Source organism: Symphalangus syndactylus, chromosome 16, assembly GCF_028878055.3.
Source record: "Symphalangus syndactylus isolate Jambi chromosome 16, NHGRI_mSymSyn1-v2.1_pri, whole genome shotgun sequence".
NCBI lineage: Eukaryota > Metazoa > Chordata > Mammalia > Primates > Hylobatidae > Symphalangus > Symphalangus syndactylus.
This window is the reverse complement of record NC_072438.2, coordinates 74,856,846-75,001,024: the sequence shown is the minus strand read 5'-3', so window position 1 is coordinate 75,001,024 and position 144,179 is coordinate 74,856,846. Positions and strand designations below refer to the sequence as shown.

Sequence of the window (144,179 nt, the reverse complement as noted above, 5' to 3'; positions counted from 1 at the left end):
CAGCAAATGAAAGAAAGGATGATTTAGAACTTTTTAAAAGACTGTATACACATCATCTAATTGTTCAAATATTTTACTTGTTCTAACAATACAACTAGCTTTCTGTTTTAAATATTTCTTTAAGAGAATGTAATCAGAATGCCTGCTGGGCCAATTTATTTGACTCCTTAAATGACAATTGTTTAAAAGTAATGTTATTATTGTAGTTTTAATTTCACTAATACATACTCCAAATTGGTGCTAGTAAAAAACTTTCTAAAACTTTATATGATAATTTTATTAAATTCTTGGAAATCTTTACTAATTATCAGGAAAATTATCCTTAAATGTACTGATAGTAGCTGATATAATAACACTCCAGTATATCTCTAAATATAATTCTCTGATAGTCACTCAAGTCATATAAGTTCAGCATTCTATATTTGCCTCCAAACTCTCTCTGAGCCAGTATCATGTATCTGGTTGACTATTATTTATTCATTTGTTTTTTCTTCTTTAAGTTCAAGGCCTACATTCTCTGGAAAGAGTTTTTGGATATCCTCTGTGACTTAGGGTTCTGTGTGTTACCTATATCACCTAGCATATAACGTATTACACTGTGTTTTAATTTATGACTTATATAGGTAAGCTCTTTGAGGCTGGAGATAATTTACTACTTTTTTTCTCTTGGGTTTATCTGTGACTACTTATAAAGGCACTTCAGGATCTCCTGATACACTTGCAAAACTTGTTTAAAATAATTAAACTGTATTATTTGAACAGAAACCAAAAGTTCTTCTTTCAGCTAGCACTTTCCTCACACTGATAGATATTACTCTTTGGCCTAAAAGTATGATTTTTCAGTAACACTGAATTTAAAATGAAGGAATATATACATAAACAACCACAATATAAATATGTAAGAGATTAATTGTGTATATACATTGTAGGCTGCCTTTGTTACAACAGAGACCTACCTGTTACAATTTTAATGATACACTTTTATTTTAATTTAACATTTATTTTTAAACCACTATATTTATTAATTAAGTAAACAGAACCCTGCATACATTTCAGTTTCAGTATCCCTGATGTATTTTTCATTTCATGTGGGGGCATATATACCTCTTCAAATATTTTAGTGTGTTTTATATATGAGATTAAACAGTTCAAATTAGGTATTTGTCAGCATTTTATAATTCTGAGGGATTTCTGTTGTTGTCATTTGTTTGTTTTTGTTTTTGTAGGGTGTCACTCTGTCCCCTGGGCTGGAGTGCAGTGGCACATGACCTTGGCTTACTAAAATTCAACCTCTTGGGATCAAGCAGTCCTCCCACATCAGCCTCCCAAATAGCTGGGACTACAGGCACATGCCACCATACCCAGATAACTTTTTTATTTTGTGTAGAGGCAGGGTTTCTGTTACCCAGGCTGGTCTCAAACTCCTGGCCCTAAGTGATCCTCCCACCTTGGCCACCCGGAGTGCAGGGATTACAGGTGTGAGCCACTGCATCCCCGCAAGGATTTTTAAAATAGGTATATTTTTCTTTAATTTTTCTATTGAAATTACCACAGCAGTTATGTAGTCACTATCATCATCAATGTCTCCACCTATCTGTCCATAGAAGCTATTCTTTAAGTTTCGAGCATTACATATATTTCCATTTTCTTCATAGAAATTATCTTTTTATTTTACCTTCCTTACAGAATTTTATTTTCATACTTGAAATAGCTTGTGTACTTTGAAGTGTTCAATTTATTAATTCTCTTAACAAAATCTCTCTTTCCCTCTCAGTCACTAGACAGATGGACAGAAAGACAAATAGATAGTGTATTCAGTCAGGGTTTTCCCCAGAAACAGAACCAACAGGATGTGTGTGTGTGTGTGTGTGTGTGTGTGTGTGTGTGTGTGTGTGTAAAGACAGATACTTATTTAAGGAATTGGCTCATTTAATTACGGATGGAGGCCAGCAAGTCCAGAATCTATGAGTTTCTAGGAGAGACTTACAGGCTAGAGACCCCAGGGATGAGTAAATGCTTCCATTTGAGTCCAAAGACGGACTTGAGGCTGAATTTCTTCAGTAAATCTTTGTCCAAATGTCTTCTTAGGGAAATGTTTCATAAATGACCTAATTTTTACTTAATTACATCTTTAAAGACCATATCTCCAAACACAGACACATTCTGAGGTACTGGGGATTAAGACTTCAATATGAACATTTTGCGGGATAAAGCTCAGCCTGTAACAGATAGATAGACATAGATACATAGTAATATAAAGAGATAAACAGATATAAATTGAAATTTAATTTTATATATCTAATGTTTTGCATATATAGAACCAAATACATATTGATATATATTGAAAATTTAAATGAGATGAAAATAGTTTTTAAAATAATATGTTTCTGTATAGAAATATTGCTTACTGCATATATTTTAGAAAGTAGTTTTAATGGGTCAGATTTAAGATAAGATTAGGATTCAAGAACAATCTATGCTAAAGGCCAACTCTAGACTCAAATTTAAAAAGGTGATAGTTTGTGGAGAACCAGATTTCTTGTATCATACAGGGTTTTTAAATCTCTGTAATATCTTGCTTTTCAAAAAAATGTTAAGACAAATATTTTTCTGGGAGAAAAATGCTATGGTGACCCACCCAAATTGTTATCAGCCAGTAATAGTTTCTCTGTCACAACAAAATTTATATTGTTGTTCTTACTCTCTTCTTGCATTCAAAGTCCAATAAACTGTTCTGGGAATGGTTATATCAAATTATGTCATTAAGACAGAAAAATAGACTGTTTAATGGAAGAAAAACACGAGCAACAGCAAATGCATGTTGTTACTATCCAGGAGCTATCAGTAAAACCACAAACTCCAAGTTTAAAATTATTTAGCTCAATCTTAATATATGTACTATTTACTTATGTTAGCATTTTAATCATAATTTCATTACATATTTAGCAAGCATCTATAAATTATATAATTCTCAGCTATCAAAATCTGGATAAAATAAAAACAAGCCACTCCCCTACTAGTCTTTTCATTTTGGGCACTCTGAAAAACATTATCATCTCTTAGATTTCTCTTTTTTAAGTTTAACTATCCAGCTGTTATCTTAATTAAGTCTGCCACAGGCAAGGATCTGGTTTTCCACACCTGTGGAGAAGACTGTCATGGCATTTTAATGACTTAATAGAGCTTGCAGAAATGGAGGCTAGTGTGAATGTTAGCAATGATTAGTTCAAATTAGTGCCAAAGCTGTCAATTTCCAATTAGGAAATGTGTTTGTTCTTCAACAATGTACTACCACAAATTGGGTGTTTTGACACTGTTAATTCATCTTTTGCCACCTGATAGAGATAACTCAAATGGCTCCCAGTAATCTCTTCCACAACAGAGTTATTAAAGTTAGACACAGCTGGATATCAAGTTTAAAACCAAATAAAATACATTATTTTCAGGAATAAAAATATATGAGATAAAAGAATAATTATTTTTGGCAATATTCCCAATTTATGGTTTAACTGCATGTGAAGGATGTTAGAGTACATAGTTGAAAGCACTGCATGTTCTGTTTGATAGGGAATTCTGGTGTGGTTGATGTGATTAGATGAAAAGGAAAAAATAGGAAAATTACAGTGCCCAGTGCAACTGAAAAACAAGTAAATACAAAATTTATCTTTCAATAAAGTATCAAATTATTTATTAATTTTTACACAGATAATGTGCAGAAAATTGGATGCAAGGTCAGAGAAAATATGAAAAAGATGGATTGATAATAAAAAGAAAATATTTTAATTTATAATGTCTATCCTAAAGATTATATCTGCTCTATTTCATAATATTAAGTACTACTTAATATCTTGCTTTATTGGATTTCATTGTATTGTCCTTCAAGGATACTGAGGATTTTTTGTTGTTGTGTTTTTTTGTGTGTGTTTTTTACAAATTAAACGTTTGTGGCAACTCTGCCAGCTCCATTTTTCCAACAGCATGTGCTCAGTTTGTGTCTTTCTGTCACATTTTGATAACCCTCAAACTATTTTAAAATTTTCCATTATTATTATCTATTATGGTGATTTGTGATGAGTGATCTTTAATGTTACTAAGGTAATTGTTTGGGGCACCACAAACCACACCCGTGTAAAACAAGAAATTTAATCTATAAATGTTGTTTGTGTTCCCAGTTTGCCACACACCAGCCTCTCCTCTGTCTCTCTCCCCTCAGGCATTCCTATTCCCTGAGACAAGACATTATTGATATTAAGCCATTTAGTGACCCTGCAATAGCCTCTAAGTGTTCAAGTGAAAGAAAGAGTCACATGGCTCTCACTTTAAATCCAAAGCTTTGTAAAGAAGGCCTTTCAAAAGCCAAGATAGAGGCTGGGCACAGTGGCTTACACTTGTAATTCCAGTACTTTGGTAGGCCAAGATGGGCAGATCACTTGAAGCCAGGAGTTTGAGACAAGCCTGGCCAACATAGTGAAATCCTGTCTCTACTAAAAATACAAAAATTAACCTGGTATGGTGGCTCGCACCTGTTATCTCAGATACTTGGGAGGCTGAAGCACAAGAATCACTTGAAACTTGGAGGTGGATATTGCAGTGAGCTGAGGGTGACACTCCAGCCTGGGTGACAGAATGAGATTCCGTCTCAAACGAAAAAAAGAAAAAAAAGCCAAGATAGGCCAAAAGCTAGATCTCTGGCAATAAATAGTGACCACAATTGGGAATTTAAGAAAAAGATTTGGAAGGAAATTAAGATAAGCAAAAAAGTCTCATTGCCGATCCTGAGAAATTTTGAATGGGCTGGTTGGAAGATCACATCAACCACAACATTTCCTTAAGCCAAAACCTAATCCACAGTAAGGTCCTAACTCTCTTCAATTCTATGAAGGCTTAGAGAGATGAGGAAGGTACAGAAGAAAAGTTTGAACTTAGCAAGATTGGTTCATGAAGTACATGGAAAGAAGCAGTCTCAATAAGATAAAAGTCTGAGATGAAGTAGCAAGTGCTGATTAGAAGCTGCAGGAAGTTATCCGGAAGATTTAGATATTTGATAAAGGTAGCTACACTAAACAACAGATTTTCAGTCTAGATTATACAGCCTTCTAATGGAAGGCGATGCCATCCAGGATTTTCAGAGCCAGCGAGAAGTCAATGCCTGCCTTCAAAGCTTCAAAGAACAAGCTGACTCTCTTGCTAGAAGCTAATGCAGCTAGTGACTTGAAGCAGAAGCCAGTGCTCATTTACCTGTCAAGAAATCCTAGGGCCTTTAAGAATTATGCTACATCTGTTCTGCCTGTACTCTGTAAACGGAAGAATAAGGCCTGGATCACAGCACATCTGTTTACAACACGGTTTACTGAATATTTTAAGCCCACTGTAAAGATCTACTGCTCGGGGGAAAAAAAAGCCCTTTTTAAAATACTACTGTTTGCTGACAATGCACTTTAAACCCAAGCACTCCAATATCCAAGGATATTGACATTGTTTACATGCTTGCTAACACAACATTCATTCCTAATGTATTAAAGAGTAATTCTGAATTTCAAGTCTTATGATTTAACAAATACATTTTATAAGGCTATAGCTGCCACACATAGGGATTCCTCTAACAGATCTGGGCAAAGTATATTGAGCATCTTCTGGAAAGAGATCACCATTCTAGATCCATTAAGAACATTTGTGATTTAAGGGAGGAGGTCAAAATATCAACATTAATGGTAGTTTGAAATAAGTTGATCCTATCATGGATAACTTTCATGGGTTTAAGACTTCAATGGAGGAAGTAACTGCATATGTGGTGGAAATAGCAAGATAATTTGAATTAGAAGTGAAGGCTGAAGATTTGACAGAATCGCTGTATTTTCATAATAAAACTTGAATGGATGAGTAGTTGCTTCTTTTGGATGAGCAAAGAAAGTATCTTCCTGAGATGGAATCTAGTCTTGCTGAAGATGTGGTGAACATTATTGAAATGACAACAGAAGACATAGTTGGGGAAGCAGCAGCAGGGTTTGAAAGGATTGATTCCAATTTGGAAAGAAGTTCCACTGTGAGTAAAATGCTATCAAACAGGGCATGCTGTAGGGAGATATTTCATGAAAGAGTCCATTGCCGTGGCAAACTCTACTGTTGTCTTATTTTAAGAAATTATCACAGCCAATCCCAAACTTCAGTAACCGCCACCCTAATCAGTCAACGGCCGTCAACACTGAGGCAAGAACCTGCACCAGCCGAAAGATGATGAACTCACCGAAGGCTCAGATAAATGTTAGCAATTTTAAATAATAAAGTATTTTTAATCAAATGATGTATATTGTTTTTAGACACAATAATATTACATACAGTTGTTTTAGACACAATGCTACTATATATTTAATAAACTAATAAGCTACAGTATAGTGTTAATATAACACTGGGAAACAAAAAGGTTTGTGTGACTTTGTGAATGGCGGAAGGTATCTGAGTTACTGGTGGTGAATCTGTACGGATCTGCAGTGACCTCAGTTCTTGCCTCCTCGGAAGAAAGAGTTTGACTGAAGGATGTAAGGCAGGAAAGAGACCGAGGCAAGTTTCAGAGCAGGAGTGGAAGTATATTAAAAAGCTTTAGAGCAGTAAAGAAATCAAAGTACACTTGGAGGAGACCCAAATGGGCACTGAGAAGGTCAAATGCAGCATTTTACCTTGATCCTAAGACTTTATAGAGCAGCCCACCTCTGGAGTCTTGTGCCCCTTTCCCATGAATCTTCCGTTAAGGTGGGCTGCCCACAAATGCAGTGCCCTCCTTACACTCGGGAAGTGAGCATGCACAGTGTGCTTAGGAAGTTCTACGCATGTCCATCTGAGGCTTTCTTCCCTTTTTTTCCAGTGGAGTGCCCCTGAAAGGTCATACTCCTCCATTTTGTCTTTTAATGTTCACGCCCTGGGAGTTACTTCTTCCTGGTATCTTCATTCAATTAACACTTTAACATGACAGCTGTGGACCATCAGGAGATTGTCACTCCCTGGCAATGACTGCCAAGTTATCATTTTTAGAGAGGCAACCTGATAACCGTCAAACCATCATCCAATGACCACCTTAGGGTCCTGGTGGGTGGGGGAGAGAGCCCTCTCCTCCCCTACTCATGGCCTAACTCTGCAACAAGTTGCTTTATTGCAATATTTGTTTTATTGTGTTGGTCTGGAACTGAACCTGCAGTATCTTTGAGGGTTGCCTGCAATAAAGAATTTCTATGGTATGGAACTGAGAAAACCTATAAAGAGAAGGGAATATATTTAACACTCAAAAGTTACATTTTCTGGAGGTAATAACAGACTAATAATACTAATAGCAATTATTTATGAGCTTTTATCTAAGATTGACATTATTTTCACATATATTGTTCCACTTAATAGCCACAATTTCCATGGAAGTTAATTTTAGTAGTAGTATTTTTCATTTTACAGATGATGGAAATCAAACTTAAAAAGTTACGTGAACGGTTTAAGAAAGCAAACTTCAGAAGAGCCCATGACCTTTAATAGAAATATCTATGTTCATTTATTTAAAAACTATTCATAGTTGCTTAAGGTATTGTTTATCTTTAATAATACAAATGAATTCATTTTCACAGGCTATATTCTACATTTAACAATAACATTATTAGTTATTTATTGCAATATATCAAACTCATCCTAAAACTTAATGGCTTAGGGTTTTATGGGTTGGACTGAACTTAGCGAGACTAGTTTATTTGTGCTACTTAGCCTCACCTAGCATAGCTTGATTTGGGCTGGAAATTATACTTTCATAAAGGTTCACTCACTTAAATGGCAAGTTATGAGAATTGTTAGTTGGGAGCTCAGCTGCGGCAATTGACCACAAGTCTCTGTTTCTGCAGGTGATATCTCTTGATGTGATAGCTGTATTTTTCTTATAATATGGCAGTTGAATTCCAAAGAAAAAACACTTTCAGACGACAATATCTCAAGTAAGATCTCTTACTGAGTTTCTCCTGTGACGCTCTCCAATGTCCCATTGACCAAAGTCAGTCATATGAACAAGCTCACTGTGAAAGTATGACACAGGACTGCCCCAAGCATGAAATCTGGGAGGCATAGATCATGGTGAGCATTAAAATAACATCAATCTGAAAATATTTCTACAATTTTGGTGGGAAAGTGTAAGAAAAATATATTTATTATTTATTCGTGGATGAACATTCAAGAATAGTAAGAAACAAAGTGCTTCCTTTCATTATAATGCAAAATAAGCATTTAATAAGTATATTTAAAATGTCACTAATATGGAGTAAAGATTATGCTAGAGCCGTATGTCTAAAAATAACATTTTTAAAATGTGTCAGTATAGTTTTTAAACATATGAGGTTTCTTTTCAGCAAGCAGACTAAGTAGCTTTATTGAGGATCTTACTGGGAAAACAAGAGAAAAATATCAAAAATGTACAATTAAACATTTTGAAAAAAATGTTTTTAATGGAATTAATTAAATACTGATATAGTTAGAAATATTTAAATACCAAAACTAAGTGAAAATAAAAATTCTACAACTGGCTTTTTCGTTAAGAATATTTGCAAATAGGGTAAATTTGAGTTTCAATTACCTTGACTTTGAGGCACACAGGGGCAGTTGGTAAAACCTCATATCAGCCAATTTGAGGCAAACTACAAAGGTAAAAGCCAAAATTTCTTATCCTTGAGTTATTAAATCCAAACTCAAAAAATCACACACACACACACACACACACACAAACACAACAAAACCTCTGGACTGTGAGAAATATATTTCTGCTCATTATAAATTACTCAGTCTCAGATTTTCTGTTATAGCAGAATTTTGGTAATAACTAATAATAAAACAATACACTCTTGAGAAATCATAGCTATGTGATATAAGTGTATTATTTATAAGAACTAGTTTACATCTAAGATTTAATTCACTCTGTAAAATCAGAAAAAAGTATTAATGCCTAATTATTGGGAGCTATGACTGCATATTGTAACAATTTTGAACTGCTTGAGTTCAGTCAAAGAAGTCTTCATGGAAGTAAAATAACTAACATCAAATTAGAGAAAATAATTCAGAAGCAAAACAATAACAAGTAACAGTGAAACTTCAGTACATTTCTCTGCATTAAAAATTATTTGTATATTTTAAAGACATAATTTAGAACTTCCTGACACTGCCGTAAAACATAATCTACTGATCAGCAATATAAGTTTTCCACACACAATGCTTATCTTACTTGAAGAAAAATGTTTCAAGCAAAGATGTCTTTTATAACAAGAGACAGCCACCTAAGAAAAAGTAGAACACTTCTGTGGTTTGAATATGATCTTCAAAAAGCATGTGCTGGAGACTTATTTCCTAATACAGCAGTATTGGGAGGTAGATCCTAATGAAGGGTGATTAGACTGTGAGGGCACAGTGAATGAATCAATGTCATTATTGCAAGAGTAGGTTAGTTATAAGATGGGAAGTTCTACAATCTGTCTCTCTCTCCTATTCCCCTCTCTTTCCCTCTCTTTGCCCTTTCATAATCTGATACCTCCAATGTGTTTTGAGGCAGCAAAAAATTATTCACCAGCTGCCAGCCCCTCAATCCTGGAATTCCCAGTCTCCAGGACTGTGAGAAATGGATTTCTGCTCATTATAAATTACTCAGTCTCAGGTTTTCTGTTATAGCAGCATAAAATGTACTAAAACAGATATTATCTTGATTTATAGCTCCTTGCAATTATGTTTAATTATTTTGGAAATTTTGTTGCATTCACTGGTTTACCCTAGTGTATTAGACCATTCTCACAATGCTGTGAAACACTGAACTGCCTGAGACTCCGTAATTTATAAAGAAAAGAGGTTAAATTGAGTCACAGTTCTGTAGGGCTGGGGAGGCCTCAGGAAACTTACAATCATGGCAGAAGGGGAAGCAAACATGTTATTTTTCACATGGCAGCAGGAAGGAGAAATGCCAAACAAAGAGGGAAAAGCCCCTTATAAAACCATCAGATCTCCTGAGAACTCACTCACTATCATAATAACAGCAGCATGGGAGTAACTGCCCCATTGATTCAATTATCTTCCACTGAATCCCTCCCAGGACACGTGGGAATTATGGGAACCTCAATTCAAGATGAGATTTCAGTTGGGACACAGTGAAACCATACCATCCTGCCCCTGCCCCTCCTAAATCTCATGTCCTCACATTTCAAAACACAATCATGCCTTCCCAAGAGTCTCCCAAAGTCTTAATTCATTTCAGCATTAACTCGAAAGTTCATAGTCCAAAGTCCATTCTGAGACAAGACAAGTCCCTTCTGCCAATGAGCCTGTAAAATTGAAAGCAAGTTAATTATTTCCTAGATACAATAGGGGTACAGGCATTGGGTAAATACAGCCATTTAAAATGGGAGTAATTGGTCAAAACAAAGGGGCTACAAGCCCCATGCAAGTCTGACATCCAGCAGGCACTCAAATCTTAAAGCTCCAAAATGACCTCCTTTGACTCTATGTCTCATATACTGGTCACACTGATGCAAGAGGGGGGCTCCCATGGCCTTGGACAGCTCCACCTCTGTGGCTTTGCAGGGTACAACCCCCTTCCTGGCCGCTTTCACAGACGGGCATTGAGTGTGTGCTGATTTTCCAGGTGTACAGTGCAAGCCATCAGTGGATCTGCCATTCTGGGGTCTGAAGGATGGTGGCCTTCCTATCACAGCTCTGCTAGGCAGTGCCCCAGTGAGCACTCTGTGTGGGGACTCTGACCCTACATTTTCCTTCCGCACTGCCCTAGCAGAGGTTCTTCATGAGGTTTCTGCCCCTGCAGCTAACTTCTGGCTGGATATCCAGGCATTTCCATAGATCCTCTGAAATCTAGGTGGAGGTTCCCAAACCTCACGTTCTTGTCTTCTGGGCACCCACAGGTCTAACCCCACATGTAAGCCACCAAGGCTTGAGGCTTGCACTCTTTGAAGCAACAGCCTAAGCTGTACGTTGGCCCCATTTAGCCACGGCTGGAGCTGAAGCAGCTGGGATGCAGGGCACAATATCTCTAAGCTGCATAGAGCAGGGGGCCCTGGGCCTGGCCCACAGAACCATTGTTTTTCTCCTAGGCCTCTGGGCCTGTGAAGGTAGGGGCTGCCATGAAGGTCTCTGACATGCCTTGGAGTTGATTAACTGCTGTTAACTGGTGATTAACATTCAGTTCCTCGTTACACATGCCAATTTCTGCAGAGGGCCTGAATTTCTCCCTAGAAAAATGAGTTTTTCTTTTCTATCGCATTATGAGCCTGCAAATTTTCTAAACTTTTATGCTCTGATTCCTCTTGAACACTTTGCTGCTTAGAAATTTCTTCCACCAGATACCTTAAATTATCTCTTTTTAGGTCTAAGTTCCACAGATCTCTAGGGCAGGGACAAAATGTCACCAGTCTATTTGCAAGCAAGAGTGATCTTTACTCCTGTTTCAAACAAGTTCCTCATCTCCATCTGAGACCACCTCAAGCCTGGAATTCTTTGTCCTTATCAACATCAGCATTTTGGTCCAAGTCATTCAACAAGTCTCTAGGCCGTTTCAAACTTTCAAAGATCTTCCTGTCTTTTGAGTCCTCCAAATTGCTAGGAAGTTCCAAGCTTTTTGACATTTTTCCATCTTCTTGTGAGCCCTCCAAATTGACCTTTGCCTGTTACCCACTCCCAAAGTCACTTCCACATTTTTGGGTGTCTTTACAGCAGTGCCCCACTGACTCAGTACCAATTTACTGTGTTAGTCTGTTCTCACACTGCTATAAAGCACTGCCTGAGACTGGGTAATTTATAAAGGAAAGAGGTTTAATTGACTCACAGTTCTTCAGAGCTGGGAAAGCCTCAGGAAACGTACAATCAAGGCAAACGGGGAAGCAAACATGTCCTTCTTCACATGGTGGCAGGAAGAAGTGCCGAGCAAAGAGGAAAAAGCCCGTTATAAAACCATCAGATCTAATGAGAACTCACTATCACAAATACAACAGCATGGGAATAACAGCTTTATGACTCAGTTACCTCTCACTGGGTCCCTCCCGTGACATGTGGGGATTATGGGAACTACAATTCAAGATTTTGGTGGGGACACAGCCAAACCATGTCACCTAGATTACCTCTTAGCTAACCCTTGGCTTTGGCCACACCTCTTACCAGAAGCTGTTTAAACCCAAGTCTTGGTTAGAAATGTTTCATGCAATTAATGATGCTTATAATTATATAATAATCTAAGTAAATAAATATTTAGTGTGTTCAGGGGAAATGCACTTTCCCAGCTTTTGATTTCCATGAAATGTTTCCTGAGTCTTAGATGAGTTTCACATTCTCTTGGGAATATGTAGACATGACTTATTCATACATTTGGAAATGTAGAAATTGGCTTACCTGCAATCAGCATAAGTTCCATCTCACCCTTCCATTCTTCAAGACTGTCTACATGAGGAGGTTGTCTAAATAAGGTTTTGTCTAGGAATAGTACACATCTGACAATTCTGTAGTCCACTTAGCAAACCCTTTTGGTTTCCACACTAAACTATGATCTCCAAAATTGATATGTGGGCTTCCATGTACTATGTACAGTATTAGCTTTCTCAATTACCTAAAACATAGGTGCAGAAGACGGATTCTGTTAATTGGAGGACACCTCAAAATCTCCAATAACGTTGTAAATAGCATTAAAATAAAATTAAAGAGGTGGTAAAATCAATTTATCATGCTACTTTTACAGCATAAGACAGATTATTCATCACATTGTCAATATGCATACTGAAAATCATTTAATAAACAGTTTCTAAACTTGTGCTATTCATTTAGTAGGCATATTGAGATTATTTATCATTTAAGTGACTCATACCAATACTTTTTATTACCAGCTAAAGAAAATTTCAGTTTAAATATTTCATATAATAAATTCATGTAGTAAAACTCAGTGTATTGACCTTTTTAACTCCTCTACCAACAACAGCAAAATGTTGGGGTGAGGAAAAACTTCCCCTTTGCCCTCTGAAGGCTCACTGAAAAATCAATGGGTGAGAAGCATGCAAGCAAAGGCATATACATATATGAATGTACACAAGCAGAATCACGGGTTAATTACCCCCAACCTCAATGGGGTGCAGAAACTTATATACCCTTTCCCATAAGGGAGGGAGGAGATGGAAAATGGAGAGGATTCTGTTGAGGTGCAGGAAATGATTATTAGGGAGAATGAATAGACAAGAGAGATAGAAACTAACTTGTAAATAATTGGAATGACCCCAAGAGGCAGACATTATCTTGTGAAAATAGGTTCCATCCAGGTGTGGTTGCATTCTTTACTCTTCTTTAGTGAAATAATGAGATTTCAAGGAGGGGATAGAAGAAAATTGTGTTTCCCTCGGTAAAAGATTTCTTGGTCAAATAAAGACATTCCAGAAAAAGTGTCCTTCCTTGAGCTTGTGGGGGAAGAGAGGGAAACAAGTCAACGTTAGAGGGATCTTGAGATTTATTTCTGAGGCCTTTTGATGTTCAAAAGCGCTCAACATGTCCAAGTGCCATATTTTGAGTAATCATTTTATGGACTCCAACAAAAGCTATTTAGTGGAAATCTGATTACTCAATATCGTATTGGAAGATAACCTCTCAGAGATAAGTGATAATAGCTATAACATTTCCTACTCTCTGTGGAGTTTTGATTTTTTGTTGTTGTTGCTTCTGTTGATTTAGTTCTTCATAAAACACATATTACTACTAGGTCAGAAAGCACTGATCAGAAAAAATAAAAGAAGATAAGAAACTTATTCTGTCGGCTACACACCACATTGACAATCTCAATCAACAGGTCTTTTGAAAATAATCGTAGCCTTTTGGAAGCAGGGGCTTTGCTGTTAGAATCTTTTTGAAGGAGGTGAGGCACAAGATACAATTGTGAAGAGCTTACTTGAGCCAAAGTAAGGACAGCTGCCTGGGAAACACTTGTATGTTGCCTTGGAAAGTGTTTTGTTAATCCTTCATTAAAGCACGTTTTTTGAGACGGAGTCTGGCTCTGTCACCCAGGCTGGAGCGCAGTGGCGCGATCTCGGCTCACTGTAAGCTCCGCCTCCCGGGTTCACGCCATTCTCCTGCCTCAGCCTCTCCGAGTAGCACATTTTTAAAGGTAAAAGAGAACAAGGAGTGAGTTGTTACAAAGTTGTTTGACAAGAATTTTTATTAATTTACAGAAATAACATTGACTAGTGATTGACTATACATTGTTGAACTATAAGGTTATTTATGTATTTTTATGAAATAACATTGATTAGTGATTGGACATACATTGTTGAATCTCAATGTTATGATTTCTGGTGTCCAGCATATGGCATTTTATGGCTACTTAGTGTTCGTTAATCTAGTGCCCACATGGTGAGTGGTTTCAAAAGGTTCTAGCTTAAGGGAGGAAGTGAGGTATGACTGCTGTCACATGCTATCACATTTTAATGCCTCTCTGTGCCTGATAATTAAAGAATGCTTGCATTAATCAGATAAAAATTCTTTTCTTTCTCAATTTCAACTTCATTTTTTTCTGTTTCCTTATCTGTGAAATGAGTAATAATTCTTAACTAATAGGAATGACAATGACTAAAGGTGCAGGACTAGAAGAGTGCAGGGAATTTCATATTTAAATATAATAGGCTGGGCATAGTAGCTCGTGCCTATAATCCCAGCACTTTGGGAGGCTGAGGCAGGTGGATCACTTGAAGCCAGGAGTTGAAGTTCAGCCTGGCCTACATGACAAAACCCCATCTCTACTAGAAATAAAAAAAATTAGCCAGAAATGGTGATACACACCAACAATCCCAGCTACCCAGGCATGATAGGTGAGGCGTCTGAGGTCTCACTGCTCAGATGTGATGATCTGGTAAGTTTCAGTTCCTTGATACTTATGGGAGGTATGATGGTTGGTTTCTTGAGAAAGGAACTCTGATAAGACAAAAGTAATTTTCTCAACTTTTAAGATTTGGAAGATCAATTTCTATCTTTGTTCAAAAGATACCATAAACATCTGTTCTATGAAACAATTGGGCCAGTTTCAAAATACAAAAGTTAAAAAAATGGAAAAAAGTGAGATTTATTGAGTAGACATATTCTGAAAAATACAGCATTTTTAATCTGCAAAGTATTTTTCTAAATTTTTTACTATAGAATATAGATAACTCAAAATACAGCATACAAGAAATGCTCTCATTCTAACTTGGATGTGAAGAAACTTTCTAATGGGAAGTAGAAATATACATAAATATTAATAGAAGAACAGTTAATGTATCAGATATCTAAACTCTCTTTTTGTTAATGGTTTAAAAGATTCCGTGATGGTCAGAAAATTAATTAAACAACACAAACATAGGGAAATTTCATGTTTGTTTGTATATTTTGTTTTGGTAGAGATACAAATGATTTTTTATGGTGAAAATAATAAGCCCCCCAAATTTATCACCCTCAGGTATATTAATCACTTTTCCACTAACCAAGCAATCTTACCTTTTTAAATTAAATTGCTGATTAACATGTAACTCCACAAATGCTATAAAACAAGTATTTTGATGGTAGAAATAGAGGGTAAAAAGAAACTTCCATCTATTGCATTCAAAAAGCAAAAAGACAGAGTAGGATAAACAGAAATTCCAAAAACAAACCTTCACTGTACAAAAATATATTAAGCCTTATTTGAAACAAATTGATTTATTTTGTGAAAATAACAAAGGAGAGAATTGACTAAATCAAAAAGATTAAATGTTAATTCACTTGGTACTTAAAAGGGAATTCTACACACCACATTTCTCTTGTGGTCTTATTAACACTACTGCAGGCCAAATACAATATCCACGTATCATCAAAGAATTTACAAGCATACTCAGTTCTCTCTCATTTATCAACCACATTTCTCATTGAATAATCACTTTTTCATTACACATATGAATTAGTTGCAAGTTAAAGTTGATTTTGTTAGTCTTCTATTCCATCTAGTTTCTTGATAATTGTCACTTTGACTACACATGGCACATCTCTGAAAAATTATGTACAACTCATGATTTTTATATAGCTATGCTGATGTTATTCTCTGTACTTTCTGATTAGAATTATTATAATAATTCAATTATCAAAGTTATGTTTCCATGTAATTTAAAGAGACAAATATTTTATAAGGTTTATTAAAAAAATAAAGCAGGCTATAGGCCTCCATAATTTTTCATTTCTTATTTTCTCTTCCTCAGTTAACTGTTTTCAAACCTACTAGCTTGAATAGGAGTGGTGAGAGAGGGCATCCCTGTCTTGTGCCAGATTTCAAAGGGAATGCTTCCAGTTTTTGCCCATTCAGTATGATATTGGCTGTGGGTTTGTCATAGATAGCTCTTATTATTTTGAGATACGTCCCATCAATACCTAATTTATTGAGAGTTTTTAGCATGAAGCATTGTTGAATTTTGTCAAAGGCCTTTTATGCATCTATTGAGATAATCATGTGGTTTTTGTCTTTGGTTCTGTTTATATGCTGGATTACATTTATTGATTTTGGTATGTTGAACCAGCCTTGCATCCCAGGGATGAAGCCCACTTGATCATGATGTATAAGCTTTTTGATGTGCTGCTAGATTCGGTTTGCCAGTATTTTATTGAGGATTTTTGCATCAATGTTCATCAAGGATATTGGTCTGAAATTCTCTTTTTTGGTTGTGTCTCTGCCAGGCTTTGCTATCAGGACGATGCTGGCTTCATAAAATGTGTTAGGGAGGATTCCCTCTTTTTCTATTGATTGGAATAGTTTCAGAAGGAATGGTACCAGTTCCTCCTTGTACCTCTGGTAGAATTCGGCTGTGAATCCATCAGGTCCTGGACTCTTTTTGGTTGGTAAGCTATTGATTATTGCCACAATTTCAGAGCCTGTTATTGGTCTATTCAGAGATTCAACTTCTTCTTGGTTTAGTCTTGGGAGGGTGTGTTTGTCGAGGAATTTATCCATTTCTTCTAGATTTTCTAGTTTATTTGCGTAGAGGTGTTTGTAGTATTCTCTGATGGTAGATTGTATTTCTGTGGGATCGGTGGTGATATCCCCTTTTTCATTTTTTATTGCGTCTATTTGATTCTTCTCTCTTTTCTTCTTTATTAGTCTTGCTAGAGGTCTATCAATTTTGTTGATCTTTTCAAAAAAAAGTTCTAGGCCAGGGCAATCAGGCAGGAGAAGGAAATAAAGGGTATTCAATTAGGAAAAGAGGAAGTCAAATTGTCCCTGTTTGCAGATGACATGATTGTATATCGTGTACTAATCATAAAGAAAGATTGACACATTGGACTACATTAAAATCAAGATTTTTATTTATCAAAACATGCCTTTAAGAGAGTATAAAGGTAAGTTACAGAAGGGGAAAAGTATATATACAAAATATTGAGCCAACAAGGCGGTTGTATTCAGAATATATAAAGTTCTGCAGGACACAGTGGCTCACACCTACAATCCCAGTGCTTTGGGAGACTGTGGGTTGGGCGGTGGGGGTTGTTTGAGGCCAGGAGTTCAAGACCAGTCTGGGCAACACAGCAAGACCCTGTCTCTACAAAAAAATTAAAAAGTTAGCAGGGCATAGTTGCCTGTGCCTATAGTCTTAGCCACTTGGGAAGCTGAGGTGGATGGATTGCTTGAGCCCAGGAGCTCAAGGCTGCAGTGAGCTATGATTACACCACTGCACTCCAGCCTGGGTAATAGAGCAAGACCTTGTCTCTTAAAAAGAAAAAAAGTTCTACAAATCAACAAGAAACAGACAGACAACCCAATAGACAAATGAGCAAGGGACCAGAACAAGCATTTTACAGGAAAAGAGAACTATTAATAAATTGCTAACAAATGAAAAGGTTTGCAAACTCACTTGAAATCTCAGAAATATAAATAATTAAAGCCACAATGAGATACTAATATAGGCCTACCAGAAAATATGAAATTTAAAAAATTGACAATGCTAAGAGATGATGAGGATCTGGAGCAACTGAAACTCCCAAACACAGCTGGTAGCAGTGTAAATTGGTACAACCACTATAGAAAACTGTTTGGCAGGATCTGGTAAAGCTGAATATATGCATTTCCTGATGACCCAGAAATTCCACTCCTAGATTTATACTCAAGAGAAACACACACGTGTTCACCAAAAGTCATATATTTGAAAGTTCAAAGTGGCATCATTTATAATAATCTAAAACTGGAAGCAAAAAAAATATAGTACATCAGCAGTAGAATGGATAAGTAGATTGTGACATATTCGTATAATGAAATGCTAAACAACAATGAAAATGAATGAATTACTCCTACATGTAACTGCACAAACATAATGTTGAATAAAATAGTGTATACTATATGATTCCATTTACAGTTCAAAAATAAGGATGTTAAAAGAATAGAAATTACCTTTGGGGATAAAGGAGGGTAGGAGGTGATTAGGAGGGGACATGATAGAGTTTTGAGGTGCTAGTAACATTATATTTCTCAAATATCATGGAAGTGGATACTTTGGTGTGGTCCCTTTGTGCTAATTCGTCAAGATGTACACTTGAGATTTGTATATTTTTCTGTATGTATGTTATACTTGGATATGGTTTGGATCTGTGTTCCCACCCAAATCTCATGTTCAATTGTAATCTCCAGTGTTAGAAGTGGGGCCTGGTGGGAGGTGATTGGATCTTGGGGGCAGATTTCTCATGAATGGTTTAGTGTCATCCCCTTGGTACTGTCCTCACAATAGTGAGTGAGTTCTCATGAGATCAGGTCTGACCTAGCACAGTCCCAGTTGTGGTGGCCACAGGCTTGCTTGTTTCACCACACCCTCCCCAGCCTCAGATGGCTCAGCACAGAGAGACTGTGTTTGGGAGAAAGTAAGGGAAGAGAACAAGAGTTTCTGCCTGGTAATCCAGATAATTCTTCCGGATCTTAGCCATAGAGTTACCAAGGTGGTTACTCTATGTATTTGCAAGAACCACAGCATTACTGGGCTTGGGGTGCCCCTTAATGCAGATATGGCTACAGTGATCAAAAACATAGTATCACAACACCCAAATCCCTTTGAATAATTAGAAAGTCTTCCCAAGAAAGATGGGTATGAACAAGCCCAAACTGAGAAGACTACAATAAATACCTAACTCTTCAATGCCTAATGCACTGGTGAACATTTGCAACCATCAAGACCATCCAGGAAAACATGACCTCACCAAATGAATGAAATAAGGCACCAGGGACCAATCCCAGAGAGACAGAAGTATGTGACTTTTCAGACAGAGAATTCAAAATAGCTGTTTTGAGGAAACTCAAAGAAATTCAATATAACACAGAGAAAAAATTCAGAATTCTATCAGATAAATATAACAAAGAAATTGGCATAATTGAAAAGAATCAAGTAGACATTCTCAAGTTGAAAAATGCAATTGACATACTGAGGAATGCATCTGTCTCTTAATTGTAGAACTGATCAAGCAGAAGAAAGAATTAGTGAGCTTAAAAACAGGCTACTTGAAAATACATAACCAGGGGAGACAAAAGAAAAAAGAATGAAAAACAATGAAGCATGCCTACAAGATCTAGAAAATACCCTCAAAAGGGCAAATCTAAGGGTTATTGGTCTGAAAGAGGTGATAGAGAGATACATATAGAAGTTTCTTCAAAGAGATAATAACAAAGAACTCCCCAAACCTAGAGAAAGACATCAATATTCAAGTACAAGAAAGTTATAGAATACCAAGCAGATTTAACCCAAAGAAGAGTACCTCAAGGCATTTAATAATCAAACTCCTTAAAGTCAAGGATATATAAATGATCCAGCCAGGTGTGGTGGCTCACACCTCTAATCTGAGCACCTTGAAAGGCCAAGAAGACCAGCCTGGGCAACACAGCGAGACCCTGTCTCAATTTGTTTTTTTTTTTCTGTTCAGTTCTTGTTATTCATTCTTTTTTTTTTTTTAATTTTACTTTAAGTTCTTGGATACACGTGCAGAATGTGCAGGTTTGTTACATAGGTATACATGTGCCATGGTGGCTTGCTGCACCCATCAACCTGTTATCTAGGTTTTAAGCCCCACATGCATTAGGTATTTGTCCTAATGCCCTCCCTCCCCTTGCCCCCCATCCCCCGCTGTCTCAACTTTTAAAATAAAAAGGAAAGGATCCTAAAACACCAAGAGAAAAGAAATAACATACAATGGAGCTCCAATATGTCTGGCAGCAGACTTTTCAGTGGAAACCTTACAGGGCAGGAGAGAGTAATATGACATATTTGAAGTGCTGAAGGAAAAAACTTTTACCCTAGAATAGTATATCTACCAAAAATATCTTTCGTTAAACACTTTCCCAGGCAAACAAAAGCTGAGGAATTTCATCAATACCAGACCTGTCCTACAAGAAATGCTTCATGTCTGAAAGAAAAGAACATTAATGAGCAGCAAGAAATGATCCAAATGTACAAAACTTACTGGTAATTGTAACTATACAGAAAAACACAGATGATACAATCAAAAATAATAACTCCAACAACTTTTCAAGACATAGTACAATAAGAAATAGAAACAACAACAAAGTTAAAAAGCAGGGTATTGGTGGATCACTTGAGGCCAAGAGTTTGAGACCAGACGGGCCAACATGGTGAAACCCCGTCTCCACTAAAAATACAAAAATTGGCTGGCTGGTGCATGCCTGTAGTCCCAGCTACTTAGGAGGGTGTGGCATGAGAATTGCTTGAACCCAGGAGGCAGAGGTTGGCTCATTGAGCCAAGACCACGCCACTGCACTCCAGTCTGGGTGACAGAGTGAGACTCTATCTCAAAAATAAATAAATAAGTAAATAAATAAATAAGTGGGGGTATGAAGTAAAAATACAGAGTTTTTATTAGTTTTCCCTTTGCATGTTTATTAGTTTGTTTATGCAATCAGTGTTATAATCAGCTCAAAATAATGGGTTATAAGATATTATTTGCAAGTCTCATTGTAACTTAAACTCAGAAAAACATACAATAGATTCACAAAAAATAGGAAGCAAGAAATTAAAACATACAACCAGAGGAAATCATTTTCAATAAGAGGAAGAGAGAAAGAAGGGAAAAAAGGAAGACAATACCACAAAACAACCAGAAAACAAATTTTTAAAAAATGACAGGAGTAAGTCCTTATTATGGACTTAGTATTTTATTATGTTATTATCCATAATAACATTGAATGTGAATGGACTAAACTCTTCAATCAAAAGACATGGAGTGGCTGAATCAATAAAAAAACAAGACCCAGTGATTTCTTGCCTACAAAAAAACACACTTCACCTATAAAGACACACATAGGCTGAAAATAAAGGGATGGGAAAAGACACTCCATGCAAATGGAAACCAAAAAAGAGCAGAAGTTGGCTGGGTGCAGTGGCTTAAGCCTGTACTCCCAGCACTTTGGGAGGCCAAGGAGGGTGGGTGACCTGAGGTCAGGAGTTCAAGACTAGCCTGGCCAACATGGTGAAACCCCACCTCTACTAAAAATACAAAAATTAGCTGGGCATAGTGGCAGGTGCCTATAATCCCAGATACTTGGGAGGTTGAGGCAGGAGAATCACTTGAACCCGCGAGGTGGAGGTTGCAGTGAGAAGAGACTGTGCCGTTGCACTCCAGGCATTGCACTCCAGGCCCTTGGTACCTTGGGTCCCGCGGATGCCAAAGGCCAGAACCAGGATAAGGAGGCTCAGAGCCAGTGACTGAGCCATGTCTGTGGTAGAGGGTGAGTAAGAGGCCAGAGCCGAGGGTGAGGTGGGCAGCTGCAAGTTGGGGGTCTGTGCGTGGGCTGGGATTGGTCTGCTATTTATGTAGCTAGACACTTTCACTTCCCTTAGCTTATCCCCACTCCTTTTCCTTCCTGAAAGCTGGATCTGCCGGCACCCAGCTCCACTTATCTCAAACTAAATGGACAGTCCTCATCTGCCAAATTTTATGTCCTCATTAGTTGAATATGTCTGGGCCTGAGCCTTCCTTCTATTCCCAGCTACTGCTTTCATGCAGGCCTCACTGCCTCTCCCCTGGTACACCATGACTGTCTCCTCACTACGCTCCAGGATCCATACCCTTCCCCTCCTTCCAGCAAATCTGAATCTTACATTGTAAGAGTTCTTTTTTTTTTTTTTTTTGAGACAGGGTCTAACTCTGTCACCCAGGCTGGAGTGCAGTGGTTGATCTTGGCTCACTGAAATCTCCACCTCCTGGGCTCGAGTGATCCTCCCATCTCAACCTCCCCAGGAGCTGGGACTACAGGCAAGAACCACTGCGCCAGACTGATTTTTCTATTTTTTGTAGAGACGAGTTTTCACCATGTCTAGCCCAGGCTAGTCTTGAGCTCCTGGGCTCAAACGATCTGCCTGCGTCAGCCTCTTGAGGAGCTGGGACCACAGGCACATGCCACCACGTCTGGCTCCTGTTTTAATTTTTAATTTTTATTTTTTCTAGAGATGAGGTCTTGCTATGTTGCCCAGTCTGGTCTTGAACTCCCGGGCTCAAGTGGTCTTCCTGCCTTGGCCTCCCAAAGTGCTGGAATTATAGGTATGAGCAACTGCACCTGGTCTGTAGCATAAACATTTTGATTCCCCTTTGCTTTCCTTTTCTATATATTTTGTAGTTATTTTCCTAACGGATACCTTGGTGATTATAATTAACATTCTAAACTGATAATAACCCAGTTTGAATAATACCAACTTAGTTTCAATAGTATATAAACATTTTGTTCCTATACATTTTAGTCCCTTCTTTATATTGTTATTGTCACAGATTACATCTTTATACATTGTGTTCACATTGACATAGATTTAGAATTATTGTTTAATGCATTTTCCTTTAAAATTATATAGAAAAAAGAGGAGCTACAAACTAAAAACACAATACCAGCTTTTATCTTTTTTTTTTTTTTTTTTGACACAGGGTCTTGCTTTGTCACCCAGGCTGGAGTGCGGTGGCACAATCTTAGCTCACAGCAGCCTCGACCTCCTGGGCTCAAGTGATCCTTCCACCTCAGTCTCCCAAGTAGTGGGGCCACCATGCCTGGCTAATTTTTGTATTTTTTGTAGACACAAGGTCTCACTATGTTGCCCAGGCTAGTCGCTAATGCCTGACCTCAAGCGATTCACCCGCCTTGGCCTCCCAAAGTAATGGGATTACAAGTGTGAACCACCATACCTGGTAATGTTGTTACTTTTTTTTTTTTTTTTTTTGAGACAGAGTCTCACTCTTTCGCCCAGGCTGGAGTGCAGTGGCACGATCTTGGCTCACTGCAACCTCCACCCTCTGGGCTCAAGCCATTCTCCTGCCTCAGCCTCCCAAGTAACTGGGATTATGGGCACCTGCCACCACATCCAGCTAATTTTTCTATTTTTTGTAGAGATGGGGTTTCACCATGTTGGCCAGGCTGGTCTCAAACTCCTGACCTCAAATGATCCGCTCACCTTGGCCTCACAAAGTGCTGGGATTACAGACATGAGCCACTGCGCCCGGCCTGCTGTGTTGTTATGTTTATCAGAGGTCTTTGTTTCTTTGTGTGGCTGTGAGTTATTATTATTTGTCCTTTTGTTTCATTCTGAAGGTCTTCCTTTAGCATTTCTTTGTTTTTTTTTTTTTGTTTTGTTTTTTCTTTCTGCCTTTAGCTTTTCTTGTGGGCAGGTCTACTATCAATGAACTTCCTAAGTTTTGTTTATCTGGAAATGTCTTATTTCTCCTTGATTCTTGCAGCATAGTTTTGCTGGATATATAGAATTCTTGTTTGACTTTTTTTTTTCTTCAGTCTTTAACTATATCTCCCATTGTCTTTTGGCCTCCCATGGTTTCTTTCTTTCTTTTTTTTTTTTTTTTTTGAGATGGAGTCTTGCTCTGTTGCCCAGGCTGGAGTGCAGTGACGCAATCTCGGCTCACTGCAAGCTCCGCCTCCCGGGTTCACGCCATTCTCCTGCCTCAGCCTCTCCAAGTAGCTGGGACTACAGGCTCCCGCCACCACCCCCGGCTAATTTTTTTGTATTTTTTAGTAGAGATGGGGTTTCACCATGGTCTCGATCTCCTGACCTCGTGATCTGCCCGCCTCGGCCTCCCAAAGTGCTGGGATTACAAGCATGAGCCACCGTGCCTGGCCTAGGCCTCCCATGGTTTCTGAAATCAGCTGGTAATCTTATTGAGAATCTCTTGTACATAATGAATTACTTCTCTCTTGCTGCTTTTAAAATCATCCTTTTGTCTTTGGGTTTCAACAATTTGACTATAATTTGTCTTGGTGTGTATCTCTGAGTTTATCCTTCTTAGAGTTTGTGAACTTCTTGGGTATGTATATTCATGTTTTTCATCAGATTTCAGATGTATTATCATTATTTCTTCAATTTTTTTAGTGCCCTGTTCCCTCTATTCTCCTCCTGAGACTCCTGTGATGAGGTACATTTGATGGTATCCCTGAGACTTGTTTATTTTTCTTCTCATACTTGATAATTTTAATTGTCTTATCATCAAGAATACTGATCCTTTTTTTTTCTGCTTAAATCAGTTGTTGATTGCCCCTAGTGAATTGTACATTTCAGTTATTGTATTTTTGCCTCCAGAATTCCTGCTTGAGTCCTTTTTTTCTTTTTACTAATTTCCATCTCTTTATTGATAGTTTCATTTTGTTCATACACCATTTTTCAGATTTCCCTTACCTCTTTGCCCATGATTTCCTTCAGCTCTTTGAGCATACTTAAGACAGTTTTTTTTTTTTCCAAAACGGTCATTATTTCCCAATTTAATTTGAGGTCATAATAAAACAAGCAACAAAACAGTATTTGAGATTTCAGCTTCTCACCCTTATCATCAAACCTCCCATCATCAATATTTATTGAGCATTTACAGTAAGACAGTTAAAGTCTTCATCTACTATGTCCAATATCTGGGCTTCCTCAGAGATAGTCTCTGTCAAATTCCTTTCTTCCTGTGAATGGGCCATACTTTCCTGTTTCTTTCTATTAGTAATTTTTTGTTGATAACTGGGCATTCTGAATATTACAGTGTGGTATCTCTAGAAATCCAATTTTTTCACTCCTTAGGGGTTGCTGATATACACTTGTTGAGAACTGTGCCATCAATTTGTGGTGAGTTTTTCAAACTGTTTTTTGCAAAGTGTGTATTCTTTGTTTTGTGGGGTTACTGAAGTTTCTGTTTATGACCTGACAAAGGGTTCTCTTCCTTCCCCGCAAAAAGGTTCTGTCCCTTTAAATCTTCTGATATATGTGGCTCAGAAAGATGCTGCAGCCCCAAAGGGCCAAAACCAAGCAAGCCTGTCCCTTAGGGAAGCAGAAGACAGTCCCAAATGCAAACCCCTCATTTTTGGGGGACAGGGTTCCCCCTGCCCACTTGGTGACCACCCAGCCACTTCAGGAATGTGGGCTACTATCCCCACTCTATTGGTTGGTAGCTAATGCATGCATTATGCTCTCTTCTGAAAGACCAGCAACCTCTCCCTTCATCAAGTACCACCCCCACCCCCCGCTTGTTATAAGTGTCCAATCAGGCTCCAGACTTCTGAAAAAGTCGATTCCAATTGCTCTTTCCACCTCAGTAGTTGCTTTGGTGGAGGGACCAACCCCTATAACTTCTGACTCTGCCATTTTGTATGATGTTGTTTCTGTAGTTTAATTTTTAACATTTTAAAATCTTTTATCCATTTGGAGTTTATTGTGGTATATGATGTGTGAGGATTATTGGGTCATAACTTAGAATCTATGTTTAAAACTGGATTGGGACCTTAGAGTTGTAATCCTCACATCAGAGCTGGAGAATCCATCTGGTTTCCAGAGTGCTAAACCCAGCAGCAAGCTCCTTACATCTTGTTTTTTGAAGGATGGCTTATGACAGGATAGGGAAACCATAGGAAGAGGAGGAAACAAGTGTCAGGAGACATGTAGGCAGGACAGCGATGGCCAGAGACAGAAATATTGGGTTGCTCTTGGGGAAGGACGGGATGCAGAGGGCATGGGGTTGAAGATGGAGGTACTGTTGGGAGGGGGATAAAGAGGTGGTGTTTCGTTCCAAGGTCCACAGAGTAGAGGGGCTGGAATTTTGTGGCCTAGGGGAGAAATAATTGAGCTCTTGAGTCTGAGGTTTTCAGACTCAAGAGACCTTAAGGCTGAGACCTTAAGCAGGGCAGCCCCCTAGTGACTCTGTTGGCAAGAAGCTGGCGTTCCTGGAACAAGACTAGGCAAAAACAAGGAGATAAGATTTCTTGGATCTTTCACCTGGTCTGGAGGCAGATCCTGGCACTAGAAAGTTTTAAGTTCCCAGCTCCCTGGTTTCCCCACCTGCCTACATGGAAGTGACTAAGAAAGTAGTGAGCAGCCTGTCTCTGAAGAATTCTCAGACAGAATAGCATGGGCTTGGGAGGGGGGCATGCAGATAATTCCGAAGTCATATTATATTAGTTTGCTTTCAAACTTGGCTGCATTTCAGAATCACCTGGGTGACTTGTTAAAAACACAGAATTAGAAGCAACACACCAGACCGCCTTAAATAGAATCTCAGAATAGAGCCAACGAATGTGTATTTTTACCAAGTTCTGCAGGTAATTCTAAGCATTTGGTGGGGTGGGGCTGGGAGAGCCACTTGGGCCTATTTTGCTCCCCATCCCACACTCTAGATTGACACAGAGCCAGTGAAAGGGAACAAAGTTGGTCTGGGGAAAGGAAAGCTGGAGTGATGCCCCCCCTACATCCCCTGGAGGAGGAGACTTTCTGGCCTGGCACAGATTGTAGAAAAAAAGGGGAGATGTCAGGGAAGAGGAGGGGGCTGTACCTTTTTCTTTCCTAAAAGCTCAGGATTGCTCTCTCTCCAAGATACCTGCCTGTCTCCCTTACTCTTATTCATGCCATCAAAGAAGCTTCTTGTTGTGTCAGATGGTGTGCACAGCCCCCTAGGTCCCATCCCTGCCTGGTCTTCCTAGAAGCAGGAATCTAGGTTGATTAGGCATCAACCCTAAGCCCCTACCTGTGAACTTGAGCCTGCAGTGGTAGAGCAGTCTCAGGCAGATGTTCCATCCTGGAGATATTGAGGTCTGTCTGCTTGGTCCTGGAGCTTAGAATCAAGGTTAGGAACCCTAATGGAAATGAAGGAAGTAGTAGGGGCTTTTCTGGAGGTGGAAAACTGGCTGGACAAAATCCAGGGCAGAAAACAGCTGCCCTGAGAGTGAGGATGGGATAGCGAGTCCCTACCCCGTCTCCAATCTGTGAGTGGACCTGCTGGTGGGGGTGGTAAGAGGGAGGCACTGAAGCAGGGTAGAAGAGAATGAGGAGCTTGGATGATGAGAGAGCCATTACCCTTTTCTGGGACCCCAAGTCTTCTGAGCCATTCCTCTGCCCTCAGCTGCTGGCCTGGGCTCATTGTACCCCACATCCCCACTTGAACTCTAAGCTGGGTTTGGGGATTTGGAGCCTGCAGCTTTGACCCAAGCTCCTCTCAGTCCTCAGACCAGGCTGGATGCAGTGCTTGGGGAAGGGGACACAAAGACTCAGATGGCTGCACATCCGAGATATGGGTCTCCACCCACAGTTCCAGTCCTCTGGGTGAAGGTGTTGGCTTGGTGAGCTCTTGAGAGAAGCTGGCTATTTTGTGACAACCTCTGGGATGGCCTAGGTGCAGAGGAGTGCTTCACTGGTACCTGGGGTGAAGGATAAAGGAGGTACACATGGCTGACTTCGGCCCTACCCATGATGATGAATTCAGCTCTAACACACTCCATCACCAGACTGAGATCCTGGGAGGGGGAGAGGAACTGTGCTTATTCACACCTACCTCAGCAGGCCCACTACCTCTCTAGGACAGGCACCTGGAGTAGACATCCTAGGTGTGGGTGTTGCAAGAGTCTGGAAATCCCCTAATTGGAAAGGGCCACATTCCCTTCAGTCTCAGGCCCATTTGCTCTTGCCTGGTGGGGTTTCCAAGGCAGCAGGTGCTCCCAGCTTGGCAGGCAAGAGTCAGGGAGGGGTATGGCGGGAATTTCAGCTCAAGGGCTAGGCAAGTCCTAGAATAGGATTGGGGTGGGCTGGGGCCCATGGGCCTGTATATCCAACAAGGGTCAAAGGGCCTGGGTGCGTTGCTGCTCCTGGGTTCTCAGTGGAGCATTGAGCCCTCTAGAAATAAGATGACCTGTGGACTGTGCAGCTGTTACTGAAGGAGCTACTCAGTTTCTGGGAGTCATAAGTGTGCCAAATGTGTGTGTCTAGTGTAGTTGCATGCATTCATCAATGTGTAGCTCTACCAAGGGTTGGGGTTAGAGTTAGGATTATGCTTAGAACAGCATTGATGTTGTGGTTCCAAATTGGATAGGGCTGGAATCATGGTGATGTTAAAGCAGGATTTGGAATTGGGTTTGTGGTTCCTTTTGATAGAAATAGGCATATCTTAGATGAGGATTGTGTTAGGGTTGGAGTAGGGCACTGCTTGCATTTAGGATTTGGATTAAGAGTGAGGAGATCTTAACCTAAATCCTAAATGATCTTAATCCACGGAGATAAATTTTGTGTTGGAGGTTGCTTTTAAGTTTTCTCTCTCTCCTTTTTTGTTTGTTGTGTTTTGTTTTGTTTTGTTTTGCTTTGTTTTGTTTTGTTGAGACAGGGTCTCACTCTGTCACCCAGGATGGAGTGCAGTGGTGCAATCTCAGTTCACAGCAACCTCCGCTTCCCAGACTCAAGCTATTCTCCAGCCTCAGCCTCTTGAGTAGCTGGGACTACTGATGTGACCCACCATGCCCAGCTGTTTTATTTTATTTTATTTTTGTACACTTTTTTTGTAGAAAGCGGGTTTCACCATATTGCCCAGGCTGGTCTCGAACTCTTGAGCTCAAAGCGATCAGCCCACCTCAGCCTTCCAAAGTACTGGGATTACAGGTGTGAGCCACTGCACCCGGCCTGGTTTTAAGCTTTCTAGCTAGTGTGGAGAGGGACTTACGCTTCTGCATAACGTGTGGTATTGATCTGATATAGATGACAAGTTGTTGGCTGTTTTCCAGGACCTCCACATTTGAGGGGTACAGAGTGGTCCCTGCAGCTATGATCCAACTAGGGGAGGGAGGCATTCAGCTCCCGGGGAGAGGGCAGATCAGTTTTCTATCTCAGACTTATTTGGCCATGTGAACATTTTTGGATCACACCCACCAGCATTATCTGTCTGCGTACAGTTGTTCCCAGAGTCTTATTTGAAAAATTATGGTTTAGAGTTTTCTTTGGGAATGGGGTTGGAGTTGGGTTTAGAGGTGTGGTTGATGGGGGTGGGATTGTGGTTAACATGAAGTTTAGGCTAGAGCTACATATGAGATCATGACTTGTGTAAGGGTTTTCTAACTGGGCAACCAGGACCTGGTTCTTCATGGTTTCCTGAGGATAATGTGGACTCAGTGTGTCTACATGGCTTGTTCTTCCCTTGTGTCTGCTATGTCAAAGAGTCTGAGAGTCAGGACCCTTCAAGGATGGAGCCAGCAGTAAATTGGGGGCACTTGAGGAGATGCGTGTGTAGGTGAAGGATGAGGCTGCTGAAGAGGGCAGTGGACTCTCTTCCTGACCCTGACATTCTTTAAGAGCACACAGCCACATTGTTGAGACCAGGGGTATGCACGTGAATCCAAAGCTATCCTATTAAAGGACAAGCAATGGGACAGAAATGACAAACCAGAATTTAAGGGAGAGATGAGCCTGGTCTGAGGTGGCCTAGAGGATTTATGGAGGAGAGGGGCTTTGCAGGCTGGATTTGGACTGCATTTGTGTCTGTGGGTCTGTGAGATGGGTTCTGTGTGCAAGCCTGTCTTTGTGTCTGCATGTGTGTTTGTGCCCGTGTCTGCTCCGGCATGTCTGATGCAGGGTGTTCATGGGTCCATGTGAGTTTGTCTTCCTTGACGTGTTTGTCCTTACTCTGAACTAGTTTCTGAGTGGCACAGTTGACTTGTGTCTTTTTCTGTATGTACCTGTGTGGTGGGATGTCTGTGTCCATGTGTCTTTGACTGTGTGTATGTGATTTTTCCCTGGCCCCTTACTGTATCTTCCACCTACCCTGACATACCCCAGCTGCTGGCACTATTTACCGCAAGGAGGGCTTCCCTTCCCGCCGTCTGGATTCCTATGGGTCAGTCCGCCTGCCCAGGGACCTGCCCCTGTGGCCTTTGTAGTAGGCCTGACCTTGGAAGTGACACATTCAGGAAATCCCCTAATATGCTACTTGCCTAGCCACTAGCTGAGTGTTTATAGTGGAGGAGAGGGACAAGGCAGGAAAGGGAGGCAGTTGGCAGCACCCACCCCTCCTTCTGGAAACTGGATCTCACTGGCCCCTTCTAAGGCCCCCCTCTCCCTCCCCATGCTCTCTCAGGGTCCTGGCCTCACTGTCTCCGGGCCTGAGAATGCACAGACCTCTGCAAGACTGGTCAGCCCTGTGAGGCATCTGGTCCTTTGTGTCCCCAAGCACTTTACATGCCTGGATTGTGCTTACCTCTCATATTCCCACCTGAACTCAAGGAATTCCTTCCTTCTCTTCTGTCCCTGCAGAGGACACAGGGGCTATTCTGGCCCTTCCATCTATGGCAGGCCTGGCCTAGACCATGGGCTCCAGAAGCCAGGTAGAGTATTCAGCCCTGGTTAGCTGGTTAAGCAGCAGAGGCCCAGCCACCTCCCACATGGTGCAGGAAGCAGTGTCTCCATGGAGTCTATTCCTGTGTTTATCCTGTGTTCCTTGCCCCCCCCCCCACCCCGCCTGGGCTGCAGTGAGCAGGTACAGAAGTGAAGCAGCCACGGTCCCTGCCCTCAACAACTCAGCGTTGAACACAAGTGATGTTGTGGAGAAGCCACCCTTCTCCCACTGCTGGTGGTCAGTTTCCTGAAATTCCCTCCAGCCAATTCTGAAGTGCCCTTCTGGAAAGCCCAAGAGAAGAGCTCTGGAAGGTCGGGGCCATTCACCATTCACTAAAGACCCCAAGCAAGCACTGATATATTCCTAGCATCTACCCTCAAACCTGAAGTAGTAAATTTTCTTTTTTTCTTTTTTGAGATGGAGTCTGCCTCTGTCGCCCAGGCTGGAGTGCAGTGGCACGATCTTGATCTTGGGTCACTGCAACTTCTGCCTCCTGGATTCAAGTGATTTTCCTCCTTCAGCCTCCTGAGTAGCTGGGATTACAGGCACACACTACCATGCCTGGCTAATTTTTGTATTTTTAATAGAGGCAGGGGTTTCACTACCTTGACCAGATTGGTCTTGAACTTCTGACCTCAAGTGATCCACCCGCCTCGGCCTCCCAAAGTGTTGGGATTACAGGCGTGAACCACCGCGCCTGGCCGAAGTAGTAAATTCTTGAGTTTGTACTCTACATGTGAATTTTTCTTCTTGCCTCTCTTCACTCTGGGGAAGATAGAAGGTGGGGTTGTGCTGGGGTTATGGGATGGGATGAGCAAAGCTTCATCCGCCATCAGCATCCTGCATGAATCATAGGGTCTGACCCTGACTTTGCTTAGCTCTCGACTTTGCTGAGAACTCAGAATCCTGAAGGTATCAGTTCCAGCTCATCTTTGCCCCCAGTTGTATCTCATGGGACTTTAGTTAGTGGCATGAGCCCATGCTGGCCTCAGGCAGGTGGGAGCCTGTAGGGAACCATGGGAGAGACCTGCTCCACCCTAAACCAGGATGTATGCACGCTAACCCCTGGCTCCCTACCTGACGCTGCTGTGACCCTCCTGAGTCAATTCCCTTCATTCTGGGCCTCCCTCTATTCTGGCTGTGTGGCTGCCTGCCCCGCTCCCACCAGGCAGGGAGGATGTGCCTGTCACAAGATCTCCTTTGATCTTTGGGGATGCTTTAGGAAAACATCTGTTGAATATTGGTTCAGCAGGTTTGGGCCTTGTGCCTCTCTGCCCTGGGGACCATGTATGGGCTGGGCCCCCATCCCTTAGGCACAGAATCAGCATTCAGAGCAGGGACACATCCATGCTTCTTCCCATCCTAGCTCTTCTGTATCCAAGCAATGGACACTTTGTGCTAAATGCTGGGGTCCTATCAGAGGAAACAAGTCCTGCCACCTCCTCCTCCTGATGATGGGATGGCGAGTGATCCTGGGTTTCCTTAGGAACCAGGGGCATCCCACTGTCCCTCCAGACATGTCATAAAGAAGTCACAGCACTTCCTGCCCTTTTTCCAGCTCTTGGCTCCTCTGTGGTAGGTCAGAAGGGGAATGCAGAGGTGCCACCTCCTAAGGGATAATAGCTGTCCAAAATTGATGTCCCTTCCATCTTCTCAGGGCAGCTTCTTTGTCTTCCTGCTTCCCAATCCTCTCGTCCCACCCATATAACCTCCCTGGTCCCTCACCTCACTGAGCACTAGGATGCCATCTCTGCCCTGTTTCTCCATCTCCACCCTCATGCTCTTACGCAGGCTGCATGCATTTAGAGCTTTCTCTGTGATCTCTTCTGCTGGTACAGTCTTCCAAGAGCACCTGCTGCACAGATATCAGCAGCAGCTTTGATCACCTTTTCACCCACCTATGTACTCACAACCAACTGCTTGAGACCTAACAGAAACTTTCCATGGTAACTTCCAGAATCTTTCTCCACCTCCAGCTTTCCAGCTTTGGTTCTCCATACGGTTCCCTCTTCTCACAGACATGGTCCCTTCCCAGGTCCTCGCTCATCCCTCTGGGTCTTTGCCCACACTCCCTTATATGTGGAGGAATCCTTTCTTCAAATCCATGAAGTCCTCCCTCATTAACTCTACCTTCTCTCTACCACCAGTGAAGTTCTGTATTTTTAGCCAAAGCCAGCCTGTCAACTTGGGGACTTGCTCCCATTCCTTCATTTCCGCACCACAACATTGTTCCGGCAGTTCTCCCCTTGAGCTCCTGCGTCGTTAATTTATCCATCTCAACTGGATTTTTTCCATTAACATCCACCATGCTATGTCTCCAGTCTTTTTTGAAAGCCATTTTGTGTTCTAATGCCTCATATTTCTGTATCTTTATTTGAACAGACCTCCTTGAGGAGTTTATATTACCCTTTCTAACAGTAATTGCTGTCTTTCCATTCTCTCTCTCTCTCTCTCTCTCTCAGAGTTTTGCTCTTGTCGCCCAGGCTGGAATGCAATGGCACAATCTGGGCTCACTGCAACCTCCGCCTCCTGGGTTCAAGTGATTCTCCTCAGCCTCGTGAGTAGCTGGGATTACAGGTGTGCACCACCACACCCAGATAATTTTTGTATTTTTACTAGAGACAGAGTTTCACCATGTTGGCCAGGCTGGTCTCGAACTCCTGACCTCAGGTGATCCACCTGCTTCAGCCTCCCAAAGTGCCAGGATTACAGGTGTGAGCCACTGTGCCCAGCTGTCCACTCTCTCTTGAATCCACTCCAGTCACGCCTTCATCTCCATCATTCACCTGAGGCTGCAACTCTTAAGGTCATGAATGATCTCTCTGTGGCTAAATCTAACACTCCTCATCTTAGTTGGCTGACTGGCAACTTTTCATGTGGTTGATCTCTCCTTGAAAAACTTTCTTGTTTGGCTTCTAGTATTCCACACTCATCTTGTTTTCCTTCCATCTCACTGGCTACTGCTTGTCAGTTTCCTCTGTTTACTAGTCCCTCCTTTACTTTCCAGTTTCTTAACATAGAAGAGTCTCAGGGCCCACTCCTTAGATGTCTCCATTTACACTTAGTTGTTTGATGTGTTATCCAGTTGCATGGTTTTCTCTATCTCTCTCTCTCTGTATTATCTGAAGCCAGGACCCTCCCTGAGGACCATCAGGCTTCTGTGTTGAAGATAAACTGTTGGTTGAATGGTCTCAGGATGAAATGGGGAGATTAGTTATGATGCTACTGGAGTGATGGTAGCAGTAGAGAGGGTGAGAAGTGGGGATTTTCTCGATGCATGCTTGAAGGTAGAGATAACAGGACTTACTGTGGGTTAGGAAACAAATCAAGGATAACACCATTGTTTTTGTCCTAAATAACTGGAAAGATGGAGCTGCCATTCACTGAAGTGAGAAATGTCATGAATAGAGTGGGTTTGGTATGTGTGATTGAGTGGTGGTGAAGGGTAGAAAACTAGTTCATTTATTTTTGTATGGTTTGAGATGAATATTGGACTTCCAAGTCTGTAATCTGACTGGACAGTTTGGGAGTAATAGACTGTCGACCCCATGGGATCATGAGCTCCACTGGGTCAAGGCCTGTGTCATGTTCATTTATGTGTTTTGCATAGTTCTTGGCACATAATAAACACTCAAATATTTAATTGTTGAAGACAAGATGCTTTCAAAGTAATTTTTTTTATTTTGAGAGTAATAACATTTTATTACTTTGACAGTAATTTTATTACAGCTCCTCACCAACTGATTACTTCCTCCTGTGGCACTACCACACACCTCATAGCCCCATTACAATGATCAATGCTTTGTCTGTCTCCACAGCCCTGACTTTGGATTCAACTAATATAAGGTCTTACTATGCATTAGCTACTCTCCTAGGCCCTGGAGTTACGGGACAGTGGAAAATATTCTGGTGGGATGGATGGTAAATGTTCAGAAATCAAGCATGACCTTTAACTTCAGTGCACTCTAGATAAGGGCCTTTCTTCTTTGATGTGGAATGATGACCCATCTGAAAGGTAAGTCAAAGCTCCCTCCCTAGAGAGGAAGGACTTTTTAGCCTCCCTCACACCTTCCCTTAACACAATACATCAGAGACAAGGAGCAGACAATGTATTGCTGAGAAATATAGAGTGTATTTCCAGTGGCACCTGCCCCACCTGCACATTTATGGAAATGACAATACTGGTCATCTGGAGGGCTGCAGCAGGTGGGGAGCCACCTGTATTTCTAGTGGCACCTGCCCCACCTGCACATTTATGGACCAGTATTGTCATTTGGACCAGTATTGTCATTTCCATAAATGTGCAGGTGGGGCAGGTGCCACTAGAAATACACTCTATATTTCTCAGCAATACATTGTCTGTCTGCTCCTTGTCTCTGCTGTATTGTGTTAAGGGAAGGTGTGTGGGAGGCTAAAAAGTCCTTCCTCTCTAGGGAATGAGCTTTGACTTACCTTTCAGATGGGTCACCATTCCACATCAAAGAAGAAAAGCCCTAATCTAGAGTGCACTGAAGTTAAAGGTCATGCTTGATTTCTGAACATTTACCATCCATCCCACCAGAATATGTTCCACTGTCCCGTAACTCCAGGGCCTAGGAGAGTAGCTAATGCATAGTAAGACCTTATATTAGTTGAATCCAAAGTCTGCGTGTTCTCTTTGAGCAGACTAATTTAGTTTCTGTCTGAGGTGAGGGTCAGGAACTAGGTTGGGTGCCCTGGTTTGGTGGAACAAGCCTCTCGAGGACAGTGACGAGGGCAGTGGCAGGGGTAGCCCAGGGCTGAGGCAGAGCCAGCTTGTCGGGAGTGTAGCCGGAGCTTATTGTCTAGGGACTGGGGACCATCCAAGAAGGCCGGGCCCACCAGCTTCTGAGCAGGACGAGATTGGGCCTTGGAGCACCGTGTCGGCTTCTCTGTCTTACTTCTCCCCACAGGGCTCTTGGCTGGAGCCAGGCCCTTTGCAACATTTTCTTTTCTGGTTTTGGCCACCTTCGCAGCAGCTGAGAACAGGGAGTCCTCATGCCCTTTCCCTTTTGTCCTGGGGATAATACACTGCAGAAAACATTTAATTGTATTTCCCAAGCTAGACTCTGGAAGGCTGGGCTTCTTTTGAGTATGGGCTGGCATCACTGGCCCATGCAAAACCTGGCCTTGCAAAGTTTGGCCCTGCAAAGGCTTACCCTGAGTTGGTTGGCTCAGGAAAGGCTGACCCTGTGAAGCCTGGGGCACCACAGTCTGGGCATTCTTAGGAATTGTTGCTGGTTCAAGGATGACAGTTAGCTTGGTTTGACTGTCTTGCAGGTCACTGTCAGATTCTTTCTCCCCAGGGACTCGTGGAGGTAGCTGTGGGAGCTTAAGCTGAGGGTGATGCTGGGGGCTGTGTTGACAGGGATCAGCAAGATGAAAGCTACGGCTCCATCGCCAGGACCGTCGGGGTGTCTTGTTTGGAAGCATCCCTGCTGACCTCTGGTCTTCAGCAGGGCGTCTCTCTTCTCTGGTTGAGGAGCGCCCAAACCCCGCATCCCCTTCTCTGTGGTCTCTGGCTGCTTTGGTTTCCTCTGGGTCCTCTCTCTTTCCTGCTGGCATGGGGACATGGGCTGGGTCCTTGCTCTTGCCAGGGCTTTGGGGCTCAGGGCCCCAGGGTTCCTCGAGGCTGGGGTTGTTCACATTGGCGTCCACCCGAACACAAAGCATGTGGGCCTCTGTCATGTCCCCACTGCGTTGTGAGATCTTGGAGACAGAGTGGGCAGAACCCTGGGGTACAGCTTTGGAACTAGATTGCTTTTGGTTCTGCTGCACTGCCTTCAAGTCACTGGCCAGCTCTTCTTTAAGGTGAACCCCTTCTGGATTAGGGGCAGGAAGGGTGTCTGGTGGGATGGGCAGTTCCTGGAGCAATGTCTCCTCTTGGTGGTTTAGACTTTCGAGAGACTTCTGTGTGGATATGTTCTCTGGTGCTGCAGCAGTTTGTTCCCTGGACTTCCTTGCCCTAATGGGAATTCCCCATTGTATCTCTAGGACCTTTTTTCTCAGGTGGAAGTTTAGTTTGGTCAAGGTGTGTGTCTGGAGTGAGTGGGGGCTAACAGGATGTGTCTGGCTTTCTACAGGCAGCGTCTCCACAGGCCTAGGCACCATCTCGGTGGTGACAGATTGGCTAGTGACTGCCGGGGCCAGGGCCCTGGGGAGCGCCACACAATACAGAGCAGGCAGCCCCGACAGGAAGGCCAGATGCTTGTGCCGTAAAGTTGTCTCCAGTTTCTCAATGGCTTCCGTAGACAAGACTCGGAGCCGCTTAGGGTGTTCAGTGATAGTACCTGGTAAAGCCTTTTGCTGCTGATCAAGGGCCGTTGGCATCCAGGGCATAACTTTGCGATGTAGATCTGGGTCACTTGCTGTCTGCAGTACCAGGAACTGGCTTTCTGGAATGCAGGTTAAAGGAGCCACTGCCAGGCCCCCAGAAATTCTGCAGTCCCAGGACCTATGTACACAGGCAGGGATCTTGTCCTGGTGGATCTGTTTACATTTGGAGCTGACGTGGTTCTGCAATATTGCCTTGGCCTGGGTTAACAAGTGTGGCATGGGGATGGACACTGGGGCCACAATGGGTGACAGCACATCGCAAGCCCCGTTGGCCTCTAGGGCTACAGTCTGGGGGATGCTCACATTGGCTAGGGCTGTGCTGCTGCAGGACACAGTCTGCTGGTCAGTGGAGGTAAGGAGCAACTGGATGGACTGCTGGATCTTCTGAGGCAGGCCCCAGCGATGGTGAATCAACTGTTTCTGGATGTGGAATTCCAGCAGCTTCCGGGCATGCTCCGGGAAGAATAGTGGTTCCCTGGTAAGCACTGAGATGGACTTCCCTGGCTGGGAAGCTGTCATGGTCTCAGGAGGCTGAGCTTTGCCGCAGGGCTCATGCTGCATGAGGCACTGGGTGTGCTGAGACCTCTGGAAGGCAGTTGGCCAGCCCCACTGAAGCTGGAGTTGCCTCTGTAGCAGGTGCCACTCCAAGGCTTCATACTCGGCCAGAGTCAGAAATGGGACATTGATCTGAGCTCGTTGATGTTCAGATGGAGACACCCAATTTGGGGAAAGTGGGGAAGAGGGTGGGGCTGACTGGGGTGAAGTTTTAGGGAGCAGTTGGGGGAAGGAGAGCTCATTGAAGAGAAAAGGATCCTTCAAGGGGGGCTTGGGCACTTTTTCTTTCTTGGGGCGGCCTTGAGATCTCATGAAAGTGGCAACCAGGGACTCACTGTGCAGAGAAGGGAGCCCACAGAATAGCTGGCTGTATTTCTGCTGCAGATCACTCCCTGAGTCATTATCTTGTCCCCCAGACAGTGGATGGGGGCCACTTAGGGCTTTAAGGGCTGGAGAGCACAAGGCTAGAGCCATAGGGTTTGGACTTTGCTGACAGTGGTGTCTTTGTTCTGGGTTCATAATGGACCATTCAGAAACCCAGAAGGTCTGGATGGGCTGGCCAGCCACACATGAACACCAAGTCTGGAAGGAAATGGTCTCAAATCTATGAAGAGAGACCTGAGAAGTATTATTCAGTTTGAAAGAAACTGGCTGATCATTTCCAGGTTGGTAGTACAATGGTGGGTTTGGCATAAGCTGCCTCAGGGACTCCTTCACACGTCTGGGGAGCCCCCACCTCTGGAAATGCATCCATTTTTTAACATGTACCTCAAGAAGCCTCATCACTTCAGGACAGTGAAATGGCAGGTGGGCAGGGAGGACCATATGCGAGGCCATCGGATGCATCAGGTTCAGGGTTTCTGGGTTCAGGGACAGCAAGGAGACCTGGGAATTCAAGTGATGCTGGCCTTGGTTTCCCTGGACAGAGCTGGGATTGCTCTGCATCATCTCGTCCTGGTTCAGTAGAGCCCTTGGCTCCTCAAGCCTTGAAGAAGCCATTATGTTTTGGCCCGTGAGCACATCTGGCACTTGAAATTCCGGCCCTCGGTGGAGGTGATCAGCCCAGTGATCTTGTATGCCATCTGTATATGTTGACTGGGCAGCTGACTGGGTTAAAGATTTCTGATCTGTTAATCGTGACAGTGTTGGGGTTACAGATGCCAGTGAAAGCTCTCTGGTGTGCCAGGAATGAGACTCCAGACTCTGATCTAAAGACATACTGGACATAGACAGCGTCTCTAGGCGAGAGGAGTCCTGCAGTGGCCCCGATGAAGTCAGGGAGATCTGGTTGTTCTCACCCGCCAGCAATTGCTGAATCTCCAGAGCCACAGAATTGCATATTTGGCAGCAGGGATCTGCACACAGGATTCGCCGCACACTTCCCTCCGGAGGAAGCCAGCCCTGGCTGGGAAGGGAAACACGGCAAAATTAATGATGGAGTGACATCTGCTTTCTTGGAAGAGCGTGGGCTGGAGTTGGCACTCTCCTTTCCCAGTCCTGAAAATCCTGGGGCCCATACCATCTTGTTGTCTACCTGTCTGCCTTCCTTGCTAAGAAAATGACATTTGGCAAGGTGTGGTGGGCTGGGCTGATGGTCTGGAGCTTGTTTGGCAAGGCTTCAGATAACCCATGGGAGGGCATGGCCCTCAGAGTGGGGTGGGGGCTGGAGTCAGTTCTCTGCTGACCTTGTTGAAAAGCTGAACTAGGAGAACGGAGCCAGGCGGTTAGCTGATGGGGCATCACCAGGAACATCACCAGTTAGAACCCAGACCAGTCTCATTTGAGGCTAAGAAATCTAAAGCCTGTATTCAGTACTTCCAAGCTGTAGAAAATGAGGTCCTTGTGGGACTTCTGCATTCTGGGGTATTTGGTACCCCTAATATTATACCCAGCATCTCTCGGGAACCAGTCCTGTTCTCTAGAGCTCTTAAGGAGAGGATAATATAATAGACTCCTATCTAAGGAGTGTCCCAAGTACTGGCCTCACTGAAGACAGAACCAGAGGAGGTCATGTCAGCAGAGTCTAGCCAGAGTCAGGTATTTTCCCTTGAAAAGGTATGGCTTTATTCCCTTGAAAGAGTATAAAGAGAATAAGACAAGCATGACTTCTTTATTCAAAACCCATTCTCTTAACTGGGTAACTTATCTCATGGCTGAGTGCAGCTCCATGTAATATGTTTTAGGAATTATGCACTAGTAAAATCTTGAATCGTAGAACTGCTATTACCCTAGCACAGAGCTGAACTGGGCGGCTCATCTCTCCTGAGACATGTGAACCCCACTCTTCCCTGGCAACCCTCTCAACCAGTGTCCCTGCTTCCACTGTGTATGTCTCCCTCCCAGCCATTATCTTTCTCCTTAGTCCTGCCCCAGGCCAAGCCAAGAAATCATCATAGGCCAGCCTGGTTGTTGATGGAGTGCAAAGAGCAATAGATCACCTTTTAATGATGGAGAGCAGCTTCTTTGGCTTCTCAGCTTCTTTCTGGGAACGTCTCCTAGCTGAGGAACAGGGAGACGGTGTTACACGGCATGGGATAATTTCATAGGCATCCTATAGGAAGCTGAATAGTGAGGCCTTTGACTCTCATCAGGAAAAGACTACAATCCTGAAAAGTCCATACTCTAAGGCATGTCTGAGTACAGCATCACTATAACACAATATCCCATATCTAATTTCATTTGATTTTTACAACCACAATGTGAGTGAGGCAGGATTGTCAGTGTTTTGCTCATTTTGTGGATAAGAATGAGAGATGAAATGACTTCCACAGGGTCATAAAACTAGTAAGTTATACAATTAAGAACATCTGCTCTACTTTCTTAATTCTTCATTTCCAGGGCATTGAGGTACAGGATTGTGGAACATTCTCAAGTTATGATTTCCCACCCATGGAAGTTTCAGTCTGAGGAACTGAAGTCTGCAGCGGCAGAGAACCTGGTTTTGGCTCCAGAGGTCACAGAGGGACAGGATTCATGGGAAACACCCGCAGTGGAAGGGAGTCAGAGGAGAGATTGGGACTTTACCTGTTGATGCTGCATCTCTAGCTCTTGGCCTGACTTTTTGGTGACGCTTAGAAGACAAAAACATTAGAATGTGAAGCTAGGACACCATTTTCTTTCTGATGTCCAAAATGAGACAAAACTTACATACATTTTCCACTCCCTTTCTATATATCTGTCTGTATTTTATACACTCTCCTGGATTTCCTTTGCATATTCCACCTTTTTACCCCATTTTCCTTCTCTGCTTATTTCGGATTCACTTGGAGGCTTTTCCAAATTCTATACCTCCCATCTGATTCACAGAGTAGTCCTGCTGGGTGCTGAGGATAACACAGGAGGAAAAGTAGAACAGACAAAAGGGTAAATGGTTCTAACAACCCAAGGACTTCTGCTTACGAAGCCTGCCAACCAGAAAAATCCCGCATATTCAGAGATCTCCCAAGATCCAGCAAGATAGACTTCATATTATCTAGTTCTCAACCCAAGCCAAATAGAGAGGTTCTTGGCTTTTCAATCAGAGTATGTTGCAGGAAGGGCCTGGTAAGGAATTATAGTCTCTGAGAAGAAAAGTATTACACAAAGGGAACTGAAGGTATGCTATAAAAATTCTGGGGTGGGGATTATAAGGGGGCACACTAAGAACTTATAAGCTTCTTATCTGAGGCTTAATTAGTTCAGTTGGGATCATAGCCCTACCCAGCAGCAGCTCCTTTTAGGTTCCGAACTCAATTCATGGTGGCTCCTTTTCACTTGCCAGATAATTAGAATAATGATGAAGATGGAGCCATAGGTGTATAAGGGATATCCAACATCCCACAGAACAAAAGTAGGGCTCAACATGGTCTAAACCTCATTAGCATGAGATCAGCGATCCCTCTATCTCGGCATTCAGGGTTCTGGTGCCTAATGACTCCCAGTGCTAGGCTTTGTCATGTCCACCTCACAGAGGACGGAACTAGGCCACCAGACTGCATCACAAAGCCCTCCTGTTTCATAAGGCACACGTAGTAGGGAAGCTCATGTGGTGATTCAATCTGTAGATGAGAGTGTTGTAAGCCTGGGACTGAAGGTGCCACAAGCAGTGTCTATTTCCTAGTCTGTCTTCACTTTCCACTCCCTATACCAGCCTGATGTCTCGGCTCTGTCCTTCACAACTGTATGGTCACCTGTCCTCAGAAAACTGAGTGCTTTGGCACAGGGGTCACCTCATGAGAAGGAGTGTTTAGGCCGGAGGAACCTCCACTAACTCTCCCACTAGTTTTGGAAATATACCTGAGAAACACACATGAATTTAGGGAGGGCAGAGTCTGGTTATGGCTTGGAAATGGAGATCTTTGATGTTTCAGGCAATGAGTGATTGGTAACAGAGGTGCAGGAAGGGGACCATGGCTGATGTGGTAGGGTGGTAGGGAGAGGCCAAGGTAGTCATACATATCCGGTCTGTGTGGCCTCGAGCTTGCAGATGGCTTGGGAGAGATTGTAAATGCTACCTTCCATGGAGGTACATTCATGCTCAGGGAGATGAATGCCTGCAGAGATAGGTTAGCGGCCACTTCTGACTGTGGGTCACAAGTGACTAGTTGCTGTTCATGATTGGATGTATGCTGTTTGCCTGAGGATTTTTTTTGTTTGTTTATTTTTCTCAAATCTGGATTTTGTAAATTTTTAGGCTGGGCATGTGTTTTCCAATTCAGCTTCAGGACCCATTACTTCCATAGCCAGACTATTGATTTACCTGCCTAGCTTTTGTAGATATTGTGATATGCCACCAATACCTCAGTATTCCTGAATTTCCTTGAGAGAGTCTTGCTCTGGCAATGGTGCTCTCAGGCCAAAAACCTTTGGGCTCAAAATCTCTGAAGAGGCTTTGGTCCTTCCTCAGTATGCAGTCCACCCAGCAGATGTGGTAAGCATCCAATATGTGCTCAGCCCTAAGCTGGGGAGTGCTGAGGATACAAAGACATTTGAGCCGCATTGGCTTTCTGCTTTCAAGATACTTAAAAATGTAGTTTCAAAGACAAGACTAATTCATACAAAGCAAGAGCCAACAATCAGGACAAATAGACTTATATACTCATTTGTAAGGCTCTGGCCACAAACATTCCATTTCAGAAAAGAGAAATCACAGTGAGGATCATGGTCATCAGAGAGGGCTCCTGGGTAGTTGAAGTTAAGTTTAACAGTGCAGGCCGTGGGTAAAATGACTCTTCCTGGTGGGAGAAAAACTTACCGGCTCACGCTGAAACTAGGGAATGGGCCATGGAGTTCATTTGGCAATGAGAAATGCAGTGTATCTCTAGCAGAATATAGAAGGGTGGACTGGAGAGCAATTGTGAGAAAGATTGGAGGATCAGGATAGAGGCCTCTTGATGGAGGGAGGGCCTTGTACCTATTTTATTTCAATCCCTAAGACTATTTTTTTTTTTAAAGTAAGCATACTTACACATGGCACAAAATTTAAAAGGCAGAAGAGGTGTATAGCTGTCTCTTTCTCATCCCTGTCTCCTCCTATTTTTCTTCCTCATGTATCTCTCTTTTAAAAAATGTTTTATTTTTATTTTGTATGGGTACATAGTAGGTGTATATATTTATGGGGTACCGGAAATATTTTGATACGGGCATACAATGCATAATAATCACATCAGGGTAAATGGGGTATCCATCACCTCAAGCATTTATCGTTTCTTTGTGTTACAAACATTCCAATTATACTTCCAGTTATTTGAAAATGTACAATAAATTATTGTTGACTGTAACCACCCTGTTGTGCTATCAAATACTAGGTCTTATTTATTCTATCTAATTATATTTTTTTGTATACATTAACCATCTGCCCTTCTCCCACCCAAACCCCCACTCCTCACCCCACTACCTTTCCCAGCCTCTGGTAACCATCATTCTATTTTCTATCTCCATGAGTTCAATTGTTTTAATTTTTGGCTCCCACAGATGAATGAGAACATGCAAAATTATTTTGCCATGCCTGGCTTATTTCACTCAATGTAAAGTTTTTCAGTTCCATCCATGTTGTTGCAAATGATAGGATCTCATTCTTTTTTATGGCTGAATAGCACTCCATTGTGTGTATGTACCACATTTTCTTTATCCATTCATCTGTCGATGGACATTTAGTTTACTTCCAAATCTTCGCTATTGTGTAAACATAGGAGTGCAGATATCTCTTCAATATACTGATTTCCTTTCTTTTGGTTATTGGTTATATGCCTAGCAGTGGTATTGCTGGATTATATAGTAGTTGTATTTTTAGGTTTTTTTGTGTTTTTTTTGACAGGTTTTTGCTCTGTTACCCAGGCTGGAGTGCAGTGGCGTGATCATGGCTCACTGGAGCCTCAACCTCCTGGACTCAAGCAATCCTCCTGCCTCAGCTTCCCAGGTAGCTGGGACCACGGACATGCACCACCACACTCAGCTAATTTTTGGATTTTCATGATCTCATTAAGGATTTTCTACACTGTTTTCTTTTTGGAAACAATCTATATGTTTATGCTTAATCTGTTCAGTTGGTCCTCCCTTTGTCTTCTGTTCTCCATGTCTCTGACTCTCTAAGTTATGTCTACAACTTTGTCTTTCAAACATTCAAAATTTATATATGTAAATACATAAATTTATATATATAATTGTATAGAACATATATAAAATATATATATCACAATCGTGTTTCTAATTTCTATTTTTTCGCTAAATATCCCTTTTTATAGTATCCTGCTTTATATCATGGAGTCAATACTTTCATTAACTTTCTGTTTTCTGTTATTGTTTCCAAAGAGCAAAAGTTGATAGGAATGGTGCACTAAGGAGGGGCCTCACTGACAGTCTCTTCAGTATTTCATTTTGGGCTGGTCAGTTTTTCTGGGAACTACTCTCGAAAGGTCTTTGTTTGATAGTAGAGGACAGGGTGAAAATAAAGATGGGCGTCGGCTTTCAGTTTGCATGCATAATGAAGATTCCTGCTTTTGGTCTGTTACCTCTGCCTACAAAAGTGTCTGAATTCCCCTCATTAATAAGTCCTGTTCTTTTATCATCTCCAGAGAACAAATTGGCATTCTTCTGTCTGTTTGAGGGACTGTTAGTCACGTGGCTGACTGCAGTGGAGGAAGAAACTCAGGAAGCTACTCATTCTTGAATAGGTTTTTTTTTTTTTTTTTTTTTTGAGACGGAGTCTGGCTCTTTCACCCAGGCTGGAGTGCAGTGGCGCGATCTCGCCTCACTGCAAGCTCCGCCCCCCGGGGTTCCCACCATTCTCCTGCTTCAGCCTCCCGCATAGCTGGGACTACAGGCTCCCGCCACCTCGCCCGGCTAATTTTTTGTAATTTTAGTAGAGACAGGGTTTCACCATGTTAGCCAGGATGGTCTCGATCTCTTGCCCTCGTGATCTGCCCGCCTCGGCCTCCCAAAGTGCTGGGATCGCCGCTCCCAGCCCCTCTTGAATAGGTTTTAAGCGACTATTCTAATTTTGTTACCCTTGTGCTATCACTACTTTCAGAGGTATCAGATGCTTTTAATTCATGAATGTTTTAAGTATTCTGTATTATAAATATATACACTTGATTATTAATCTTCCCACTGCTAATTTAGAATGTCCATTTTATAGCTTCTTAATTTACTACTAATTTATTTACTTTTCATTGTTCAACATTTCATTACTTTTTAAACAATTATTCCTTGAAGATAAGAAATTTGTCTTAAAGATCAACCTTTATTTTACTCTCAAAAGCAACTATAGTTTTGTGATACGTTAAGATTTTATAGTTTGTGGAGGAGGTCCATTTTAAAAAAGAATATTAAAATATGAATAAATTGAAAATACCTCATAGAGTAACTCTCTGGTTTTATTTTACCCACAGGACTATGGTTAAATATGTGGGAAAGAACTACAAGACAGTTGTTAAAAGTATGAAAAAGACAGTTGCTAAGTGTATGAAAGATCTTTTTTACCTTAAGTATTGGCATATTCCACACGCCTTGAGTGAGATTTTTTAGGAATGATTATGACTTGAACTCATTCATGTTTAGGGAGGATGTCAAATTGAGAACCGGTCATATCTACCTACACTAAAAATGACCCTAAAGTAAATTGGTTGAAGAAATTAGATCCCAAAGATTCTTGGTGAATTTTCAAGTCTCATCCGTATATCCATATTCAAAGGAGATGACAGAAGCCAAAATAAATGAATCATAGGCTGACAGGACAACTAGAATAAAATTAGCATCAGTTTCATTAAAAAAGGCTAACTTGAAGATAAATCTTTTGAAGATAAATTTTGATTCCAGCTCTTTAGAGGATCTAAAGTGACCTTGACAGACAGTAGAAGACTCACAACATGGAATTCCTTGAATAAAAGTTTATTGACTTTAAATAAAAATAAATAAATAAAATAGGAAATTTGATACAGAATCTTGGAAGTAGTCCATGCAATTTATATGCCCTACAGTTTAAGATTAACTAACTTCATGGTAAATGTATTTCTGATTCTAGCATCAATGGTTTTGGGAGGACGATGAACTAGATGCTTATTTTCAGCTTGCTCTCATTATTCAGAAGTCTGATTTAAATCACTTTGTAAGTGTGCTCACTCAAAAATATCATGTTTTGAAACAGTGCATTTTTTGTATTAGTTTTGTGGTTATTGGATATTAACATATAACTGGAATATAATCTTTAATGGCCTTAGGCCTTTACATAACACCTAAAATAAATTTAGTCTCATTTACTCTGTCATATGTGCAAACTACTTTCAGCATGGTAAAACTTATTGTCTCACAGAATACGAGTAAGTGTCAAGCCCATACAATTGCACAAATATACATAATATATGAGTGTATAAATGCCAAAGAGAAAAAAATATGAAAATGAGGAAAAGAAAAAACTTGGAGAGAAGGTATAATTTTAAAGGGATCCAATAGATCTAAAAAATATGGTATTTAACAATCAGTCAATTGGTTTCTAGACATAAGCAATTCCATGAGAAAAAATAGTAAGTGCAAAGGCCCTAAGGCAGGAGCTATTTGATGTATTCCAGAGACAATAAGGAAGTCAATGTAGATGAAGTGCAGTAGCAAAGGTGTCATAAATTAGAGGAGGCAAGATCAGAGTTGTAAGAAAAGGGGCAGAAGGGCAAATATGTGGCATCATCTATGTAGCATAAGTGTGGCCTATTCTATGGATTTTGGCTTTGAGACATATTGTTAACTATTTAAGGGTTTGTTCATAGATTAAACATTCAATTTGAGATATTTGTCATGAATAATTCCAAGATTTTTGAAGAATTTTGTCCAAAGTCATGCAAAGGAAGACAGAATATGTGTGTACAGATGAGAAAATGAATTTAAAAAATCAGAAAAGAAAATTAAGTGACATTTTTGGAATGATTAGTAAAGTGACTAGCACAGAAAGGAGCAGAACTATTATACCTGTAGCATAAATAAAAGTGAACATAAACATAAATATGAATAAAATTGATTAGCTCCATTAAAAAGTAACAAATTTAAACAAGCACAAAATATGTCATTTTCAAATAAGACAAAATATTGTATATCTCCACATAAAGTTACGTGGACTCATCTTGAAATCTTTTATCTTTTCATCTTTATTTGAAATTTAGAAATTCTAATGCTAATTCCTACATGTATTTCTTCTTTAGGAAAAGCTCACTGATTTCTATAGGTTACTAGGAACTCTCTCTCTCTCCCTCTCTCTTTCTTTTTTTTTCTATATACACATATAAAATACATACAAATATTTTATTTGTATATGCATGTATCAATAAATTATATGGTTTCATCTTAAAGTATCAAAAAAGCTGCAGTGAATTTTAATAAAATTAGATGTTTACTATTTATTTTATTTTATTTTAAATTGACAATATTTGTATATATTTATGGGGCACAAAGTGATGATTTGATACATGTATGTACAGTGAAATAATCAGCCTAACTAACATGTACATCACTTCACATAGTTATCATTTATTTATAGTCAGGTCATAGAAACCCACTTAAACTATTTTGAAATACACTATAGTATATTCAGTAACTATAAATATAATTTAGTATTATAGTATAGTCAACTATAATTTAACTATATAGTAACCAGAGTTAAATTATTAACTGTAATCACTATGCTGTGCAAACTTAATGCAAGTTTGTTAAATAATTTTTGCTGAAATACCCCCCAAAAACAAAAACAAATATTTAACTACATGGATATTGGGAGTACTAATAAACTCATATCATGTAGAAGACCATAGAATAATTTGTACAAATTGAAAGATGATATGGGAACATGACAATGACATTGCCTTTAATGGTAAACATGATGCAGAATTCAAAAAAGATTATGGAAAAGTTGTATTAGTTTCAGCACAGATGGAAGAATTTGGACATACTGTTTGGTACTGTCATAGGAGATACAAAGTCAGAAGAGGGAAAATAATAAAGACCAGTGAAATTTAGAACATTATACACTTTTTGAATTTTAGGAAAAAAATACTGCCAAAATAAATCAGAAAAAGTGCATTAAAAACCTATTTATATTACTATTTCACAATTACAAAATGGAATAGGTCGATCTGTGCATAAAAATATGTCAAGAAAGTGATTCAATCTACAAAAAGAAAACATGCTAACTTTACATAATTTGTCAGAAAAGCAGCACACTAAAGACAATAGAATTGTATAGTCTGAAAAAAGATATTCACGAAAAAAGAAAAAAGACATTATTCTTTCAAGAAAACTGAAGCAATTCCTGGAGATATTATGGATGAAACAAAGCTTCGTAATGTGTTCTAGATTTAGAAACTGACAGAAGCACTTTGAATTTGACTCAGCCTTATAATATGCTGCAGCTGAAAAACACTGAGTTTTCACAAATGTAAAAATTTGTACTGAATTTTTATTGTATATAATAAAAAGGTTTGGTTAGGAGAAATAAAAAAAAAAACCTCAACAAGTTAACTATAAATTTAGCTAGATCTGAAATTATCAAAATAGGTAAAATCTGTGTAACATTATTATTCATGTTTTTAGACTTCCTATAATTATCTTAAATATGTTAAGAAATGTTGACATCTACACAAGGTATACATTAACATTTCAAATTGGTAAACATGGTATATGTCAAAAAATTATTTGACATGGTCCAGACAAGAGTACATTTGATAACACAAGGCAACAAAATTTATATCATTCATGATAAAGGAAAGGACATGATGGTATATAATTTTCTTGAATATTTTACTTCACCCTAAATGTTTTAAAAATAGGATTTTTGTTTAGTTCTCTGAAACATATTACATAGCTTTTATTTAATCAGCATAGAGAACAGATTTAAGACACAGTACCTAATTAGATGAATTAATTTTAATTCCACATGAATCCTTTCATTTCTTTTTTAATGAAAACTCTACCATAAGGAAAACATAATTAATTAAGTATACTTTGCTCTAAAATTGGTCTATTATTATTTGGTTTTCTAACAATGAAACCAGAAATGTATACAATAAAATACATGAGGTCGGGAGTGGTGGCTCACGCCTGTAATCCCAGCACTTTGGGAGGTTGAGGCAGGCAGATCACCTGACGTTAAGAGTTTGAGAACAGCATGGCCAACATGGTGAAAACACGTCTCTACTAAAAACACAAAAATTATCTGGGCGTGGTAGAGGGAGCCAGTAATCCCAGCTATTAGGGAGGCTGAGGCAGGAGAATTACTTGAACCTGGGTGGGAGGAGGTTCAGTGATCTGAGAAGCTGAGATTGTGCCACTGCACTCCAGCCGGGGTGGCAAAAGTGATACTCGATCTCAGAAAAAAAGAGACAAACAAACAAAACACATGAATGATAGGGAAAAGTGATCAGTACAGTGAATGAAAGAACTGAGGAAAAAATAAAGTGACACCTTATCTGTAGCTTGAATAATCAATTTTCAGGGGAAAAAATGCTCCTTTATAAGATTGATCATAAGACCTAGCCTTGTGAAACTATATTGAATATCAAATATCAAGAAATAGTAGCATTCAGGCAAAGAAAATAAAATTTTCCTCAAAGTCTTTTTTTAGTAGTTTTAGGTGTCAGAGAAGCAGAAAAAAAATTTCCTAAATCAAATAAACAACTACTAGAACTGAGTAAATTTAAACTTTACATAATACAAAGTTAATGTACAAAATTTAATTGAATTTTTATATCCTGGAAATAAATCAAATATGTAAATATCTGGTAAGGGGATTTACAATGACAGTAGTTTTGAGTTTCAATAAACATTGACCCAGAATATTATACATGAGACAAAAGGTCAGTAGAACCAATAGCCAAGATCTTACACCAAATTATATTAAACTGTATTTGCAACATACACCTACTATAGGTTATATATTTATCTGTAACTAGAACACCAAAATGTGTGTATGCTCTGGCTAAGTATAACATTATTTTCTAAAGAACAGGGCTAGCTTTGCCTAGTCATAAATTCACTTCCTTCCCAGAGCATCAAAATATTAAAATAAGCAAGAATTATCAACTTGGCCTTAAAGATCTCTATTAGAATGTTTCTGAAATCAAAATCCTAGAAAATCCAGCCACCAAATTATAGTAAGCTTCACGAAGTTTGGTATTATGGACACCCACACAAAATTGTGTCCTATTTTTCTTGCCCAATCCCCACCTAAGTTTGCTGGCCAGTGTCCCAGAATATCCTCCTGCATATCTCAGATCCTGGTACAATTCCGGCTTCAGGTTGTAGCTATGGATGACCATAAGTTCCAAATACCAAGAATAATAGCAGCTTGGAGATGAGTTTTAGCATCCAGACTCAGATGTCTCTTGGAGTATATGTCATTTAGGATGCTTTATATCATGTAACAAGAAATCAGAAATAACAAGAAATGTTTTAAAATAAGGTAAATTTATTATTTCAATTAACAGGAAGATTAAAAAAGGAAGCAATTTTATGGCTACTTAACTAAAAACTTCATAAAGATCATCAAGAAATCATCAACATCCTCAAGGAACAGTGATATGGTTTGGCTGTGTCCCCACCAAAATCTCATCTTGAATTGTAATCCCCGTAATCTCCAAGTGTCTAGGGAAAGACCTGGTGGGAGGTGATTGGACCATGGAGCCATTTTCCCCCATCCTGTTCTTCTGATAGTGAGTGAGTTCTCATGAAATCTGATGGTTTTATAAGGGGCTCTTCACCCTTCGCTCTTCACTCCTCTCTCCTGCCACCATGTTAAAAAGGTCCTTGCTTCCCCCTTGCCTTCCTCCATGATTAAAGTTTCCTGAGGCCTCCCTAGTTATGCACAACTGTGAGTCAATTAAACCTCTTTCCTTTATAAATTACCCATCTCAGGTAGTATTTTTATAGCAGTGTGAGAATGGACTACTACAGATAGATGATATCAATTATTCTCCTATGCCATTCTTCACATGTTGGCTCTTGCTTAAGTTTGGTCTCTCATGTTTACAAAATGAAAAAAGCAATTTTAATAATTCATTCTTCATATGGGAAAATCTAAAGCCATAGGAGAACATAACATATTCTTTCCACATCTTTTTTTTAGAGAAAACTTTTTTAAGTCTCTCACACTCCAGCAGATTATTTCAACTATTAACAATACCTGTCAAAAATCTACAGAGATATGCAAAATGCCTGTGGGTTATCAATAAATTGAGAGCATAAGGAATATATGTATAATATGCTTTTAAATTAGGATAATAGTAATTTTTCATCCATTGAGATATTTTTAAATATCAAAAGATTGAATGTACTCAAAACAATATTTTAGGCCTTTTGTTATATTGACAAGAGCAAAGAAATTCATTCTTTGCAGTTGACATTTCTAACTCCTGTTGTGAATTCTTGTTTTATAATAGTATTTTAAAAGGACGTCAGTTTTAAGTTATCCTTTGTTGGTTTAATTCAAACTGCTAGGCACTTCAATTTTGTATTTATTTTTCTCTTCTTTTTGTATGACACTTTATGGTGCTATAGATAATATGTTTGGTGCACCCAAATGAAAAAAAAGTTGGTGAATTACTTAGTATAGATATTCCACCTTTCAAAATTAGACTTCATATTAAAACTTTTAAATGAATTTATGTAATGCTGAATTGCTCATTCAAATGTAGTATTCAATTTTATGAATTATATATGTTTGGCTAACATCTAGAAAACTGCTCCAGCCTAGCGGCCCTCAGTGTGAAATTTAAGTGGTACTGTCTACCAATTCACAAGCTTCTTCTCTTAATATTTAAGTACTTCTAAAACTACAGATTTTTAACTCTATTATTTAAGAATAATCAAGAATCTTAATATTAAGATTAAATATTAAGATAATCTCAAGCAGTAATAAGAGATGATAATAGCAAATATTATAAGATTATTACATGCTTACAAGGTAACCTATGTTGTTTTAAATGCTGTGGGTGTCATCTCGAATCATCTTCCCCAAATGTAAGTGTAATGGGTTTATATTTTTATGTTACATTTTTATTTTATTTTCTAAATTTTACTTATATAGATGGTATTACGGATTTCCCCAGAGTCATATAAGGTATTTCTGCTCACTGGAAGGCTTTCCTTTCATCAGTGTCCTTCAGGGATATCCCAGAAAGGGGCTCTAGTGCTTCAGCTGTACACTTTCAGGAGTGCCAGCATGTCACATAGGACCAAGTGTAAACCAGGCTCAAGTCTCCTCTTCCTTTGTCAACTGGTCATCTGAAATTCCTAATGAAGCAATAGGTATGGGCTGGAAGAGAAAACAGTGCAAGAGAGGGAGGGGACATGGGTCAATTTTCTACTTGTACACGCATCCTGCTTCTTCCTTCAGGGCCAGCTTGGGCCCTACCTCATGTATATCGCTTTGATTTGATAATGCGGTGTTGCTATGTATGCTCATATTTATGGCTTGACTCACCAGACCACACCCTATTCACGATGAGCGACTCAGGCTTCCGTCTCCACTGAGGCCCAGCAGCAAGCCAAAAACTGTTTCTCAAATGGAGAGCAGTTTTCTGCATAGGATGACAAGACTTTTCCCCCAAATTCTAAGGTCCTTCACTGTGATTCAACTATTGTGGCCTACCAGAAGCTCTAAACAGTATTAGTCTCTTCCACTAACATTTCAAGTATCACTGGATCTGCTGGATCTTACAATTAAAGTTTTAAAGCATTTTGAATGACAGCCTGAGCCTGTTGCAGAGCCGTCTCTTTGTCTAAGCCTCACTCAAAGTTTGCTTTTAGGGGGTTATGCAATAAATGGAGCAGAGTAAAACACTCAGATGAGGAATATATTGTCTCTAGAGGTCAAAGGGAATTGCTAGGCATTTTTTTCCCTCGTGTGTGTGTGTGAGAGAGAGAGTGTGTGTGTATGTGTGTATGTGTGTTAGGAGGGACCAGAGGCAACAACCTATCATTTGCATTAAAAGGAATATCGCAACGTTGTCCACACTAATGAACCCCAACACATTTTGGTGAAGTAAAAGTCCCCTCAATTTTTGTAGGATTTATTTCTCACCTTCTGACATACAAACTTCATATGAATTTGTCTAGAGGTAGTTGCTATTTTCTGCTTACCAAGTCCAATCAGTATAATACCATCAAAGAAAAGGATCCATGTTAAGTCTTCTGGAAGGGAAAAATGATCAAAGTCTCTACAGACTAAATTATTACAAAGTGCTGTAGAGTTTATATCCCCTTGGGGGGTTGGTCTTGCCACCTTAAAAAACAAGTAAACAAGCAACAACAACAACCAAAAATAAATAAATAACAGCGTCTTGTGGTATTTACCAAGAGATAAAAAGAAAAGAAAAGCATTTGCAAGATGAATAGTTGTATGTCAGTAACTGGGGACATGTTTTCCAGACAACAAATTCCACATCTGGAACAGAAGCTGCCCTTAGAGTCACCTGAGTAAATTCACAATAATTCACTGTCATTCTTCAGGATCAATTTCTTTTCTGCACAGGCCAAATAGGCAAGTTAAATAGGTAAGTTGAAAATATTGTGGGAATAACCACCTCTGCATCTTTCAAGTCCTTAATGCACTAGTTTCTATAATCCATTCAGGAATGTGGTATTGCTTTTCATTTACTGTTTCTTTTCTTTTCTTTTTTTTTTTTTTTTTTCAGGCAGAGATAATTCTAGGAGGTCCCACACAGCATTTCCCACCATAGTAGCCCTATCTACACGTCTGGGAATGAAAGTGGTGCTTCTGCCAGTTGCTGACTATGTTTATTTCAATTATGCATTCTGAAACTGGGAAAATCATCACGTGATGGGTTTGGGGACCTAATCTAAAACTCCATTAATCACCTGACTTTCATAAGCCTTTATTCTGAGTACTGAATCACAGTAATGTCTCCAGGAATTAGTTATCAGTTCAGAACTAGTGTTCGGTAATCAATGAAAAGTCTGATTATTTCCTTTTCCCCAATGCACAGTGGCCCCACTCAATGGCTGTGAGTTAATTTGGAGAGGCTGGGAGAGATTACCACGCTAAATTTGTTTCGAGGACTCAAATCAGTCCTTTGTTCACTAGACCTAGAATTCTGATTAGGCAAACTAGTGAAGAATTCAGTATAGTATCTATATATTTTCTAGGAACAGTATCATCAAACAACCATTGCTACAGGTCTCTCTATAGGTCAAACGATCCTGATTACTCCTTTGGCTCTGATGTCCATCATGGTAACAGCACCCACTACATCTTTGGTGATTAAGTGCCACCATTTGATGCTAACACCCTGGGATTCTATTATTCCCATTACAATTGGGGATTTTATCTCAGTGGGAACCCAGCAATTCTCACTGTAACTTCCCACTTACAAAGGAGATTAGAGACAGAATGCTTCAAAAAATTTGGGAGCTTCTCTCATAAATTTAATACTGACTGCTTTGGTGAAAAGTATGTCCTGGGGACCCCTCCAAAGAGAAGCAAGCCTTAATTGATACATCCACTGTAACATTTCATTTCCCTCAGCCTTTGGTTACATTATTTTATAGAATACAAAGGCAATTTTAATTTTGTAATTTAGAGTTGACCATTTTCTTTGTGTAACTAGAAAGAGATACCTGTGGCTGAGGCTGGGTAATTTATAAAGAAAATAGACTTATTTGGCACAAAGTTCTGTGGGCTGTACAAGAAGCATAGTGTCACCATCTGTTTTGGGTGAGGGTTTCTGGTAGCTTCCCCTCCTGGTGGAAGGTGAAGGGGTGGTGGCATCACAGGACCATATGGTGATAAAGGAAGGAAAAGAGAGAGGAGGGAGGTGGCAAGCTATTTTCAACAACCGGCTCTCGTGGGGGTGGGGACACTTGAGCATGAGTTAATAGAGCAAGAATTCACTAACTACCTCAAGGATGGCACCAAGCCATTCTTGAGGAATTCGCCCCCATGACTTAAATTCCTCACTTTAGGTCCCACCTCCAACTTTGGAAATCAAATTTTAACATCAGATATGGAAGGGATCAAATGTCCAAACAATATCACTCACCTTGTCCCCATGCAACAGACAACAACCCAAATGGTTAGAGCCCTTCTAATTCTCCAACTTACAAAATTTATTAATATGGGGTCCATTATTAGGAACCCATATTAATAAATTTAGGTTGAATCTACTTTAAATTCCTTCCACTTTAATCCCCCATTCTTAAAATCTATTTCTAGATATATTCTCCAGATTCTGTCTGTATAATTTGGCAAAATCATGTAATCCTGTTAGTGTGTAGTATATCTCGTTCTTTGGAGACTGCCTAGACTTGAGTGTAGTTATAGGTCTCAAAGCAAAGAGGTGTGATGGAGTGTGACATGGTTTTGCTCTGTGTCCGCATCCAAATCTCATATAAAATTGGAATCCCCATGTGTCTAGGGAGCGAACTGATGGGAGGTGACTGGATCATGGGGTGGATTCCCCTCCCCTGCACTATCTTCTTATAGTGAGTGAATTCTCATGAGATCTGATGGTTTCTAAGTGTGGCAGTTTCCCCTTTGCTCTCTCTCTCCTGTCACCGTGTAAAACGTGGCTTGTTTTTCCTTTGTCTTCCACCATGATTGTAAATTTCCTGAGGCCTCCCCAGCCATGCAGAACTGTAAGTCAACTAAACCTTTTTTCTTTATAAGTCACCCAGTGTCAGGTAGTTCTTTATAGCAGTTTGAAAACAGACTAATACAGGGTGGGTGCTGAGGAGAATCAGCAGTGCCTTCTAAGGCAACTACCTCAGAAAAGGCCATTAGAGATTTATCAGGCAATCAAGGACTAACTTCCCCTGGCAAGGGTGGAGGGGTTGCATCTGTAGGCAAAAAAGACTTATCAGAATATGAAGGTGCAATAACCCAGACTCATTAGGACCTGCCCTTATGTTTCAATTTCAATTTGTGATATCCTATCCTTCTCAATCAATACACTCGCTTTAACAGAAGACACCCTGCCATGTTGAAAATAGAAATTATATTGTAGTTTAGCCACTAGAGAATTAAATTCCAGGTTTAGTTTTCAGAAATCTTAGCCTTCTAGTTATAGGATATGAGTTTCTGTCAGGGCCGAAATAGCTTCTATGTTATATATGTGGGGGTTGAGCTGGGAATTTTAGTCCCTGATCTCCTTGTTTTCTTTTTCAACTTTGTCCAGCTCAATTAGGAACAACCAGTCTGGCTGGATGTGATGACTCATGCCTGTAATCCCAACATTTTGGGAGGCTGAGGCAGGCAGATCACTTAAGCCCAGGAGTTCAAGACCAAGACCAGCCTGGGCAACATGGTAAAAAACTCTGTCTCAACAAAAATGTAAACAATTATCCAGGCATGGTGTTGCATGCATATAGTCCCAGCTAACTAGGTGGCTGAGGTCGGAGGATCACTTGAGCCTGGGAGGTGGAGGCTGCAGTGTGTTGTGATTGCACCACTGCACTCCACCCTTCCAGCCTGGGTGACAGAGTGAGACGTTGTCAAAAAAAAAAAAAAAGCAGTCAGTTATACTCACTAGTTTCACTGGTTTGACAAAAATTTTCTTAAGGCACCAAATATGTGGCCACCCATCACCTCATAAGTATTTGGCTAAATGTAGCCAATGGATACTTTTAAGAATATTTTGGGTATCGCTATTGCCACAAAACACCATACAAACTTTCTCTTTCACATTAAAATCAGGATCATTAGCGCTTTCAAATCTAATCAGAAAAACCAGTTCTCACAAAGCGCCAATTCAAACCTCATCCTTAACATTTTCTTCATTTAGGACAACCCTCAGCCGGGTGCAGTGACTCACGCCTTTAATCCCAGCACTTTGGGAGGCCGAGGTTTTCAGATCACGAGGTCAGGAGATTGAGACCATCCTGGCCCACATGGTGAAATCCTGTCTCTACTAAAAATACAAAAAAAAAAAAAAAAAAAAAAAGAAAAATTAGCCGACGTGGTGGCAGGCGCCTGTTATCCCAGCTCTCTGGAGGCTGAGGCAGGAGAATCACTTGAACCCAGAAGGCAGAGGTTGCAGTGAGCAGAGACTGTGTCACTGCACTCCAGCCTGGCGACAGAGCGAGACTCCCTCTCAAAAAACAAAAAAACGCACACACACACACACACACAAAACTACTTTCAATACCAAAGTCTGTGTCTGTCAAGGTTCTCTAGGTCTATCAAGAGAAGTATACTAAGGTATTTATTGCAAGAAATGATTACATAATTGTGGGATCTGGGTAGGTGAGTCTAAAATCAATAGGTCATGAGGAAGAGGTTGTTTGATCTTCTGGAAATAGGTCGAAGCTGTTGCCCATAGGCAGAATTTCCTCTTCACTAGGGAAGTCCCAACTCTCCTTTTAAGACCTTTTCACCAATTGAATCGGGTTCATCCAGATTATCTAGGATAGTATTTCTTAAATAAACGGATTATGATTATCTGATTATGGAATGTAATCACATGTACAAAATATACCTTCACAGCAACACCTAAATTAGTATTTGATTGAATAACTGAGAATTTTAGCCTAGACAAGTTGATGCATCAAAATGACTATTACATTAACCAAGAGGAATTGCATGTAATTTGTATTCAGAGGTAATTTTCTTCAGAAAATAAATAATACATATTCTCTGCTGAGAAGTTCAGGTTGTATCCTGTGAAAGATGAAGGGATGACAAAAAAAACTTTAGGCAAGAAAATTGCCAAGATTTGAGCTCATTTTGTAATGATAACTCTGAGCCCTTTGTAGTTAATGCCAAGAGGCTTCTCTAATAAAAAGCCTAAAATATAAACGTTAGAACCATCGGAATAGAAGTTGTAGGAGGTGTAAACCATGGGAATGGGTAATAATCACTCATGAATCACATTTTAATTAAGATTATATTTAAAATCATTTCTTGAGTTCTTAGAATGTGTTTAAAACTATGTTAGGATTTAAAAATGCTAACTTGATAAAAATCCTGTTCTTGACTATAGAAGCTGACAGTGCAGTGGCACTAAACTTGGAAAGAGGAAACTGTGAATATAAAAAACTGAATATAAAGTGATTGAGATATGCACGGAGTAATGCAAGTGCAGCAGAGGGGTGTTGGTGTGCAGGGGACAAGGCAAGTTCCAGAAGCAAGACTAATACATTGAATAAGATAAGAGGGCCTGGGGCAGGAACACTCTTTTTAGGAAAATAGACAAAGTCAAAGAAACTGAAATTCAATATTTAGTTTGAATGCCCAGGGGAACTGAGAAAAACCTAGTAGGGAATAACGTTACAGAAACTAAGAAAGGCCATTTTGAAGAATAAATTAATGGACCACAGTTTTAATAGTGCAGCAAGGTCAAGTAAGACAAGAACTGAAAGGAATTTATTATATTTTAAAAATAAGAGGAAATGGCCAGGTATGGTGGCTTATGCCTGTAATCCTAGTATCTTGGGAGGCTAAGGAAGGTGGATCACAAGGTTAGGAGTTCGAAACCAGCCTGGCCAATATGGTGAAATTCCATCTCTACTAAAAATACAAAAATTAGCTGGGTATGGTGTACGTGACTATAATAACAGCTACTCAAGAGGGCAAAGCAGGAGAATTGCTGGAACCCAGGAGGCAGAGGTTGCAGTGATCCAAGATTGCACCACTGCACTCCAGCCTGGGCAACAGAGTGAGACTCCATCTCAAAAAATGAATGAATGAATGAATACATAAATCAATATATAAATAAATAAATGGTAATTTTTTAAGTGTGAAAACAGTTTTATTAGAAACATAAAGGGTAGAAGTTCTACTATAGTAGGTTGAGGAGTTAATGGGAGATCAGAAAAATGACTAATATTTGCAGACTCTAGAAACTTGGGTTTAAAACAAATTTATATTAGATGGTTAGAGGAGAATGGAGATAAGGGTTGTTTTTTTTTGTTTATGGATGGTAATAGAGCACACTTTCGGCTGGGGAAAATTAATGTAGTGGTTTGGAAGACATTAACAGAGCAATAAATGATCTGTTTTCCAGAACATAAGCGCCAAAAGGAAAAAGACTTTCTATTTGTTTGGTTTGATGTTGTGTCACATGCATAGTAGTTATTCAAAAATACTTGCAGAATGGATTAAACAAATCCTTAAAAGTAAGAGGTCTTCTAAGCTCAAAAGTGACTAATGGGAGAGAATTTTCATAATCACATAAGACAAGCATGATCATCCATATAAGAGAATGTACAAAAAATAATATTTGTAGTATTTATCCATTTGCTATATTCTGACCCACTTCTAATTTAATTTGACCCTATACAATTATTTTATTTAAATATCATTTTCCCACAATCACAAAACCTAAAACAGGTTCAGAGAATTTAACAAACTGGGGAATCCAGAAATTTTTATCAAGGTTGCTCTGATTTTATAATCTTTGTACTAGATGATACATATAATCTATCTGGTATACTCTCTAATATTTTTTCTTTATTCTTTTAGGTGAAAAACATAAAATATATAATTGTTATCAAAGTAAAATCAAATCATAATTGTGTCCACATCTTCTCTGGTTTTAAAGATATAACATATAATCACTCAGGTATATATATTAAATAATATTGAGTATCATGCTTCAGATGTTGATTCATCTGTCACCTCCTCAAAGGAGCTTTCTCTGTTTTTCACACTAGGGTAGGTAATTCTCTTACATCTTCCATAGCACAATTTTGTAAAAGAATTGTCTTAGATGAGAAACTAAGCTTCTCTGCCCTTGTGTCTTAAATCCAGTTTCCTTGAAAATTAAGCCAAGACAAGGCTTAAGTGTAATTGATTTCTTCAGTAGGGCATTTGCAGAACATAGACAGTGATGGAGGCAGAGACTGAGGTGGGGAAAGATGGAAGTCAAATGCACTTGCTAGGGCTTCATTACAATTTGTGGAGAGTTTTAGCTAGTTGCTGCACAAGAGTGCTCTGTCTACCATGTAGCTGTCTTCCAAGAGGCTATACAAAAATACTGTGTCTCCAAATTGTCCACTGTAGGAAATAGAAAAAAAAATCTGGTATTTCCCTTCCTGATCCTGTTGGTAGAGTTTCTCCAGGAGGAGTTCACCACCACCCCAACCATGCCAAAACATACCAGAGAGCATTACCTGGTCACTTCTGCAGCTTGTGGAGAAGCCAGATTTCATGTACTAAGTGCGCAGGTATTTCAAGTATTTAAACCAAAGTCCACACTCAGTTCTTTATGGCCTCAGATGATGTAATTAAGTGGACTTGCACAGTGACCTTCATTGCTTATTCAGTGAAGAGACAGACAGAGAGAGAGAGAGAGAGCTCACAGGAGATAAGTGAGGTCCAGTGAAACCAAGGAAAGGAAGAACATATGCAGAAAACAATTTGCATCACTTGTTTCAAAAGCAGCTCTACTGTGTATTTCTCTGGGCAGAGAAAATAGGAGGGAGGGGGCGGATGAACAGACATATTCTTTTTTCTGCAAAAGGAAGTATGCTACCAGCTTCCAGAAAACAAAAGCAATTAGCAGATGCAATTACTATGTGAGGTATTATTTATAAATTTAGTGATAACTTTTCATGCTTCCTCATTAAAAAATAAGAAATGGATCTGAGGGGATGTAAAGATTATAAAGAAAAACCTTTATTCTAAAATAATTTTCCTTCACAGAAACATTATTCTAAATTATTAGAATACTATAAGGAGAGAACAAATTAAAATTTTCTCTTTTGATGATGAGCTCAGTTCTAACCTATCTTCTTCAATGTTCTCTGGACAAAAACCTTAGAAAGCAGTGCAGCCGAGTCATAATTCATGAGAGAATATTAGTTATGCATTTGCCCTCAAGCATATTTATCTCGAAGGTAAGAATCCTGAGACTATAGGAACATTTTGTCCTGTTAATGAAATGAAAGAATCAGGATAATAAGAAATGAATATCATATCTTTACTTTTAATTGCACTAAATAAGTCTTTCTAAAGTTTTTGCTCTTGTTCTATATAAACAAACCTTAAAACAATGCATTTTCATGCTTCTAGCTAACTTAAGAATTACCTGCACAAGATGGCTCTCCACACTTTTCTCATGTAGCAGACTCTGTGCTTTCTGATTTGAGGGAAGAGTTATGGGAAACAGAGACATGACAGCTGTCAGGTCCTTTGTCCAAATTTAATCAGGAATCAGCCAGAGAGGAATGTCCTAATCCATCAACACCTGCTTGGGATAAGCAGTAAACCCACTAGAGACAGAGCCAAATATAGTGATTTAATTAATTGAAAGGTGTTGGCAATTCATCAACATGTGGTGCTTCTGAGCAATTTCCAGTACCAACTAATGTAGAGCAGAATTTGTGCATAAGTGTCCCAAAGCTTTTTAATTTGTTATAATTTTTAAAATACCAGTTAATTTGAAAATATTTCAAAATACCAAGAAAAGATACAAAAGAATGTCACCTTGACTTTTTTTGTTTTAAATTGATATTTGCTATTTTTTATAAACTTTTAGATGGTAAAATTTTATAAATATTCATAATCTAATGCAGAGTTATACTTCTGTATGAGTGACATTTTTACACAGCTAACCATGGTGCTGATTAAATTGATGTGTGGGTGTTCTAAGACAAGGCTATATTTGTCACTCTTGTTCTGAAATGCATATGTAATAGCCTAAAGACAATTATTTCACAATTAAATTACAAATCAAAGTCATCCTTTAGTCTTCTTTATTTTTTCTTGTATAGTAATTTGGCCTGAGTCATGTTAGATCAATCCACAATATTTCTCGCATCTCTTCCCTTGTTTCTGTACCCAGCAGCTATTCAAATCATTATTTAATGATTTCTTTCTCACACAAATCAACATATTAATCTCCCTCCTTTTCCCTGACCCTTGATCATTCTACACTCAGTCTAGCCAGTCTAGATTTTGTTATTTGGTTACTTTTTTCCAAATCTGTCTTCCCTAGTTTCAATAGACTAAAAATGCGTACCTTAATTCCACATCTTTTTTTTTTTTTTTTTTTTTTTTTTTTTTGAGGAGGAGTTTTGCTCTCGTTGCCCAGGCTGGAGTGCAACAACCTGATTTTGGCTCACCGCAACATCCACCTCCCGGGTTCAAGCAATTCTCTTGACTCAGCCTCCTGAGTAGCTGGGATTACAGGCATGTGCCACCATGCCTAGCTACTTTTGTATTTTTTAGTAGAGACTGGGTTTCTCCATATTGGTCAGGCTGGTCTTGAACTCCCGACCTCAGGTGATTTGCCCGCCTTGGCCTCCCAAAGTGCTAGGATTACAGGTGTGAGCCACTGCACTGGGCCTCCAATTTCATATTTTTTTTAAAGACTATTCATATTTAAAAATTAATTTAAAATACTTTCTTCTGCAAAAATGCTTTTCTTTTTTTTTTTTTTTTTTTTTTTTTTTGAGACGGAGTCTCCCTCTGTTGCCCAGGCTGGAGGGCAGTGGCGCACCTTGGCTCACTGCACCTCCGCCTCCCGGGTTCAAGTGTTTCTCCTGCCTCAGTCTCCCAAGTAGCTAGGACTACAGGCGGGCACCACCATGCCCCAAAAATGCTTTCTTAATCCAATCAAACAGAATTGGCTGTCTTTGTTTTTTTTTTTTTTTTTGAATTCTACATGGCAATATGGTCTTCCCTATGGTTTGTAGTTTCCATTTTTGTTTGTTTCATATATTTGTGTTTTCTATTGAAGGGGTGTGTGGGGATTTTAAATATATGTGCTTAATTGCATGACTTTCCATTACAAAGTCCTTTAAGACAAAAATTGTTTTGCTCTTTTAGCCTTTTGTTCTTATTTTTTTTTCTTTTTTGCTATTCAGCTTTAATTTTCTACAACCTAGCACTATCTATTGAACTATTTTATTAAATTATAAAACTCTTTAGGGCATATGCTTGCAAATTCAATTTAATTAAATTGACACAGTCTTTAAAATCCCTAAATATTGATCTCCAGGTTTGAAAACTATCTTTCTCTAAATAATATTTATGCCAGAATTTTGGGCAGCCAATTCATAGTCATGCTATCTTCAAATATCCTCACCTCATCAGCAAAATCTTTTGGTCTTCCAAATTTAGCTACTTATTTAAAAACTACATAATGTCTTTTTATCTTTTTTTCCCTTTTTCTACGTAAGTTTACATAATGTCTTTTTTCTTTTTTCTAATAGATTTTTATCTATTTAAAAGCTCTGATTTTGGCCAGGTGTGGTGGTTCATGCCTGCTATCCCAGCACTTTGGGAGGCCAAGGTGGGCAGATGATGAGGTCAGGAGTTCGAAGTCAGCCTGACCAACATGGTGAAACCCTGTCTCTACTAAAAATACAAAAATTAGCTGGGCTTGGTGGCACATGCCTGTAATCCCAGCTACTCAGGAGGCTAAGGCAGGACTCCTTTATTTCTTTGAAGAATAGACTTCCGTCCTTGTCAAATTCAGTTATTATTTACCTCATTTTCTTATCTCTGCCTTCCCTACCATCTCTTCCAGTGGCTTGCTTTCTTGAATATTCTCTGCTTTTCCTTCCCTATTGTCAGACTTTCCACACTCATTAACTCATTCCTGTAAATGTAAAAATACACTTATTTTTTTCAAATAAATTATTATTTTTAGAAAAATTTAAGATTTAAGAAAAACTGAGAAGATAGTACAGAGGGTCCCATACACCTGGCACTCAGTGTCTTTTGTTTTTAACATAGCTGGTTAGTATGGCAGGTGTGTTACTGTTAATAAACCAATGTTGGTAAATTAGTATTAATAAAAGTTTATATTTTGTTCCAATTTTCTTAATTTGTACGTAAAACACCTTTTCAGTTCCAAGATCCTACTCAGGATATCATGTTACATTTCAGCATGAGGTCTCCTTAGGCGTCACTTGTCTGTGACATTTTCTCAGACTTTTATTATTTTGATGATGCTGACCAAGAAACAATGGTAAATTAGTTTATAAACTGCAGCTAGATTATAATTTGTCTTTTTTCTCATTATTAAACCAGAGTTATAGATTATAGGGAGAAAGACAACAAAAATAAAGTGCCATATCCATTATAGAATATCAAGGGTGTACACTGTCAACATGAATTATAACTGTTGATGTTGACCTGATACCTAGCTGAAGTAATAGTTGTCAGCTTTCTCCTCTGAAAAGTTACTTGCCCTCTTTCTCTACCTTTTCTGTGAGTCCAACATCTATGTGAATATTTGTTATTATTCTGTACATATTTTTCTCCTCCCCGAAGAGCTCCCCCATTTACTTATTCAATCATTTATTTATATCAGGATGGACCGATAGATATTTATTCTATACTTTGATTTCTAATCTGATACTACTTTATTTATTTTGATATTCAAATTTTCCATCATTGCTTATCAGGAGGTCATTCAGGTCCTAACTCCCTTTGCTGTCCGTAACCCATCAATGTGCTGTAGTCGTTACCTCCTTCTGCCTTTTCGTTCTTTACCTCCTCTCCCTCCTCCTTCTACTTCCTCTCTCTCTCAGCATTTTCTTACTTTGGCCACAAGATCTTCCATGCTCATCTTGTGTATTTCCCACCCTAATTATAGAATCAGTCATTTCTCTAAGAAGCTTTGCTTCTGTTTATTGGAGAATGGTATGATAAACCAAGATACGGGCACTGGGTGCACTAGTTACTAGTGAGGTGTCATTGATTCTGAAATATCTCAGCTGACAGAGAATGAACATATACGTGTCTAGGCTAACCACATATCTATAAACATATCTGTGGGCATCTATGTACATCTCTGTTAAGCTAAGTAGGAGTTCATATGATGTCTTTAACTCTATCCCATGACCACAAGGGCAATTCTGGACTCCTCTTCCTTATCTGTAAATTCCCACTACAACTGGCTGGCTCCCGACATTCATGATATATTTACTAAATTGTTCAATTCCAGTATACATGTATTGCAGTATCAGAATTTGTAATCCAGATCCTTGCAGGAAATACCTTTTATTAACTAGAGTACAGTGACTATGAACAGTTTTATTTTTTACCTTTACTTTTATAGATCCATCACATTTTTACTCATTTTGGTGAGCATCCTTTCCTCCCTAAGCCCCTTTAGTGAAGTTGCTTCATACATTCCTAATTAGGTTAAATTCTTTTGTCATATTGTGGATTTCATCCTGGAATTCCACTCTCCTACAAAATGACCCCATACAATTTACATATTTGAAGGTTCACTCTTCTATGCCTTTGGAGAAATGTACAGTGTCATGCATCCACAATTAAAGTATCATGCAGAATAGTTTTATATCTCCCCCCAAATCCCTATTCTTTATATATGAAACCCTCCGTTTTCCTCACACAGCACTGCAAAACACTAATCTTTTGCTGTCTGCATGGTCTGCTATTTTCTTTCTATCTTTTTTACTTTTTTTCTTGGTTTTTTTTGAGACGGAGTCTCGCTCTGTCACCCAGGCTGTAGTGCAGTGGTGCGGTCTCGATTCACTGCAGCCTCCACCTCAAATGATTCTCCTGCCTTAGCCTCCAGAATAGTTGGGATTACAGGCACCCACCGGGCTAATTTTTGTATTTTTAGTAGAGACGGGGTTTCACCATGTTGGCCAGGATGATCTTGATCTCCTGACCTGTGATCCCCCCGCCTTGGCCTCCCAAAGTGCTGGGATTAAAGGCTGGAGCCACTGCACCCGGCCGGTTTTCCGTTTTCATAATATCTTTTTTTTTTTTTTTTTTTGGAGATGGAGTCTCGTTCTGTTGCCCAGGCTGGAGTGCAGTGGCACTATCTCGGCTCACTGCAAGCTCCGCCCTCCAGGTTCACACCATTCTCCTGCCTCAGCCTCCCGAGTAGCTGGGACTACAGGTGCCCGCCACCACGCCCGGCTAACTTTTTTGTATTTTTAGTAGAGACGGGGTTTCACCGTGTTAGCCAGGATGGTCTCGATCTCCTGACCTAGTGATCTGCTGGCCTCAGCCTCCCAAAGTGCTGGGATTACAGGCGTGAGCCACTGCACCCAGCCTAATGTCTTTTATTAGAACCATACATCATAGAGCATTTCAGACTACCTTCTTCACTAAGCAATGTTTAAGATTCATCTATGTCTTTCTGTGGCTTTATAACTCTAGTTTTTATGGTTGAACTACATTCCCTGGTATGGATGTACCATAGTTTGTTTATCCATACACATATTGAAGGACATCTTGGCTGTTTTTCATTTGGGACAATTATTAATAAACTTTTCCTAAACACTGCCCAGGTTTCTCTGTGAACCTAAGTTTTCCAAACAGTTTGATAAATACCTACAAGTGCAATTGCTTGTTCTAAATAAGATTATATTTTGCTTTGTAAGACATTGGCTAACTGTCTTCCAAGTGGTTGTGTGATTTTGTATTCTCAACAGCAAGAAATGAGAATTTATATTGTTCTTCAGTAATTAGCATTGGCAGTTTTTTGAAACTTATTTATTCTAATAGGTTGTAATGGTATCTAATTGCGGTTTAACTTTAAATTGCCTAATGGCAGATGATGTTAAACATCTTTTTATATTTTTATTTGCCATTTGTATAAGTTATTTGATAATATCTAGAGATATTTTGTCTACTTTATTGAGTTATTTGTTTCCTAATTATTAAGTATAGGAGTTTTCTGTCTATTTTGGTTACAGACTGTTTATCAGTTATTTGATTTGTAAAGAGTTTCTCTCAGGCCGAGGCTTGTGTTTCCAACTCTAAACATTCCTTTTGCGAAGTAGAAGTTTTTACTTTTATTAAAATTCAACTTACCAATTTTTCTTTTCTGGGTATTTTTGCTATTGTGTCTAAAAATTCATCACTAAATCCAAGCTCACTTAGATTGAGGGAGGAGACCACCCCTCATATTGTCATAGGCCCAATTTCTGCCTCCAAAGAAAGAAGAAGTAAAAACTAAAAGGCAGAAATGGAATCCACAGGCAGATAGCCCGGCACTGCACCCTGGGCCTGGTAGTTAAAAATCAACCCCTGACCTAACTGCTTGTGTTATCTATAGATTTTAGACATTGTATGGAAAAGCGTTGTGAAAATCCCTGTCCTGTTCCGTTCCCATCTAATTACCAGTCCATGCAGCCCCCAGTCATTACCCCCTGCTTGCTCAATTGATCACGACCCTTTCAAGTGGACCCCCTTAGAGTTGTAAGCCTTAAAAGGGACAAGAATTGCTCACTCAGGGAGCATGGTTTTTGGAGACGTGAGTCTGCCGATACTCCCAGGTGAATAAAGCCCTTTCCTTCTACAACTTGGTGTCTCAGGGGTTCTTGTCTGTGGCTCGTCCTGCTACATTTTGCTCCTATGTTTTCTTCTAGAAGCTTTAAGGTGTCATGTGTTACCTTCAGATCTAAGATCCATTTTAAGTTAATTTTTTATCATATGATTGCCTGTGTATAGGAAAATAATTTACATTAGTATATCAACCTTGTATCCTGCTACCTTGATTTATTAGTTCCAAATGTTTTATTTTCCATTTTTACTTATTATATTGACTATCACATTGTCTTTGAACAAAGACAGCTTTATTGCTTCCTTTACAATCTGTCTACTATTTATTTCCTTTTCTTATTATATTGTACAAGTTCAGTTGTCTAGCACAACACTGAATAGAAAGGGTGAAATAAAACACCCTTGCCTTTTTCTCAGTCCTAGATGAAAAGCATTTCTACTATTAAGTATAATACTAGCTGTAGGTTCTTTCTAAAGTTGAGGAAGCTACCCGGTATTGCTGGTTTATGAGGGCTTTTATCATGAATGGGTACTAGGTTATGTAAAAGGCTCTTTCTGCATCCATTGATATGACAATATTTTTATTCTTCTTAGGCTCTTGATATGGTGAATTATATTAACAGATTTTTGAATAAGGAATCTGTCTTACATACCTGGGACAAATCCCACTTGATTGTGGTGCATAATTCTTTTTATACATTTTTTAAATTCAATTTGCTAACATTTTGTTGAGCAACTGTGGATCTGTATTCCTGAGAATTATCAGTCTGAAATTTTCTTCGCTTACAATGTCTTTATCTGATTTTGGTAGTCGAATAATTGTGACCTCTAAAATGACTTGGAAAATATGACTTATTCTTCTATAATCTAGAATAAATTGTTAGAAAATGTAACTTTTTTCTTAAATTGTTCATAGAATTCACCAGTGAAGCCATTCGAACCTGGTGCTTTTATTATTTTTTGAAATGTTATTAGTTGTAGGTTAAATATCTTGAGTGAACATATTTATTCAGATTATCTATTTCTCCTTGTGGGAGTTTTGGGAGTTTGTGCTTTTCAAATAATTGGTATATTTAATATATAACATTTATGAGCATAGAATTATTCATAGTACTCATTTATTATACTTTTAATGTCATTAGTGAGGTGTACATTGAAGGAGTCTGTCTCATTTGTGATATTGGTAATTTGTAGCTGCTCTCTCTCTCTTTAATCCTTTGTCAGACTGGTTAAAGGTTTATCAAATTTGTCTACCTTTTCATAGAACTTGCCTTTCGTTGTGTTAATTTTTTGTCCTTGTTTTTAATTTATTGTTCTCTGCTCTAATTTGTATCATTTTTTTCTTTCTGTTTGCTATAAGCTTAAATTGTTATGTTTTCACTAGCGTTTTGAAAGTGAAATAAATTGCTACATTATTGAGTTAAGAAATTTTTTTCTAATATAGGCATTTAATGAAATGGATTTCTCTCTAGGCACTGTTTTCTCTGCATCCCACAAAGTTCGATAAGTTAGATTTTTATTCTTACTTATTTCCAACTTTAAAATATTTCTTGTGAGAATTTTTCCTGGACTTCTGCATTACTTAGAAGTATGATGCTTAGTCTCCAGTTATTTGTGGATTTTCCTGCTGTATTTATATTACTGATTCCTGGTTTAATTCATTATGGTCTGTGTACATTGTATAATTTTATAGTTTTAAATTTGTTAAGGTGTGCTTTATGGCCCAGAATGTGATCTATCTTGGTGAATGTTTTATGTTAGCTTGAGAAGAATATGTATTCTGTTGTTGTTCCATGAAGTATTCTATAAATGCCAATACAATTACGTTAATTGATAGTCAATACTCATTTTCTGCCCACTTGTTCTATTAATTACTGAAAAAGAGATGTTGAAATCTCTAACTATACAGGTCAATTAGTCCATTTTTTTCTTGCACTTTTTTTTTCAAATTATGTCCATCACTTCTATCAGTTGATGCCCTGTTGTTAGATGCATATATTGTAGATTGCTAGGTCTTCTTGGAAAATTGATCACATTATGATTATGTCACTATTTCTTTATTCCTGATGACTGTTCTTGATCTGAGGTCCACTTTGTCTGAAATTAATGGAGCAACTACTGCTTTTTAAATTAGTCATCATATTATGATATCTTTCTATATCCCTTTTCTCCTTTCCTAAAAAAATCCTTATAGTTAAAGTGGGTTTTACAGACAACATACAATTAAGTCTAAATTTCATCCACTCTGGGAAACTTTCTAATTAGTTTCTTTAACTTATTTACACTTAATGTACTTAAATAAATATGAGATACATAGCTAGGTATGTATACAGAAATAGAGATAGATATGAATAGATAGATAGATAGATACATCAACCATATTTGTAAGGTTACATATAATTCTGTTTTTCTTCTCTCTTAGCATATTAAGTATATTGCTTTATAAAGATAATTTCAGGAATTTCAATATTTTAAACTATTCTGTATTCCTTTAAATAACACTCTACTGCTTTACTTATAGTATATATAACACAATATTACATCTATGTAACCGAGTATGTCCATTTTCTATTTCCCATCCTTTGTGACATTGCTGTCATCCACTTACTGTGCTATAATCATCCAGAATATCATTGTTATTATTATTAGTTTAAATATTTATCTTTTAGTCAGTTAACAATAATTTTAAATATTTTTTAAATTTATTCCTCCTCTGATGTTCTTTCTTTACGTAGATACTAGAATTTTACTAATATCAAATCTTTTCTGGCTGAGGAAAATTCTTTAATAGTTCTTGCAGCACAGGTCTTTTGCTGATGAATTCCCCCAATTTCAGTTTTCTGAGAAAGTTTTTATTTCTACTTCACTTTTGAATAATAATTTTAGTAGTTAGAGAATTCTAGGTTGACTTTTAAAAAATGTTTAACATATTAAATATTGTAGTTTTCTTTTTTCTAGCTTGCAAATTTTCTGTCATGAAGCCGGAGATTTCAAATTTCTCTAGTGTCTTTTTGTTTCCACTCTTAACTTCTCTAAGTTTTCCTTTCAAGAGTTCGTGTCTTGAGGCCCTTTCGTCTATAATCCACTATTATTATGCTAGAGCCTTGTTAGTGTCGTGCTAATGTGTGATGAATGGTGAAAGAACATGCCTGTTAAATCTGTCTTTCAATGGGTTTATGCTTCTTGTCTGTAACCTTCACAAGTGCTTCTTCTTGTAACTTTCTCTTCATTCCCACCTCAGATGAGGCAAAAAGTATATATATCTCCTACATACAGATAGCAGCATGGTAAATTTTAGTATAGTACATTAGAACGTATGATTCTAACTTTTGAAAGTAGAGTGTTACTATCTATAGTAACTACCATCTGCAGTCGGATGGTAGTTGGGGTAGGAGTCACCTTAAAGATTTCTTTAATGTTATGCCTGACTACGAATTATGGTAATAAGCTGGGTCCTCAGTAGAGACCATTGGTTAAATTACATAAATGTGACCTCTACTTATAACCAGGAATTTCTTGTAGTGTGATGACCTGGTTTGAAGGTCAAGGATATCACATTTTCTTACCTAGTCTTAGAAGTCATGGAGCATCCCTTCAACCATATTATGTTTCTAATAATTGGGTGACTAACTCAATCCTATATTTAGTAGGAAGGAAATTAGATTCTAACTCTTAAAAGAAGTATCAAATAATTTGTGTATTTATTTTAAATGCTCCATACATACTTTACACTCCATTTTGTGTATATATTAGCTCAGAACATCTAAATTAACCCAATAATGTCCTCTAGAATCTTCTATTTCCTATCTATTGCACGAGCCTATCAATGTTCCCCAAATTCTTTTATGTTCCCTCATGCTCTGTTGTAACACAAAACGGATCACTGATTAGTCATACACTTAATATGAATAGTTCACATTTGTTTATAGATTTCTTCTCCGTTTGTTAATGACCTTTTTTTGTTTGTGCTTAAATCTAAGGGCAAATACGGATTTCCTGTACTTCTATATTCCCAAAGAATTGCTGATTTAATGTAATTTTATTTTAATACTTCACTTCATTGTCTCTTGGCTGCTTAGCTTTCTTTTCTACTTCAAATTTCAGCTCTGTATTCACCAGGATATCCCTCAAAAGAAAATTGTAAATCAGGGTCACACTACTTGGCACTTAATAGGACACACACACACATACATACACACATTCTCACCTGACTGTTTTGTTTTATATGGTCTTCTTCCTTGACATTGTAATACATATAGACATCATCGTTTTGTAATTATTTTAATACTTATCTATAGTATTTCATATCTGCCATAGTGTTGAATATATATAATGAGATATACTCAAGAAAAATTCCCTGTCATTTATGAATAACAAAAACAAAATGGCACAAATATTCTGTAGGATGGTAATACATGTTTTTATTTTATAAAATTTTGATGACTTTAATGAGAAATAATTTTCATAATATATAATTTACCTAATTAAAATTTTCAACTCAGTGGTTGTTAGTATATTCACAGAATTGAGCAACCATCACCCACAATAAATTTTAGAACAATTTAACAACCTCCAAAGGAAACTCCTTACCCATTAGTTGTTATTCAAAAATTACCCAAACTTCCTAGTCTTGAGCAAACATCAATCTTCCTGTTTCTATAGATTTGCCTATTCTGCATTTTTTTTATTTTGAGGGGGAGTCTCGCTGTGTAGCTTAGCCTGGAGTGTAGTGGCACAATCTTGGCTCACTGCAACCTCCGGTTCAAGCAATTCTTCCACCTCAGCCTCCCGAGTAGCTGAAATTACAGGCGTGCGCTACCAGGCCTGGCCAATTTTTGTATTTTTAGTAGCAACAGGGTTTCACCATGTTGGCCAGGCTGGTCTCAAACTCCTGACCTCAGGTGATCCACCTACCTCGGCCTCCCAAAGTGCTGGGTTTATAGGGTGTGAGCCACCATGCCCGGACTGAATATTTTATGTAAGTAAAATTATACAATAAGTGATCTTTGGAGGTCTGACTTCCTTCATTTAGCATACTGTTTTCAAGATTCATCTCTGTTGCAGCATGTGTCAGCATTTCATTTTCATGTCTTGATAATATTAAATTCCTACTAACTTTTATAAACAATTTAAAGTCTATTTTTGACTGAAATTATTATAGTAACTCAGTCTTCCTTATTGTTGCATGATAAAGCTTGCTCCATCCTTTTACCTTTAACTTAATTGTGTTTTTTTTATTTAAAGTGTTTCCATTAGAAATCAGAGTTGGATCTTGTTTTTATTGCCAAGTGTATCAATCTCTGTCTTTTATAATTATCAAATGACTTTAGCCATTTTCTTTACTTTCTGTGTGTATTTGAATTACTGTCGAGTCACTTGATTTCAACCTGAAGTATATCCTTTACTATTTCTTCTAAAGCCAATCTAATAGCAGCAAAAGCTGTGTGTTTTTTTGTTTTGTTTTGTTTTGTTTTGTTTGAGACAGAGTCTTACTCTGTCACCCAGGCTGGAGTGCAATGGTGTGGTCTCAGCTCACTGTAACCTCTGCCTTCCAGGTTCAAGTGATTCTTCTGCCTCAGCCTCCTGAGTAGCTGGGATTACAGGTGCCGCCACCACACCTCGCTAATTTTTGTATTTTTAGTAGAGATGGGGTTTCACCATATTGGCCAGGCTGGTCTCGAACTGATGACCTTGTGATCTGCCCAGCTCGGCCTCCCAAAGTGCTGGGATTATAGGTGTGAGCCACCATGCCTGCCAAAATCTCTGTTTGTTAAAATTTTTCTAGTGATGTCCTTTTTATTTTTGAAAGATAGTTTTCTGCAGATAAGATACTTGATAGTCTTAGCTTTCTTTGCTATAAATGTATACTCAATGATTTCTAGACTCCATTGTTTTTCCTGCTAAGAAGTTAGGTGTTATTTTATTAGGGTTTCCTTATACCTGAAGAGTGACTTTTCTGTATTGTTTTCGGGACATTGTCTTTAGCTTTCTATATTTTTACTATGCTGTGTCTGGGCGAGACAACCCTTTGGCTTTTCGTACTTAGCATTTTTTTTATCTTCTTTGGTGTATAAATTAATGTTTGCATCATAATTTTGTAAGTTTTGCTCTATAATTCTTCAAATTTTTTTCTGCTTTTTATCTCCCTCTTGTCCTTTGTGCTTCTATGATGTGTATGTTGGTGTATTTCTCTGGAACTCTCTTCACTTATCTTCATTCTTTTCTCCTGTCATCTTTAGATTGTATAACCTACATTGATGGATTTATGCCTTTTGCTTAATCTTTTATTTCATTTCATTTTGTTTTTTGAGACAGAGTCTCGCTCTGTTCCCAGGCTGGAGTGCAGTTGCACTATCTCGGCTCACTGCAACCTCTACCTCCTGGGTTCAAATGATTCTCCTGACTCAGCCTCCCAAGTAGCTGGGACTACAGGTGCACGACACCATGCCCAGCTAATTTTTGTATTTTTAATAGAGACAGGGTTTCACCATGTTGGCCAGGATGGTCTTGATCTCTTGACCTCGTGATCTGCCAGCTGTGGCCTCCCAAAGTGCTGGGATTACAGGCGTGAGCCACTGCACCCGACCAACATTTTATTTTTTTATTGTATGGTCAAATCTGCCAGTTGAGCCCCTCTAGCTAATTGTTAGCTACTATGCTTTATAATTCCAGAATTTCTATTCATTCCTTTTTGTAATTTCAATTTTTCTCATTGATATAATGCATTTGATATGAGATTGTCATCATATCTTTTTTTTTCTTTTAAGCATAGTGTCATTTAGTTCTTTGAAAATTTACAATAGCTATTTTGCTTTTGTCTGCTGAGTTGAGATTGGGGCCCCATTAAGGACAGATTTTGCTTTATTTCATAGGTATACATTGCTCTTTCTTGTTTATCTGCATATCTCATAATTTGTCATTAGAGATTTAATATTTTAGATAACATATTACAGTAATTGCAGATTCTATTACCACTTCCCATCTTGCTCCTCATCTAGGGCTTGTTGTGGTTGCTATTGCCTACTTCATTTGTTTAGTGACTTGGGTGGAAAATTTTAGTTAAGCATATTTCCCAAGCAGGGTGCCCACTCTGATGCCATCTTCAGAGGTCATAGCCTGGACTTGCACACGGCCACTTTGGGATAATGTTGGGGCTCACAGGTCTGCTTTTGAAAGTATACTGTGATATTTCTGTAAATCTACCTACCTCTGTTGGTATCACATGCAGCTATAGTTTTCATTAGTTGTCAACTGGCTTCTCTCTTGTTTTTCACAATGTCCTCAGATGAAATTGTTCCACAGTCTGATCAAAATTTTGGTGCCTCTTTGTGGGTCTTCCGTCATGCTAGTCTTTGAGGTTTGTTCTGACTCAATGAGGAACTGTTATTAGCAATCTCTTTCCCCAGTTCTCAGTTATCTCTGGTAAACCTTTATTTTATATCAAGTTTAGATTGTTACCTTATGGAGTTATCAGTCTATTCTCAATTTTTTTTACTACTATTGTGTTCTAGAGTGTAATTGGGCTTATTTTTCCCCAACTCTGTCCCAAATAACATCAGTTCTTTGGGGTTCCCCCTGTGCAAACACTCTGCTACTTTTCCATATCAAGACACAGATACAGTGACCCACTTCTCTTGGCGTGAGACTTCTCCTTATAAGTGGGATCCTAGTTAAGGTACTAGCTTATAATCTTTAAGGCTTACCTCTCCAAGCCTGTAACCTCAATCCTACTATGATCTACAGGAGATCTGTTTGTGTCTTCATATACTCAGCCGGCCATGCCTAAGATGAAACTTCTACCCTACAGGTGGGGCTAGGTGGAAGAAGAGAGTCCAGGCCTTTTCAGCTGTTCTTGCCTTAATGAGAACTTCTGCCAAATGAAGTGATGGTAAATAAAAAAGGCTGATGGTTTGTTTCTTGGAGGATATCTTTACCTCATGACTCATTGCTGGGAGAACAGGAAGTCCTGTGTTCTCAGACACACTTGCAAAAGTGGAAAATTCTGCATGCTGAGCTTGTGAGCAGGAAGAGTGGGTCATGGCTCAAATGCCATAGATTCACTATTCTTAGCAAGAATTGATCGACTTGCTTGAATAAATGCTCTTTTTATATTTGCTGTATTCCATTAGGGTAATTTCTAGAGATTTATAAACGGCAAGCTTATAAATTTACCATTTTCACTAGTTATGCTGTTTCACTAGAGAATGTGTCTGCAGTGATATATGCCACCATTCTAGAAGTTATAAAGCTCTCATAGAAATGCGTTGAAATAGTTTACTTGTAAGGGCATCTGTTGATTTTCAAACGCAATGTAAGCGTAGATTTTCCACTTTTCTTTTATTTCTGCATCTATACATGGACAGCTGGTACTCTCAATTCCACAAGAGATGGAACAAAGGCTACTCTATGACTCTCTGGATAATGGTACCTATATTCGTGTGTTGACTCTTTCAACTGTCCTCTTTAGTACTTTGTGAAAAGAAAACTGTAATTTTAAAGAATCTTTCATTCCCCTAGGATAAAGGATGTAAATGGCCCCCAGTGAATATAAAGAATAAGTATATGATGATAGTTTAGTTTCTGAAAAATGAAGAAAAGAATACTATTTCAGTGAGTGAGTCCTTTTATCAAAATATCAAATAATTGACTTTCTGGCACTATCTTCATTCTTTCTAGTATCCTCAAGGTAAATCTACAAAAAATGATGTCTATTTAGTTTACTGGATCCTATGTATAAAATGTAATGACTAACTCTTTGTATCTCCAGCAGAGTTAAATCATAGGGTGAAATTTTGTGCTATATAAACCTAGAAGACATAAATCTAGTCACTTTATTGCACAGATTGGTAAACTGAGGTTCACAAAGACTAACTATTTTGCCCATGGTGACACAAATAGTTACTAACTGAAAATATGAGCTCATGAATCCGCGCTGTTTTCTTCCCACTACATCACTCTGCTTTACCAAAAATGTAGAACCACTTCTCTTTCCAAAGAACAAAATAATTCTGTTATTGTTGTCTTTTAGAAAATATATAGGTGACACTTGGTGTAATTTATGGGCTCCAGGTAGTTATCCACCAGTGAGCAAAAAGAACCATATAGCTTCATATGATTACACACAGAGTGATCAATAGCTACTGGTTACTTTTTTTTTTTCACTTTTATTGCCTTGAGTATTACTGAAGAAGTCAAAATGTTATAATTTATTAGAAGCAGAGAAGGAACACTTTATTCTGCACCTCTTGGTAGTTTCTGATGTTATACTATATTACTATGATAGGTGAGTTTGGGGTAAGTTTTAGAAGGAGCAAAATTAAGTGCCCATATGACACTAATATTTTTTTTAGGGAATCCAGAGGTAAGAACTTGCCTATAGCTATATTTTTCTCATAGGTTTATCTGAAAAGGCAGGGAGGCATAGCAGAGACTGTCCTAAAATAAGTAAGTTATATAATTTATTAAATTATTTATTGAAATCTATAATTCAGTAAATTTCCACCCTCTGTTTCCTTCTTTCTTCATTCTTAAAGAGTAAATCCTAATTTCTTATCAAAATTAATCTCTTAAAAATAATCAATTCCACATCACTGTTGCAAACTTAAGTCGTTCTCCTATATGTATTTAGACTTTTATCCTTCTAGTAGCTCAACTTTCAACATATCTTCTACTTTTTTTTCAGATCAATTATGTATTCCTAGCCTACAATGTACTCAGAATAAATTAACCTTACAAATAATTTCCATTATTCTATAATGTACTTATTGAATAATATCCTTTTTGTAATAAGATGAGTACAGTGCATGCAAATATTCCTGGAAGTCAGTAGTGAATGTGAACCACATAAACATATAGCATGAAAGCCAAACTCAAAGTGTCCTTCAGCCAAAGTCCCCTTATATGCACATATAAATTCTTGTGGCCATTCTAGCACCATCTGATACAAGAGAAATGTGATTGTGAGAAAAAGGTGGACAGAAAGAAATAGTAATGTTAGCTAATTGCAGATAAATAGGTTATTTTGCAAAATTTATAAAAAATATATGCTCATGTGAGTACACTATTAATGCTCCCTCATGGGCCCATGTAAGAGAGCGGTCTTGAAGGTTAATCTGTATTAGTTTTCTGATAGAGGTTCTTCTGCTTCTATCCACTCCCAACACTTTGGGAGAAACATCTCTACTCATGTAACTCTTGAGAAACATCTCTACTCATTTGAACTCTTCCTATGAAGGATGAGATTACATTTACTCTAGGACTTTAACTTCTTCAATTATCTCTAATGTTACTGCATTATTCTTTTTATTTATAGGAATTAATCCTATTTATAAAATACAAATATAGTATTGTATCACATTCTTCATTTATTTAGAATGTATCACATTCTTCATTTATTTAGAATGTATCACATTCTTCATTCATTTAGAATGTATCACATTCTTCATTTATTGTATCACATTCTTCATTTATTTGCTTATACTCCCAATGCCTTCTATTGTTATTTAAATAAAGCTGAAGTCCTTATCATCATTTACAAAGCCCTGTCTTATCACTACAACCAAATTCCCTGTCCCTCACATCTGTTATTAAATATCCCAATCACACTACACTTATTTATGGTTCTTGAGAAACCTAGATGTGTTATAATCTCCTGGGTTTTTATCTATTTTTAATCTAATATTCTTGGGAAGATTCCCCAGTTCTTCACAAAGCAATCTTCTAGGTGCAGTTGATACCTATTTCTAAATGTTCTTCTAGACAGTTTCCGATGAGCACCCCAACATCATTAATCTCTCTGCAGTTATTTTAAATAGTATTTGCCACAATTTGAAATTAACTACATTATATGTATAATAGATCTTTATAATTTTTTTTTCTGTGAGAGCAAGGCATTCTCTCTTATTAATCACTATTTCCTCAGTGCCTACACCAGTGGCTAAAATTCTACTGATGTTGGATGAATAAATGAGTAAATAGCTACGGATATTTAAAAGATGGAGAGAAATTATCACCTGAAGAAAATGTGCAGGGTAAGTTGAGAAGACATTGCAAAGAGAAGGAAACAAAAGACTACAAATTGTAAGTAGTTTACATTGTGAAACAGGAGTGTCAAATTTACCATTTTTCCACAATTCACGCGTACTTTGGAGATACTGTGGGTTTGGTTTCAGACTGTCACAATAAGTAAGTCATACAACTTTTTAGATTTTCTAGTGCATATAAAACTATGTTTATACTATATTGTTGTCTATGAAGCATGTGGTAGAATTATATCTTTAAAAACTACGTATCTTAATTTAAAAACAATTAATAGCTTAAAAAATACTATTATATTAGCCTTTAGAACGTTGCAATATTTTTGCTGTTTCAGCAAGGTCTTACCTTGATGTTGATTCCTGGTAAATGATCAGTGTATTTGTTGCTGAAGGCTGTGGTGGCTTTGGCAATTTTTTACCATCAGACAATGAAGTTACTGCACCATTGACACTTCCTTTTACAAGAGGTTGCCCTGTAGTACTTAGTGCTGGTTCATAGTATTTTACCCACAGTAGAACTTCTTTTAAAATTGGAATCAATCCTCTCAAACCCTGCTATTGCTCTATTATAGTGTATGTAACATTATAAATCTTTTGTTATCATTTCAACAATATTCACAGCATCTTCATCAGAAGTAGATTCCATCTCAAGAAGCCTTGACTTGTCTGGAAGAAGCAACTCCTCATCCATTCAAATATTATGATAAGATTGCTGCAATTCAGTCACATCTTCAGACTTCACTTTTAATTTTACTTCTCTTGCTATTTCCACCACCTCTGCAGTTACTTCATCCACTGAGGTCTTGAATCCTTCAAAGTCATCCATGAGGATTCAAATAAATTTCTTCCAAATTCCTGTTAATATTGATACATTAGCCTACTCCTATGAACCTTGAATGTTCTTAATGAATGTAGAATCGTAAACTATTTCCAAGAGGTTTTCAATTTACTTTGCCAAGATCTATTGGATAAATTCTTGTCTATGTTAGAAATAGACTTATGAAATATATTTCTTAATGATAAGACTTGAAACTCTTACCTAGGACCAGGTGGATTCACAGCTAAATTCTATCAGACATTCAAAAAAAATTTGGTCACTGTATGTGCAGATCTTTTATGGGTTTATTATTTTCCTTTAGTTCTATATAAATTTTAAAAAGAATTTTTATATAGCAATTTTGTATACATTTTAAAAACTGTCAGTTCATGTAAGCATATATCACAGAAAAAATGGTATTGATTTAATTGTGCTAAATCTGTATATCAACTTGGAGAAAAGTCATTTATGTAGTATTTCAATCCATTAAAATGAAAATGTATATTTACATCTACATTTATCATTTATTTTGTTTTTGATGTGTGATAAAATTTATAATTTACCTATACACATATATGGCCTTTCATAGATTTTGTTAGATTTATACATAGAGACTTGATATTTTTGAAAAAAATATATAAATGGAGTAACCCTATATGAGGGCCCTATGCAGAGGATATGAATGGCTTAGCTTCAGGGATGCTCTTTCCAATAGCTTTCTGAAAGGTGGACCTGGGAGATTTGCAGAACAATGACTGAAAAAAAATGTTATTTTGTTAAAAATATGCAGTGTCTATATGTTTACTGCTGGTTTATAGAAATGCACTTGATTTTTAATAATGTTGCTAAAATATATGTAATATATAATTTAAAATCTTAACTATTTTAAGCGTATAGTTCAGTTGTGTTAAGTACATCTATACATTGTGAAACCAATCATCAGAATTATTATATTTTCATCTTGCAATACTGAAAGTTTACACCCATTAAACAACAACTCTACTTGATAACCTATTCCCTTAGCACCTAGCAACCACTAATCTACTTTCTGTCTGTATAAATTAGACTGCTTTAGTTATTTCATATAAATGAAATTATTAAATATTTGTATTTTCACAACTGGATTATTTTACTTAATATAATGTCCACCAAGTTTATCTATGTAAACCCTAATCCTAACCCTAGCATAGTATGCAATTTTCTTCTTTTAATTAATTAAATAATTTATTTATTTGTTTGTTTGTTTTGAGATGGAGTCTTGCTCTGTTGCCCAAGCTGGAGTGCAGTGGCACCATCTTGGCTCACTGCAACCTCTGCCTCCCAGGTTCAAGCAATTCTCCTGCCTCAGCCTTCAGAGTAGCTGGGACTACAGGCACCCATGACCATCCACCAGGCTAATTTTTGTATTTTTGTAGAGACAGGGTTTCGCCATGTTCACCAGGCTGGTCTTGAACTCCTGACCTCAGGTGATCTGCCTGCCTTGGCCTCCCAAAGTGCTCGGATTACAGGTGTGCACCACTGCGCCCAGCCAATTTTCTTCTTTTTAAAAGCTGAATAATATTTCATTGTATGTCTATACCACATTTTGTTTATGCTTCTACCTTTCGACTGTTGTGAATAATGCTGCTGTGTCCATGAGTGTACACATATCTCTTTGAGATACTGCCATCAATCCTTTTGGATATATACCCAAAAGTTGAATTACTGAGTTTTGTTAATTTGTACTTGATTTTTCATTTTTAATTTGTATCCAACAAATTGCTGAATTATCCTATAAATTATAATAATTTGATATAGAAAATTCTTTTGAATATTACTGTTATACACTTACATCATTTGAAAGTAAAATATTTTTTATCCCACTTTCCCATTAACATAGTTTCGTTTCATACATTAATAAGCTGGCTAAGACATCTAGTACAATGTTCAATAAAAGTCAGTTTCTAGAATATCTTTTTTGGTTTTCAACATCTGCAAGAAAAAACACTGTTACTACTTTCAAAGTAGTAAGATAGTGTTTTTGTACATATCTCTGCTAGCTTAAGAAAGTTAGCTTCTAATCTTAAATTTGCTAACTTTGCTGTAAAGGGTATTCATTTTTATTAAAAGTTATTTTTCTACATCTAGTATAATAAGTATATGATGTGTTCCTTTAATTTGAAAATATGACAAATTTTAGTAATTTACTTTTGTATTTTAAGCCAAACTTACATTTTTATAAAAACTGAAATTGGAAGTGATACACCTTTGATTCTGTGTACATAAGTCAGATTGGCCACTAATTGCCTTTAACTTCTATTTTCTTTGTTGAAATTATCAAACTTCTGTGCTGCGCTTAATAAAAACAAGTATATGAGTTTTTATTTCTTTCCAATGAGTATCTTCTTCTCCCGCCCCACACTCTGCTCTCTCCCCCTTTTTGTTCGGCTAATATTTCAGTACAATACTGAATAGGAGTAATAAGAGAGGCCGTCTTTGCCTTGTTTGTGATCTTTAGTGAACATTTACAGTTATTCATAGTTAAGCATTATGTTAGCCATTGGTTTTGCATGAATTCCCTTTCTAGTCAAGTATATTCCATTTTAATTATTGTTTAGTCAGATTTTTTCTCATGAAAAGCTATTATTATTTGTAATATGCTAAATTCCTTTTCTGCATCAATCGATATAATCTTTTTTCTTCTTTAGATTTAGCATATGACAAAATACACTGATTGATTTTCAATTATTGAACCAGACTTACATCCTCAGAATAAACTACAATTGGAGGTGGTGTATTATGTATTTTATATATTTTTGCATTATATTTGCTAATATATTGTAAAATTTTGCTTATATGTTCATAAGTTCAATAAAGTAACAGGATATAAAATCAATATTCAAAAATCAGTTTCATTTCTGTACACCAATAACAATATATTCTTCAAACATAACACATATTCAGGAATAAAAGGAAGTAAAATACTTGTACAATGAAAACTATAAAATGTTGATGAAAAAAATTAAGGAAGACACAAAAAATAGAAAGATATTTTGTATTCCTGGATTGGAAGGTTTAATGTTGTTAAAGTGTTCATTCTACCCAAAGCACTTTACATATTCAATGAAATTTTTACTAAAATTCCAATGGCCTTTTCACATAAATAGAAAAAAAATTAAAATTTTATATAGAAGTTCAATAGAACCCAACTAGGGAGAGCAATCTTGAGAAAAAAAAAAAAAACTCATCACACTTCCTGATTTCAAATTATATTACACAGTTATAATTAAAACATTATGGTACTTTAATTAAATAGACGTATAGACCAATGGAACAGAATAGAGATCCCAGAAATAAATCCAGGCATGTGTGGTCAACTAATATTCAACAAGGCCACCAAAAGACACAATGAGGAAAGGACTGTCTTGTCAATAAATGATGTTAGAAGAACTGGATATCAACATGCATAAGAACGAAGCTGGACTCGTTTCTTATACTATATACAAACATTAACTTAAAGTTGATTAAATACCTTCATTTAAAGATTTAAAACTGTAAAAGTCTCCAAGAAAAAACAGAAGAAAAGATCATTGCCATTGGCTTTGGTAATAATTTTTTTGATATGTCACCCAAAGCTCAAACAACAAAAGCAAATATAATTAAGTGGAACGACATTAAACTAAAAAGGTTCTGCACAACAAAGAAAACAATGAATAGAAGGAAGGGCAGTCTATGGATTGGGGGAAACTATTTGAAAACCATATGTCTGGTAAGGGGTTAATGTGCAAAATATATAACGAACTCAAACAATTTAATAGTAATTTAAAAAAAAAACCTAACTACAAGTGGACAAAAATCCTGAACAGATATTTTTCCAAAGAAGACATAAAAAGGGTCAACAGGTATATGAAAAGGTATTAAATATTGCTAATCATCATGCAAATATAAATCAAAACCACAGTGAGATATCACCCTACACCTGTTAGGATGAATACAATAAAACAGAAAAGAGATAACAAGTGCTGTTTAAGAGTGTGGAGAAGGAAAACTCTTGTACACTGTCAGTAGGGAGACAAATTGGTACAGCCATTATGGAAAAGAGTATAGAGGTTCCTAAAAGATTAAAAGTAGAACTATGACATCATCCAAAAATCTCACTATTGGGCAAATACACAGAATAAAATCAGTACCTTGTAGAGACGTCTGCACGTTTGTTCATTGCAGCATTATTCACAATAGCCAAGGTATAGAAACAATCTAAGTATCCGTCAACGAATAAATGGTTTAAAAATTAAAGTATATATTCATAATGGAATAGTATTCAACCTTAAAAAGAAGATACTGCCATTTATTTAAAAAAAAACAACAGGATTAACTTAGAGGCCATTATTATGCTCAGTGAAATAAGCCAGAAACAGAATGACAAATTCTGTACAGTTTCACTTATATGCAGAATCGATACAAAGGTTGAATACATAGAAATGAAGAGTGGAATACTGGTAACCAGGGGTGGGGAGGGGCAGGAAATTAGGAGAAATGCGTCAGTGGATGCAAATTTTCAGTTATTTACAATGAATAAATCTAAAGATCTAAAGTATAGCATGATGACTACAGTTAATAATACTGTATTATATTCTACTGTGTACTAAAAATTTGCTAAGAGTAGATTTTAGCTGCTCTTATTTTTCTTCCCCACCTCACAAAGTGCACAAAATAAGTCTGGGCTTGGTGAGGTTGGGAGAGAAAGATCAAGAAAGGATCAAGAAAAGTGGAAGACAGGATGGAAAGTATTTATATGAATATTGAAATAAATTGTCATCAGATTTTTAAATAAAAGGAATTATGCAAATAATCACAGTGATAAATTTAAACTATCCTCAAAAGTAGAAAAGTACAAACTCAATTAGAAAATCTAATTAATATACGGTGAAAGAGCCTTTGAAAGCAGGATATTCTTCCTACTTCATAGATGACAAGAATACAAATTTTTAAAAAAGGAAAGAAAAAATTACTGTAGAAAGGTAAGCAGCTTCATGGGACTGAAAATGGATAACACTTCATCCCACAAATAATTGACTCTTCAAAAGTTTTTTAAAATATTTAGTCACTAGGATGGACAAATGCTTCAGAGATTTACTAAAGAAAACAAAAATATTTTGATGTGACCTAGACATGAATCTATAAATAAAAATAGCTTATTTTACTACAGCAAAAAATAATAAAATACAATAATATCTAACTATAGCGCTAAAACTATGAATTTCAAAAATCACTAGAAGCTCTGATAATCATCTTTAGGAAAAAAAAAAGATGATAAAGGCATAGTAGGAATGAATCTGTGTATTTAGACCGTTCCTGTAAACAATAACAAGAGCAATATAACACAGCAAATAGCAGCAACAATGACAAGGCCACCATTAATGAAACCCAAAATGTTGTACAATAGTTCAGATTTTCAAAGAGAAACTATGCTCCAATATGTAGAAAATTTACTACTCATATTAATTTTCTGAAAAATATTTTCAAACTGTACCCTGGCCAAATGAGAGATGAATAAAAATAATTGCAAATGGGAACATTTAGATATAAAAGGCAGTGAGCAATGATGTCATGCTTCTAAGTTAGGTTTCAAGTGTCGTTTGCACAGGATTTAGTAATCAGAATGAATCACAGAAAGTTGATACAACGTCAGGTGCTGCTGCAGCTCAAGCACATTGTCATACCTTGGCTGGTTCACCCCGTCGGCAACTAGTGGCTGCAGAACGCTCGGCTCCTCTAAACCCTGCTGATCTCCTTGTGCAGGATTTGGGCTTTAATCCCTTCAGCTTCCACCACATTCCTTTGTTTATTTTCCTCAATTCCTAGGCATGGTTCATATGTATGTCTGTGGCAAAGTGTGCCACTTCTTCTGCAGGTTGCTGGCATCAATGAAATTGGAGAATAGAAGTGGTCATTGAAAAACATTGATTCCTGTTCATTTAATGAATTCCATTTCACCCTTGAGGGGTCCACTTTGCCTGGATACTCCTTTTTTGAAATATAGGCCTCAAATGATCCTCCCACCTTGGCCTGTCAATGGGCTGGGATTACAGGGCTGAGCTTCCGTGTCCAAACCATATACTCCCTTTACATGTTTGTCTTTGCTCCCTGCCAGCCAGACTAGCTGACGTCAAGACCAGAACATTTGGTTACATTTGGTTACAGGATAACAAATTACATAGCTTGTTTAAGCCAGTCTCAAAATTGTGTAAGATCCTATCACCATAATAAATCCATTTGTATCACTCATAATGATTCTATTCTTCTTCAATACAAAGAATTCAATAATGATTTATGTAATAACAATAAATTCTATCCTAATTTCCAGAATAAACCGTGAGAAAGCATAGAATGGGAGAGAGTACAGTAGAAGGAGCTAATCTTTGCTGATCTCCTCAATTTGTTTATGGGAAAAGGATGGTAAGTAAATAAGGACATTAAAAATAATTTTCTAAAGCATCAACCACATAATGTCTCTGAGGAAGTGCATTCTACTTTGCAAGTGAAAACATAGAGAAGTTTTTATGGAGTTTGGACTAGATTTTAAGCGAACAAAGAGAATCTTTCAGTAAGGTGATGTGCATGAGGGAAAAAGACATTCTGGTTGATTAAGAATGTTATTTTGTTATTTTTTAAAGGAGAAATAAGGCCCTCTGGTTTACAACGATGGTGCATCTGGCAGACAGACAGATTTGTTGTGATGCAGCCATGCTTTTCATTGGTAACAATGCCCCCACTTCTGATTGACCAAGTAATCTCTGAGCTGCCAATACATATATGAAGAAATACATCAACACATCAAGCAGAATACTCTGAAAATTTTAACACGATTTGCTGTGAAATTTTACAAACAGCCTTCCTGTAGTAGAAATGTAATATGCTCAATAGAGTAAGAAGGATAAATTTTGCTATTGTATCAGCTGTGACTTCTATGACTTTTTTTTTAAATTTATTTTTTTAATTAACATATACAATTGTATGTATTCATTGTGTACATGGTGTTCTTCAGTATATATACATTGTGAAATGCTCAAATCTAGCTAAGTAACAAATGTGTTACCTTACACAGTTACCATTTTTGTGATGAGAAATTTGAACATCGACCCTCTTAGCAGTTTTCAAGAATACAATATGCCATCATTAACTAGAGTCACCATGTTGTACAACAGAGCTCTTGAACTTATCCTTCTATCTAACTCTAATATGAATGCTTTGATCAGTATCTCTACAATTGCCCCTCCCTGTGGAACCACCCCAGCCTCTGGTAACCACCATGCTGCTCTCTAATTCAGTGAGATCAACTTTCTTAAGTTCCACATAGGAGGGAAATCATGCAATATTTGTCTTTCTGCACTTGGCTTATTTCACTTAGCATACCAGGCTTCAGGAACATCCATATTGTTGCAAATGTGTCTTTTGACTTTAAAGACAGTGAATGCTTCACAGTGCAAATGACATCATTTCCTGAAACTGATTCCTCAACCCAAGTACAATTTGCATATCTATTCTCTGATTTGTTTATACTTTTTCAATGGAATAAGCCTCAGGAAATATACTCTGCTTACTGTATTTTGTAAATGAGATGAAATATTTAAATCTTAAATTTTCATTTATCGCTGCCTTTGAGTTAAATGTGTGTGTGTGGTTTCAATAAGAAATGTGATGAGGAATGTTTTGGCTCCTGACTGATAAGAGAAGCTCATGCTTAAATCCTTCTTATAAACTAACTTGAATTTTAAGAATAGAAAGAGGACAGACACACTTCACAACAGATTTCTGTGGGCAAACTAACACAGGACAGAGGAGATTGGAAGAAAGTAATTCCAATTAGACAGCATAAAGCACCAAGCCAGAGGGATGGGATAAAATGAGTTAAGGGTTTATACACTTACAAAAGGAAATAAAGACACACGAATGAGTGAACAGATCTGACTCTTAAAATGATTATTGAGCTGTGTTAAGTCTACAGCTATCCTGTTTTGAGATCAAAGAGGAGTTTCAGAAAATTCAACATTAATTTGCACTATTTTTGTCAGCTGTGAAATTATATGGGAACCAAAGCTTAGCTAAAACAGTTCTCTTTTTATTTTTTGGTCAATCACAGAAAGTTAGACACTTTTAAAGTTGCAATTGGCTTTTTGATTTAACAGCTTCAATTATGGCCACTGAATATATAAAATTTAACTCAGTAATAAAACATAGAAAATATCTGGGGAACTGGACTACATTTTATACTGTCAAAATATAGTTTTTAAAAAGTTAACAGCATGACTCATACAAATATGACATGAAAATATGTCAAAAATGTATTAATTCACTAATGAGGAAAACAATAAAAAGATAAAACTAACTTAAAGAGCATTTAGAAAAACTGGGCATTGAAAGTCATTTTGACAAAAATATTAAAGGATTTTAAAATAATGTGTCCAAGTTAACTACAAAACAAGTAAATGTCTTATGGGGCAATAAAATTTTGATCCCCATTATTTTCTTCTCTGTGGGACAGAAATCTTCATACTAACATGTACATCACATAGTCTGGGCTCAGATGAAATAATGTTAACACAGACACATTCCCTGAGATAATTAAATAATTGTAATGTGGGCTTGTTAAACAATAGCTCATATGGCATTGAAATTATACTGTACATATTTTATTTTGCTTATTTTCAAATTTTGGGTACTTTTTCTCTACAGTCCATTTACAACAGAAGAAACTGGCAGGTCATGTTAATCCTTGTAATAAATATAGTAAACGTATTTCTGTTTATAATAAAGGACGTACTTATGTAAACTAATGATGATACTGTATATGTAAAATTAGATATTAAAATATTAAAACCTAACAATTCTATCTTTATATAAATAAAAAGTAATGCATACTTGATCTCAATTGATAATTATGGCTGTTCCATTCCATATATTATATACTTACAGAAATATGGTTGGTAGTATTTTAAAAAATAACTTCCGTTGCTGGCTATGCAATATATCTATGCAACAAAACTACAATTTACCTCCAAGCATGTAAAAAAAATTTTTTTAAAAAAAGAAAAACAAGAAAAAATAATTAGAAAGTAAGTGCATACGAACTTTGTGAATGGCCACAGCTTTAACCACTGGTTGCTTTTCACTATCATTTTAATCCCCACATTTAGATATTCATTTTTAGGTAATTTTTTTGGCAATAGATCTTTAAATTAACCCATCATTTATATTATCAAGAAAAAGGATAGTGATGGCTAGAAATAAGTCGAAAAGTGACAGGGGCAGAAGAACGGGAATGGTCCTATGGAAGATAAACTTTTAAGTCTGTAATAATTGGTATGGAAAGATGCCAAATGCATACTAACCTGCTTTTGAACTTGCAGCTACAGTGGTCAATTATTTTACAAGCCAATTTTAGACATTTAGCAAAGCTTCACTTAAGCCAATTTTGTCGGTTTACGCTCAATATAAAGTTAATTTTTAAAGGGTTGATTTGGGCAGCTAAGCAGATTCAGCTATAGCATCTGACATCTGCTGCTTAGCAAATAATAACATTAGTAAAGGAAGAAGAATTTCCACAAGTGGAGTAGATAGTTTAGTAAATCACTGGAAAACTTTAATCATAACTCTTTTCTCATATTTACAAAAAAAAAAAAAGAAAGGAGGCCTGGCACGGTGGCTCATGCCTGTAATCCCAGCACTTCGGGAGGCCGAGGCGGGCGGATCACGAGGTCAGGAGATCGAGACCACGGTGAAACCCCATCTCTACTAAAAATACACAAAAAAATTAGCCGGGCATGGTGGCGGGCGCTTGTAGTCCCAGCTACTCGGGAGGCTGAGGCAGGAGAATGGCGTGAACCCGGGAGGCGGAGCTTGCAGTGAGCCCAGACGGCGCCACTGCACTCCAGCCTGGGCGACAGACTCCGACTCAAAAAAAAAGGAAAAGGAAAAGAAAACAAACAGGAAGAGTTCTGCAGGAGAGTGAGACTTTCAAATGAAGTAATTTTGACTATCTGGATAGAAGACAAATTTTTATTTATCGGGGATAACTACTGACACTTAAATAATAGACTTCAGTTTATTTTCTGTTCTTTGTAGTGAAATATGATTTTTGTCTCTGTAAGTTGATATCCAAGGCTAAGGGTAAACCTCTGCATTCTTTCCTTTAAGTTTTATTTCTGTCAGCTTATAGGGAATGCATATCATAGCAACACCAATGTTTAGGCAAGGCAAAAGTCGTAGTTTCTCTAAGTAATATTAGTTTACCAGGAAGGAGACAAAACTATTTTGAGACCAGAGAGGAAAGACACCAAAAAGCAACAGAACCAATGTGAGTAAAAAGCATCTGTCCATACCCATACTTTCTGTGCTGGGAATCTTAGTAATGTAAATCTGGAGCCGTAAGGTTGATAAATTTTTAGCAACCTTTATAACACGGCCTCCGCGCTGTGAAATACTGCGCTAAAGGACTTGCATTACTGTTTTCAGTGCTACTTAAATCCTTGTGTATGTTAAATTTATAGTTGAAGACAAAATAGATGCCTCAGTCAGTCCAGGCTGCTATAGTAAAATACAATAGAAGGAGTGGCTTAAACAATAAACATTTATTTCTCATAACTGGAGGTTAAGTCCAAGATCAAGGTGCCACCATATCCAATATCTGATGAGGGCACTCCTCGTTTGTAATGGATTTTTTTTTTTTCCTATATACTTATATGGTGGACAGAGAGAGGGAGAAAACAAACTCGTTTATGTATCTTCTTATAAGGGCACTAATTCCTTTCATGAGGGTTCCACCCTAATGACCTAAATAACTCCCAAAGTCCCCATTTCCATTACATTGGAGGTTAGGATTTCATTATATAAATGTTGAATGGACAACAACATTCAATCCATAACAATATATTAATAAGCATTAAACATCTACAATATATTCAAAATCATCAAAGTGATGTTATGAGATAACAATGATGAAAAAAAAAAAAAAAAAAAGCAGTCAAGCTTTCCTGGTGTGAGTAAATAGAGTTGAACTTTCAGGTTCATGGTTTTCAATTAAAATGTTATTCAAAGGGACAAAACTGTCTACTTCAATAGAAACATGGGAAAAAATGAATCACCATGGCAAATAAAGTATTTTCTTATCCTTGAAGAAAAATATGGTTTTGTTTGTTTGTTTGTTTGTTTGTTTTTTTGAGGTGGAGTTTTGTTCTTGTTGCCCAGGCTTGAGTGCAATGGCATGATCTCAGCTCATCGCAATCTCCACCTCCTGTGTTCAGGCACTTCTCGTGCCTCAGCCTCCCAAGTAGCTGGGATTACAGGCATGCACCACCATGTCTGGCTAATTTTTGTATTATTAGTGGAGATGGGGTTTCTCCATGTTGGTCAGGCTGGTCTGGAACTTCTGACCTCAGGTTATCTACTTGCCTCAGCTTCCCAAACTGCTGGGATTACAGGTGTGAGCCACAATACCCAGCCTATTTCTAAGGAATCTTAACAATACGTCACTTTACATGAATAAAATCAAAAGTTAATAGATTTGCTTTTGTAGAACCATGTATAGTATAGCAAATACTTTGGTATGTATTATAGTTCATGACTGCTCTCTCAATATCTATAATATTTTAAAATGCATTATAAAAACAATAATTAAAATAATTATCTGAAATTTAAAAATTATCCCTGCATTAAAAATGCAAATAATTTGTGATAGATGCAATTTTAAAATAAGTGTGTTTGCCTTTGTAATTATTTTCTTCCACCTTTGTATAAAATGCCCTTATGTAGTCAAATGAAATTATAATTTTCTTTCAAATAAAACCCATGAGCAGCTATTTAATCTATTTTCTAGATAATTGGCTAATTATGTGTTTCTCTCTCCATCTCATTTTTCTCTTGATTTATTACGGCAGAATGGTTAAATAGCATATAGGTGGTCCCAGAGAAGTCACTTCTATCACACGTGAACCTCCATTTCTCTACAAAATTCACATGGATTATCCTTTGTTACTCACCCCTCAGCCCTTATCACTTTGAATGAGCCTCTTTCTTGGAACACTTCTTTACATCTGTGCCTACTGTAAAATCTTCTTATAGTCGAATATACATACAGTGATGGAGCTGAAGGGCAGTGTAGTATAATTATGTCAGGAAGCATGAAACTTTCCAAAATTCATGAGACTATAAATGTTTAAAGATAATGAAATTTCAGAATCTCATCCTCTGTTTACTTGCTTCTTTAAAACTTATTTTTTCAGGAATTCATCTGCCAATCCTTTCTTGCCTACGCTTTCACAACTGTCCTCTCATATATCTCTCACATACTTGAAGTCTTAGCATAGAACAGTAACCTGGGAGTAAAAATTTCTGGCATAACAAAGGGACATTTCAAAATACGGTACTTAACTGATGAAATCTGTCTTATCAAATTAAGAGCTATATAGGCCAAGCAAGCATAGGAAAAAAATGTTCAACATCACTAATCTTTAGAGAAATGGAAATCAAAGCCATAATGAGATACCGCCTCACAGCAGTCAGAATGGCTATGATTAAAAAGTCAAAAATTAACAAAAGCTAGCAAGGTTGCAGAGAAAAGGGAACAATTGTACGCTCCTGGTGGAACTGTAAATTAGTTCAGCCATTGTGGAAAGCAGTGTGGCAATTCCTCAAAGAACTTGAAACAGAATTACCATTTGAGCCAACAATCCCGTTACTGGTTATACACTCAAAAGAATATAAATTGCCCTACTATAAAGACACATGCATGTGCATGTTCATTGCAGCACTCTTGACAATAGCAATGACATGGAATCAACCTTGATGCCCATCAGTGGTAGACTAGATAAAGAAAATGTGGTACACATACATCATAGAATCATACACAGCCATAAAGAAGAATGAGATCATGTCCTTTGCAGCAACATGAATGGAGCTGGAGTCTCTTATTCTTAGCAAACTAACAGAGGCACAGAGAAACAAATCCTGCCTGTTCTCACTTATAAGTGGTAGCTAAACAACATGAACACATGGACACAAAGAGGGAAACAACTGACACTGGGGCGCACTTTTGGGTGGAGGTAGGAGGAGGAACAGGATCAGAAAAAAATACCTATTAGGCATTATGCTTATTACCTGGGTGACAAAATAATCTGTACACCAAACCCCAGTGACACACAGTTTACCTATATAACAAACCTGCACATGTAACTTTGAACCTAAAATGAAAGTTATAACAAAATTTATATAGACCATAAAATTTTATTTTTAATATGCATCAAAATTTATATACAATTTTTAGATAATACTGTACTGATAATTTTATTAAAAATGTAAACTGAGAAGCAACTATTTAAAACTTAATCACTCAAACATCAGAAAATTATCAGTACTCTTTTTGCCTCTTTCCTGTCACTAACTCTACCTACAAAAATGTAAGCCCTGTCTTGATTTTCAAAACCAAAGATGAGCTTTTTCTGTCTTGATATACATTCATATAGGACATATGCTTGGGTCTGGGTCTTTCATAAATATTATCCTCATAAGACTATTCCATATCATTCTATGTATTTATTCTAATTACTAAATAATATTCTATTACATAACAAAATGCTATTCTGAAGTTGATGAGCATTTAGCTGATATACAGCTTCTGATTTTAATGTATAGTGTACATTTCTTCTTGTAAAAGTGTAAACTCATTTCCGTCAGCTATTTACCTGGAAATAAAATTGCTGAGTTATGGAATATTCATATGGTTATTTTTTCAAAGGTATTCCATCAAATTTCATTACCAACAGTAATTCCGATGTTGTAAGTGGTTTTAGACCTCCTAAACATTTTGTTTTGTGTAGTTTTCATATATTAGCCATTCTGGTGCTTATATAGTGACATTTGAAAGTAATGTAACTGAGTATCTCAGCCTTGAAATTAATTTTGAATTTTTCTTTCCATCCGAATATCAGAATATAGCCTTGTACTTTCAAAACTTTTTTTTTTCTTTTTTTCAGACAGAGTCTTGCTGTGTTGCCCAGGCTGTAGTGCAATGGCGTGATCTCAGCTCACTGCAACCTCCACCTTCTGAGCTCAGACAGTTCTCCTGCTTTAGCCTCCTTAGGAGCTTGGATTACAGGCTCACACCACCACGTCCTGCTAATTTTTTGTATTTTTAGTGTAGACGTGGTTTCACTATGTTGTCCAGGCTGATCTTGAACCCCTGACCTCAGATGATCTGCCTGCCTCAGCATCCCAAAGTGCTGGGATTACAGGCACGAGCCACCTTTTTGTGGCTCAAACTTTTTGTTTATCTCCCTTTCCCACCAGCACTTTCTGTGCACAGCACTCTCTTATCTAATTACATGCTTGCTTAGAAATTCTAGTGGCAATTTTAAACTATATTATAAAGCTACAGTAACTGAAACAGCATGGTACTGGTACAAAAACAGACACATATATCAACAAAACAGAATAGAAAACTTAAAGTTACATACCTACAACAATTTGATCTTGTACAAGGCAGACAAAAACATGCAATGCAGAAAGGATTCTTTATTCAATGAATGGTGCTTGGATAACTGTTTAGCCATGTCAAAGACTGAAGTTGGATCCCTACCTTTCACTATATACAGAAAATTAACTCAAAATGTAACAAAGATTTAAATGAAAAACCTCAAACTATAAAAATTTTAGGCAGCAACTTTAAAAATACTCTTCTTGATATCAGCCTTGCAATGAATTTGGAGTAAGTCTGCAAAAGCTATTGTAACAAAAACAAAAGTAACAAAAACAAAAGTAGACAAGTGGGACCTAATTAAACTAATTACTAATTAAATTAGTTAGTTAATTAAAGAGATTCTGCATAGCAAAAGAAACTATCAACAGAGCAAACAGACAGCCTACATAATGGTAGAAGATATTCATAAACAATACATTCAACAAAGTCCTAATAACCTGAACCTATTGGGAACTTAAACAAATCAACAAGCAAAAAAAATAAAAAAAACAAAACACCAAATAACTCCATTAAAAAAATGGGCAAAAAATATGAACAGAAACTTCTCAAAAGAAGACATACAAGTAGCTAACAAACAGATGACAAAATGCTCAGCATCAGGAATCATGCAAGAAATGCAAATCAAAATCACAATAGGATACCATTGCACACTAGTCAGAATAGCTACTATTAAAAAGTCAATAAACAGATGCTGGTGAGAGTGTGGAAAAAAGGGAAAACTTATACACTGTTGGTAGGAATGTAAATTAGTACAGCCACTGTGGAAAGCAGTCTGGAGATTTCTCAAAAACCTTAAAACAGAGCTACCATTCAACCCAGCAATTTAATTACTCGGTATGTACCCAAAGGCAAATAAATGATTCTACCAAAAGGACACATGCAGATGTATGCTTATTGCTGTGCTATTCATGATAGTGAAGACATGGAAATAACCCAGGTGTACATCAATGGTAGACTGGATAAAGAAAATGTGGTGCACATACACCGTTAATTCTATGCAGCCATAAAAAATAGAATCATGTCCCTTGCAGCAACATGGATGCAGTGGGAGGTTATAATCTTAAGTGAATTAATGCAGGAACAGACAAACAAATATGGCATGTTCTAACTTATAAGTGGGAGCTAGACATTGAGCACACATGAATATCAATGTTGGAATAATAGACATTGAAGACTACTGGAGCAGGGAGGGCGAGAGGGGGATGGGTGGAAAAACTACCTATTGAGTCCTGTGCTCATTGCCTGAGTGATGGGATCCTTATCCCAAATTTCATCACCCAATATCCTCATGTAACAAACCTGCATATATACCCCATATATCTAAAAGTTGAAATTTTTAAGAAATTACATTTTACCCTGTAATTATATATAACTATTATATATTAATTACAAATAATTAAAAAAATCCCCCTCCCCCAAAAGAAAGAAGTTCCAGTGGCCAATTTGAATCAAATCAGGGATAGACATCAAGCTGCCAAATCCCCCTGCTTAGTCTACCACTACTGGGCCAAAGTCAGCATCACACAAACCCAACCTCCAGACAGGTAATTATGCAAGATAACCTTCAGAACAAGACACGCAGAGCTGCACCCTCTTGCCCCACCCCTGTACATTCCCCACACCAAATTTTACTTCCTAAACCCCTTCACTCAGCTCAGAAGGCTGAGATGGTTCCTTTGAGGCTTGAGGCCAGCCATTCTCCCATCTGCTAGCATTTGGTTGATAAAAGCTGCTTTCCTTTACCACACCTAGCTTCTCATGTTTTGACTCTGAGCACCAAACAGCTGGACTTGAGCTGGTTACATTAAGTACAATCATCTCTTTGTTTTTTTTCCAAATAATATATCTTGTATTTTAAAAATTTTCTTATGGTGTTGCATTGTATTGCCTTTATTTGTCTTGTATTGTATTGTATTGCACTGTATTGTACTGGTGTTAGTGGAAATGTTTGGCCTTCTTGTCTGGCTATGCCCCAGTTCTGTAGAATGATTTGTAGTATACATGATATCAGGCATCCTTGTCTCATGCAGAACTCAGAGTTAGCTTTTTCATACTTCACTATTATTTGTTATCTTTGTACTTCGTTGTAGTTTTCTGAACTATTACGTTTTTATCGTTTTTATTTTTTATCAATACATAATAGTTGTACATATTTTTGAAGTACATGTGATACTGCTGGTGATGATCCTGGTGCTGGATATTTGGTTTTGGTTTTCTGTCAGGGAGTGAAGCCAGATAACTCGCATTCTGCCATTTTGGTGATGTCACTCCACTGAGGTATTACTCTTTTTTCTTTTTCTTTTTCTTTTTTTTTTTTTGAGACAGGGTCAAACTCTGTTGATCTGGCTGGAGTGCAGTAGCACAATCATGGCTCATTGCAGCCTCAACGTCCTGGAGTCCAGCAATCCTCCTAGCTAAGCAACTTGCATAACTGGGATTACAGGTGCACACCACTACACCCAGATAATTCTTGTAATTTTTGTAGAGAGTGGGTCTCACTATGTTGTTCAGGTTGGGCTCGAACTCCTGGGTTCAACCGATCTACCTGCCTCAGTCTCCCAAAGTGCTGGGGTTACAGGCTTGAGCCAGGACACCTGGCCAGTATTACGCCTTATTTTAACAAAAAGGTCATTCTCTATTTCTACTTTACTAAAAGTGAATATTATGAGTACATTTATTATTATTTATTAAGAGAGTTTTCTTTATTGAAATGATATGACCTTCGATTTTTGTTAACATTATTAATTATATTGAATGTTTGCAGATGCTAACTTACTATTGCATCTATGAATTAACCTGCTTTGGTCGATGAATTCATCCCTTTCCTTATTGCCTAATTTCTTTTGCTGATATTTCATCAATGATTATTAAATCTATGTTTCTACATTTTTCTCTTCGTGTAATAAATTTATCTTGTGTTGGTATCATTGCTACTGTGGCCTCATAAAAATAATTGTTATTTCTTCCTTCATTTTTCATTATCTGGATGGTTATGTATAAATCTGACATGAACTTCTTAAGTATTTGGAAGAATATGATGAATCTATATGGGTCTAAGCATATGGGTTTATTTTTATAGTTTTTTTAAATAATAGATTTTAATTTTGTAACAGATATCAGACTTTCAGAATACCTATTGCTTCCTTTATTTGTTTTGGTACATTGTGTTTCTCAAAAATTACCACTTTCCCAAAAATTGTCAAATTAATTGGTATAAAGTTGTTCCTGCTATTCCCTATCTTTTGAAAACCTGTTCATGTTTCCTCTACACCAACAAGAAATGCTAATAGTAAAGTTATGATGTTGGATCATAAAAATCATTTTTAGAAAAAAACATAAAATATTTGTAACATACTTTTTAAGTGAATAGTGCTTTAAAATTTTAATTAGTTCGACTATACACGCAGAGAAAGAAAAAAATAGAATGAGGCATACACAGGCAAAGGGCACACGCTAAAGTCATAACAAAGCTATCCCTGGATAATGGGAAGACAAAAATGCTTATCATTTTGTTATTACAGGTTTATTTTTCTACATTTTACATGGTAATCATAAACATAAATTGTTTTCATAATGAGAGCAAGGATTCAAATTAGAAAAAATAGGAGACCATCGTTTTGTCAGAATCAGTTTTAAAATGAATTCAATTTCTAAATAATATTTATAATTATGTAAATAAATGCAGTAATTTTATATATTCCAAGGGCTTCCTAAATGTGCAAATGTACAAACTTTTATTTCAATATTTGTTTTCAGAAGAATAAAATAGTATGTCTCTAAATCTTTTTCTAATTTTTCTGTAATGTTTACTTTCATTAGAAAATAAATGTGATGCCATTTATTTATAATGATATGCCAAATGCAGATTGTTATTTCTCACAATTATAATTTAGTGTCATAATTTAACAGGGTATAAAGTTGGAAAACATTATAGAAAAACTACTTTTTGTTTTTGATTGTGAAAATCTCTACTGATGTAGAAGGCATGGCAACATGATCAATCAGTTGCACAATTGGGCTCTTGGTAAGTAATAATAGGAGATAGACGTGGCATCAAGAGGAGAGGTATGCATACTTCTGAGTCTAATTTAGTCCTCTGCAAAACTATTAACATGTTATGTGATGGTCCCAAATATCACTGAGGTTCAGTAATTCATTAGAAGGACTCACAGCACTCAAAAGTTGTTATATTCAAGGTTATGGTTTATCATAGCAAAATTATACAAATCAAAATCAGCAAAGGGAAAGCGCATAGGGCAAAATCTGGAGGAAATCAGGTTCATATTCTTTCCCAGTGGAGCAGCATAGGACCCACTTAATTTTTCCAGCAAACAGGGTGACAAAATGCTTTAAGTGTTGTCTCTAAGGAAATACCATTAGAGAATCAGTATCCAAGGTTTGCACAGAAGCTGTTGCTGTACGCACTCTCTATCTTGTGGTCAACCTGCAGAGCAGGATAGATCAGCACCCAAAATTTGGTTTGGATGTCAAGGCTGATGAGGAATCATTTATCCACCAAGTTTCTAGACATCAGCCAAGGGCCAATCTGACCAGCAGACTAGAAGGACTCATAGCACCCAAAAGTTGTTACCCTCAAAGTTATGGTTTATCATAGCAAGATTATACATATCAAAATTAGCAGAGGGAAAGTGCACTGAGCAAAATCTGGAGGAAACAGAGTACATGAATCCAAGAGTTGCTTAGGATAAAAGCCTGAGCCAACAGTGTAAACGCATTTTTTTTTTCCACAGGTGTACACTGAAGTTTAGATTGATTACTTGGCCACTTGGAGAGCATAAGTTTTTTTTAGCAAAGCATTAGAATTTGTGTCCTAGACTTGTACTCCTTATGTAACCTGCAAATGATAGGACATATTCAAATAGAGATATGAATATATAGTATTCAAATGATGTGTTGTACGAAATATCTTGTCTGTCTAGAGTCTCGGTTTTTGTTTGAGTCATCAACTTTGAACTTTTTCTTCTAACTCTTTTGTGTAGTGTGAATTGATAAGGTGATCTTATGGGGAACGGATCTACTGTATTACCAAGGCATAGTGTCTTAACAACCAAGCAATGAATGTGTAAAATATATTTTTGCCTTTTTGCCTTCTCTGCCCTGAGTGGTTTGTAGTTTGTATCTGTAGTTGTCTTCATATATAATCTAATTCTTTTGGATAGCCTTTGCCTAAAAAGCTACTATTTCTATATCTAGAGTTACAGATATTTATATATTTATATTAGTTCCCATATACTTTAGTTTGTCTTTTTAAATAAGAGATCAATTAGTAAACATTTTGGAACAAACCTTGCACAATATGAAAATAGAGTTTAGTTCACTTACATCTATGTGTCTGGTAAGTATCATCAGTATGCTTTCAAGGTTAACACTTTTCTATTTGAAAGTTATAGTTTTAAAATTTAATTATCTTTAGATATGGGAAGAATCAAGTTATTTTTGTTGAAGCATAGTTATAATTCTTTTAATGAATAGGAGCTTGAATATATATGCAAAGAATGGCACATTTATTAAAGTAATTATACTCTGAATACTTAGCTACAAATTTTATACCTCCTGGCTGAGGAGCAAAATTGAAATAGCAAACATGCTATAATGCAATTTACAACGTAATTAGTTGTCAGTGGCATTATGTATTTCATGTAACTCCATTATTAAAACATTTACAATTTACATAATCAGACAAATAATTTAATGAGTTTGAGATAGAAGAGTTTTTTTCCTACTTACAATAAAAGGCTATTTACAAGCAGAAGTAATGGCCAGTTTTAGATACAGGGACAGGTTAAGCACCATAAACCAGTTTGAGATGTTTAACCAGAATAAAATGGAAAATTGTATTTTTATTGTATTTATTGACTGTTTTTGAAACAGAGTCTCACTCTGTCACCCAGGCTGGAGTGCAGTACCGTGATCTCGCCTCATTGCCCCTTCGTCTTCCCAGTTCAAGCAATTCTCCCAACTCAGCCTCACAAGTAGCTGGGACCACAGGCATTCGCCACCACACCTGTCTAAATTTATGTATTTTTAGTAGAAACGAGGTTTCACCATGTTGGCCAGGCTGGTCTCAAACTCCTGACCTCAAATCATCCACCTGCCTCGGCCTTCCGAAGTTTTGGGATTACAGGCATGAGTCACTGCCCCCTGCCAGAAATATACATTTTTAGTATTAAAGTGTGTTTCTGTTTTTGTTTTTGTTTTGTTTTGTTTTTTACTATGTGAAAGATTCTCAACAAAATGATAAAATGAAATGTTTTTATGGTTTTATCATGTAAACATGAATACATTTTCTATTAATCATGAAATGATATATTTCACTTACCAGTTAGAAATATCATACAAAAGTTACTTTGCTTTAATTCTGAGTTTTAATAATTCAGAACACATTTTAGAAATAATTTTATTACATCTTTACTGTATATGTTGCAGGAATATCACCTGAATCTGGGCTGTTACCAGTGCTAGGGTCCAGACATATTTAGGAACATTGGAAAATAAACTCTATAGGCTCAATAGAAAACTCTTTACAGAGAAGCAGAGGCCCCTCTTAGAAGAAAACTCATTCAAAGGGAAAACTAGACCGGGTTCTAACAGCTAAGTTCAATAACAGACTCTTCAATTTTGGATGAGGGGAATTCTGATTAGAGCCAGGTGTCTACCACTGGATTTATACAAATTTCCTAACACAGTTTGAGGTCAGATTAAGGTCCCAAATCATATGGACTCTACCTTTTAGTAGCTTACATTCTTCTCTACTGCACTGCATGGTAGCCACCAGTCAAGTGTGGCATTGGGATCTCAAATTGAGATCTCAAATTATGGGATCACTTTTAAATTTATGCAAAACACAAGTTAAGACATTTTTTCCCATTGCCTGGAGAACTTTATAATTTAGTGTAATCTCAAAAAGAGTTAACTGTGAGTGGGTTTTGGGATTAGGATTACAGAAGGAAACACAATTTCCATGCACACAAGCGGTAAATGGTGCACTTTTTGTTAAAAGAGCAACTGAAATACCCCAAGCTTCTCACAGAAACAATTCTGTAATACTTTACAGGGCTCTGAGGTCTTTGTAAAGAGGAGCCACTAATAAAGGGGACGATTTCAGTTAATTTGTTATCATCATTACTGTGTCTTGAAACGGCTACTCTGTGCCTCCAGCTATCGGTGTCAAATTGTTGTCAATTTAGAATGATAATCTTCCGTTCCTCCTTGGTGCAGCTATGTTTGATGGCAAGGCTGATTTAGCACTGGGTGAAACTCAAGATATTTTTTGTACCACCTCTGTCTTTTCTTAGAAAAAAATCAGATTAAAATTAAGGAATGCCTTCAATAACAAGAAAATCTAGAAGTTGTGTAGGTTTTTAGTTCTTATTTTAGGTCTTTTGCACCCAACAGAGTACTTTGCACATCTCTTCTTGTAAGTATTATTTAATCACCTGTTTTATCTACAAAATTGTTACCTAGAATGGGCATCTACATAATATAGCCTATACACCAAATTCACTCCATGGCATGTTTTTTATTTTTTTTAATTAATGAATTATTTGTTTTTACCCACTAAGTATTGCTTACCATTTTTTAAATGGGTTGTTAAAGAAGAAGTAGGAGGAGGAGAAGGAGAAACGAGACTGTATGTAGGCTGTAGAAACTGAAATATTTATTTCTTGACTCTTTACAAAAAATAAAAATAAAAATTGTTGATTTTTGCTGCAGAGCAGCACTTTCAATATTACTTTCAGCAATGATGGAAATATTTTATATCACAGATATCCAAGACAATATTCACTCTTACAGTAGTAATTATTTAACACTTAAGCTATGGCTAGTATTACAGAAGAAATGAATTTTCTTGCTGTTTCATTTAAAATAAATTACATTTAAGTGTAAATGCCACACATGACTGGTGGCTACCATACAGTGCAGTAGAGCAGAATGTAAGCTACTAAAAGGTAGAGTCCATTGGATATTCTTAAGCACTGTGTATTAAATTTTAATGTGCGTATAAACCACCCGGGATCTTTGAAAAACAAGGATTTGGGTTTGGTAGATCTCAAATGAGGTCTGAGATTCTGTGTTTCTTAGATGTTTTCAGGTAATGTTGCTAAATGATGGTGTTCAGATCATACTTTAAGAAGAAAGGCAGAATATCTTGAGAATAGCAGGTAACAAATTGTTGAATAAATGAATTTTACAATGTCATTTTCAGGAATTCTTATAAGATGAATAAAAAATTCATGAAAACAGGTGATTTATAACTATACATGTAAACTTAGATTTGTCTTAGCACTAGCTCCTAAGCTATCTGTCACCTCACCAAGGGTTGCTGTCAAAGGTAAGACATCTGAGAGTGTATTAGACCCCAAGTTATTTTCTTTCTTTCTTTCTTTTTTTTTTTCTGAGACAGAGTCTCACTCTGTCACCCAGGCTGGCGTACAATGGAGCAGTCTTGGCTTACTGCAACCTCCACCTCCTGGGTTCAAGCGATTCTCCTGCCTCAGCCTCCCAAGTAGCTGAGGCTGCAGGTGCGTGCCACCACACCCAGCTAATTTTTGTATTTTTAGTAGAGACAGGGTTTCACTATGTTGGCCAGGCAGGTCTTGAACTCTTGACCTGGTGATCCACCCACCTGGGCCTCCCAACGTTCTGGGATTACAGGCATGAGCCACACGCCCGGCCGGACCTCAAATTATTTTCCAGGAATTATTCTGGGTATGTGTTTGTGCACGTTTGTGGTTGGAAATGTTAAAACTGGTCACTAATTGAGTACTATTATAATAGACTATGCCATGTAACATGAGCTCTAAAAGAAATCTAACTTAATACAGCCTGCCTTTGTAAGGACTAAGGATACTTAAAATAATGCATTCTAAGAGATGGTGATTAACAGCATGAACTCTAGAACCAAATAGCCTAGACTCCACCGCAGGCACTATCATTAACAAACTTTGTAAATTTGGATATATTACTTACCCTGTCTGTGCTGCAGCGTCACTTTTTGAAAGGAGGAGAAATATATATATATATATATTTTTTTTTTAAAAAAAAAAAGGTTGTAATGGGAATTACGAGTTAAAAAAGTACAAAGATTTGTGCCAATCAATATTTGTTAGCCATTATTGGGCAATAAATATTTATGTTACCTAAGTATATAAATTATCCAAAGTGATTAGAGTAAAAGGTGTTTAGATATAAGAATAAATGATGTACCCTAGAATTTAAAGTATAATAATAAAAAAAGAAGTAAAAAAAAAAGAATAAATGTCTAGGAGTACAAGTAAAATGCATGTATGTGACCCAAATATGTGAATGTAATATCAAATAGAATTGGAAAGATTGTATTAATATAATGGTATTAGATTGAATTAGAATTATATTTCAACATACAGAAAAAGGTGACTTTAAAAGCATTACATGTTAGTTTTTAATACTTGCAAAGATTAGAAATGTCTTTTCCATTATCTATTTGATACTTGGTTTCATGGATGGCAATCTTAGGAATGTAGGCATTTTCTTATCTCATGCCATTCTTAGAAGTATACTGTAGATAGCAATGCTCTTACAACCCAGGAGCCATAGTTGCATCAACAATATTTTATTACAAAATTGGAGACTTTTGAGATTCAAAATTATACCTATGTAGACAATTACAGATAGTAATGAAGGAGACCTATTATTCACAGTTTAGGACACAAGTGTTAAAGAAAGTTACATCTGAAAACCTTTCTCTTTCTTTTCTTTCCCTTCCCTCCTTCCCTCCGTCCCTCCCTCCCTTCCTTCTTTCCTTCCTTCCTTCCTTCCCTTTCCTTTCTTTCCTTTCTTTTCCTTCCTTCCTTCCTTCCTTCCTTCCTTCCTTCCTTCCTTCCTTCCTTCCCTTTTCTTTCTTTCCGTTCCTTCTTTCCTTCCTTACATTTATTGGCAATGATTCTAAAAGATGCATTTACAAAAAATAAAGACAAATAGAGTATGGCTAATGGATATAAATTAGTGTACTAAGGAAGAGTTGAAATTGTCAGTTTATAAACAAATTACTGTTTTTCTTAGAGAAAGAAGCCATGTGAAAGCAATGATATTTCTATTTTAACATAAGAAATTAAGCCCTGATTTCTTTTTCCTAAGAAAAATTGGGGTAAAAATACCTAGCCTAATAAATTTTTATGAAAATCAAATGGTAAAATTTGTACAAAACATTTAGAAGGTACAAATAAATTTTTGTTGTGAGAAAACCATCATACCTGAATTTGTATTTTTTAATTGTTTCTAATAAAGAAAAAAGTAACAGGTTCATATTCAGTGGCTCTTAAATTAAGGATAAACTTGCTTGAGTGGAAATATTAAGAAGAAAATTCCAGGTTTTGTACAAGAGAACATTTTCTGAATTTAGATATAGACAAAGTTGAAGGAGCCTTATTGAGAAATAAGCTACTTCCAGTTTAGATGTAGTGAAACAGAGGTCAGATAGCAAGTTGTCAGTGACGAAGTTTAGACTTCTATAGATACCAAGATCTCTTCTAATTCTTCTGTTCACTGTCTGTGTGGAATTAATTGGCTCTGTCTTAACATTCAAAATGGATTCCATGAAAATAAATCTTCACTAAAAGCAAAACCTTTTAGCCTCTTAAAAAACACTGGGTAAGTTTCCAGAAAAAAAAAATATACAAAAATGCCAGTCATATAAATTACCAGAAAAATCAAGAGCTTCCACAGACAACCTGAATATATTGCACTCCAAGTAATGGCAAAGAAAGATTCTATCTTTCTCTATTTATAACATAATACAAATAAAATTATTACTCCCCTACACCCAGACAATTAGAGTGAGAGAAAGAGCGAGAGACCAGTCTACAGTAACAAAGTGGTGTTTGTTGATTGTTTTCAGTGTCTTTTATATAATTAAATATGGTCAAGACTCTCAGTGATAAGTTGAAAACTTGTTTTGAAAATTTTTGAAAGGCCAAACTCTTTCAAGCACATTAGGAGTTTAAGAAAATCAAATAATATAATAGTAACAAGAGAAAGAGATGTAATTGAAATAGCATAATCACAGCTAATGAGAACACTCTAGAGTACCCAGGACCATTAACTGTAATACCTTTTACACACAAAAGCAAAATTGTATTACTCCATGGATTCTTTTTCCTTAAAATTGTGTCTTATAATTATGTGGAAAAAATAGAAGGAGGGAAATGTTTCTTTACTCAGTAACTCTGAAATTGGACATCTTTGTGTTAGCAGTAAATGCAAGAAAATAGGGGAAGAAGAAATTATCTTTGGTGAAATTAGAGCTTTCAAAAGGCAACGCACAGCAAAATGGGGAGATTGAAATTTAACTTTAGCAGCCAGTTCCCATAATTAACTTATTAAATATTTCTTATTAAATATGTCTCTGTACAAGATATTTTGAATGGTGCTCATAGCACAGTGCTTTCTGCTGATATGTTTACAGTAAAATTGGAAATGAGTAAGTAAATATACCTACTCTGATAGGTACATTTTTTAAAGTTAATTCTAATTAAATCTCATAAAGCAGGGATTATTAATTCTGTGTTACAAATGAAAAAAAAAAAACTGAGGTGTAGAACTTGTCCTTCAGCTAGATCCTCAGCTAGTAACTGCTAGAATTACTTCTCAAGCTTATATATATACATCTCACACTAAACTCAGAATTTTTAACCATTGAACCATTTAAAAGTTCCACAGGAAGGAAATAATGAGTGCTACACGAGTGTGGTAAATATTCCTGGAATATAGAAAACAGATAACTGAATTTTGATGAGCCAGAAACCTTTCATGTTGAATAGAGGGCATTACCACCTTTTTAAAAGATGAGAACTACTTAGGTCTTAGGTAAGCTGAAATGAGGAGAGGGATGATTTTAAAGAATTTGTGAAACGTACTGAAACACAAATCTACATTAAAACAATTATCTGCCAGTTATGTGACAACATTGATATAAACATAAAAGATGATTGGAAAATATCAAATGTTTTATCAACTCTCAGACAACACAATTTAAATGGCCTCTACTTCCATGTTTAACAAAACCACCTGTATCTTTCATACATAGATAGAAATTAAATATCTTTAATATTTTGTTTTTGCCCTTAGGCCTTTATTGTACCTGAAAATAATTCCAGTATAAGATAAAATTACAAATTTATTTTTCCGATATCATGACGTTGAATATACTTAGGGATAATGAAGGTAATTATGACGTATTAATACATATCATGTTTACTAGGTGTCAGCTATTCATCTCAAAATTTTAATATATTAACTCAATTAATCCCTAAAAGAAACCTCTGATGTAGGCATGCTATTGTTATGCTCACTTTCTGGACAGAGAAAATGAAGGACACTGATGTTAACTGCTCAAGATTAAAAGGCTGTAAATACAAATCTGAGACTCGGATGTGTGCACCTAGCTCCAGATTTGTGCCCTTATCTACTATAATGCAGCTTTTCCAGTTGACTGGAAAATTATTCCAGTCAATTATTCAGCATCATTTATTTTAAAAATCTATCCTTTGCTCACTGATTTGTGATAAAATCTCAATTAAATATCAAGTGTCCATAAAATGAGTCTATTTTTGATCTCTCTTTTCTGTGTTGTTGCTATGTTTCCATATGCCTGCAGTGATATTAATATAATTCTGTCTGAATTACTGTACCTTGATGACAAATCTCGTGATTAAGAAAAGTTCATTAGCTCTGTTATTCTTCTCTAATGGTATCTTCACTATTCTTGATTCTTCGTATTTTCAGATATATTTTTTAAAATTTTGTTCCGGACTGTCAACAAAGTAAATTTTTGGAATTAGGATTTTGATTGACATAGCTTTAAATCTACATCCCAATTTAGAGATAACTGACATCTTTACAGTTATAAGTCTTATTTTATATGATCACAGGAAGTCTGTTCATCCGTTTGGATTTTCTTTTTTGACTATGTCATTTTCCCATGACAATTATTCATGAAATCATTTGGGGTAAATGATTTCAGAAATTATATGTATTTGCTTATCTTAGACATTTAGGAAAACCATCTTTTGGATTAAAATATTATGTGATCTTGGCTTTCAAATCTATGTTAAGATTTTCTTTTGATTATACAATCTCAAGGAAATCCTTACTAGGCCTCCTGCTCTAAGATCAGTAACTTTTATTGTAATCTTCTTGTGATGAGGAAGTTGGAAGGGTTTTAGACTTGCTTCTCACTTTCACAAAAATTACAGCTTTGTGTGATTGTAGATATTTAATTTTTTTAACTTTTATTTTAGGTTCAGGGTTACATGTATAGGTCTGTTATGTAGGTAAACTCATGTCATCGGGGTTTGATAGCAGAAAAAATAACTACTGGGTACTAGACTTAGTACCAGGGTGATTAAATAATCTGATAGTAGATTTATATCAAAAGGTTATTGAAATCAACTGGGGAAGGTGTTTGGGACTGTATTCTCATCTCTTGGTGTATACTGTCTCAAGGAGAACCAAAATTTGTCAAGATCATAACTTTTGTGATAATGTCTCCAGGACAAAACTGTCTCTGATTCTGGGTCCCCATGTTCCCTTAAATATTCTATCTAGCTCCTTCTTTAATGAATTTAAGAACTTTCATAAAGAGTTCACATACTCCTAACTGCAGGCTTTTTGTTTTCTGGACATCTAGTCACGTACTTTAACAAACATAACTCAAATTTATTTACGTAAATATTTTATAGTTATTATTACCTGCCCTTGTTGAATATCTGTAGTGTTGTAATATAATAAGAAATATCTATTTGTTTTTTTCCTTCAGTTCTTGACATATGGCTCCTGAAACTTTTATAGATAGGGGTACTAAGAGAATCTTCTGTTCCAATATTTGGTCTTTGACCTCAGTTCCTGACAAAGATCTCCTAAATCCTTGGCAATTTCTTGGATGATAGGATCATCTTTTGTCCTAATGAAGCAACTCTTGGTGGGCTCACAGAGACTCTCAAGACAGGAGCTGGTTGCCAAGGAAACCAACCATGCAATAAGAGGATTAGAATATTCAGCCCCACCCCATGACTTCCAGAGAGGGAGGAGAGGCTGAAGGTTGAGTTGATTACCAGCAGCTCACGAGACAATCATTCATGCCTACATAACGCAGCTTTCATAAGAACCCAATAGGACAGGGTTCAAGGAGCCTCTGGAGAATGCCACACCTATAGAGGCAGGGAAGTTCTTTGCCACTTTCATCTGACTATTGATCTATAGCCTTTGTAATGCCTTTTATAAGAAATGGGCAGATGTAAGTAAAGTGTTTCTCTGAGCTCTATGAGCTGCTGTAGCAAATTAACCAAAACGCAGGAGACTGCCTTGGAAACCTCCCATTTGTAGCTGGTCAGTCAAAAGTATAGGTGATAACCTTATTCTCAAGATTGGTGTCTGAAGTTGGGTCAATCTTGTGGGACTGAGCCTTCGGTCTGTGGGATCTGATGCTGTCCCCAGGTTGGCAATGTCAGAATTGAGTTAAATTACAAAACACTAGTTTGGTTTCCACTGGAGAATCTGGAATCAGAAGTATTCTTTTGAATGTCTATGTAAAAGAGTGAAGAGAAAAAAAGTATGCTTTTTTCTTTACAATATCCTATTGCAAGTTTCTCTAACTTTTACAAACCACATATGCTTATGTGGTTGTTTGTATTTATATACAACATATTTATTATTCCTTTATTTGTACTTTCTAGGAACAAACCTTAATTATTAAAAATTACTAATATTACTGTTTAATATTAAAGATTGTGATTTAATATCATAAAGATATAAGGGACTATAAAGGGACTATGATTTAATATCATAAAGATATAAGGGACTATAAAGATGAACTGATTTTATCAATAGAAAAAATTAATATGGTGTATAATATATCAAAAGAAAGTCTAAAGCTGGAAACACAGTAGTCATTCAGTGTTATGTATTGAGAGGTACAGTTTAAAAATTTTATTGTAAAAACAAACAAATGAACAAAAAAGAAGCCTCTCATACTTTTAATATTTTCAAGGATAAAGATCAGTTGAATTACCCATATTTAAAATTTAAATATGAGAACTTAATGTACCAGTTGATAATTAAAGACCAAGCCACCTAATTTCTTACAATTTAGAAAGAAATTGTGGAGATTCCAGAGTTGGAAAATGAAGAAAATATTCTGGGTTTTAGGAATGTGGACAAAGTTACAGATCTTTCAAATCATATGCTAAAAACTTAATAAAAATATATTTTTGCCAGCTGTTTGCAGATTTTGTAAATTACAGCAAATGAGTTTTAAAAGCCATGTGCCAGATGGAGAAAGGCTCATATTTCCTAAAGCGTTAATGAAATTTAGTTATAGCAAGAGAGACACAGGGAAAAAATAATATTAGTATAAGACTGATAATGATTTTGTCAAGCCACAGCTGTCACAATGAACTACTCATCTGTCCATATTTGGGCATGCTTCCCATATTTGTTACCACGTTTATCATATAATAAAATACTGAAACTGTTTGTTTTTGATGCAAGCCAAGTTTAGTGGAGCTCATTTATTTTATAGATAACAGTTCTAATATAATGTGATATTGTATAACTACAATAATTCTAAGAAAACATGAACGGTTTTATGGGTAATTTTAAAATTCACATTAATTATGAAAGGTCACCATTTGAAAATATTTCAGGAATTGATATGAAAGAACATACACAAATAATTCTATTCATTTTGTGATTTCAATGTTTTTAAGTGCATTAATGATAATTTGAGAAATCAAAGCTTTTACTACACAAAAGTAGAAAATTAGCCATCGATAATATTGATAAATCCTGCAGCTCAAATTACTTCTCATTTTAGTATTACAAAAAGTTGCCTTCACAAACACAGTATCTTTTTGTGTTAGAAATCAATAGGTAAAAATGTCTTCCTGAAACATGAAATAGTGTCCAGCAAAATATGGCACCCTCTTAAATTTCATACATTGTATCAATCAAATAGAGAAAATAATTTTGCTCAGGTGAGAGTGTTCCAGGATGAGCAAGGAAGTTGTCAAATCCTGACATATTTACCAAAATATATTGTTTAAATGTATGCAATATTTAAATGGGTATTCTTCCTTCTCTGAAATATTAAGGGAATGGATCTTGTCCAAATTGGATCCGTATCTGCTTTTAGTTAGGCATGCTAAATAAGAGCTTTAGAATTATCTAAATCCACTGGCATGCTTAATTTGAAACAATGTTGCTTGTTTGGGGGATGTCCAGAAATTTCAGTTTTAAATAATGATATATTAGCTGCAGGTGTAGCAGTACCTACGCATTTATTGCTTCACAGTGCAGCAGTGTTTGTGAGAAAAACTGGTGGGATCCCGCAGATTAACTATGGACAGCCAAATATTGAGTAAAGTGATGTCTACAACAGCATCAGCTATGCCTGATATGGTGTTAATTCACATTGTGAAGGTAAATTGGTATTTTGTGATGGAAAATGCAGGGCCAATTTTCATTAATGTGAGGTGAAACAAAACACACATTTATTGTTCTCCTCTAAGGACATTTAAATTTGCGTGTGTGTTGACATCACTCGGTAAGAAGAAACAATTTTGATTTAATTGAAAGCTGTTGTCATTATGTTGATGATATAATGCTGATATATATTTTAACCTGAGGATTAAGCTAAAAATGAATGAAAAGTAATGGTTATTTATATAAATACCCAGGGAAGAGTTACATTACTGATTATATGGATTAATTTGAATGAAGTACAGGACAAATAGTAAAATTCATATTTATTACTTGGGCCAGAGTAACTAAAGACATTCCTCAATCAACCAAAAATAAATTATTGTGCTTTTCCAGTTCCAAAATCAGAAGACGATACAGAAAGATTGCTCTGGTTGTCTGGTTTCTGAAGAAATTGTGTACCCTTTCTAGATAGTGTCTTAGTTCCTATCCACAAAGTTGTGAAATAATCTGGAATTAAATGGCAACCTAAACAACACTAGAGTTGCCAGAATTTTAGAGAGTCATTGCTGTGTTGATCATTATAGCAGATAGATGTTAATTTGGCCCTGAATATTCTTCACCTCTGAGTATTTACACTCTTATGCAATCTCTCTTATTTGAGTATAGGCTGGTTTAGTGACTTGCTCCTTATCAACAGAATACAGCAAAGGAGATGAGATGTCACTTTCTTAATTAGTTTATACAAAATATGAGTTCTGCCTTGCTATCTTGTTGGCTTCAATAAAGGGAAGAGCCATATATATGAGGTCCACATGGACAAGGAAATGAGAAATTCCCTGAACAACAGATAGCAAAGAACTGTGGCTCTCATTCTAACACCTCACAAGGAAATGAATCTTGCTAACAACCACAGGAGCATAAAAGCAGATTCATTCCCAGTCTAGAGTTCAATTGAGACCCCAGCCTTGGCTAATACCTGTATTACAGTCTTGTGATAGACAGAAACAGAGAAGCCAGCTAAGGCATGCAGAGATTCCTGATCCACAGAAATTATGAGAAAACAAATGTATGTTGTTTTAAGCACCTACATTTGTGACAATTTGTTACATAGCAATAGATCAATAACATAAGACTATGTGTGACCCTTATGCTTAAAAGATATCAGAAGTGTCAGCAATGACACTTATGCTGGATGGAGCCTTTGGCAAAGGCCTGTAAGTACCACCTGGTGGTAGTCACTAGAAAATAATCTGAGGCTGCCTTCATGTCTACTCTCTTTGAAAGGCAAATGATGGCCTTTTATTGGGGTTTAACATTCATATTAGGAAACATTCATATTAGGATTTATATAAGAACAACATTCCAATACAAAGAAAAAGGCACAGAGAAACTCCCTGATCAAATGAAAATGGTTTATTTAAGAATATGCATCAGAACTGACCACAGGCAGTATTGATCATATCTATGAACAGGTAGCTCATAAGTCTTTAGGTCCGGTGTTAAATTCAATTTTAGATGTTAACTAACCCCATAATTTTAAAAAGCTTAAAAGTTCTCTTGTATAATCAGTTATTAGAGGACTTCCTAACAGGCAGCATTGCTCAGGATGGAGATTCCACATTCAGTCCGGAAGGCATCTATATTGTGTCCTGTGATCGCTGCATTTTACTGAAGAAAATTATGTATCTTCTAAACGAGCAGAATTATGAGGGTGTTTCCATTGCCTTAGAAAAAATACATAATAACAATAATAGCAAGGTAAGAGTTTATACAGTTTCTTAGGTAGTAACTGAGAGACTGACAATATGGTAAGGAAATGAGCCTTGGATGACTGGAGGATAAAAGAAACCCGGCGCGGTGGCTCACGCTTGTAATCCCAGCACTTTGGGAGGCCGAGGCGGGCGGATCACGAGGTCAGGAGATCGAGACCACGGTGAAACCCCGTCTCTACTAAAAATACAAAAAATTTAGCCGGGCATGGTGGCGGGCGCCTGTAGTCCCAGCTACTCGGAGAGGCTGAGGCAGGAGAATGGCGTGAACCCAGGAGGCGGAGCTTGCAGTGAGCCAAGATCGTGCCACTGCACTCCAGCCTGGGCGACAGAGCGAGACTCCGTCTCAAAAAACAAAACAAAACAAAACAAAACAAAACCCTACCGTGATGGTTAAGTTGAGGTGTCAACCTTGCTGGACTAAGGGATACAGAAATAGCTAGTAAAGCATTATTTCTGGGTATATCTGTGGGAGTTTCCAGAAGAGACTGCCATTTGAAATCAGTGGACTAAGTAAGGAAGATTCACCCTCAATGTGGGAGGCAGCATCCAATCTGCTGAAGACCAAGTTAAAAAAAAAAGGTAGGAGAAAGGCGAATTCAGTCTCACCTGAAGTTGGGACATACTTCTGCCCTTGGACATCGAATCATCAGGCTCTCTGGCCTTTGGACTCTGGGACTTGCACCTGCAGCCCCCTGGGATCTCAGGCCTCTGGCCTCCAACTGAAAGTTATACCATCAGCTTTCCCTGCTTCTGAGGCTTTTGGATTTGGACTGAACCAACCTACTAATATCCCTGGATCTGCAAATTCAGACAGCCTATCATGAGACTTCTCAGCTTCCATAATCTCATGAGCCAATTTTCCTGATAAATTCTCTTTCTTCTATCTATGTATCTATGCATCTCTGTATGTTTTTCTTTCTTTCTTTCTTTCTTTCTTTCTTTCTTTCTTTCTTTCTTTCTTTCTTTCTTTCTTCTTCTTTCTTTCTTCTTCTTCTTTCTTCTTTCTTTCATCATCTATCTGTCTTACTGGTTTTTGTCTCTCTGCAGAACCCTGACTAATAATCATACTTTGGGCAATGTTTTAAGAAGAGGAAATTTCAAAGTAGACATATCAGTATTAATGAAAACAAAACACTTACAAATTCAGTGGCAGCCAGAAACAAACAAGGGGATGCCCCTTATTCACTAACTAGAAGTGGCCAGTTGGCTAAATGAGATACGTGGTTATGGAGGAATTCAAACAATGCAAAAGAGAGAAAAAGAGGAATCTCTTTGTTGGCCTCACTATCAAGCATGCACTTTTTCTTGTTGCTGTCTATGGAACAGTTGCTGAACTATCGAAAATTGCACACCAAGGGTGAAAGCTGGAGCTTAATTCCCCCTAAATATATCTACCCTCTTCCTTTTTAAAAATGTATTTCAATTAAAATTAGTGTTCTCTCCGTTTTAACAGGCATACTTTTGGATTTTTAATTTGTAATTTAAATAACCCTGCATAGTTTAGATGGGAAGAGTGTGTGAAAAGTCCTACTGACATCACTTTTACTACTACTACTATTACCATTAGCTTAATTAAATATTTGCTGAGTCCGGTTTTATTTAATCATTTTCTTGAAATTTTTTTAGTAAAATTTAACAATTTTTCTTAGCAAGTATTATTAATATCCACCTGGCAAGTTAATTACTTTCCTGAGGCACACAGTTGGTAAATGAATAATGAATAAATATTTTAACCCAGGCAGGCTCCCTTCAGAAAAGACATTCCAAAGCACTTTGTTACACTGGATTTAACAATGTCTTGACATAATTCCTCTGCAGGTGGGTCATAGATAATGAAATGTATACTAATGTAAGCTGTTCAAGTATATGAGGTATGATTTTACTTCTAATTTGTTCTGTAGGCAAATGTGGAAATCATTCTTTTTAGAATTTCCTGGCCTCTGTGGTCATTCCTGAGTACATCCCCTCTCTCCTCAGACACACACAGTCTTCACTAACGATTAAGAATACATTTTATGTTTCTGATACCTGCTGTGGTATTGAACTCTGGGAGAAAATACTCTATTTTCTTATTTTTTTTTATCATATACTAGAATGGACCCAAAAATATTCCCACAGAACAATTCTAGCATTATCAGCAGGTAGTGACCAGTCAACTTTTCTGTAATGTTTGAATGGCTTATTATGAGAGTGAGAGCATTGATTTTGTTTCTCAGTTTTTGTAATAGAATGTGACCTGCACTACAGAAATCATTTTTAACTCATTTTTGGTTATGATTAAGCAATTGTGTGATAAAGAATTTGGCCTTTGTCCTCAGTTTCTGGGAGGTAATCTCTGAATACTGGGAATCTCTTCAGTGATAGAATTGTCTTTGTTATTCATGGTGGATTCTTTTGACCACATCTGATGGTTTACGTAGAGGTGACTCAGGGTGTACCTTTAGATAATTTGTGCTAAAAACATGATTTAAGGTGGGGACTGGTCATGCCAGAAAGATAAACCTTGTAAAGCTTGGAGCTTTGAGCCACATTATATCAGCCAGACATCTGGAGAAGGGAAGCAAGCTGGAGGATGAGCTCAATAGCATGCACAGTGATTTAGTCTATCATTCTTAGGTAATGAAAATCCAACAAAAACTCTAGACATGGAAGCTTGAGTGAGCTTCCTTGGTTGACAGTGCCGTGTATTGTCATACATCGTGGTTCTAAGAGGGTAATGTATCCTGACTCCACAGGGAAGAAACAATGAACGGCCTATAGTTAGAATCTTCCCAGAATTTGCCCTACGTGTCTCTTCTTTTGGCTGATTTTGATCTGTATGATTTTGCTATAATAATAAAACTGTAATCATAACTCTTTCTGAGTTCTGTGAATTGTTATAGCAAATTATCAAACCTGAGGAGGTAGTGAGAGCCGCAGAATTTATAGCCGGCTGATCAGAATTGAGGGTGGCCTTGGAGCATGTAGCTGCTGTCTGCAGTGAGGGTGCTCTTGTGGAGAACCACTTCTTCCTTAGGTGTGGACACGAGAAATTACATGGATGTCTGTTTTCCTCAAATCCGTATATGGTTTGGTTTGACTGTCACTCTGAATAGAGTCAGGTGTACCCCAAGGAAGAGGCGCTGGGGTTGGCAAAATACCTCTTTATCAATATTCATGTGCCTTGGCACTTCAAAAGGCTTGAAAAAAAAACAAGTGCTTCGGTGTTTGCAGGATGCTAGAATCACTTGCTGTAAAAATATTTACAGTTGTGCTTCAGTTTCCAGGTCTCTGAAAAGATGTTTCAGTAGTGTGGGTGCTGAGTAGCTTGTGTAAAATTTTTGTTGTGAGCACCACATTTCTGGGTACTGAATCCATTTCCAAGTGTATCATTCCCCACTGTGAGCCAAGTTTACAGCCAAACCAAGGCAGAAAAACGCCCTGGAACTCACGTGCAGTTTTCATCCACAGATCCCAACTCAGGAGTCTGCCTGAACTACAGTCCCTAGAATCACCCACTCCTTACCTGACCTCTAGCACTACTTACTGTTCCTCCACTTGCAGGCATCTCAGTGTCATTAATACTCATCCCCTTGCCTTTTGTGTTCCACTTGACACTGACCTCCTCCATCAGCAGAATGAGATCTGTCATCTGGGATACGCATTCTGTCCATTATGCATAAATGTAATTTAGGTCCTTGCTGCCCAGGTTGAATCTTACAGTCTTTCATGCAGTGAATGCACAGAAAATAGAATAAGCTGAAACTTGTTTGCTCCATTCTAAATAAAAATGTTTATGAGGAAAATGGTAAAGTGGTTTTATCAGTTTTCCTCAAGTAAGAGTAATAATTTAAAAGTATTAAATATTACCAACTTCAGATAGTGAATAAATTACAGTAACACCTTAAAACATAAGGTATACATCGCAGTCTAAGATTTAAAGGTATTTAAATTTTTTTTTTAGTTTGAACAGCATATAATCTCAGGACCTAACCTTGTTGTCTATAGCCATGTTTTAATTATTTAAAAAATGTATCGGGTAAGTTATGTAAGGTTAAGTTGTATGAGGTTTAACTTTAAGTGATCACTTTTACTTTCAATACAATTTCATAAATATATTAATCAGAAAGGAAAGTAAAACTTAGAAGTATGCTAATTGTCTTGTGCTTTGTGAAATAGATGGAATGAGACCACTTAGAATAGAATGAGGCTTTGTTCTTAATTGCTGTCAGGTGAACGATAAGTTACAATTTTGCACATAAAACAGAACTAACTTCACAGATTTCAAAGAAAAAAATATATTCTAAGGTTCAGAAAAATAAGGAGTTGGTTGTCTTTCCTCTGTTCCCAATATAGAGAAATAACAGCCATTGATGCAATGAAATTTTGCTAATGCAGTTCTCCTGCAAGTCAAGAAGCATAAATGATTCAAGGAGTTCCCAGAATATGAAATTCATTTATTCTTCCAAAATTATTTTATATATTTCTATTACCTAGAACTTTTTTGGATTTGAAATAATAGAAAATGAATGATGTCAGATTAAGCACAATGGATACAGGGTCTCCTCCCAAGCTGGAGACAGAAGAATTAGTGAGCAGGAAGGCTTCAAGCATGCCTGAGAAGCTTGTCTTTAACACGTCTCCTTCTCTTATTTTCTGGTCGCCTGCTCCATTATTCTTCCTCTGGATAGGCAACTGAATTTATATGACAAAAGAGCCTATTGAGATTTCATGAGTTTACAAGATAAACATCCAAAGGACATGGGAAAAGTGATTCTAACATCAGTTGAAAATTCTGTGGGAAGAAGTTCTGACTGTTGTAATTTAGAATAGGCACCCACTCCTTGTCCAGTTAGGTGCAACTGATGGATTGAGTAGAATCTCTCTGCAAATAAAATGTTCTGATCCTACCACTATACAAATGTTGGAAGCTGAACTCATAGTCACTCTTTGAGGGAACTTCTGATAATTATGCCTGAGAATTGTATTATTATATGTACATAATTAGTAAATAAGTAACTATTACTTCATTGTAAGTAGAGTCAAGTGATTAATTAAATTTTCACTTTTCATATTTTAGCTATGTTGCCTCCAACCATCAATCAGTGATAACAAACAAAGGGGATTTCCAGTTAATTTTGTATAATCATAGATTCCTATGGGGAAGCCAGGGTTCTTGCATTTCTTTCTGTAATATGATTTCATTGAACCCTTTCTTCCTTGTAGCTCATTCTCTTCACATAATTTCCATCTGTGTCATCAGCTTATTTTCTTTCTCATAGGATTAAAAATTGCTTTAATAATAGGCTCCCAATTCCTCACAGCAACACACATAAAACAAAGAGAAAAGAGGAGGTGAAGCAATCCTTAATGAAACAGAACATATATTTATGTTTACCTTTTCATCACAATGTGTTGACAGGCTGGATGAATTAAGGTGTGCATTGGGGGAGGGGAAAGCTGCATTTTAGGCATTTTTCTAGATATTAACATTTAACATTTAGTTTCACTTCATTCTTTAAATATGTATAATTCCCATGCATATAAATACAATGGATTTCATTTCATAGGTTTTCATTAGGAGGCCATTTTGTAAATGTAACCAATAAGCATTCAAATGATTGCTGAGACACTGAATTTTTTTAATTAATCATGTATGTTGAGGAATTCTGATTTTTTTCTGTAGTTAGAGTGGCTCTTCATAATATTAACTAAGTAACTAACTAACTAAATAAATAAATAAAACAACCATTCAGTGGCTTAACAAAACAGAAATTTATTTCTCATCCATTTAGCTGATACATGTAAGCATTCCTATCTAACGTGGGATTGTTTGCCCTCTATACTGATTCAGGAACCAAGTTGCTTTCAGAGTATAGTTCTACAATCCACTCGATATTTATAATTCTCTGCCCTCAGAAAAAGGAAAAAGGAGATGCCTCCATGGTCAACCTTCCTGGAAAGTATGCATATCATTACTGCTTAGATTTTGTTGGAGAGAAATCACACTACCGTCAAAGACAATGGGTCAAAGAGAATGCCGTCCTAAGCTGAGAAGCCATCTTCCTAATGACAGCCATGTAATGTGAAAGGGAAAAGCATACTGTTATTGAAGAACTTACCAGCTATGACACATCATCCATACAAATACTCAGGAAAGTTAAAAGAAAATTTCACCTTGGACACAGTTGATGTACCTCAGTCTTGCACAAAACTTAGAACTAACTAAGTCTGAAATATGACTTTAAACTCTCTCTGAGGTGAAGTTGTAATACAGTGAGAATGATAATATATAGTACATTAGGATTTACTTATTCCTGCATTGTTCAGGACTATAGACTGCCACACATATCAGATGCACATGACTAACACATATATCTTCATTTTGCTATTCTTTGTGGTGAACTAATACAGGATTTACTATAAAAGTATAATAATGCAGTGGCAATATACTAATAAATCAATGCAGTTAATATACAAGTGCTGGCCGGGCACGGTGGCTCACGCTTGTAATCCCAGCACTTTGGGAGGCTGAGGCGGGCGGATCACGAGGTCAGGAGATCGAGACCATGGTGAAACCCCATCTCTACTAAAAATACAAAAAATTAGCCGGGCGTGGTGGCGGGCGCCTGTAGTCCCAGCTACTCGGAGAGGCTGAGGCAGGAGAATGGCGTGAACCCGGGAGGCGGAGCTTGCAGTGAGCCAAGATCGCGCCACTGCACTCCAGCCTGGGTGACAGAGTGAGACTCCGTCTCAAAAAAAAAAAAAAAAAAAAATACAAGTGCTGCTTATAAGTTATTGTGTATTCATCAAGGCCACAGAATTTGCAAATGAAATAATCTATTATATAGTCCACAGCTTGTGAAACTAAAATTGTTTAAATTTAAGTGCAAATTCATTAAAACTTCATTTAAACAAGCACTATTTCATGTATAATAACATATTATAGAGATCTTCTTTGCTCAATTCCATATGAACACATTTCTACTCTGACTTTATAATTTTAATGTTCTGATGTTTTTATATTTATATTTTTATATATTTGTTCTTATATCTTGCCTTGTTATTACTATGTTTACTATTGTTGAATTTACTATATCTTTTAACTGGGCTTATTTCAGTAGAAATACTTTTAGTTAATTGCAACCCACTAAGATTTTGGCTTCCAAACTACAGTATGGAAAATGGTAAATAGAATGCTAGGGAGTGACATAGTAAAAACTCATTAAAGATGCTAATTAGCAAGCTGAATCGTTCTGACATACCCACTTTACTAATCCACTAGCTAAATACATCATAAAAATGAGACCATATTGCAAGTGAGCAAATATCCAAAGGAAGGCCTTTTTGAATTTCCAGATTACTTTCAATTAACTGAATGCTGAATAGTCTAGGATAGAGTATGAAATGCTGTGTTATCAGAATTTTAATAGAAGTCCCTAAATGAGCCTCAGAGTCTAATCATACTATTTCCTTAACTTATTTAGAGCATTCTTGACAAATCATATGTTTATTCTCATCCTTCCCCTTCCCCTCTTCTACCACTTAACCATTTTTACAGATTTTGGTACATTTATAATAACATTTTTCACATTTCATCTTTCATTACATTTATATACAAATATTATCAATTTCAATTCTACTAGATAGAAAGCTCTGTGAAGTCAAGGATTAAATGGTTAAATGCTGTCTTCTTAGTTACCTATTAATGCCCTGTTGAGTTTGAGTTTGTATAGATACAGTACTATAGTATCTATACTGTGAGTGTTGAGTTTGTATAGCTATTGTACTAGGCCTTGGAAAACTAGTTCTGGAAGTTGGAGATGGTATCTGACTAACAGTCTAGTTAAACACAACTCTTTCCTTTTATTTTCATTACTTCTGTATGTATGAATGTGTGTGTGTGTGTAATTATATTCTTTTAAAATACAATAAGTAGATTTCTTTATATTCCGTTAAGAACATTGACACAAAGTGGGGATTATGGGTTCCTTAAAGTCTGGTTTTAATAAGCCTCAAGGACTCACTGATCGTTATTTATTTTTATGTGTGATGCTTTAAATTACCAATGCATATTTTAAAGACTGATTTTGGATACTTTCTAGTTCCTCCTTAAATGGAAATTCCAAGTTTTTTATTTTTTCAGATACATGAAATTCTCTTAGGTTTTCACCACATTAACATAGTTTCGAGGAGTTCTCTACTGACTATTCTGATCTGTACTCTGCACTTTAATGATCCTTGTATACACATTTGCTTACATAAGTTTCTTATTTCTAACTTTGTTGATTTGTCACTTCTGCCTTCCCTTTATTTTCTTGATTAGTTAGAACTTATAAGTTTTTCTACGTTGTTGGTTTTTCCTCCCAAAACTTCAGTTTCAGCTTGCTTGTTTATTCTTCTCTCTCTCGCTACCTCTCTCTCTTCCTCCTCTGCTTCATATTCCTATTCATATATTTATTTTTCTTTATATTTTCTTTTAGTTTATGTTGTTATTTTGACTAATAATTTTTATATACTTATTTATAAATAAATAGTTTAAAGCCTAGGACATTGTACTGAACATGTTTTGGTTTGCTACATGCCACAGTTCTGATTTCGGATTACTGCATTTGGAGTCTAAATATCTTATAGTTCTAATTTGTTAGAGGGCTAACATTTCTTCTGTGTTTAAGATTCCACAGGAAACATCTTTTATGATAAGAAAAATTCATAAAATTTTCCCTTCACTTTCCTTACTCATCTCTCCCTTGGAGGCTGAGTGTGTTCACTGATTGCACTCTGATATCTACTGGTCCAGTATTCCTGATACTAATGTATTAATCTCTAAGAAGCCTGAAGGCTTGTCACAGTGGCTCACGCCTGTAATCCCAGCACTTTGGGAGGCCAAGGCAGGTGGATCATGAGGTCAGGAGATCAAGACCATCCTGGCCAACATGGTGAAACCCCATCTCTACTAACAATACAAAAATTAGCTGGGTGTGGTGGCGTGTGCCTGTAATCCCAGCTACTCGGGAGGCTGAGGCAGGAGAATCACTTGAACCAGGGAATCCGAGGTTGTGGTGAGCCAAGATTGCGCCACTGCACTCCAGCCTGTTGACAACAGCAAGACTCTGTCTCAAAAAAAAAAAAAAAAAAAAAAGAAGCCTGAAAGTACCAGAGATTCTCCTTGTTTTGTTGACTCTTTCCTAAGTTGATATGATGCAATAATCCTAGTTAGGTAAGAATGTGCTAGTCTCCTCAATATTTTCCAGGTTGAGAATCTCATTGTTTAGGCTGGAAAGATGGCAATTCATAGATCATTAGTCTTTTGGCTATAAATGTAAATCCATATTATATAAATGCATTTGTCAGTATTAAAGCATGCATCATAGTTTTAATGATCTGTCTGTTCACCGATTTATTTTTTAATTTGCTTGTATTCTAGCAGGTGTCTTAGAAGGCTCCTGCTGCTATAACAAAATACCTGAGCAATTTATCAACAACAGAAATCCATTTTCTCAAAGTTGTAGAGGTTGGGAAGTAAAAGTTCAAAGTGCTGGCATATTCAGTGTCTGGTGAAGTTTTGATCTTTGCTTCCAAGATGGAACTTGGTTGTTGTGCTCTCAGATGTCGAAAAGTGGAAGGGGCGAAAGGGTCTGGCCAGTTCCCTCAAGCCCTGATAATAATCACCACCTAAAAGCTCCACGTCTTAATACTGTTACATTGAGTCTGAGACTCCAACATATGAATTGTGAGCAGACACATACATTCAAACCATAGCAGGAGGGGAAAAAGTATATAACAGAATAGTGCCTTAAAATTTTTAGCTTTTTAGTGAATTGGTCTGAAATCTTGAAGAAGAAAAATAAACAATGGACATGGAGCAATCTAAAGTCGTCTAAGTGGGTGGCTTCAAATTTTAATTTTAGTAAATACAGTCCAGGTAAGGTTTTGACAGCAGCAGTTCACTGAAGATTACTCTTGTTTTATCTCAATCATAGAGTTTATTTAGTAGTGAGAAGACTGATGTTTAATAGGTCACTGGCAAGCCTGGTAACTAAAACTATGATATCCTTTGCAACTGACCATTATCATTTATATAAGTTTATTTTTATTAAGCTGGCATGGCAGAAGCAAGGATATATAGAGAAGAAAAGAGTCTTTTAGAATACTAGTATTTTATATATTGACGACTAGAAGTATGCATTGAAAATTTAGCCTAATTGTTTAAGAAGGTCTGAAGACTTAAATTTACTCTGAAAAGAACTAAGTTCCAAATGGACTGCAGGACATGCTGTGTGCACTTTTTCCTGTGCAGTATTGAATGACATGCCTTAAACTTCCTTCCATTGAGTTTTGTTCTGTTTTTAGATCATGAGAGAAACTGTAGAAGGGTGTATCACTACTATTCATGTAAACTACCCCTGGACATAATTGGACATTGGAACCTAATTAAAATAAGTCCCAACATTGTTACACTATGCTAATTACAGAATCTCTGTGTACAACCCCCCATTGTTCTGACCACCTTTCTCTGACTCTCATCCAACTCAAGTCCTTTAATCTTGTTTACTCTGCCTAAATTCATGTTTTATCATAATAATTAATCTGCAGACATGCTCAATTCCTTTCCCCTTCCTTGCTGTTTTACCTGCTTACTGGGAGCAAAACCCTACTTAAATACAATTCTTTACATTTTCATGCAACTGAAGAAACTGGAAAAAAAAATACTTTTCTGACTGCTGTCATGAAATTCTTGACCATATACCTCGGGTAGGATTTTACTGAACAAAAATCACACAGCATTATTCAATTCTAAATAACCATTTCAAATTTTTTCTTATCTTCTCAAATACCTAATACATTCTCCAGTTGTACTATTTGCTGTTGCACTGGACACTTTAAAGCAATCAGAATAAAATTTCCACAATGAATTTTTGTGTGGTCGCTGTCAGTACTAAAATATACCTCTTTAAGGTTTCACGATCTATCATCAAACAGTCTAAAGCTTAACCAATCTATCTCCAAACATATTCTAATGCTTAACCAACAGATAAAAATGTTACAAGGGAAAACCTTTAATACATTTTCTCTTTTCTGGAATACTTTTAAAGTCATTTATTTGATTTCTGTATATATAATATAAATCCCAGGTCATATCAAAAATTATTTTTAAAATATCTTTTATTTTGCATATATATCATCATTACTCTTTTCCCCCAGTTTTTGTAAAAGCCTGTTTCTATCAGATACCATTTCTCTGGTTTAAAAGAAAAAATATTAAAAAGCATGCTTTTATATTTTATTTCCTCTACAGCAGATCTGTTCAAGAAAAATTTTTCAGCTTGCCTAAAGATGTATTTATTTTGACTTTATGAAAGACATTTTCACTAAAATTCTAGGCTGACAGTTGTTTTTTTCATAATTGTTATTATATCATGTCATTGTTTTCCGAGCTCTGTTGTTCATTTGCTTCAGTGCAGCGATCTGTCATTTTCATTGCATTTCTCCTTATCCTGTTTTATTTTCTCCATCTAATGGCTTTTAAATGTTATATATTTTTTCAATTTGAATAGAGTGTGCATAGGTGTGCTTTTTTCTGCACATATTCTGGTTGGAATGTGCTGAACTCTTTGAATTTCTGGGTTGATGTCATTCATCAATTAAAAATACTATAAAACATCATTTCTTAAATATTTTTAACACCAATTCATTATCTTTTATATTTTATCTGGGACTCCAATAATATGTATATTAGACTGTGTGATATTGTCCACAAATTTCAGATTAACCATCCTCATTTCTTTATATATTCTCTTTTTCCCTTTTGTAATTCAAACTATATTTGAATTTTCTACCTGTTTTCAACATTATTTATTATTATCTCTGCTAATGAGTCAACAAACAATTTACCTATAATATAACACTTTCAGTTTTTGGGTTTTCTTTTTCTTTTTTTTTTTTTGAGACCGAGTCTCTCTCTGTCGCCCAGGGGCGCAATCTGGGCTCACCGCAACCTCCGCCTCCTGGGTTCAAGTAACTCTCCTGCTTCAGCCTCTTGAGTAGCTGGGACTATAGTCACATGCCACCACACCGGGCTATTTTTTTGTATTTTTTGTAGAGACGGGGTTTCACCGTGTTAGCCAGGATGGTCTTGATCTCCTGACCTCATGATCCATCCGCCTCAGCCTCCCAAAGTGCTGGGATTACAGGCATGAGCCACCGCACCCAGCCAACACTTTTAGTTTTGATAATTTTCATTTTGCTTTTATTAATTTATTTTTAAATTTCACTTTTTTCCCTGTATGTAATGAATATTAATTCCCTTTATTGACTAGGTTTCTTAATGTATTTATCTTAGTTATTTTAAGTCTATCTGTAGTAATTCTAGGATTTGTTATCTCTCACTCTTGTTCTATTGACAGTTTCCCTCCTTGATGATGTACGGTATAGTGCCTTGTTCCTTTGTGCTTTGTAATCTGTTGCTTAACTGGATGCCAGACATTTTGATCATATAGTCTTACAAATGAAAGTAGGTTACATTTGTCCACAGAAAATTGTAGGCTTTCTCTTCTGTCAAGTTGAATACTTTTGAGGTAATCAAGTCTGCATTGAAACAGCTTTGTTTATTATTATTTTGCTTTTGTGAGGTTCAATTAACTGCATACTTCAGGTTTTTTTGTGTTCAGGACAAGAAACTTCTGTTTTTCAAAAAGTCATATTTCAATTAGCTCTTTCGGCTTTTAGCCTTCAGCTAGCCTGAAGCAACAGCAACCCTGGAGAGATCTCTCCCAACTTTCTTGCCCCTCATCCATCAGATGCAGGTATCCAGTGTTTAATACTCACTGTAAGACTAGGAGAGACTTTTTCACAGTCATTAGTGAGCCACAGACTCCGTCAACTCTCCTGTGTGTATTAAGCATAGACTTATCCACTATTTCCCCAACCGTAGAGGGTGGCTGCCTTGGACACAGTTAAAGCCTGAAGTGCTTATAGTGTTCATCTCAGTTTTCCAACCTTGCCCTAATATTTCTGCAGGCCTGATACATCTATACCACACAGGAGAGTATCTCCAGGTGTTTTGCTTTGCCCTACAATCTTTCTGTGAATATATCCTGTCTTTAAATCTATGCCTGTAGAGAGTGTTCCTTCTTATGCTAGCCATCATTGTGCCTTTAAAAGAGTCATAAAAAGAATTCTCATTTTCTATCTTCTTACCCAGGTCTGTTCTTTTTACATCTATTGCTCTATAAGGATAAAAGCAACTATGAACCTCTTTGTGGGCAAGAGGTATTTATCAAATTGTACTTTAGTTCATTGGCTATTTTTGTGACATGAGTTCTTACATGCTTTTAAAAATTTGTTGGTTTTCTACTTATTATTGTTAGAGAGGATTCATAATTATCTTCCACATGATAGGTAGAAGCAGCTTTTCTCTTTGCTTAAATTGCAATAAAATCCTTGGAATTATGTTGGAATGCACTAATTTCTTTGTGTCTACTTGACGTTTCAAATCCTTAATAGTATGTATTATTTAGATCTTATCCAAGATTTCTAATTTGTAAAATTTTTTAAATACTTAGAACTGACTCGTAATAGCTGTACATATTTTTGTTTCATAATTTTTATCTATATATTTTAAAATAAAGATCTTAATTTTATTCCTGTATATATCTTGAATATTCTTAGTATCTTTCATGTTGTTAAGTAACATTTTTTCTGTTGTGAATTTCTATTTTAATTACAGAATGTATTGGTTATCTTTCTTAGGTTTATCACCTAATTTTATATATTTTTTTGTTATTTTGGACTTCTCTCTCTTTTGCATACTCTTGTGCTCTCTCTCTCTCTCTCTCATCCCTGCTTTTCCCTCCTTTCTCCCTATGATTCTTTCCTTAAATTTGACCTGTGAGGCTTGATCCAGGTTCCCATCTATGTATGGAATGGGTTTAGTCCATGTGTTGCTGCAGGAGTCAATTTTTTGCCATCTGCCTATGGAACTAAAACTCCTTTAGACAATAGGATAAGTATGTTTGCTTATTTTTTTATTGTTGCTCTCTTCATGTTGATTCATTGGTGGTGGTTATAATTTTAGTTGTAGATGCGTATTCATTTTATAAGTCCAGTTTTGTAACTTTTGTTTTGCATACTGTCCATTAATGTATTTGCAGCAAATATGATTGTTGATGTGTAAATTCACTGTACCACCTTGGCTGTACAAACCACCCCTCTATTTTTAACTATTTTTTTTCCAAGAAGCTCAACACAGATTTCCTAGCACAATTTGTTATCAATAGGGTTAAAAATACATATACATGATAATCACAGAGCTCAAACCTAATGCTATAATGTTCTAGAAAGGCCAGGTCTCATGGAAAAGCAGAGCAAATGAATGCTGATTACACAATATGTTTGCTCTTCTCTCTGCCTTTCTCTTCACTGTGGCAGTAAGCAAGAGAATGTGAAAAAAATAAATACTAGTTAACCTCTTTAACTTCTATTAGCCTTTTTGCCTTCATGCTACTACTTAGTGTCTCCTGGATAATTTAGAAAACTTCTGCTTAATAACTATACTGAAATTGGCTTTATAATTTCCTGAGGCTTCCATTAGGTGGAGGCAGCAATTTAGAAACTCTCATGAACAACATAAAACAGCTAAGTGCTGGTGCAAGACATTAAAATACAAAAGGCTTAAGCTGAAAAAAAGGGCTTTAAACTAAAGCTTATAAAATATTGGTGGGCTTTTCAAGTTTATATTCAAATAGTTAATGGCAGGGACTGTCTTCTCACTTCCATTAAATTTCGTTTCAAATTTCCCTTAATGTGTAGTCCTTCAGTAGCCTGAAATTCGAGCCAAAAGCTCTTTACTATTTGAGTACAATTTCTTAATCTTTGTAATTTAACTGTTTGAATAATTTTATATGTCCTTTAGACTCCAAAAAGAGATTTCAAGCCACAGGACATGCTTTGTTTTAAACCAGCAGCTTAGTCTTTCTGGCTCTCTGAGACAGGATGGGCACTGATATTGCAAGCTGGCTTAATGAATGAAGCCTTTGAATGAATGTCCAGAAGAAGCTAGGAAGTTTTTGTTAAAGTATCTGATTTTGCTTTTTGAATCCCATTTGCTGCTGTTTTGGCTGTTTAATGTTTCTGAGATCTGTGTGACAATGATTCTGACTTTCCTGAACCAGTAATAGAAATTCATTTCTTATAACTACCTAGGATTGCTAAAGTCCTATTGCATGCTTTCAGATGCCTTGCGTTTGGTGAATTGAAGCCTGATATGTCAACACATTCTCTGTAAACACAGCAGTACAGAGGGCAAAGAAACACTTATCCAGCACCACAGCTAGGACAAAAGGAATTATTTTGACAGTAAATGGACTTGCAGCTTAAGTAAGTGCATTAATATTGGGATGGTATTAACTCTACAAAATTGTTTCTAAGCAAAGGTGACCAGATGTCCTAATTTGACTGATTAATTTGTTTGCTTAGTTAAATATCCTTGTAACTTGATTGTTTATAAATGTTTGCCTACTCTTATTTTTATCAATCTGCTAAGTGCTATGCATAGAAAAGTATATATTTGAAATTAACTATTTTTCATTACAATATTCTAGCTTATATGCTTATTTTTCACAAACTATTTATCTAGTAATCACCATGAAATCAAATGGTTATTTGTAGTGGGATGGTTCTAAAAATATTGATGTGATCTTTTATTTCTGATAGTATTTAATAAGACAAGTCCTAAATTTAAAACCATGTATTTCTTCATAGATGAATCTTTCTCTTTACTCACCAACTCTTTCTCTTTTGTAGTAGAACTTTTTGTCACTATTTTATTAGCTCAGATAGTGAGCAAAAGCACATTAAAATGGATAGAGAAGTTGATGTTGCAATTGCTAAACTGATTAAAATAACTGAATAATGATTTTAATTTACTCATTTTGGTTAAACCAAAAATACTTGTCTCTACCATCAAAAAAATGCAAAAGTGCATGTTTTGGAGCATGTTAATGAAATTTATAATTTTTTAAAATAAATATCAACAGTTGTCAAAAATTAAAGCAATAAAAATATAGATTTCATCTCTTGGCAGGGTAAAGTTTCCATGTTAGTTGAATAGTAAATGTTACTTTCAAATTAACGTCTCTACCAAATGGGGCATTTAGTAAGAACTGATAATTTGGATCCATATTTATTGTTCTGTGACCATATTAAATTGAGAAATACAGAGGTGTACACATATTAAAAATGTACACTATATGATTCCCAATTTAAGAAAAACTGAAGACAAACTATAAAATACATAGATCAACTACATATTTTATTCATATTACTTAGCATACTTCAGATGAAATTTCAAAATTCTACATTATTTGTGTCATGTTAATAAACCATACTATCTCAAATAATCATGAAATAAATTGAAATAATTCGATTAATAAGATAAGTCTGTATTTAATTAAGTCAATTGCAAGCATAATAAAGAAAAACAATAAAAAATCACAATTTTTATTCAGTTAGAGGTTGTAGTATTTGTCCCCAAAGGAAAATTAATCTATTCATAGTTGCCTTAATATTGAGGATAGTATTCTCAAACATTTTTAGGTGTACAAACTATGCCTTTTTGTTTATCTAATTTAAAGTTATCAAATTTACAGCATATGTACTTTGGAATAAACTCTCCTTCAATAATACAATCCAAAAAACAAAGACTTATTTCTGAAATATACTATTAGAAATAAGTTACATTGGCAGGGCACAGTGGCTCACGCCTTAATCCCAGCACTTTGGGAGGCCAAAGCCGGCGGATCAGGAGGTCAGGAGATTGAGACCATCCTGAGTAACACAGTGAAACCCCGTCTGTACAAAAAATACAAAAAATTAGCCGGGTGTGGTGGCATGCGCCTATAGTCCCAGCTACTAGGGAGGCTGAAGCAGGAGAATCACTTGAACCTGGCAGGCGAAGGTTGGAATGAGCCGAGATCGCGCCCCTGCACTCCGGCTTGGGAGACAGAAACTCCCAAAAAAAAAAAAAGTCATATTTTAAAAAAAAAGCAGTAAGTGAAAAAGTAACTATACAACTAATATATTACTCTCTCAACTATGTAACAAAAATATTTCTCTACAAAATACTATTATTCCTATAATCAATTTATTTCTATATACCATGTTTGTGTCACTATAGGTTGGTATGTACCAAATTGTGACACTAAACCAAAAGAAACAAATCTGGAAACTGAAGTACCAATATGTGAAAAGTGTTCTTTTGGTATTGGGAGTGCCAGAGATTTTTGCCATTTTATTTTACTTAGCAGTAATATCTGGCTTTTTCTATTGAGTATGTGCTACTATAAAAATTTAAAGGGGTTATTTCTAATTTGGGAGACAAATAGAAAAAGTAGCTTTTAATCTTATAAATAATCAGCTCATTGAAATGTCTTATTTAATCCAGATCTGTGCAAGATGAACTTAAAACCAATTTTTAAAGCAGCTGGAAAGCATTATTTAACAAAAGGGGTATCTATCATAAGTTTAGGCCTATTTGTGCATATTTTCTAAATTTTAAAATATAAATCAAATCTTTACAAATCAAATCGTGTTTCGTTCTTGATTTATGTTACCATTTTAGAGTTGCTTTCCCTTGACTTATTGGTATCAAGTTGGAGATAGATATTAACATCTTGACTGTTTCTCTTGCAGTTGTCTTTGTTTCATGAACTACTTCTTCATAATAGCATGCAGCCATCTTCAAGAAGTGAGAATTTCACTTAGCGGCTTAAATAGAAGTGTTATCTCAAGATAACATAATATCTGGAGGCATGTGTCTGCTACTGTTTGGTGAGTAATTCAGAGTAAAAGGGACAACATTGCTTGAGATTTCTGTGGCCTTTTCTATAAGATCTATCATGTAACTTCAGTCATCGTAATCATATTCAACAAAGAAGAGAGAAAAAGATGGCAGAAAAATCACTGCCTTGGAAAGAAGAGTACAAGTTTTCGTTGAGGCCAGGCACGGTGGCTCACGCCTGTAATCCCAGCACTTTGGGAGGCCAAGGCGGATGGATCACGAGGTCAGGAGATCCAGACCATTCTGGCTAACATGGTGAAACCCCGTCTCTACTAAAAAGACAAAAAAATTAGCTGGGCGTGGTGGCGGGTGCCTGTAGTCGCAGCTACTCAGGAGGCTGAGGCAGGAGAATGGCGTGAACCCAGGAGGCAGGGCTTGCAGTGAGCCGAGATCGCGCCACTGCACTGCAGCCTGGGCGACAGAGTGAGACTCTGTCTCAAAAAAAAAAAAAAAAACAACAAAGTTTTCATTGAAGATTCCCAGCAGAGTTCTTCTCTAATATAAATTATTTCAGTGGTCATTTCTAGCAACATTGCAGAGTAGGCACAGGTATTTGGCTTCTCCAATTTCTGGAGTGAAGTTGACAAGGGAGGAGTTATTTGGGAATGGGTGTTGGGTTAACCAACTATTTTTCTGTTTCTGAAATTATGCTTGACTCTGGCTTTTGTTCATCATTCCTTATGTGATATAATATTCACGTTTATACACACTCATCTACCTAAATGTTACCTTTTCCCAAAACTATATCTATACTTCATCTCTAAGTTCCATATTCATACTCACATGCACTACCAACCTGCTTCTTCCTCCTGGTATATATTAAATACATTAGACAACTCAATGTGCACCGTTTTGAAAGCCTGCCAACAATCAAGCATACCTTGACTCCCAACAGACACATAACACGGCAATAACAACAACCCACCCAGGCACTAAACCCAACGCACGTAAATTTTTAAGGGACATCAATGCTAGAAATTCAGGCCATGGCACTAACCTTCCCTCACCCCTTTTCTCTATCATGATCTACTTAGAAAATCTCTAGAGCTATTAGAATTTGCTCGAATGCAAACAACTTGAAGGCAGTAAATCTTGTTTCTCTCTGAATCTTTGCAGCCTGGAGGTTTACATAGCCTCCAATAGACACTTTACAGAATGTTTGCTGAACATCAAGAGATTTATGATTGCTATACATTCAGCAGTCTCATTTTGCACAATAGAAAAGACCTATATATTATAACAGACCTGATAATTTCCAAAGCTTTATAAGCCATTATTTGCTTTCTTAGAAAACAAATTACATTGAAATTTTTTTTTTTTTTTTTTTTTTTTTTTTGAGACGGAGTCTTGCTCTGTCACCCAGGCTGGAGTGCAGTGGCGCGATCTCGGCTCACTGCAAGCTCCGCCTCCCGGGTTCATGCCATTCTCCTGCCTCAGCCTCCCGAGTAGCTGGGACTACAGGCGCCCGCCAACACGCCCGGCTAATTTTTTGTATTTTTAGTAGAGACGGGGTTTCACCGTGTTAGCCAGGATGGTCTCGATCTCCTGACCTCGTGATCCGCCCACCTCGGCCTCCCAAAGTGCTGGGATTACAGGCTTGAGCCACCGCGCCCGGCCGACATTGAAAATTTTTGACTTAAATTTGGCTTATTGAAAAAACAATACACTGCTTTTGAGTTTCCTATGAGGAATTACTTTTGAAATTGTGACGGCTCGCAGCATAATATTGCCACCAAATTAATTTTTAAAATCTACTACTTAAACCATTTTATTGTATCAATGGTTTTAACAACGACAAATAATTTATGCCCTACTCAATGTTCTAATAAGAATCAGAAGTTTACTCTGCACTTCATCGAAGCAGGCATCAAAATGTACTCAAAATAATCTGTGATCTTCCCCAACCCCGTGCCTGAAAGTATGTGTGTTGTGGATAGGGAAATATTTTAAGAGTTTAAATGAATGTTGGCAATATCTTAAGATTGATAACTCTTATTTTGTATATTGAATAAAGACTCTAAGATTGATATGCCTCTTGGCATACTATTGCAGAAAAAAATTTGCCTTGGAACTTAAACTTTCAATATTAGGTTAGTTCAAAGGAGCAAGTCACCTCTGACTTTGAAAGGAATACAAAACGTAAGACTTGCATTTGCCAAATGAAAACCACTTTATTATTTGTGTGTGGCCATTGACTCTGTGGTCATACTGTCAAACTTTCAGGTAGATATTTGAGATGTCACATAATTGTTTTCATTTATGAGGTCTGTAAACAGGATCCAATTTTTTGTGGTTCAATATGTTATGTAAGTATAAAATTATGAAATTAGATATATTTTAGGTGATTTTCATTTCCTAAATGAAAGACATCAATCCCATTTAGATTGTTGATCTTGATGTTTTGCTAGTGTTTTGGACTGAATAATTTCTCTCAAAAATGCATCTGTGGATGCCCTAATGCTCAATGTGAAAATACGTGGAGACAGGGCCCTTAAGGAGGTAATTAATGTTAACTTATGTGAAAAAGGTGGCTCAGCAATTTGGGAGGCCAAGGCAGGCGGATCACCTCAGTTCAACAGTTCAAGGCCAGCCTGGCCAACGTGGTGAAACTCTGTCTCTACCAAAAATACGAAAACTAGCTAGGTGTGGTGGCACACTCCTGTAATCCCAGCTACTCAGGAGGCTGAGGTAGGAGGATGGCTTAAACTCAGGTGTTGGAGGTTGCAGTGAGCCGAGATTGAGCCACTGCACACACGCTTGGGTGATAGAGTGAGACTCTTTCTCAAATAAAAAAAAAAAAAAAAAAGAAAAGAAAAGAAAAAAAGAAAAAATTGGGGCCCTAATCCAATGTGACTGATGTCCTTTTAAAATGAGGGAGAGGCACCAGAGCTCACTCTCTCTGCTAGATGGAGCACAGAGGAAAGGCCATACAAACACAGGGAGAAGGCCACCGTCTGTGAGGAGAGGAGTGGAGCCTCACCAGAAACCAACCCTTCTGGCACCTTGATCCTGGAATTCCAGCCTCAGAACTCAGAGAAAATAAATTTCTGTGATTTATTTCACCAAGTTTGTGTGATTTTGTTATGGCAATCTGAGCAGACTAATACAACTTGTGAATCAATTTTCCATCAACCTTACCTGATAAATGGTATGTTGTGCTTTTCCATGAGACAGCAGAAGACCTAAGAATTGAGTGCACACCGTTATGACATAAAGAAATTAGCACTGAAACTGCAATTTACTTGGCAAGTGTTTTTTTTTTTTTTTTTTGAGACGGAGTTTCGCTCTGTCACCCAAGCTGGAGTCCAGAGTCCCAATCTCGTCTCACTGCAAGCTCCACCTCCCGGGTTCATGCCATTCTCCTGCCTCAGCCTCCAGAGTAGCTGGGACTACAGGCACCCACCACCACACTCGGCTAATTTTGTATTTTTAGTAGAGATGGGATTTCTCCATGTTGGTCAGGCTGGTCTCAAACTCCTGACCTCAGCTGATCCACCCACCTCGGTTCCCAAAGTGCTGGGATTACAGGAGTGAGCCACTGCACCTGACCTTAGGTGGCAGTTTTAATGGATTGCCAGATTATGGGGTAAAAATTACTGGATCTGAATATTTTAATTCATGATTATAGTTAGAATCTGCATCAGGAGACCATAATATAAATTTAATTCCCAGAATCAAATTTTATTTTTAATTTGTTTACTGCAAGTTCATTTTCATACAAAGAATACAGAAAGACTAAATATATCGGTCATTTTTTTCATAGTTGAGGGGCTTTTCTTTTGTGAAATAGAGGTTGATAAAGTTATATAAATTAATTTTAATGTAAATTGTAATAGACTTGATTATTAAATTACTATTTTGTACAATCATAAACCTACAGTTAATCTCTATATAAAATGAATTTAAAAATAAATAATTTTGATATCTTTATTGACTTTTCCCCTCATTTATAGAATAGTATATTTTAATTATATTGATTAACAAAAACAAAGACACATAAGTAGAACAACTTAAAAATCCCCAGCAAATCTACGTAGTAGGACAATAAGGGACTTAAAAAGATTCCACTGAGAAAAGAATATTAAGAATTTGCAACATTTTTATCTATGTGGGAAATTACTTTAGGTGTCTTTTTATGTTTATTAGTATTGCTTGAAAATAAGAAGACTTAAAGAAATACGACAATTATAGTAGGTGCTGGAATTTTAGTAAATTTTCTGGCACTGATTCCAGGCTCTACTTTGTTTATGGCTTTGGGAAATGTATTTAACCTCTCTGAGCTTCAGTTTCTTCCACTGAAAAAAAGAAAATAATTATGGCACTCACGTTTTAAGGTTGGTTTAAAAATTGCATGAGATAATATATAAAAAATGCTTTGCATAGTGGATGGCACTTAATAGACACTGAGTGAACATTGGCTATATAATAATGTAAGAAGATATTTATAATCCATTTTTCTTTGATATTCAAAATGAACTTTAACATGTTTATGTCAGGCAAATAGAATTATACCAATTTCACATAATATACATTTCAGAGATAAGTCTAGCTCATTCACCCACTTATAATCATCTGAGAATTTGAAATTTTGGCCCTAACAAAAAGCATTTTACCTATAAAAATAAGAGTTTACAACAGTTTTCTGATATGTGTAGAGGAAACAGTTTGCTTATTTTCTACCAATATGATAAATGCTTCCAAGATGCAGTTTCTGTATAATACAGAATCATTGAAGTAATCGAAGTAATCAGTCAATTATCAGGTTATCTTGATACCAGTTTGTTTTCTCTTTCTCTCATGTTCCCTCTCTCTCTCTATTTCTTTCTCTCTCTCTCTCTCAGCTAAAATAGCAACCTCCAGGATAAACAGGTGAAGAATCACAGAGCAATTTAAAAATTATTACAAGATACATAAAATCATATATTATGAATGGAAACACTCAAGTGAAAATGCCATTTCTACTTTAACAATGTAGTCTTACTTTGTATCTTGATATACACAAACACTTTCACATTTGACAGAATAATATACCTTTGTTCAGCTGAAGGTGTTTTGGAATTAATAATAAAGAATGAGGTGGTTTAGGGAATACTATGCAAGGAAACTTCTAACTTTTAAAAAAATATTACATGAGGGATTTAGTCAAGAGCTAAAAAAAAAAAAAAAAGGCAAGCATAGTGGTGAGGAAAAGATATTATCATTAATTACTTTTCAAGGTTGTCTGCCGCCTGCAGATTTGTTAGCTCAGTCATGGTATATGTCACAAGGGAGTTACTTTTGAAGGAGTAACAGAAGTGTGTGAAAAATCTCAATATGATGCATGAGTGTAATCTCCTCTTTGCAGATGTTAATTCCCTGCTTGCTGCAACTAGGAAGCAAGTGCCAACATATTTGGGAATGCTCCTTCCTGCTGGACAGCACACAGACAAGTTGGAAAGGAATCCTGTAACAAGCTAGCTGCCATGCATATGGAATGAAGCTTAGTTCAAAAGTCTTTCCAAGTGCTTGAGTATTTTTAGATGATATTTAGCCCCCTTTAACTTGAAAGACGAAATGCAGCAACTGAAACTGAGTATGTACTCTGATCTTGGTGGGGAAGTAATTCTCCATAAGATGTTGTGTCTCTGATGAACTCTCAACAAATTCAAAATATAGGATGTTCTCAAACTTGCCCTTTTTCACAGAGCACTTTTTAATCAAAAAAAAAATCAGGATAGTAAAAGAAAAACTAAAACATTTTCAATTTTCAAGGTCACATAGGATAACTTTGAAAGTCTAAGTTCATAAAAAAAAAAACTAAGGAAAAGTAAAAACAAGGATCAGGAAAAGATCATAAAAAGATTGACCATCTAAACAACAAACATGGGCTTTCTAAAAGAAAAACATATATTTATTTGGGAATAGAGCATTGCGGTGAGAATACTCATGCCATATTAAACCATGTGGATATTTAGAGATGTAAAGAAAAACCATGGTTTCTAAAGGAAAAAGAATGAGGAGAATTATATAATTGTTTTGAAAGCATTATCCCTGGCTACAAAGATCACAAGGGTGATGCCAGTCTGAGTTTGGACAGGCAATTGCTGGGCAGACATCTTTGCAGAAGTATGTTTTATGTAAGGTTGGGATGGTCTTTGTACAAGGGTGTGGTTTTTGCAGAGGCTACTGTGAGAATTTTTGTTATTAAGCATACAAGCATGAGAACATTCTCTTCACGGCCTTTCCTGGCTCTGTTTGCGGGGGATTCTTTTTTTAACATTAGTAATTCCATTTTGATTCTGACAATCCTCACGAGATTATAAAGTTTATATTTTTCCCATGGAAATATTAAATATATCACTTAAAATGTTGAGCAAAAAGTGGAGGATTTTTTTAAAATAGAAATAAGTTTTCAGGATTAATATAAACTTCTAACTGGTCACACATGATAATCCAACAGATGGCCTTAACTATCCAATAAAACAGTCATTCTATATGAACAAATGCAGAAGAAAATATGTTTCTAAGTGTTTTATTCGGTTGTAATTCTCCTAATAATAGCTTAAACACATTGTCCATGTACTGAGAACTTTTATTAACATCCCTTGGGATTATAAATATAAGAAGTAGAGAGCTAATGTTGACTTTTTAGTGTTTGCAATCCACAATTCTATAAACTGCAAATGTGTAAAATAATTTAATTTCTAGATAACTCTAAAATACTCTTATTTTCTTAATTTGACACACGAGGAGACTGAAGTACAGCACAATCATTTTGCATTCCCTAGTGGTTACTTTTTGTCAGATCTGGGATTTGAACCACTGTTATGTATTGCCAAAATGGTCTCCTAAACCTCTTTGTAATCAGATAAATTTCCAAGGATGGAAGAATTAAGAGTTTTTCTCTAGAAAAAAAGCAATGTATGTACCTATTATTTATAAATGAAATGAGAAAAAGAAAGAACAAGAAGCAGGAGAGAAGCAATACAGAGATAAAGAATTAATTAATTAATTAAGAATTATACCCTATTAAACCTGAATACCTACAGATAAAATAAGCCAGCATTTCTCAAAAGTCCAAAGGTGTGTTTGTGTTGGGGGATGGGAGCAGGGGCAAAGATGGCATTTCTGTTAACAGTTATTTTGATATAAGCTTAATTATTTTCATTCTAGGCAAATCTAATCTGATTTTAAGATAGCAACTCTGAAAAATGGAACAGAATGGCTTAAAAGTCACCATTGTACAATAATGAGGTGAATGCATCTCATTCATCTCATAGAACAGTGAAGCGTTAAAGCCAAATTCAGCTGTAATTTTCATTTATTTTCTGTCTCTCAAGGAATACTACACTCTTCCTTAAATAACAAAAACTGGGGCTGGGCGCGGTGGCTCACGCCTGTAATTCCAGCACTTTGGGAGGCAGAGGTGGGCGGATCACGAGGTCAGGAGATCGAGACCATCCTGGCTAACATGGTGAAACCCCGTCTCTACTAAAAATACAAAAAATTAGACAGGCGTGGTGGTGGGCGCCTGTAGTTCCAGCTACTCGGGAGGCTGAGGCAGGAGAATGGCGTGAACTCGGGAGGTGGAGCTTGCAGTGAGCCGAGATCACGCAACTGCACTCCAGCCTGGGCAACAGAGTGAGACTCCGTCTCAAAAAAAAAAAAAAAAAAAAAAAAAAAAAAAACCTGGAAAATTTGTTCTAAATAACTTCATGGGAAGAGATAATGAGCTATGCAGCTCAACATAATTCAACAAATATTTGTTGAGTATCTATACTACAACCTGTTCCAGATGTTTGAAATACTTCAGTGAACATACCATTTTTTATAAAAAAAAAAAAAAGGAAAAGGAAAAGAAAAAAGAGCACTTTCTTTACCTTTGTGGAGCTTGCATTCTATCAGTGGGAGACATACACTACACCATTGTTACACTAAGTATAATATTTAGCAAATTCATATAATTGTATGTTACCTCAGCATCCATTTTGAAAATAGGTTTAACTTGCACATACCAGAAGCTTGGCTTAGTGACCCTCAAAGGAGTTTTCACTTCCTCCAAAGTCCTATATGTGATCGCCTCCGATATCTGCCTTACACAACTGTCTCCTGGTGACCACCTCCCTGTGGGACAGCAGATACAACCTACCCCTCTGGCCTTCTCACCTCTCGAGGACTGTGTGGATGCTGCAGTGGCCCCTGCTCAGTTACAGTGTGACTGTTGGACTTGTGCCTGCTTGCTATAAACCCACTGTATTAGTCCGTTCTCACGCTGCTAATAAAAACGTACCTGAAACTGGGTAATTTATACAGAAAAGATGTTTAATTGACTCACAGTTTTGCATGGCTGGGGAGGCCTCAGGAAACTTACAATCATGGCAGAAGGGGAAGCAAACACATCCGTCTTTACATGCTGGGAGGAGAGAGAAGAATGAGAACTGAGTGAAGGAGGAGGCCACTTAAAACCATCAGATCTCCTGAGAACTCACTCACCATCAGGGGAATAGCATGGGGGAAAACGCTGCCATGATTCAGTTACCTCTCACTGGGTCCCTCCCACTATGTGTGAGGATTAGGGGAACTACAAGATGCTATTTGTAAGGCCGAGCATGGTGGCTCACGGCTGTAACCCCAGCACTTTGAAAGGCCAAGGCAGGCGGATCATCTGAGGTCAGGAGTTCGAGACCAGCCTGGCCAACATGGCAAAGCCCCATCTCTACTAAAAATACAAAAATTAGCCAGGCTTGGGGGTGGGCGCTTGTAATTCCAGCTACCTGGGCGGCTGAGGCAGGAAAATCGCTTGAATCTGGGAGGGAGAAGTTGCAGTGAGCCAAATGGTGCCACTGTACCCCAGCCTGGGTGACAGAGCAAGACTCCATCTGAAAAAAAAAGAAAAAATGATATTTGAGGAGGGACAGTGACAAACTATATTACCCACCAATTAAAACTTCCCTTGGAAACCTGCTTGGATAATACCCTCAACCCCCAAAAAAGGCTTCAACTCACAGGTCTTTCTGCCTTTCTTGCTCTCTACCTGATGGTTGAATGTGTGTGCTATATGGCTTCCCATTTCCTGTTGCACCTTCAAGACCTGCCCTTTTTTCTCTGGATCCGTAAGTAATAAACAGCTTCTGTTATTTCATGTGTTTTCTTGAGTTGCCTCCTCTGTGGCTCACCTGAGCAACACACCAAAACCTATCTTCTTTCCTGGTCAGAGTGCTCCTAGAGAGTGTCTATGGTAGAAACAAACTGGACACAAGTCAGACAAGAACCACGAAAATGTCCGCCCATATAAATGAGTTTCCTGTGAAAGGGACCAGTGATCACAAATTGGATACTTAAATATTAGAAGGTATACAGGAATAAAGAATCATTTTGTGAAAGGCACATTGTAATATGTACAACCAAATACAAATCCTCCGGAGCCCCATCAGGGCAGGGCCAGAGTTGATAGCTAATCTCCTAAAAGAGATCTTGAGACACAGGCAGGAAAAAAGCGATTTGGCAAAATTACAATCATAGCAAGATTATGTTACGTATAGGCATTGGAAGTATGGATTATGATTTCAAAAGTGAGACTGTGGTAGGCCTCAGTAAGCAGAGCACACATGAGCTAGTGAGTAGAGGGTAAAAGCATTTGTTATAAAGATATCTGGGGAGACAACCAGTACAAATGCCATAAAGTGAAATTGTGGCTGGTATGTTCCAGGAATTTCAAGAAATACTCCTCCCTCCGTGCCCTCTGTGATATGAAGGCCATGAGTTATCGGGAGAACAGAATATGAGGTTAGAGAAGAATCAGAGGCCCAACCACACAGAGGGACTTGTACCAATGTAAGGATATTGTGTTGTTACTTTTAGTTACATGGAAACCTATAAGCAGGATTTTGAGCAGATAAGTGACATGATTTCACATATCATTAAAGAAGCACTCCAGCTGCTCTGCTACAAATAGACAGCATGGGGGCAAAGATAGAGCACAGAGACAGTGAGGAAGCCACTGCAGAAGTCTAAATAGTGGCTTGGGTTAGAATGATGAGCAGTGACATATCAATGAGATAGTTAAAAGTAGTCAGAGTCTGTTTACATTTTAAAGGCAGAGCCAGAAATGTTTCTGAGTGCCTGATGTGAAGGAAAAATATACTTAAGTATAACATCACATGCCATTTGTGTCTGAAGGCATGAAAAGCTGAAATTGTCATCAACTGAATTGGAAAAGGTGGTAGGTGAAGGAGATTTTGGGGGAGATAGGTAGGATTCAGTATTAGATATGTGGAATTTGAAATGTCTATAAGACGCCCTAGTCGAGAAGTTGAGTAAATAGTTTGACTAACCTGTATTTTCAAGAGAGAGGTCCGTATTAGAGATGGTATTTGGAATTCATGGGCACATAAGCCATTTGGCTGAATGAGATAACCACTGGAGTGGAGAAGTAGAGGAGAGATTTGAGGATTGGGTCTTGGAAGTCAATATTATTGTGTATGATATAAAAGAAGGAAAAGAAAGAAGACAAGAGTTAGGAAAGCAAACAAGAGTAGTATCCTGGAGGCAAAATGAGAAAAGTGTATCAATAAGGAGATAAAGGTGGGCTGCATTATATGGTTCTGATGGGCAATATAAAATCAAATATTAGATTTAGCAAGATAGAGGTCAATGATTACACCAAGAACACTTTTGCTAGAATGGGGATAAATGTATGATCAGTGTAGCTTCATGACAGGATATGTAAAGGGAATTTGGGAATAGTGTATGTACACAACTCTTTCAAGGATGTTTACTGAAAAAGGAAACAGAGAAGTAGATTGGTGCTTGGTAAAGGAAATAGGATCAGGTCAAGATAAATTACATTTTTAAATGAGAGAAATTTCAGTTCATTATTATGCTGATGACAATGACCTGATGGGATTGCTAACTTTATGTATCAACTTGGTGAGTGTATCATCCACAGTTGCTTGGTCAAATACCAGTCTAGAGGCTGTTGTTGAGGTATGTTTTAGACATGGTTAATATTTAAATCAGCAAATTTGTATTAAAGCAGATTACCTTCCATAAGTTGGGTGGTCCTCCTCCAATCAGCTGAAGGCCTTAAGAGGAAAAATCACTGAGGTTCCACTAAGGGAAAAGAATTCTGACTTTAGATTGGCCTTCAGACTCAAGACTCCAGCATCAACTCTCCCCTGATCTCCAGCCTGCTGCTCTTCAGCATTCACACTTGCCAGCCCCCACAATGGTGGGAGCCAATTTGGGGGATACTGGCATTCAGTTTAACACCCTGCTCTACAGTGATCAAGGAGCAGTTAGAGGATGTGGTATAGATACCATACATGCATAGATTTGGTGACTGGAATCTATAAGTTTGCTTTCGGTGGTGGAAGCCACAATTTCATCAGCTGCAGCTTAGGAATAGGGAGCATGGAGGTTTGGAGAGAGGAAAGGACGGCTAATAATTAAGATTTAATGTGCTAAGGATATTTAGTATGGTTGCTAAAATGCATTAAGTTTCCACTTGAAGTTCACATCAAAAATCTTCAGTGAGACCTGTCAATCTGGTTGTGTATTTTTCTCCATTCATGTCAAACTCCATGGGTGCAGATAAAAAACAGCTGGAGGGTTAGAATTAATCAGAGTGTGGTTTCATCCTTCAACTAAAAAGAAACAAGAGAGACCATGGGAATCAAGTGTGTGACCATGGATTTCAACTGGGTAAAAAAGGGGGCAAAAACTTTAGAGGATAAAGAACAGTGAAATAACAGAATTAAAGGATTTATGATTCTTGGGGTCTGGGTTAGATAGTGAACAGTAAATATAGGAAACCAGATAATATTATGTCTTTTCACAAAGGGGACCGTATTTTTTAAAAACAGAGCGTTATTTTAAACCAGTACTCCTCATGAAATAATGGAAAAGAAAATCTTAAAAAGAAATTTCTACAAAAAAAAATTCTATTGTGATACAAGGATTGCCACCATGTCCAACTGTAGGTCCTGGGAAACTAGTCTGAACAAATAAATACTATTTTTTATTTATACTACAATGTAAGTAATTCTGGTCCAGGTGTCCCAATCATGTAGAAGGGCCAGAGGCACTGGATTAAGGAAATATGTGCCCACATGTTTAGAGCAAATTGCTTTGTTACTTGGCAGGAATCAGTAAGGAAAGCTGGAATATTCTTTTTTTCTCACAGTTATGTCATTTCTATATTGCCTGACCTAAAGGAAAAGAAAAAAAGGGCCAATGTTTTCAATACAAGATAGACTCCTGAGATCTAATTCCAGCAAAGAAGAAGACATTCCTAAAAAACAAGGTCTAACTAATGTTTTTAATATCATTTTTTTTTTTTTGGCTTGGTTGTGGAGTGAAATAAAAAGTCTTGCTCTCTCCTCATTGTATATTGGGCAAGGGAATGGGAGATAAAGGAATGATAAGCACCAAGTCTTCTCACAGGCCTATGAATAGATATAAGGCAGGATATCTATAAAAATATTTTGGACCCTATATACAATATCTGTTAATTATCAGAATTTCTAAACAATGTCTTTTAAGAGAATTTAAAGACATGCAGTTTACACAGTATCAATCCAGTAACAGAATATGAAAATGGTTTGATAAACCTTTATAATTCCATAGAACTATTCTGTATCCAAGCAAGGGAATGTGTTGTTGTATGTCAGCCAATGCCAACGAAAGCTAAGGTAAACCTTTGAATCACAGGCAATTCTCTGTGGGACAGTTCAACAATAATTGAACTATTGCATTTTTTTCCATCATATTCGTAGATGTTTTTAGCTAAATTTGGATCTCAGGTTTAGCTTTGTGTGGTTTAAAGTAGCAGTAAAATTAAATGTCTTGAACCTCTAGGAGTATGGTGAAGATCAAATTACACAACATATATGAACAAAGCAAAACATAAAAATTGTTAATATTCAAATAAAATCTAAGTTTATTAGAACAAGTTATATATATATATATATATATGTACATACACACACACACACACACCCACACATAGGTTTCCTCAGTTGAACATTGCCTACAATAAGTCAGGAACACAAAATGAAAATCAATATTAGTGTCAAAGACCTTTTTAAAAATATAGCTATTATTTCATCAAATAAAATGCTACCTGCTGCCTGCTTTATAAAGTTAACCATTTTTATGTCAATTGATAATTTCAGTGAATTGGATCATCAACACATTTATTTTATCAAAATGTTTAATACATAACTATTAAAATACATTTATGGATATATGTGTTTAAAATTAAGTCAGCTATTGTCTACTTATTCTTTCAATATCATTGACAAGCCTCTACTCACTGTTTGCATACCCTTTTCGCCTTCCTTGCCTCACCTTGAGAAAGAAGTGAAATATAATGTAGTTTGGACAACAGGAATTGCAATAGTGATATGGGCTAAGGATAACCCTTTTTTACTGTCTGGAGAAAGTGGAAAGAAAATGATAAGATGAAATGGCAGCACTGGATGTAAATGGGATAAAACAAAATATGGAAGAGATTCTCTGTATTTAGCAAACTTTCACAAGTGTTCAGAGCTTAGGGAAAACACTAATATGCTTAGCTCCTGAGTTTTGTTGTCAGTGAAATACAGACATGCATTTTTAGTTCTAAAATAAAATAAATCCTATTCTCGAGAAAGTTCATGCTGTTAAATAGGCAGATTCAGATGCAGGATGGGGAAAGATTTTCTTCAAAATTAAAGTTCTATCTTTTATTAAAAACACAGTCCTAGTAACAGAAACGTGTTCCAGAAATGTGCTTAGTTATAATTTTAATGGAATTATTTGCACAATTCAAAATTATAATGCTTTAGTTTATCGTAAAGATCATTTACATGTCTAAGGAATTATCTGGAAATATTTCCCATAAAAATACATATTAAAGTAAAAGAGAATTACGGTTTATTAGGAAAATTATCTTTTATTATATGAATAGGTGACATTCTTAACATGTAGGCAGATAATGAAATGTCCTTCAAAACATTGTAAGACAGATACATTTATTTTTCAGTGATGATAACATGTCTATTATAGTCTTTTATTCATTAATTCAAACATTTATATTTAATATTTTCTATCTGTTATGTTCTCAAAGTTTTAAAAAACATAACATACTGAACATAATATATAGATGAGAAATAATGTATAGAAATTATTACAAACAAATTAGAATATTATGAATTCTGAAGAAAATAAAATGTGGAAAAACTCAGTTCAGAGTTAGCCAAAAAAGGAAAACCCCAGTCTTCAAGAGTTTAAATCCTGCAATTCATTTATTTCCAAGTGTATAATGATATTGAAATGTATGTCACATATGATGTAAGTGGAGGTTAAAATAATCAATCAGTTTCAATTCCTATGCTATAGTTCTTTTGAAGACATTATAGATAGATACATATATGTGTGTGTTTTATTAGATGAATGTGTGTGTATTTAGATGACAAGTGATGCAATTACTATGGTGAAGAAAGTACAAACTGCTGAATATAAGGCTGAATGGGTAATTTAGCCATTATGATGTGATAA

At 37.1% G+C, this 144,179-nt stretch overlaps 1 protein-coding gene, 1 long non-coding RNA gene and 1 other non-coding gene across 4 annotated transcripts; 1 reads left to right on the top strand and 2 right to left on the bottom strand.

Annotated features, from left to right (window-relative positions):
• Positions 1-35,131: 35,131 nt before the first annotated feature.
• On the bottom strand, positions 35,132-41,489 carry LOC129464793 (protein SPATA31F1-like). The gene is made up of 4 exons (XM_055246211.2): positions 41,236-41,489; positions 40,561-40,606; positions 39,975-40,035; positions 35,132-38,941 (listed from the first exon to the last, which is right to left on the bottom strand). Exons 1-4 carry the CDS (start codon positions 41,377-41,379, stop codon positions 35,329-35,331), a joined length of 3,864 nt encoding a protein of 1,287 aa, XP_055102186.1. The 5' UTR covers positions 41,380-41,489; the 3' UTR covers positions 35,132-35,328.
• Positions 41,490-45,315: 3,826 nt separating this feature from the next.
• On the top strand, positions 45,316-45,444 carry LOC129465087 (small nucleolar RNA SNORA18). The gene has a single exon (XR_008651865.1). It is a non-coding gene; the product is annotated as a small nucleolar RNA SNORA18 (small nucleolar RNA).
• Positions 45,445-52,022: 6,578 nt separating this feature from the next.
• On the bottom strand, positions 52,023-107,570 carry LOC129464794 (uncharacterized). Of its 2 annotated transcripts, XR_008651749.1 has the most exons (5): positions 107,340-107,570; positions 106,280-106,400; positions 78,608-79,116; positions 61,035-61,218; positions 52,023-52,303 (listed from the first exon to the last, which is right to left on the bottom strand). It is a non-coding gene; the product is annotated as an uncharacterized lncRNA (long non-coding RNA). The 2 variants fall into 2 exon arrangements; XR_008651750.1 differs by lacking the exons at positions 52,023-52,303; positions 61,035-61,218 and adding an exon at positions 75,685-75,805.
• Between the last annotated feature and the right edge of the window lie 36,609 nt (positions 107,571-144,179).

Bases quoted from the DNA above. Each gene is read 5' to 3' on its own strand.
- LOC129464793 (XM_055246211.2), bottom strand. From the start codon at position 41,379: ATGTTGAGCCCTACTTTTGTTCTGTGGGATGTTGGATATCCCTTATAC. The intron at 40,607-41,235 runs GTAGGGCTATGA...TTGTCTTCTAAG, and splicing joins CTAAAAGGAGCTGCTGCTGG to CGTCACCAAAAAGTCAGGCC. The intron at 40,036-40,560 runs GTAAAGTCCCAA...CCTGTTCCTCAG, and splicing joins TAGAGATGCAGCATCAACAG to CTAGGAGACGTTCCCAGAAA.